Raw genomic sequence first — 141,779 nt, 5'->3', positions numbered from 1 at the left:
GAGTTCAAATAATTCAGAAGATCTCAAGACACTAATCGAGGAGATTAGATTGAGTGGGTCAAGGGATTTTACTGCATCCTCCTCATTGAGATTAAGTCAACCTTATTTATCCCACTTTTTATGGAGAGTGACGATTAGCCTGAAAGTATTAGTCTCACTGGCCAATAACCTTAAGAAGCTAGTTGTTAAGAGCTCTATGTTGGCATTCAGGGCCCAGGGTTCAAGTCCTAGCAATAACATCCCCCTCCCCCCAATTTGTAACTTACCGCAAAAAGCACAAAAGTCTCACTGAGAAAAAAAATGTAATGGCGAGCAGTCTCCAAGGGCTGAGGCCAATATGGAACTCTCTTTGTTCAATGATGTGGTAGGCAAGTGTATCTTGAGAAAATAGGGAGCCCAAACATGAGCTTAAAAGGACTTGAGAAAAAGGGGAAGGTGTTCAGGCTGCCTCACACCTTATAGGCTTATACCATGGGGAATATGAACCATAAGAGGGATTTCCTTCCTTGAAATAACTCCTTTTTCTCGAAAACGGTGAGAGGGATTTTTTATTTTGTGGAAGTAAGTTTAAGGGGGTGACTCATGATCTGCACAAGCATGCATTTTTGCAGATTGAGATAAGGTAAAGATTATTGCTAATGTATGTTTTGCCCTTTAAAATTGCAGAGGATGGAGGTGTTATATGGGAGTTTGACAAATAAGGTATGGTTTACAAGAGTTTCCCCATCATTCTCTTGCTGACACTGTTTCAATATAATAAATATATACATATACTGATAGCTAAATCCAATTAATGACAAAGAGAAGAGAAAATCTGGTTCTAGATTACACAATACTTTAACATACTTTAACATATCTCAACAGTAAACACTTTCTTGAGAGTCCGATACCTTTACAACTAATTGTTTTTTGTCTCAATCTGCAAATTAGTTCAGTGAACATGGAAGGTAAATCCAAATTTGTTAACCCTTCACTCACTATATAAACTTGAGTTTGCAGCCTTTTGCTTTCACATCAATTCAGTTTTCAAGTTGTTTAAGCAACAACATTGCCTCTTCAAGGCATAGGCATAGATTCTCTTTTTTTCTCCATTGGTGAACAATTTGAGCAAAGTAGTTTTTAAATTTTTTGTAGTTTATGTAATTAAGTTGGTCTTGTTTTACATTGGGTTTTTGCTCTTGTAATTAAGAGTTAATAAAGTTATTTTACCTTCGACACGGTTAACTTTATCGTCAAAATTAGATGGAGAAACCAATATTTTTAAATAAAAAAAGTATAGGAGCTCAATGTCACATGTCGTGAAATGGGGGTGCATTGTAAGATGTTGGCGGTCACAGCTTGCTCGGGAGAAAGTGAAAGGCAGGCATTTCTGGCAGCTGGTGTTGATGCGTTCATTGAGAAACCTTTGGATCCTAAGCATCTGGTTCCCATCCTGAGGGAACTCGATGGACAGTGAGTGAAGACCCATTTTGGGACACAAAATTGAGGACTTTCCTGTTGTAGTTGTTGTTGGCTTCCAGCTTTGATGTTTCTTTCTCTTTGTTTGTTATTAGCTCTGAACAATAATGATGTTTTTTAATAGGCTTTAGGTTGTTTGTCGAGTCTGGTCCTTTGGTAATGTACTGGTAATGCCATGAATAAGATTGCACTCTTTTATTAAAGTCTTCCATTTTACCCCAAATATATCTTCATTTACCCTATGTTTATGTTTACTTCTATATATATACATAACTGCAAATAAATCTTTATTCAACTTAGATTTTTTTTTTTTTTATGTTTTAAGCATGAAATGCCATCAAATGAAAGGCCAAGCATCGAATTTCCTTTACTAGTTTATTCAATCCGATAAAAATTGTTAATGATTTTCAAAAGAATTTTCAAAAGATATTCTTAAATATAAAAGTGAGAAAAAAAGATTTTCTTCTCTTTTTTGGTATGAGATATTTCAATATCTTATAATCACATTGTTATTCCTGTTAGGACCCTCCGAGCAATCATAGCTTAGGCAACTCCTCACAATGACCCTTCTCAACTGACTACTTGCCTAAGAGATGAGCCCACTCATTAATTAATTGTATTATAGAATTAGGTTGAACTATCTAAGATGCAGCGGGATCAAAAATCATCATAGCACCAACCTACCACGCTTGGAAGTATTTGGTTACTGATTTTTTACTTTTGACTTACTAATATCAAATTGCCACATGGCACCTCAAAACAAATGATGCTTTATATATAAGGTTAGTTATTCGAGAAGTGGGGATATAACATTCTTCTCTCATCAAACTCAGATTCTCCCCTCTCTCTCTCTATATATATATCTCCAATCACCATACACACGACTTTATCCTAAATAGGGTGAGTTTACCATCTTAACCACTTTCTCATTTTTATGTCAACACAAATTAAATTTTGATGTTAAATGGAAGCCAACACTATCCCCAACAAGTATACTACAAGTAATAACACAATATAATTTTTAAATTTTTATAGCTCTGTGTTGGCATTCAGGTCCAGGGTTCAAGTCCTAGCAATAACATCCCCCTCCCCCCAATTTGTAACTTACCGAAAAAAACAGAAGTCTCACTGAGAGAAAAAAAATGTGATGGCAAGCAGTCTCCAAGGGCTGAGGCTAATATGGAACTCTCTTTGTTCAATGATATGGTAGGCAAGTGGATCTTGAGAAAATAGGGAGCCCAAACATGAGCTTGAAAGGCCTTGAGAAAAAGGGGAAGGCGTTCAGGCTGCCTCACACCTTATAGACTTATATACCATAGGGAATATGAACCATAGAGAGGGATTCATGATCTGCACAAGCATGCATTTTTGCAGATTGAGGCAAGGTAAAGATTATTGCTAATGTATGTTTTGCCCTTTAAAATTGCAGAGGATGGAGGTGTTATATGGGAGAGTTTGACAAATAAGGTATGGTTTACAAGAGTTCCCCCATCATTCTCTTGCTGACACTGTTTCAACATTTTATATGTGTCTGGTAATTTTGGTAGTGTCCTATGTCTGAAACACAATGCTCTTCTTATTTTGCTCTGGGTTTTAATAGTTTCTTGTGTCATCTAAGCTGTAATTACTTGATTTGCATATGGAAAATTCATTATCAACTCCCCGTATTGTGTTCTTATATTTTATCATGCCATAATTCGTTAACAAATCATACTATATGGATTTGAAACATTAGTATATTCATGTCATATCGTGTTTTATTTACTTTATTCTTTTGTCTAATATGGTTATGTCTTTGATATTTGACATACAGTCCATCTACAGCTTGGCACTGTATCCATTATATGACAAACAAATAGCGCCAAGATTGCCCATGTAACAAATTGCATGGTTGCCCATGCTAATAGCTCCAATTATTTGATGGTTAATGCATGATTTTTTTTTAATTAAAAACCTTATAAATTAAGGGTGGGTATGGATGGGTGGTGTGTTTGTTTGCGGTTAGTCTAAAAACAGCGGTGACACTGAGATTAGATATTGTAACAATACTGCAACGTGAGACAAAAAGTAAGTTAAACGCACCGCACCGCACTCTACCGTCTATCCAAACCCACCCAATCTCTTCTTTCTCATTAAAAAAATCACAAAATTAAACGAAAAAGAGAATAAATGTTTTACATAATTAAATTCAAAAAAATACTATATATATATTTAATATATGCTAGACTTGATGATATACACGATTAAATGAAGTTTCTTACAGAATTAGTATTACAAGTCAATTGAACACTAACCTAATTAAAAAAATACTAAAATATCATTTTTTAATATATATAGTAAATATTAATGTAGGTGTTTTTTTCATGTTTTTAAATAAAATCATATTATAATAAGGTTTTTTTTTCCCGAAAGGTTAAGATAAAGTTTAAACTTGGAACACATGCATAACAAACTTTTTAACTTTCCATTACACCAAAGCATCATTTAATTTTGGTTAAAATACATAATAGGTCCTTATATTTTTTACAAATTTAAAATCTAGTCCTTATACTTTTATTTTTAGGAGTTTAATCTATTTACTTTTTTAGATTTTAAAATTCAAGTTTAATGGTTAATTCTATTTTTTTAAATTTATTGGTGTAACATTTTGGAATTTTTAAAAATATTCATCTAATAGCAATGTAACTAAAAAATGACGTTCTTATTAACTTAGATTATAAATTTTAAAATGTAGAATGATTAAATTTATAAAAATAAAAAAAAAATCATAATTTTTTTTCAAGTACCATAAGTTTAATAAATATAAAAAAATTACCAAATTTAATCAACACACAAGTGGAGACAGTTAAATGCACCAATCATTGTTGTTGATGCACATAGGCATTTATAGTTAACAGATCCTATTGTCTTTGATACATTCCTTTTTTTTTCTTAATGTTTTGTAAATTTGATACATCCTAATGAAGAATCTAGACTGTGTTCTGATCAAGTGTATTCAACGTCTCTTGGCACATGATTGGCATTGGCGATTTCGATATGCCCTTAAAGAGGTCAACAAAACACTTAATTGTATGATTAAACTGAACATGGAAAGACAAAACAACTTGTAGGTGTTCGATCAGCTAAAATAAATGGGGTTTTTACTGAGTCTATTATAATGTTTTCTTCTTCTTCTTCTTTTCACCAAAAAAATGGTAATTTTCATCAATGGTTTTATATGTTAAGATATCGATTATGTATCTTTTCCCATATCGATTGAATTGAATTTATTTGAAATTTTATATGATTAAAATAATGAAATACGATTTGGTACACTATCAGTAAAATTTTTAAATTCTATAAATAATATTAAGAGCCGACAAGTATCTTATAAGGCATAAAACTGTTTGTAGAATAAAAAGAGCACACTACTAATGTATCAAATACTAACCCTAAAATAATATATATAAAGACCAAATTTAAAAAAAAAACATAGTTACATAAAAATTCGTGAAGTGTAGTTTTACTAAGTGAGTCCTTCAATTAAAAAATATATATTTATAAAAGAATACATTTTTAATTATTTTATTTAAATATTTTATATACAAATATGAATATAATGATATTTATTTATTGTTGAAGAAATGGAATATTATAATATAAATATTTAAAGAAGGAAATGAGAAAATAAATCTAAAAATAATAAATAAATGAAGGTCATATGATGTGCCTGAAAGTGAAGGGACAGTGCATATGAGGAAGATATCTTTATCTATTCATTCACTAATCCATCCCAACTGCCCTCATTTTCAACCACTCTCATCCATTCATTCAGACCCATTGGACTCTTTTATATATATATATCAAAAAAAAAAAACAAGTGAAAATATCTGCCCTACAAACTAAATACACATACATCATCATAATTCATATTGTTATGATTTTTTATGTATTTTATACAATTTTACAAATTTTTAATTATTTTATGATTCTTATATTTTTTTTATTTTTTAGTAAATTTTAAATATTTTATATTTTTATTAAAATTTAATATTTTTATTATTTTTTATTATTTATAATTTTTTTGTCACATGTGATGCAATGGTTGTAACACGGGATAGGTTTAACTAGAAAAAATTAGGGACAGTTAACTTTAATGATCAACTGTTAAATGGTTTTTTTAATTCATTTTAGCAATTGAGTACTAAAAAAATTGTAGGGGCTTAATTGCTTTTTTTGAAATTTTTTGAGGGTCTTTTTTTTTATACACTTTGACAATTCAAGTATCCAATTGGGTGGAAAAAAAATGCAGGGACTTTTTTTTTTTGAAAAAGTTTGAGAGTGTTTTTTTTATACATTTTGAAAGTTCAAGTACCCAATTATGTGTAAAGAAAAAAGCAAGAGCTTAATTTTTTTTTTTAATTGAGGGTTTTTTAGCCTACTTAAATCTACTCCTTTTTGTTTGATGTACAACAATTGTTTTTCTTTTTTCATATATATGAATGAGCTTTTGACAAGGATATTATTTTTCTTTATTTCTTAATATATTGTTTTTATATATATTATTATACACAAATATAATATTATTGATCTCATAATTTTATATATATTTATTATGCACAAATATGATGTGAGTGAAAAAATATATAATATTTATATGATTAAACCCTGATTGAATTTATGTTACGAGTTAACTAGGCACCAATTTAATTAGAAAATTATTAAAATGCTTTTTTATATTTAAAATAGATTATATTATTCGAATGTACTTTAGTCTTTTTAATTTATAAAAATAATATATATATCTGACTATGGTGGGATTTGATTTACAACCAAAGCTTTATTCTAAATTTTTTATATTTTAAATTTATTACTAATTAGTTTCAAACATATATTAAAAGTTTATATAAAAACTAAATGAAACTTCAGTTGAAATGATAATATTGAAAGATAAAAATGTTGTAATGACTTAAGTTCAAGTATTATTACTAGTGAATTTTTATTGATTTTATATAAAAATATAAAAAAAAATTTAAAAACGCCGAGATAGTAATATAATTTTCTTTGTAAAAATAATATTTTTTAATAATTTTCAAATTGAGGTGGCGTTTAAAACACTTAATAATAATACAAGTTTCTTTGTAAAAATAATAGTTTTCTTAAATAATTTTCCATTTCAATTGGCGCTCGATTGACTCGTGAAGCCTATTTAATGAAAGAACTAATATATAGTATATATGAATTCGACTTTTAAATTTTAGTTTATTTTGATAAATTTTAAATTATTTTTGTTAACAAACAAAAACTTCTAAAAGTGATGACTTATTAAACAACATAAAGCAAACCAAAAAAAACATATAAAAAAGTTAAAGACAATATGGGTCCAAACCGACTCATAAAATCATTTATTATTCTAAATACTCTCATAACAGGAACAGATTAAAAAGCCGACGAAGAGGCACCCATTTTTCAAAAAAAATTTTGGTAGTTGGTGGAGTTTCAACGATGATAGACACTATCATCTATTCATCATAACTTGTGAAGACAACAAATATATCCATAAAATAAATCTGTAAACTGAAAAGAGAGAAGACACGTAGAGTAAATGAGGAGAGAAAAAAGAGAGAGAAGGTTGCAGAGAGGGAGAAAAAGGCTGGTGGTAGTCAGCTCGGAGGTTAGCACCACCGTTGAATAAAACAAAATAGAAAAAGCAAACGACTTAGAGAAAAAAAAATATTTTTGAGACGTATAACTCTTAAAAGTTTGTAAAGTCTAAAATTTTCACTATAATGCATCAAATAATTATCTCAATTTAAAATATTTTGTAAAGTTAATTGATATAATATTTATTAATAACAATATCTATAATCTATACAACTATATACAAAAAATGACTAGTGTTCTTTTTTACATTATCAACATAATGAATAAATTTTAACATTGGTCCTTTATTTTTTAGATTGTATAAAAATAGTTAAATTTTAATTTCAATCCCTACACTATACTCAAATTTGAGATTTAATATTTATACTTCAAATTTTTTTACATAACTTGGTTCCTCAACATTTATAATGCCATTAATTAGTTTAAATATTTTATTCTACTTAAAATGCTAACACGAATTTTAAAAATTGTTAACTCTATAATTTAGCCCAAAAATAATTAACCCAATGCGAAGCATACATCGAAAACCAACCTAGTATATTCTACCAAAACAAACAAACAAACTAGTATAGAGTTTAAAAAAACTTTTAAACTGACCTATATATATATATATCCTTTATTGTTTAATAATTAATATATTATTGATTTCATAATTTTAAATATATTTTTTTATTTATAAAGATTTATCACATTTATACATAATAATTTTAATCATATTAAAATAGTTGATTAATTAAACTCGGTTTGATGAAATATTGAAAAAAAATTCAATCAATTAAAAATTAATATTTTTAGCAACTTTTTTTTTAAATACGTTTGATAAGACATATGATTAGTCCTTGGATACGACAACTTTGGAAGGGACAACTATGAACCCTAAACATGAATATAAAATAGGCATGAAAAATATTAAAAAAATCATCTCCATAAATAAATTTTTGTAATAGAATATGAATAAGAATTCTAATTAATTTAAAAGTCATTTATTTCCTTTTTAAGTTTTAAAGGACCTTTATTAAATATTTTATATAATAATGTGTAAAAAGATTAAATTTTATATTAAAAGTAAAACATAGTATTATTGGGTTTAAAAATATATATTTATATAACTTAATATAGTATGGGTTAGGATTTAGTGTACTGACAATAAATATATTTTAATTTTATAAGCAGAGTTAAAAAAATTGTCATATGTCTAGACTTGATTATAGGTTAGGTTGGGCCGGTGCAAAAAAATTTAAGTTTGTTTTTTAGGCTTGGGCTCTACTGAGTCTATCATCACCCATGTAAATAGTGTAAGTCTTTTTGTTAGATTGACAATATGATAAGACTTGACACCATTTCAAGGCCGGTGACTCCTTGACGAAGTGTGGAGAAGCCTCCTTATTAGGGTGTTGACTCAAATTATTATTTAATAATTAATACATATTATTTATTTAAATCTATATCTATAAAATAAAAAATGAGTTTGATTTTTTAAAATTGATAAAAATATTTTTTATTATTTAATATATTATTAAATTGAGATTAGAATAATAATATATTTTTATTATTACAAATTGAATGTTTAAAAAAATGAAATTGTAATTTACATACATATTAAATTACACATTGACTATGATTTAAACTACTTAAATTTTAAATATAGTATTTGATGAATTAAAAAATACACATAAAAATTACATAAAACACATGTGATATTAATAATTAATTTGATTATAAACATAAAAATAAATATTAATAACTTTATTCAAATCTAATTGTTCTATTTTCCTTCTCATATGTCAATAAAAATAATATATTCAAATTGTTAAATATAATTAAAATATATTAACTCTTTTTGCTATTAAAATACTACATCAATAATTTTTTTTATAACTAATTAAACATAATTAAAAATTCATCTTAATTTTCCTTTTATAATTTTCTTTTATTTTCCCTTTCAATGTATTGACACAAAATTAATTAACTTTTACCATTACCTTTTTATCCCTTATATTATTTTAGATAATTATGGATTTTACCTTTTATCTTTTAATACTGAAGTATTTAAGATTATGGGGGAATAGGGTTGTTTGGGATTGAACTCAGGCTCTCATACCTACAACACAATACTCTTATCATCAGGCTAAGAGTTTATTGGCATCTGACTATTTATTTTGCTTATTAATAAAGTGATAATATGTAAGGGTAAACTATCAAAATAGTTATTTTTGTTTCCCTCGTATTACATTTTAGTAATTTATATTTGAAATGTTATGTTTTAGTCACTTACGTTAATGTGTAGTAACATTTTAGTTATTGAGTTGTTAATCATCATTAACGGTGTAAGTGTAAATTGACGTGGCATGTTAAATCATTATTTCAAACAAAAATTTTAGGTTAAATTATACAATTGGTCTCTATATTTTTTCATTTAGAGCAATTTAATTTTTTCTTTTATGTTCTTTTAGCTTTCTTTTTTTTTTCTTTATTTTTCATTCTCTTCTACTTCTCCTCTTGTTTTCCTCCATTCTTCATCTCTTTTAACGTAGTTTTTCTATGTTTTCCATTTATTAAAAATTAGTCCCTATACTTTTATTTTTTTGAACAATTTATTTTTTCTTTTTATTACTTTATTTTTCTTTTCTTCTTCCCTTCTAGTTTTAACAAATGGAAAACATGAAAAAAAAACTATATTAAAAGAGATGGATAAGGGAGGAAACCAAAAGAAGAAGCAAAAGAGAATGAAAAAAAAGAAAAAAAAAAGTTAAAACAACATAAAAGAAAAAAAATTAAATTGCTCAAAACGAAAAAAAAATAGAGGGACCAATTGTATAATTTATTCTAAAATTTTTGTTTGAAATGATGATTTAACGTGCCACGTTAGCTTACCATTACACTGTTAACGGTAATTAATGGCTCAATGACTGAAATGTTACATCATGATAACGTAAGTGACTAAAACATAACATTTCAGATATAAGTAACTAAAATATAATCTGAGATAAACAAAAATAACTATTTTACTAATTTACCTTAATATGTAATTAATTTATGGTGCATATAACTTAAATACGGTCAACATCTATTCCTTTAATGGGCTTACAGAATGTAAAAGATTAGTTACTGGGTCGGTAAATATTTTGAATTATAATGAATGTTGGTATAATTTCTGCTTTAATAAAATTTTCAGTATTAAAATTTAATAAATAAATAAGATATTATTATAATATCAAATTTGCAATATAATAAATATATAATAATTATAAACTATAATTTAGAATGTAAAAAAAAAAATCCATTGTCTTTTGCTTCATATTATTCGGAGAGAGAAAGCCTTATCTTTGAGTGGCTGCAAAAGACATTTAACCCAAAAGGAGAACAAGTACAAATTCTTCCCGAAAAGAAAAAAAAGGGAAGAAATTTTTTTTCTGCTTTCTTAACGCTGAGAAGAGAGGTAGTAGTAGAAAAGAGCTTTTGTTCCTTCACATGGATTTTGATTTTCAATTATATTCTCCTTTGTCGTTAGGGGTTTATGGTAGTCAATTTCATCATCTGCAGCAAAGACAGGTCCCGCTCAAACATCAACAAAAATAACACTCCTTTTATGTATTTCTTTTGGATTTTTCAAAGAAGAAGAAGAAACAGTTCCTTGATCTTAACAGCTTGAATCATTCAATTAGGCGATGTGTGTGTGTGTGTGTGTTTTTTTTCCTTTCTTCTTTTTTGCACTTACCCTAGAAAATTTTTTGTTTCTCTTTGCTCTAATCTGATTGTGTTAATTGATTTTGTTTTATGTTAAGAAAGATAGTAGAGGATGAATCACTGCGTTCCCGATTTCGAAATGGAAGACGATTATTCAATCCCTTCATCTTCTATATTAAATCGCGCTAGAAAACCTTCCATGTAAGCTGCTGCTTGCTCTTCTTCTTTTTTCTTTTTCTTTTTTTTTTCTAATTCTTAGATTGAAAATGTGTTTTGATTTGAACTGATGAAATAGGCCAGAGGATGGAATCATGGAGCTGTTGTGGCAAAATGGTCAAGTTGTTATGCAGAGTCAAAACCAAAGATCTTTCAAGAAACCATCGCCGTTCAAATACCTCGACGCCGGCCAATCAGCTCTCAGAGAGATCCGATCATCATCTCACCATCAGCAGCAGCAACAACAACAGCAACAGCAACAGCAACAGCAATCCGTTACCGATCATCTGTTCATGCAAGAAGATGAAATGGCTTCGTGGCTTCACAATCCTCTCAGCGACGCCAACTTCGACCACGATTTCTGTGCTGATCTCCTTTATCCTTCCTCCTCCACTGCTGTTGCTCCTTGCGCTACCTGCACTGCCACAACTTCCGCTCCTCCTCCGCCTCCACTCGGAAGAGTTCCTCAAGTTTCGGTTTCGGCTATGGTGCCTGCTTCTAGGCCCCCGATACCGCCGGCGAGGAGGAATGAGTTGGAGTCTACTAGGATCCAGAACTTCGGTAGCTTGTCCAAGCATAAAACGGCAGCGAGGGAGGAGCAACCTGGACCGTCGAATTCAAAGAGTGTAGCGAGGGAAGTGACGGTCGTTGATTCCAGCGATACTCCGGCGGCTGCTCCCGAATCGGGAGCCTCTCAAGCCATTCCGTGCAACACCGAGGCAGCATCTGGCGAGTACAACAACGATGCCTGCGCCAACATGAGCTTTGCCGCAGTTGCCTACACGCAATCAGCTGGTGTCAGCGTGGGTGCCAGCAAAGACAATATAGCCACGTGCGAAGCCACGGTTACATCATCACCTGGCGGCTCCAGTGCCAGTGCCAGTGCCAGCGCCGAACCGACGGCTCAAAAAACGGGCCCAGCTGAGGACCGGAAGCGTAAAGGAAGAGAACCGGACGACGCCGAGTGTCACAGCGAGGTTAGTTCATTGGAATTAATTTTTTTTCTCTCTGGGTCTCGACTAACGTGCGCCGGGGCGGGGTTGACATCGTTTAACGTGAGCACCCCTTTGGCACCTGGGCGTATAATTTCGGGATTGTACACGTGTCAGAAACATCAAGTTAAAAGATGCCACGTGTTTGACATAATTGGGGAAGTTGACACTTGACACGAATTTTATTATTGGAGGAGGGAGGAGGGAGGAGGGAGGAGTTCAGCAGTGTCAAGTGGGAGGGAATTTTCTTTTAGATTTTTCTTTTTTTGAATTTTTTCGTAAGTGGGTAACATTGAATTTGAAATTGATGTGAATTGAAAATTTAGCCGCATGTTTTTATTTATTTAAACTTTTAAATTACATATATACTACAACTTTAGTATCATTATAAATATTTTTTTGTGTTTGTATTATGTTCCATGTTCGGGTTTGTAATTGTCCTCTCGATAATGTCTTCTATAGAATTCGAACTCATTTCTTTCCTCGAGAGTGTATTGTATTGGTATATAATTATAAATACTAATCCCAAATGAGGAGGGATACACTTACATTTTATATTTGAAGTAAATTAAAATTTTCTAACGTTTTATGTAAAAGAAATTTAACTGATCAATAAATATTAATATATATAATATTTTAGATCAATATAATAGAGATATCAAGTCAGTTCAAAATTGTATATACATGACAGATAATTATATTGATAAAATCAACTATTGAATCGTTAAAATATTAATCTGAAGAATGTGTGATAGGCTTGAACACTTGTTTTCTTGTTAGTGGTTTAGCCGGTTTTTATTTAATTTTTTTGGGGTTCTCTAAGATTAAACTTGGGATAGATGTCAATTTTTTTTTTCACTTGGTTCGGTTGATTCCTTTAAAAAAAAAAGAAATTGAAAGATTTTTTCTATTTTTTGAATTTTTAGATATAAAAGAATGGTGGGTGGAATATAGAATAGGAAATTTTTTGGATGTAAGGCGTTTATTACGGGACTGGTTTCCTCGTCCTCATCACACCCCAGTTGCTGTCGGTTAGCTTTTAAATAATCTTTGTTTTGGATTTGTTTTTTAATTTTCTTAAAACATTCTCCACTGTTTAGCAGTTCTCGTTGAGCTTAATGTTGGCTTCTCTAATTTCTTACGTTGAGTGCATGGGAATTCTGAAAAACATAACCAGCCTTTTTGCAATCCTAGGTACTAGGATGTATAAAACATTATTTAAGGAATAATCCGGTTAATCAGTGACTACAAGCACATGTTAGAAATTATTTAATATTTTTTGCTAGCAAAGTGTCATAACAGTATTATTCAATTATTATTTTATGAACTTGTTTGTCTTTAATGTATTACTTTTATTGAATTGGACAGAAAAAGGAGGAAAATTCATTATCATGTGTTTCTTTACTTGAAGAATCATATTGGTGTTTTCCTTTCATTGTATCAGTTAATATTTCCCTTGAAGAAATTTGCTAAAGATCAATGCTCTAAGATTTTCAAGAACTTATAAGGATAGTCAAGTTCAGAAGTTTTAGTCCCTTGTTGTAAACATGTGAGGGTGTTTAAACCCAAAAACTCCTTTTAGAAAATAGACAGTACTCCATGTTGAGATTTAGGATGGTACCATATGTTTTAATGTGTTAAAAATGGAAAATCAATGACTTCATTCATCCCTTTTCTTTATGTTAAAATTTATCATAATCCTCACTGGTAATTTAATTGTTGCCAAAGGATGCTGAGTTCGAATCCCCTGAAACAAAGAAACAATCTCGTGGATCCTCATCTACGAAAAGGTCCCGTGCTGCAGAGGTTCATAACCTCTCGGAGAGGGTCAGTATTTAATTGGTATTATAGTACATGGTCTTCTGCTTCTATATAATTGCATCCTTTTAGATGCCTGATATCTCATCCATGTGCAGAGACGCAGAGATAGGATAAATGAAAAGATGAGGGCTTTGCAAGAACTTATTCCTCGTTGCAACAAGGTTTGTCATGTGTATGGTTTTATTGAGGATATTTCCCCCAATTTGGATATTTTTCTCTCTATGATTATTAACAATTTTCATTCATATTTTTGAGTCTCAGTCAGACAAAGCTTCAATGTTGGATGAAGCAATCGAGTACCTAAAGTCACTTCAGTTACAGGTTCAGGTATGTCTTTGCTTATGGTTAATGAGAGATGTATGAGATTATGTAATAGCACTGAGCCCTTAATCAACAATCTTTTACCCACCTTATTATGAAAGTTTGTGTAGCTGTTAAGCACAGGGACTTTTGCCATTTTAGTGAAAAAAAGATAATAAGATTTCACGAAACACCGCCAAGGTCAAGAGGCAAGACCTCTATTTTGGGACATTGTTTTTAGTCACTAGATGTATATGAGTAGATAAATTTTGAATTTTCAAGCTTTTTGTGTTCTTTCTTTTCCTTATAATCTAACACTAAGAAATGTAGTTGGGGTTGTTCTAAAAAAGAAAGTGCTTTTGCATTATTTATTGACAGTTTTAGATTTTAATGTTCTGCAGATGATGTCCATGGGTTGTGGCATGCTCCCAATGATGTTTCCTCAGCATTACATGCCAACAATGGGGATGGGAATTGGGATGGGCATGGTCATGGATATGGGATTAAGTCGGCCAATGATGCCATTTCACAATGTTATGGCTGGATCAGGTTTACCAACACCAGCTGCTTCAGCTCATTTGGATCCAAGGTTTCCCGTGCCAGCATTTCATATGTCACCACAAGTTCCAGTTCCTGATCCATCAAGAATCCAACCGAACAATCAGTCAGATGCTATGTTGAACCCACTTGGCATGCAAAACCCAAACCAGCCACGGATCCCAAGTTTTGCTGATCCTTATCAGCAGTATATGGGTCTTCACCAGATGCAATTACACCCTCCACAGGTAATGTCTTATCATGTCAAACCTTTTGTATTTTTGCTTATAATAAAATGCATGATAACTTCATTTTTGAAAATTTTGAAAAATACCCATATTCACAGCTTTTCTGAACTATTTCTGGCCTTGAGTTTATTCACTCTTGACAATATATTGAAAGAAGGTTGGCTTAGAAACTTACAAATCTAATTTCTAACTTTATCATGTTTATTTTCCTCAATAAAATTTTCCTCGGACACTTTTCTAACACCAACTCAATCACATTTTGGCATACAATTTATTCAGGAAAATAAAGTATTGATTATCAATTTCACCTTTTATAGTGTCAAGCAACGGCCCAGCCGAGTTCCAGTAAACCAAGTACCAGTAAGGGAGTTGAGAATCTTGAAAATCACCCATCAGGTTGGTCCACTATTTTCCAGTTTCACATTATAGCATGGGAAATTAGAAGAAAAATACATGCCATGACCATCTCTAATAATTTCCTATGATTAGAATCTTGCATGGCATTTACAGACTTTTAAGCATTTGGCATGAAAAGAACCTTTGCTTAACCAACATTCTCTGCTTTCACATTGAATAACATGGTTTTTTCCAATTATATGGAACTTCACTTGTACATTGCAATCAAGTTTAAAATGATTATCCATGCTAGTACAACGAGGAACGAGACATATTTATTAGCACTTGATTAAAAATTGTTACTTTACTGTCTGCTCGTGGATGATTTCTGATTTAACTTCTTTGGGTAATATCATGAAGGTGATATGGCACGATAGCACTAAAATATTGGCTGGCTATCCGAGTTCTGGATGAGTGTTGCTCGTGTATTCCTTTTAATCTACAACACACAACATTAAAGATCTGTGCATTGCAGGTTGACAATTCAAGCGAGGATCATTCCCGAAAGGTTCTTACTTAAACCTTTCTACAGTTTTGTAGTGTAAGAGAACATCCTCTCTCAAGAGAAACTTCTTTTTTCCATTTCAACTAGCTAATTTCTTATAACATGTAACACATCTAACATGTGATTATTGCGCCATCATAAAAATAGTTCAATACGTTCGAGTTTCACTCTCTTTTGCCATTGTGTCCCCCTCCATTATACATATATACTGCAGTTTGTTTTTTTATTTGTTTGGAATCTGAAAGAGGCATTTAGGCTTTACTTGGTTAGTGAAATGATAAAAAATAACAGAAAAATATATATTTTTTCTTTCTAGTAAAAATGAAAGTTTGAAGAATGTATAGTTTATTTTTATGTATTATGATGTAAAATGATCATCTTTCTTATTTTTTTTAAACATTTCATTTCCTACTAAGAATATTATATTTTCATTCTTTTTTTTTTTCTCTTTTCGTCCTTTTACTTTTTCAATAAACCAAGCATATCTTTAGAGAATAGAGTAGGGGCCAAAAGTAGCCATCTTAAGCTGGGTGTGGAGGCTGTTGGAGGGATGATATTTGCTTTTACAACCCCACCTCCACCCCCTTTCTCCCAGTCCTAATCTATTAAGAGTGGTAAACCCAATTTGAAGAATTGAGAAAAATGGTATCCAGATCAGGTCAAAAAAAGGTAAAAAGAAAGTTTGTCTTCATCCATGAGCTTATTCCTGGAATTGTGGTCCAGGAAGTATATAGCTTTGAGTTTCTGAGCACTACTAAGGAATAGGATGCAAAGTTTTCAAAAAAAGAATATTTATATTTATATTTTATATTTATATTTATCGATGTAAAATATCACATAAATCAGGTATTGTTCTTTTTAGACGGATGCCACTAAAGAGCGTCGCGCGACCCATTGCTATGTAGAAAGCAAAAGGGCATCTCTTGGTTACACCAGATTTATGTTATGTTTAGGTTTGCAACATCAGGGTTGTCATGGTCTGAAAAACCTTATAAAGGTGCAACGAAAGAAAGAAAGGAAGAGTCATTGTTCCTTTTGCATTGCCCCAATTCAGAGAACCTTGGAAAGGTGTGGTTAGATATGATGAGGAATGGTCTCTTTTCAATCTTTTAAACTGCACATGTTATTGAGCGCTTTGCAGCAGTGTTATCCAATTAAAAATAAAGGTAAACTTTAAATTATTAGTATATATTTTGGCCAATTAAAAATAAAGGTTACAAAATGATTTATTGAACTATTTAAAAGTTTTAATTTAAGTTACTGATTGCACCGTTTGCATTAATTGAAAACTTTTCTTTCCATTCTCTTCTACAATTTAAAATTTTTTTTATGAAATAATTTTGAATGTTACATATATGTCAACAAAAATCTAAGCAATGATTATCAAATTGACTTGGATCTAAGATATATTTCTCTATTTGTTGATGGGTACAAATCTGCCATGATTATTGTTTGAAACTTGCTAGTCAGATTTTTAAAGGATAACACTTAGCGGTTTAATAATTTAAATAAAATTTTTGAAAATAGTTTATTGACCTGAATAAATTTTTTTGAATAAATCAATTATCAATTTATAATTTTTTAAAATTAAATAATTAAAATATAAATTTACTAATAATTTAATAACCTTGAATGCAATTTACCCAAAAAAAAAAGCAGAGCGTGCATTTTGCCCACTAACCAACCTAAGGGAATGGGACATGATTTAATAGGGGTATATGGGGAGGCGACCATATATGCTGAAAATAATGTAAGAAGATTAGGTGGTGTGTCCCCCCCTCATTATTATTCCCCAACACCATTGTCAACATTAAGAAAAGAATAGTGTTTTGACAGTGATTGAAACTCAAAATGGCCTGGCTTATAGGTGCAACATGTTAGTCAGATACAGCAAATGTTGAGGTACGAAGGGGATTAGGATTCGGCACTTTGACCAACGTTTTACTTAAGATATGATGCGAGAGAATGACTTCTTACTGCTCAAACCTATAAAAACTAAAAAATAGAAAATAAAATGAAAGCAAAATGTTTACATTCACCTCATTCTAATACATGAACAAATAGGATAGTAAATGACCAAAAATTCAAAAAAAAAAAAGAGAAAATAATTTGTGATTATCTTCTGCTTCTACTCATTTCATGTCTGGATTTTAAATAAAAAATGGTAGTTGAATTGGTGGCAATAATTATACATTGTTAAAACTGTTTTGAATGGGTAAAAATATGATTATTTTTTTTAATTTTTAACAAAGATTTTTGAATTCCTTCGTTATGTTTTGGTTCATTTTTATATTTGATTTTTTTTAAACTATGATTTTTCTTAAATTTTAAAAAATATTTTTTGGATTTCTTTTACCACTTTTCTAATTATTGTTGATTTATTATTTTTAATTTTAAAGAGGTTGAATGAAAAATAGGCGGTCTAATTTGTTTAACCTTTTATCTAGTTTTTATAAGATTATACTAAACTAAACAAATAATTCTAAGAGGAACTTTAAGATTGATTAATTAAAAGATTAATAAAATATATTTGTCAAATCTCTTTTAACAAATGGCATCTTATACTTGAGACTTCTTGTGAGGAACCTAATCAATAATGCTTGATAAGTGGCCCTACTTATTAATTGCTATATTAGACCGTAACCAACATGTTCCATTTGAAATGACATTGGGGCACACCATAACGCTACTCTACCTAAGCTTGTAGAGTTAAAGACTACTTATCTCTAACCTGTTAATACCGCCTAGGAGAGAGGAAAAGACCATTACCTTCTTTTGAAATGAGGTCAGTATTAAGTCCTACATTGATACCAATACCAAGAGTAACAAAAATATTAAAATTGTGATTAATAATTATTAATAATTGATAAAATAGAACTTTTTTATTCCACAATTTATCAAGGTAAAGAAAAGGAGACCCTTTTGATTGGATGAGACATCCTAACTTTGGCTCTTCCCAGAATTTGTGCTCATGCAAGGACAAACCATGGATCATAACAATACAATTTCTTTTAAATTTTAATGGAAATAGGAACATTAATAAAAACAAGTAGAAACGGCCTTAAGTGCCACATATTTAATTTTTGTGGATGATAAATAAATGTTTGAGACGGAAATTTCTTTTCGCAATAGCAAATTGGGCAAAGTTTAGCATTGGAAGACCTTCAAAATAGGCAAGAAATCACGTGAATGGCTTCGTAAATCATAATGATGCAGAAGAAATAGGGGGCCAAAAAATTAAAAATCTTTGTGTACAACAATTGAAACCCAGAATTAAGGAATAACATGGATCTCTTGAAATTCTACTACATATAAAGTCCTTCTGGGACGCCTTCTTTCTTTTTGAACATCACCTTTTCCTTGGCCTTCTTAAAGTCCGCATGCGTCACCTGTAATGCAACTCGATATATAGTAAAATTTCTATGAATAATTTGAATCATCGGCTACATGCTATTTATGCCACACATTAACACATAATATCACTAACAAGTACAAATGACTACAGAAAACAATGAGGTATAACAGATTCTCCTCTAACACCATCAACACACTAACACAGACAAAAATCAGCTGTAGTAGGCATCATATTGGCCCAAAATATGTAGGTTATCAAGGAAGATACCCTACAATTGAAGAAAATGAAGCATTCTACTAGTAGAAAGAACAAAATTTTCAATACTGTATCTTAAGGTTTCTTTTTGTCTTGCAGAAGAACAAATTTTGACACAAGTTTTCAGTTTATTCATTTAAACTGTTGTTTAATTCTAAATAAAGGGCAACAAGCATCTACTTCTTAGGAATAGATGGTGAGAATACACCGCTAATAGATCCTTTTCTCACTAACAACGAGAAATTAGCCACCTTACATTAAATTAAAAGCAAAAGGAGATTTGCATTCACGTATTTACGGGTATTTGCAAAACATTGCCAATTCTAATTGCTAATAGTCTGCTTGGAAACTTAGAATTATAATACCTATAGACCCACAACATAATCTAATGCAATAAAACTTGTATATATTTATGTAAAGCTATCAATTGGTTTTGATTCTACTACCTATGGGTCCAGGATGAAATCTTGTAGAATCGAAATTATATGTTACAAAATATAACTACATATATTATACGAGAAGAGAAGCATGAACTTTCTTTATTAGAAATTTATGAGTCTCACCTTCATGCGCCTCTCCCTTAAAGCAAGCAAGCCAGCCTCAGTACATATTGCCTTTATATCAGCTCCGGAGAACTCATCTTTTGTCATAACAAATTCTTCCAAGTTCACATCATCAGCCAAAGTCATCCTTGATGTATGTATCTGCGGTCCAAACATTTGAAAAGTGGGTTAGTACAATGAAGCAAGCTTTAAAGACCCAAACTTTTTATAAGAAAACGAGGAGAGAAACATATCTGAAATAGTGTTTCAATACATCATGAGACAATCACATACCTGGAAAATGCGCCTTCTTGTTTTGATGTCAGGTAGGGGAAATTCAATTTTCCTATCAATTCGACCAGGGCGAAGCAAAGCTGGATCAAGACTTTCAATCCTATTTGTTGCAAGAATTACTTTGACATCTCCTCTTGAATCGAAGCCGTCTAACTGGTTCAGTAACTCCAACATGGTCCTCTGAATTTCACGTTCACCACCAGAATGGGCATCGTACCTGTACAGGTATTGATGAGAAATATTTAAAATATAATGAATTCAAGGTATAACTGTTTCACTAACTTACCTCTTAGTACCAACTGCATCAATTTCATCAATGAAGACAATTGAAGGGGAAAGATCATCAGCAACTCTGAAGAGTTCCCTAACTAATTTGGGGCCATCTCCCAAGTACTTCTGAATTAATTCACTTCCGACAACACGCAAGAAGGTTGCAGATGTAGAATTAGCCACTGCCTGAAAGAATATAAATGACATAACAAGCTTAGCTATATTTTGTATAGCAGAAACAACCAGAACAGCCATGTGATACTAGTGTAAACAGGGAACCATAACCAAGACAAATAATATTAACAATTGCATATTATAAGCAAAATCACATATTTCATCCACGCTATCCCTCTACTCCAATTTTGGAAGTTTATCATGCTTGCACCTTGCACTGATGTCCAGACATGACATGATTTGTCTTCCAATCAAACAATTTGAAGCAAAGGGGTCGGAAAGGACAGTTATCAAATTCAAAAGCATTAATTATCATAGTCATGCGCATAGAAAGAAAAATGCCTTGGTGCAGATATAGGAATACACACCTTTGCAAGCAAAGTCTTGCCTGTCCCAGGCTCTCCATACAAGATAACTCCTTTTGGAGGTTTGATACCAATGTCCTCATATAATTCAGGGTGAGTCAGAGGAAGCTCAACTGCCTCTTTAATCTCCTGTATCTGAGAATCCAAACCTCCTATATCAGCATAGGATTCCAATGGAGCCTTTTCAACCTTCATCACTGATACCATGGGATCAACTTCATCTTGCAGAAGTCCAACAACAGAAAGAACCTAGGAATATACAATAAGCAAGCATAAATTTCTTTCAAAGAACAAAAGAATGAGATGGAACATAATGAAGATGCACACAATCCAAAGAAAGAATAGATGCAGAACCTTTAAATGGAAGAAGTTTCCTATTTGCCCTTTCAAGATTTATACTAGCATTTTGGATTAGCAAAAGTGTGATACGAGTAGAAATATTCCCAAAGACTTGAAGATGTCAACTTTAATAGCAAACTTGATAAGCAAATACCCCATCTAGGGCTTGCTTATTCAAATCTCGTACCACACCTCACTCGCATGTATTTGAGATAACCTCTGGCTTGAGACCTAAAGAATGGCTCGAACTTGTTTATGAGTTTAGCTTTGATTAAAAGTTCATATTTCAAAGTTCATCAATCTAAGCTAAAGTAAGAAATCATGGTCAAAACACAATTATTTATTCAAATTTCACAAGAATTCTCTCACGTATGATAATTTAGCAACCACTAGTTTGAAATAACATCAGTTCTATCAGATGACACAGCTGCATTCCCTTAATCTCATAATTTTTCTAGCACCAATTCTAAATGCGAATCCAAAAATTCATCGCTCTTTAAGTTCTTATATCATTTCATTTCAAGAATCTAAAAAACAAACCCTAAAACTAAAGCAAAACCCATAAAGCTTAAGAGTTCAATTACCTTATTGTGCATCAAAATAGCACATCCAGGCTCCAACTGATCCTTATCAACGAAAGATAAAATCCCCACATAATACTCAGGCCCAACCGACGATGAAACAATCGCATGGTTCTCATCGATTAGCTCCTCCAAGTTACCCACACTCATCGGCGACCCTCTCAAATCATCGACTTTAGATCGATCCTCCTCGGCTTTCTCTTCCTGAGGCTTGAGCCTTTCCTGGTTAGCCACAAACTCTTCTTCCATCAGTAAATAATCCTTGACCCGCTCCAGCTTTAGCAACCGCAGTTTACACTTCGTCAGCGGCGTTACAGTCGGAAGCCGAGCCGCGGCCTCAGGTCCTTTCTGTTTTCGTTGCTTGCGCCCCACCCTGGCTGGGGGCGCCGCTGGCTCAAATTTCTTATCCTTCTTATCAGAGCCATCGGGTTTCCGGTCCCCTGGGAAACCTTGCCTATTCATACCGCCCGGTGTTCCCTGACCCATCGTTTAGGGTTCGTTTTCAGGCCTCCGACACTCGGCTCAGATTATGAGATGGCTGTGGGATCTTTTGAAAAAAATAGTGCTATGGATTTGGGATCAAGCAACCTTCTAATTTTTTTCCCTTTATTGTATTGAAAAATGGAAAATGGGCTTTGAATTTGGATCTATAGGATTAATTCAACTCTTTTGGGCCTTCTTTTGATTGAAAGCCCCAAATTTGGTTGTAATTGGGCTTTTTAGTTCTCATCTTTTAATAAAGTTATTATAAAGAATAGATGGTATGAAATTGTGATTTCATGTCATCCTTATTTCATTTCAATAAGTAAATGACAAATCAAATTTGATTTGTCATTATCTCATTGGAAAGGAATAGGGATGATGTGAAATTACTGTTTAATACAATTTTTTCTCATTTATTATATTGTATGGAGAAAAAATCTACTACTTTTTTTGGGGTTTAATAGAGGTATAAGTTAATAGAGCTTGTCGCTACACAACACAAACTCAATGTCTGAGGCATTGGAGATATGAATATGGAATATTTTGCCACAGATGTCTCTGCCCTTCCCAATCAACCTTATGACTGCAACAATACTTAGCTACTACACTTTGTTGAGCAAAGTAATATCACAATGAGCATTCTCTAAAACTTACGGATGGTTGTCCATATTCTTTAATTACCTTTCAAAGGGATTTAACACTATATTGAAGCAGCAGTATATATCATACAGTTTGAGTGAATTTTCAACTATATTGAGAAAAAAAGAGTACTAACAAGTCAAAATCTTAATGTTGTATAAAGTGACAAATATGATCGGAAGCTAGAGCTTTACGAGTGCGAAGCACAGCAGGGAATTTAGCCGGAAAGACCAGAGCTGCACCATCTCGCCTTTTTTGAGTTGGTTGTTCTTCACAACAGGGTTCCACGTGTTAGTGAGGACATAGAGCGAACTTGACCCCATAACCCACTTGTTAAAGGTAATGTTTGTTCCCTTCATGGATGGGTCTAACAACCACACCTGCATGGGGTTTTTGTCATCTAACTCTTTAGCCTCTGCCTCGTTGAGAAAGTCATGAGTTTTGACTTGCGAGAAGGGTATGGAGAAACGACTGGCAGTAGGGTTTATGTCGGAGAAAAAGATGGTCTTTTGTATGACCAGAACCAAACCCCTACTACCCATCTCTTCAACTATAAGTTGTCTGAATTTGGGAGGCAAGTTTGTTGGTGGGATTGGGCAAACGGATTCTCTTGCTTCCTTCTTCTCTTCGGCTTCAGTTTTGGTGCTACCCAATCGTCTTCCTCTTCTACTGCTTTGAGATTACGTTTCCTTTTCAGTCCAACGCTGTTGTTGAACTTGAACCTCAGCTTGAAACCCGTATGGTCTTGTTTGCAAAGGGTTTGAGGTGGTGGGGGTGCAGTGTGGCTTTTCTGCAATTTCAGTTGGTCAACATGGAGTACGTGCAGCAAGTAGTCAAAAGGACCCCAATTGGGATCAATCTTTGTATCCTTAAAATCATCACGACTGAGAAGCTCCATCATCTTATCGTTTTCACTGAAACAAATTATTTTCTGTATTTGCTTGAAACTGGGAATGCTGCTTTCTTGAGATAAATGTAATGTCTATCTATCTATCTATCTATCTAGTGTATTTAGGAAAAGGGTGCTTGAGATGAAAGTAATAGTTCTTGAAATATGACCGTTAAACTATAGTTTCCCGGCGGGGCATTTGAATGGAGTTGTTGTTTACTGGCAGAAAGGCGGCAAATAATGGGCAAAGGTGTAAAAAACCCAATCCCCCACATTTGTGCTTGCAACTTTTCTGTTCTGTTTCTTCATATCCATAAACAATATCAACGTTAAAGTGGTGGTCAAAGGGGCTTCTCCGGTGGGCTGCTTTTTTTTTTTTAAGTCTTTGAATTTCTTCCCCCTAAAATGGCTAAATTAAAAAAAATGAAAGTGGGATCATTTATTTAATTTATTTAATTACATGTGATATCACATGTCATAAAACAATAGTTAAAAATTTATGAGTTTGGTTTGATTTATTTGAATTTAGGGTTTTAGGGTTTATTATTTGTAATGATCCAAAATTCACAAGCACCGAAAAAGTACATTATCGGGCCTCCGTCTTAGTAAATTGAGTTCGAAAATAATTATTAGAAATAATTATTAGACTAGTTGTGTGTTTACTTAGGTATTAATTGGGTGAATTTAGTTTAATTAAAATAAATTAAAAAAAAAAGGACTAAATTGATCTAGGGGTAAAAGTTGAATTATAGATTTTTATGTTTTATATATTATATTATATTATATTGTATTATATTATATAAGAAAAAAAAAGATGACAAATGTATGGTAAATATTGAAGACATGTGTAATAGTAATAATTACAGGGGTACACTTTTAATAAAAATAAATATGTGCTTAATTAATAAGTAAAAGATTTTTTTTTAATATGTTATTAGTTAAAATAAAAGATATAAAGTAAAAGAAAGAAAGAAACAGAATAGCTAGAAAATAAGCAGGGAAAGAGACGAAAACAGGGGAAGAAAACGGGAAAGAAAAATAAAAGGGAAAACTAAGGATTTAAAGCTTCAAGTTAATTGGTAAGCTAAATTTAGCCCTTTCCTCTTCATTTTGATATTTTAAAAGCTTTAAAACAAAATTTTGTTGAAGTTAAGTGGAGGTTATGGAAGTTCATAGGTTTTTGAACATGATTCATTTTGAACAAGTTGTTAAATTAGGGGTTTAGTTGATAGAATTTTTAGTTAGAATAGATAAAAAGAATGATTTGTGAACTAAGTTGTAAGTTTTACATAATTGGGGTTAAGTTATAAAAAGCCTTAAATTAGGGTTTATGTTGAATAAATGATGGAATTGAGGGTTATTTGATAGAGTTTCTAGTTAGAGTTGATAAAAGGATTAAATTGTGAACTAAGCTATAAGTTTTGAATTTTAGGGATTAAATTGAGGAAAATTCAAAATTAGTGAAAAATGCTGAAAATTAGTAGATAAATTTGGATTTAGAAGGAATTTGAATAGAAATAGAGTGTGAATTAAGTTAGAAAAATAAGTAAGCTTAGTTAGAATTAAATTGGGAATAAGTAGGAATTGAATAAAAATTTTATTATTATTATTATTGTTAATATAATTATTATTATTATTTTTAATGATTATAATTAATAGTGAAAATAATTATTATTTTCGTAGCTAACAAGGAAAACGAGGCATCGGCATCTAAAGGTAAGTATTAACATTTGAAATTAAGTAAGAATATGTGTATATTGAATTGTATGTGAATTGAAATAATAGATGTTTTGTATTGATTGAATATTTGAAATTGTTGTGGAAATGAATTCGAAATAGGAAAAGTAAAATAATACCCTATTAACTTATCAGACTAGATTGGATACAAATGGCATGCCATAGGATTTGTGATGTGATGAGGAGATTTGTAGTTCGGCCGAGAAGATGACTATGTTATTAAATGCTTCGGTTTATCCGAAGAGGCATTAAATGCCTTATTGGTGTGTTTGGGAGGTTATGATATACTGGTGTGTTATGGAGGATTTAAATTATTCCGGGTGTGTTTAGGTTGGATATTTTGGTGTGTTTGGGTGGAATCCGCGTATCTGTCCGAGTCCGAGCCTTGTTAATAGGGTAAATAATTGAAATGGAAATTTGAAAATGAGATTAGTTGATTTGACACTATTGAAAAATATGAGAAAGAATGTATGATATAAATTATGAATTGATTTAGTATGTAAATATTTAAATATATAAATTTAAGATTTATGGAATGATATATGAATATTTATATTTAGTTTAAAGTGATTTTTTTAAAGACTATGGTCAATATTTGAAATTTTATTATTATTAAATAGTTTAATTTATAGTAATACCACTGAGTATAAAATACTCAGCGTACGGTTGTTTCCGTGCGCAGGTTGAAAAGGGGTTAGAGTCTCGGTTCAGCATCTAGGACAATCCCGACTCCGACATAAAGATTTTGGTGATGTTTTCTTCCTTTAAGAGAAAGTGGCATGTACATAGGATTTATAATAGTTATTTTGACATGTTATATAGTTTTGTTGTAAAGTAAGATATTATGTGTTTTGATGATTATATTAGAAAAATGGTTTAAGTTTTTTTTAGCATTGGTATCAAGTTGAAATGGCTTAGTTAGTTTTATGTGTTAATTAGAAATGATAATAGGATTTTATTTACTTAAGTTGTTATGTCTATATGTCAAGTAGGATTAAGTATATAAATGCCTTGGTTGAAATACTGAAATTGGGTTGGTTATGTTTGAAATTTTGCAGGGGGTTTAATGTAAAAATAAGTCGAAATGCTGCCGAAATTTTTATAAAAAAAAATGAATGAAATCAATTAGTACAAATTTATAACAATTTATGAATTATTTTAATATTTGGTTATTTATTTAGAATTATTTGTAAATTGTTTGATATGTTCGGTAATGCCTCGTAACCCTGTTTCGGCGACGGTTTGGGGTTAGGGGGTGTTACATTATTAGTGACAAAGCTCAGGAAGAATTTGGGTTAAGTGTTTATCCTTAATACATTTTTGAAATTAATGGTGAAAATATAAGTTTTTAACAGAATGTGATCATGTAAATAGCTGAAACATGCCCATCTTTGATTTGTACTAGATGTTTTTCAAATTATTATATATATCCATGAAATTTGTGTAACCTTTGTGATTGGAAAGAGCAAAATTTTCAAAACAAAAATTAAATTCAACAGAATTTTGTAATTCAATCCATGATCGAGTCTAGGCATAACAAAAGTATCAAAGATTAATTCGTGATCATAGTAAAAATTAAGTTTGTAAGAGGCACCAGGTTGTCCAAAATATCCCACAATGCAATGAAACTATGTATTGTCACATTATAGATTTTACCATTATCAACGTCACAAAATCCCTTGAACAGAATGCGAGACAAATCTAGAAATGTTCAAAAACTGAATAGGGTCCAAACCTCAATATAAATTATCGATTTTTTATTCAATTAATTTATTTGGTTCGATTGAATAGATTATTAAAAATCATAATTTTTTAAAAGAATATATATTAAAAATAGATAAAATTGATTCAACCAACCTTTATTCTAGACCAATTCTTAGTCTTATTGGTTGGATCGACCAATTTGGTTCGGTTCTAAAAATATTGCTTTAAGGATTCAATTTGTTGTGGCTAAGACTTAGAAAAAAAATAAAGGTTAACTTTTATTATTAGTCTTTATATTTTAATTTGGTCATTTTTAGTCTTTGTACATTTTAAATTTTAAAATTCCAATATTTATGAAATGAAAATTGTTAAATTTATTAAGTTTTGTGATTCCCATAATATCATATTAGCATATTAATCACTAAAAATTTAAATAATCATTCATCATTTGCGTCAAGATTGAAATTTTAAAAATTGAAAAATATAAGAAATTAAAGTGATACAATTGAAGAACATGGACTAAATCTACACTTGTATGCATAGTACAAGACTGGTAATTGAATTTAATTAAATGGGTTCAACTGCCACCATTTGGGTCATGACTAAAATTTCAAAATTTGAAAAGTACAATACTAAAATTACCAATTCGAAAAGTATAGGAACTAAATTTATAAGTTTTGTAAAGTACAGGGACTAATATCAGAATTTAGCCAAAAATTAATAATAAAAAAAACCGATAACTTCAATCCGGCTTTTCCAAAGCTTGACCAATCTGGGTTGGGCCCTATTCCCCATCCTCTGTGAGGTGGAGATGAAGTGTCAGGATTCTGGACGACATAGATTTTCAACTTCTCACAGTTTTGAGTATTGACATTCAAATTACAACAGGGAAATTACAGAATTCTTGATCTTTTTCAGAAAGATAAATATCTTGCTAAACATAATTTAGTATGGCTTCCTCACCTATGGTTCATTACATGTCTTCTGTATCACCACACTCTCCAAAATGTTACCACAATAACCAAACCCTAGCTCTCCCTCACTCTAATTTCTTGTCTCCCACATCCTTTTTAAGGTTAAAGAGGAAAACCCTTTTCTCAAATATTCAATTTAACAGGCCCTTAGCACCAAGACCCTTGGTATATGCACTTCAGTCCAACTTCTTCAAAGGTTTGCTTTTTTGCTCTCTCTTCCTTTTTAATTCTTCGGAATAAGCATTGCCATGTTGATGGATGTTCAAAAATGATATTTCTGAGAATTGGGTTTGTGATTTATGTTTGTTTATCTCTAATCCTATTGAGCTAATGAAATAAATGAAAATGTTAGTAACATAAATTGAAACTGTGATGTAATGTAGGTCTTGTGGTTAGTATGGTCTTTGCAGATAATCATGTGATAAGCTGTAGGGTTCATGTTGATTCAAGCATACAAGGTTCATTTTCTTGTTTTCATTTTGTACTAACAACCATTTTGAACTTTATTATTAGTTATTCAGACTGTATGGAAGGTTGGGAAGGATGGAGTTGAAGCTGGAACCAATTTAGTGCCGGTAAAAGTTCAATCTTTTTGCTTCTGTGATTCTAGTGTCCGGATAAAAGACATTCTTGAATATACTTGTCCCTATGTTTTTGAGTTCAGGACTCTGTCCCGAGACCAATCGCAAGGATCTCTGTTTCAGTTGTCGTTCTGTTTGTGACACTTTTTGTACTCAAGTCATTCCTGTCAACAGCTTTCTTCGCGCTGGTATGTTTTATTTCTTACTTTCTTTCCATCTAGAGGAATATACGATTGATGATTTTGTATTGCTTTTCCTCAGTATGTTCTTTATATGCCTTTTTTCTATGAATGATTTACCGGTGCCAGTTTTAGTGTAGTCGCTTTGGTAATCATCATGAAATGCTGCGTGTTTCTTCCAATTATGAATTACGTATATGTTGAGAGTGTAAAACTGTTGTACCAGCATTTGTATAGTTAGTTAGAAATTAAGTAACAGTATGTAATTAGTTATAGTGTTAGTTACATTTTCTGTATATATTTACTGCATTTTTACTCAAAGGAATTAACAGTTATTCATTCAACTCTTTAAGCTTCTTTTCTTAACAGTATATATTCAGGAAAGGCTTAGGTAGCAGCATAAATTCAGTTCTAGAAGCTAAACGCATCAGTAGGAACTGCAAGCTATGGCTTGTGGAATTGCAAAATACTTATATTTTGCTTCAGTGGCACAAAGTGGGCCTATTTTTTCTTAAAATTTAGAAGTGAGGAGAGAGAACAAGCCCTTGGGGACAGCAGAAGTTTGCTACATACAACTACAAGCAAATATATGGTGTGCGTCTCATCTTTTGCACTTACATGGTTAGAGCGTCTTTATAATTAGAATTAACACGCAACCTATGTTGCTCAGACTCTTCATTTTTCTTGAGGTACTCATGTCAAAGAGATATCAAGACATGGGTGCAAAGGTACAGCCCTCATTTGAAAAATTGAGCATATCCGTGTAGGACACATAACTAACTGTTCCTGGCACTCACTCCTGCTCCCGCAATCAAATAACATAGTCTATAATCTATAAGAATGTTATCTACATGTTAATCTGAGTGTGATACATAAAGAAACCTTACTGCCTTGAAGCCTTAGTTGTTTGGTTACATATTCAGGTCTCCCTTTTGAATACCTTTATTTACTTAAATCTGAATCTAATAATAGAACCACATCATCTCTGTGCTGATAGGCCAATAAAACTTGAACCAACTTTTACTTGGTGAAATGCAAAATATAAAATTTTATTTGGCAGCTTTAGACAGTTGTATTCGGCTTGCTACTGTCAGACAATGGCTGATTGCCAGTGACTGTTAAAAACCTGGAAAACATCCTTATGAATCACAAGAAGAAACATGGGTAACATAAATCAGAACCTTCACTTGTTGGTTTTCTTGGATACCTGCAAGTGATGAAAGTCACCTAATTTTAATTCTAAGAGTAAAAAATTCAATGTCTATGCTTGAATCAGGTACCAAGTAGAATTTGCATTTGTGAACATCAGATAACTTAAAGAGCCACTGGCTTAGTTGTTAATGATTTGAAAAGCTATTGCATATCTAATTTGACTGTTCGTTTATTTTTCCTCGAGGAATATGGGAAGCAGTTATCCTTTTTGCTCATCTGCTAGAAGATTTTAACTGCATGCCTATGTATCTACGTTATATTTCGTTTTTCCTCGTCTTTTCAGTTGTTAAAATTGCGGGTCCATCACTAAAAATAAGAGTATTTTTATTTCTAGATTATTTATCTGAACTTTAAGGTTAAGAATTGTATGTCCATTATGTTTAAAATGAACACTGGTTGGTCATCTGCAAGAAGGTCCCCTATTCACCTCCCCTCCCAGTTGCCAGGATGGTGGCAGCCTCTATAGGCAGAGCCCCATTTTATCGTAATCACTAACAGTGATGAATAATAACGTGTTCTTCTGGATGAACAGGCCACAATGGGACTTGTGTATTTCGTATTTATTGCCTTGAACAAAGATCAAGGACCAAGAGGAGGCAGTGGCAGTGAATCCATGGAGGACCCTGTGGAAGAAGCAAGAAAAATAATGGAAAAGTACAAATGACAAATGACAAATGCAAGATCATGATAATGGTCTATCATCCAAATTTTGTGTTACACTCTTATATAATTTGTAGGCATGCACTGTAAATTAAGAAGAAACATCTTGTGTGGAATATCTATAATCCATAATCTACAACTAAATATTAAAAAAAAGATAAAGTACTGTAGAAGTTAGGCTTTTGAATGCTGACACGTTAGCAGTTGGTTTATTTTCTTCATTTGGATGAATGAGAAAGTAGGGGAGAAAAAATGCCGAATTACCCCAGTCCCTGTACTTTTTAAACTTCTGGATTAAGTCCCTCTACTCGCTTTTAATTTTAGGAATTCCATCCACTGAAAATTAAAGTTAAATTAATATAATTATTACTTTATGTCTATAAATTTGAATATGGGTTATCAATTAAAATTTATTTTTTAAATATTTCTATTGTATGTTTGCATTATATTCAAATTCAGTCCATTCAAGAAAATGTTTATTTTAGGTTTTTACTTTAAATAATTTATTTAAAATGATTGACCCAAATTTGATTCACACATCAATTTAATATATAGTTAATCTTAAATGATTATTAAGTAAATTTAATCTTCATAATTGAAAAATCATAATATATTAATAATATTATTACCATCAAAAGATTAGTAGATGATTGCTTTATATAATAAATAATTAAATTTTAAGGAAAAATAATTAATTACATAAATTAATAATTTTTTTAGTTTGAAATTAATTATTATTTATTTAAATAAATTATTAAAAAATATTAATCCACCTGCGTTAACTGGGGAACTAATGCCAGCATATATAATATACACACTTTGTCTCTTCACACAATTTCATCAGCTTGGTTCTATTCGATCGAAACTTGTCCTCTTGCGTCGAACAAGTTTGGTTTTTAAGGTAAAAAAGTAGGGGCATTAGGTTTAAAAGTGCAATAGCAAACCCTCCTCCTTAACCATCAGCTCAAAGGCCTTGTTGATCTCAGATAAGGGGACCCCATGAGTTATAAATTTATCCATCCACCTTCTGCATGAAAACCCATAAATTATTTACAGTAAATGGTTTGTCTATATCAGAAGCAAAGCTTGAAATTAGCTTGTAAATGCTGAGAGGATGTGTTAATGGTTATGTACCTTGTTCATTTGATACATGATCATGAACATTGCTCCCTTGATGGGCACTTCATCAAGAGCAACTACACTCCACCCCTGCAGAATCTTTAAAATTATCCAAGGACAAATATGGTACATGGTTTAATTAGTAAAACTTAAAAGAGTCTGTTCATTTTGATATCCACACTAAACAGGAAAAGCTAGAGGGACTAAAGGCATCAACATATGCTTTAGCTAAGTAGATTCAAGCTTCAGACAGATGAACTCATTACTACTAGAAAAACATAAATGAAGCCCTTTTCAGCATACAGGGCAATAGCCATTTCAGGGATCCATTTCCATTGATTTATGATCATGAAAATTCATATTAGCCTTTTCTAATAAAGAAAGCTTTAGTTTCAAAGGAAATGAAATTAGTGTACCTTTACAGGGAATAACATGGCCCGCAGTACTCGATACGTTAGACCAAGCAGCCTTGTTTGTGTTGTAAGAAAATGAGGAGATTTGTAAGAGAACCGATCACTTTCTCGAACAGTGTTGAAGCTTTCAGCATGTGATTCATATGTTTATACTTTTACGTAAGTACAGTCACAAACACATCTATCACCATGAAAACCCTACAGTTGTTTTTTACCCTATTTATAAAAAAAAACGTAAGCTCTCCAGTTCTTATAGTAATGGTTTTGTGTTCAGGAACAAGCCAATGCGCATATTTTAATAAAAACTGTGTTGTGAGATGTTAATAGCAGTAAAGCATTTTATCAGATCATCAATGTCAGCTAAACAAAAAAAGGCTGCTTTTTTTTTTCTTTGTGAAAAATGCCACCCAAGTGAACCAAACCAAGCTCCTTTCAACATTGGGTTTCTTTTATAAATATCTACACTATAATAGTAAAGATCTGACCCAAGAAAAAGAATGGCCTGAGAAGGGGCCTTATTGCTCCTCTGCTAGACCTATCCAACTCCATTTCCATTATTGTTTTTATTCATCAACTTCATCATATCATTTGCAAAACAAAGAATGAAGTCATCAGATCATTTTTATTGTAAAAGCATGTGATAGAAGAATAAAAGCAAAACAATAGTAAACTCCTCTAACCAAAAAAAGGGCTCATCATCATTCTCTCTTAATTCATAAATGAAGAGATAAGTCTAGCTTTTGATCTCTATCCGTCTGATCAGCACTCCCAATGCCTTGATTATTATCTTCCACCATTGTTAGCTGTTGAGTGAAGTCTCCACTGCACCTTATGCTTCTTTTCCAATTGAAGTTATAACTTTGCTGGTCTTTTTGGTCAATTTGATGGTGGTGGTGGTGGTGATAAACATTGTTACCCTCACCATAAAACACTGCATTGTTATCAAATCTGGCTGCACCATTCGACCCGAACCTGTGGTGAGGATTTGGGAGATAATGGAAGTTGGCAGCATGCGCTGTTATGTACATCGGAGAGTGTAAAAAGCTTAAATGGTGGTGACTTGCTGCAGCTGGTGCATAAACAATTGGTAATGTCGGAGAAGATGAAAAGTTGGTGGTTGGTCCATAATCTGATGACCTTTTAGCCTTCCTTGCAGCAGTTCTTTCTCTCTTGTGGGCATTTTGATGACCTCCCAAAGCTTGAGAACTGTAAAACTTTCTTGAACAGAATAAACAAGGGAAAACCCTTATTGTCCCATCGTCTACATTGGGTTGATGAGACACTTTCTCTCCATGATCATCTTCCATACCTGTGGATCAATACAATGGTCATCAGTTTTCATGCAAATATATATATAAAATAAGACAAAGAAATGGTAGGAATCTATTGAAAAAAGTAAAAACCTTTGAAAAAGAGAACAAGAAATGGCAGGTGTTTTGAACAAGTACTATAATAGAAGAACTTAGCATTTGGTGGGTTATGATCAGATAGGAAAAGAAAGGGGAAAAAAAAGAGAGTTCGGATTCAGAAGCTAAGTTCTGAAGAATTGGAAAACGTGAAGAGTGAGAACATAAATAATTAATAAATGGAGAGTTGTATGTATGGGCAATGGAACAGAGAGATAAAGAGATAAGTGGGGAAGTATTCTCCAATAGGGTTGTGGAAGCTGAACATGAAAGGGAGTCATTGGTGAGAAATGTTAAATATTAATGGGGTTGGAAAATGGGAAATGACTTGAATGGAAGTCAGAGTATCAGAGAGGTGAGCTTGGAAGATGAGGATGGTGATATTCAATGGCCAATATGGAAGGATTGGGATTGGGTGCCTTAATTAAAAAGCTATAAAGTCAGTCATGCACAGTCCCCACTTGATCTGAAAACTGAGTGGTGGTTGGCTGCTGCTACCCTTTTCTCCTCTTTCTATGTGCTCTGCATGCAAATTGGCTCTATTGTGCTGCTGCTGCTGCATTCAGCATTGATCTCGCAGCTTCTTCTTCTTTTTTTTGACTTTAAAAAAAAATGGTCATGGGGCTGACAGCAACAGCCACTAGTGCTGCGTTTTCCACCGCCAATCCCATGCAATTTGGCTTTTTTGGGTCCATGCCTTGTTGCATCTTCATGTGGAGATTGGAGAACCCAATGCTCTTCTTCAACTCGTCTTGGTCATTGTGTTTGCCCACACACCGCATTCCTCATCTGTGTTTTCTTTTTTGGCAATATTTGAACTCAACCATGAAAATATTTAGATATGCATGGAATTAGGGGGCAAAATCAAAGAATTATGTAACTTGGGGAAAGAGAAAGCTTAAGGTATATACAAGTGAAACTGAATATTTTATAAGTTGAATTGTTTACAAGTTAGGTGGTTCATTTAGTGTGTTACCTCTAATTTTGATCGGATTTACTAAGATAAATTTTTTATTTTTCGAATTAATTTAACTCGACCCAAATTTAATTTAAATAATATAAATATAAAATATCTTTAATGATGAATATACTTATTTAGAGTTAGTAAAATTCAATTCGATTTGAAAAAATTAAAAAAAAAGTCGAATTTCGAGTTAATCGAATTAAATTATTCGAGTTATTCGAGTCAGAAATTTGAGTTTCGAGTTCGAGTCGGGTTGAACTTTACAATTCGAATAACTCGAATAATTTGAATAACATATTGGTGTAAATACCCTTTTGGTCCCTATCAATTTTGAAAATGAATAAATTGGTCTCTCTCATAAAAAATTACAAAATAAATTCAAAATAAATTTCAAAAAATTTAAATAATTTTTAAAATTTTCAAAATTTATATTTTAAAAAAATTATAAATTTTTTAAAAAAATTGTAAAGAATATATAAAGAAAGTTTAAAATTTAAAAATTTTCTAAAATAATAATTTTGGGACCTGAATAAGTTAATTAATGATTTAAGTGTATCAAACTAAAGTATCTTTTCCTTTTTTTCTTTTGAAAAAGTTTTTAAATATATATGGCTTCAAATTTATGTACTCGAACATGTAATTAGTTATACTGTAACAAGATTTTAATTTGACATGTTTAATTTTTTAATTTAACTCAAACAATTTCACTCGATTTGAGTCGACTCGAATTTCATTTCACTTGACTTAATTCGAAAAATTTTTAAATTAAATTAGCATGATAAAATAAGACTCGTCAACTCAAAATTTTTTCACTCGATTCAATCAAACGCTCACCCCTAAATCTACTCATGACCGGGTCACCCATCCAGGCCTAAAGGCCTGTCTAAAAAATGGGAGGGTTTGGACATAATACGAGGCCTAAAAATGGATTTAGATAAAATTTAAGGCCCATTTTCTATATGGGCCAAGCCTTGGACAAGTTTTTTGGCCCAAGCCCGCCCGCCCTGCCCAAAATATATTATGTTATAAAAATATTATATTAATTATATATGTTAAATAATAATTATTTATATTTCTATTTCTATAAATCACTAACCCAATAACAATTACACCCATTACGCAAAACCTAAAAACAAATACCAACTAAATAACCCAATTCAAAATATAAAATTTAAATTTTTTTAATAAAATAAAATATTTATTATATTTATTTGTGTTTTTTAATATAATAAATCATTTATTATATTTATGGTAGTGTTTTTTTAATATAAATAATTTTAATGTGTTAGAAAACTTTTATTTTAGTGCATTTAGTGTATTATATTTTTTTTAAAAATATTTTTAAATAAAAACTAATTTAAAAAATTAAATATGGGCAAGCCGAGTTGAGCTCAGGTTTACCTTTCTTAAATTGAGTCAGGCTTTGGCAAAAAAAACAGGCACACTTTCGAGTTAGGCCAGGCCCGAACTTGAAAAATCGATCTAGATATCTTGTATGGACCCGACCCGACCCATTAATACCTCTAATGATGAACATAGAATACATTTATTACAATATGATATTAATAATTAAAATAAAAAGGTATCACACTAATTAAATCTAAAACATAAAATAATTATAAATTTATGATTGGAATTATTACCTTTTATTGGAATTTTTTCCAATAATAACTATAACGATGCAATTTTAATGAGTGTCATAAAATAATTATAAATTTATGATGGAATAAAAGTTGTGGTATCAATTTTTTTAATAATATTAATAAAGCATATAGTAAAATCTCGATAAATGAATATTCGATAAATTAATAATTTCAGTTAAATAATAATTTTTTCGGTCCTAACTTGGGCCAAGGGGATAAAATAATAATCTCGCTAAATACATAAGATAATAATTTTTAGAAAAATCCTTAAGGGCCAAATAAAAATATAAAATAATAATTCATTTAATATACTGAAAATTTTATATACAATACAAAAAACTAAAGTGCTTTCTAGGCAACTCTTATTTTTTTTCAATTTTATTCTTTGCTAAAATATGCATTTATAATTAACTGCTTCTTTGCATGTGAATCAAATACAATTTCATTTTTAACTTTTGGAAGGGTATAAACCAAATCTGATATATTCTTCTCATGTTATATTAAATAATTCTTCAAGGTATCCACATTCCACAGCTAGAAAAGCCTCTTTTGGAGAAACATATGGTAAAACATTATTGTCATCTGGATATTGCTCGTCATCAGTTGGCACATCCATTACTTCTTGAATAATTTCTTCATCCGTAAGTGACTCCTTCAAAGGTTCATTTTCACTTGGATAATTCAAAATCTGCTCAACATCCATGACATTTCTATAGTGTAAATCAGAAATTACTTCTTTTAATTTATGAATGCCTTCAACATCACCAATTTTTTGTTGGAGAAGCATATCCTTCTCAAATCGAATTTTGTAACGCCAGAAACAGTTTGCAATGGTTGTAGGCTTCACATCAATATTCCAAGAAGCACATCAATATTCCAAGCAATATTAATAAAATGGGTTGCATCCAATACATTAATCTTTTCAGGATTTATTTCTCATTTCTCGTAACCTTCCAATATGCTAGAATAAAAGTGGCGCCGATAATAAATCTTAACTGCTCTTATAATTCCAGCATCACATGGTTGAATTTTTTATGTTGAATTTAGAGGTAAAAAGAATAATTCAACGTTTCTCAAGCCTTCAATAACCTTGGGATGGGCTGGGCAATTGTCTACTATAAGCAACACATTTCTACCTGTCATTTTAGCATCAAACCAGCGAATAAAATCTTGAAAAGGTAATCCAGTCATCCATGATTTTTTGTTGGCTTGATATTACTGTTAAGATTGTCAATATTCACATGTTTAAAGCATTTAGGATTAACAAACTTACCAATAACCCAAAGAGGCACTTTATCTGAACCATCCCCATTGCAACAAATAGTAAGTCTTTCCTTGTCATTTTTTCGTCCTTCTAATTGCTTTGTAGCCAGTGAATGATCTGCTTGCAAACGATAAAATAAACCGGTTATAGGTATCCTTCCAATCAAAATTTTCCAATTTAGCTCTTATTTGAGGTAAAACATCTTCAATATTCTCCATAACAATTGAACCACTTTCACCAAATCTTCCATAAGACTTAATCTCATGTCTTGCCTTGAACCGTTCTAGCCAACCAATTGAGAAGTTAAATTCGAAATTTGCATCACCATACATTTTCTGTAGAAACTCTTTTGCTTTAGTTTGAATCATTTCTCCAATCATGTTTACTTTCTCTTGATATTGGAGAAATCACTCATACAATATCTTCTCTAGCTCAGGAAATTTGGCTGATTTGTGCCTTTTAGCATTGTTATTCTTTATCTCTTTTGACAAATATTCAGATGACCTTTTAAGAGTATTTGATATTGTTGATTGGCTAACAGAGATATCAAATGTTTGTTGAACCCACTGTTGCAAATCTTTTTGACTTGAAGAAGGATGCTCATTTTTGTACTCACATGATGTTTTTCTCATCTCATTTGTCAATCACTACAGCAAAACAAGTTTTTAGCAGCGTTTTTTTAGCCCTATAGCGGCACTTTGATAAGCACCACAAAAATCGCCGCTTTAGATTGCGCCGCTAAAGTTTGCGGCGTTTATGTGAAAAAACGCCTCTAAAGAACATTATCTTTAAATATCAAATTCTATTTTCAACTCTACCAAATTAGTAATAAAAAGAAGCGATTTTCGATAATTCCAATTACAAATTAAATATCATAAATTTGGTAAGCAGTTCATGAAGATGCAGAGGCATCATGATGTCAATAATTCCAATTGAGACAACGTAACAAGTTATGTACATATGTGTTACAGGGAAAGCACAATACCAAATTATTTGCGTTATATATAATCTCAAGTTAGTAAGGTAATGAAAATAACAATAAAGTACATTTATGTCTTCAAACTGATCTTTAAGTCACAACTTCAATTAAAAAAAACATTTCACTAGGTATCCTATCAATGTGAGGATATCATAATGTCCATCTAACAGTTCCATAAGCTCCAACCCAGAACTGAAAAATATCTGTAATGCAGAATAGGATATACCAGAATGCTAGTGAATTGATAAGATCAGGGCACAGCTTAGACATGGATTGCTGAATGCGAAAAAGAAGTCCGATTTTAGAATTTGAGTACCATCACTTAGAAACCTTCAAAGCCGGTTCGTACAAGAGACAAATCATATTCCAAGTAGTTCAGATTGCAGGAAAATATGGCAAACTTGCAGGAGAAGAACAATTGACACACCTGAAAACCAACTGGAGGACTGGGACCTTCACCAACTTTAATATCCTTGTACTGCAAGCCGGATTCCGTAGTTACCATAGGTACCTTCATCGAACACAAAGTACAAAATCATTAGCTACAAATCATCAGCTACGGAAATTAATCATTTGTTCACCGGTTAAATTACCCACTTATCATCATCACCAGTTTTTGTTCACTGTCTATTGATCTCTTTGTTACTAGGACTCTTTTATTTTCCCTAAATTACCATCTCCCACACTTGTCCAACACATTCAAACATAAGGCAAAACTTTAGAACCAAGTATATGTACATGCTGAACACATACTGGTATTCAAAACTCACATCAAAGCAGGGTAACATAGTGTTATACTTTAATGTATAAGATGATCAAGCATGCCAACAAGAAGTTTCAAAGCATCAACTGCAATGCCTAGATAAGGTCAACTTCATTGGATATTAAGCAAAGGTTAGGTTTCTTGATTAGTACATTACTAATGTCTTACAGATGCAATGCCTACTTGACATATTACACAACAAGAATACATGAGTGTCTCAAATTTTATATAAAATAACTTGAACATGATATGATATGGTAAAGAACCCAAACACGATAGGATACACGAAATGCTGTTAAATAAGTAAACGAGCAGCCTATGGATAGAGGAAAAATCACAGATAAGGGGGCTATGCAATCTCACCATACATTTTCAAGCTCCTTTTCACAGGCATCATCGCATAGTTTCAGCTTTTCTTCGGGTGGCAAGCCGGCACCATCGGCATTTGGCGAGTTCAACGAGATAATCAGAACTCCGAAAAGCAACCCCATCACATCCCTTCATGTAACTAAATTCGGTCCATTGCTGTATCTCATTGTCTTACAACTTGAAGCCTAACGATTATAGCTTGAGCCCTGATATTTGAGAAGGCCATATGATTGGCATACAGTTTCTTCTCAGATGCAGAACCTAACGCAGTTGCATCAAGTTCAAAATTCAAACAGTTGAACCACCCAAAAAATCTTTAAAAAATTATGTACGTATTCCAGCATATTATATATAAGTATACACCGACACAAACGTGCAGGATATACAACCCTCCAAAAAAATATATGAAAGAAAAATCCTTTTAAAAAACAAATGAGTATATTGTATCAAACATAGACTCGTATCCGACTGGAAGACATGTAAAGTTGCAATTTGGGTTTTATATAATGAATTGATGTTAGACTGAAATATATTTTGAAAGAAGGATCAAATGAGAAGGGAGAAAAAGGGGACAAATAAACACAAAAGGGAACAAACCAATTAACAAGCTCTACATTAGCAGAATAAATAATCAATTAATCATTTGCATTAAAAGCTGAAAAACAATGGAGTTAAGGGAGCACCTCTCTTTTATCATATTCAAGATAATTGTACCAACACCTACACGGTGTGTTGCATTTTCAAGGATAGTGCCAGGGGTCTTAGGAATCCAGAACACGAGCATGAGGTAACTTGGCTCAGCATGGTGGTATCTGAACCCCTCCTATAATCAATTTAATGTGTTTCAAAACAACTTGACTGTCAAAACACTATAATTATCAACAAGAAGATATACAAAGGGTTACATAATATTGTCAACAATATCAAACTTCACTATCAAAGTGAAGATAAAACATATATTCAAAGTTTTGCTCTACAATTTAGGACTAGGCAATGGAATATTATTAGCATAGACTACCTTCACTGTAGTTTCAACTAGACGTATGAGTCCAATAGGCAATTTAATCCAAACTCCCTTTTTACCCTGCACAGTAAACTCCAAATGTAATGGATATAAACCAAAATGGTAAAACATGAAAGTTATAGCCCTTAAATCAATTTTCAAGAAGATGATGAATAACTTGATTATGCAACTAAGAATCCTAACAATTAAAGGAAAGACTTGGTCATTTTATTCACATCACAATCACCAGAAAACACCAATTGATCACTTAGATAACTAATTTAGCATAAATCAAATTTCCTCCTTGTTATTTCACAAAGATCCCCCCACATACAGAATAAGACTTTGGCACTGGATGAACACTCATCATTAGAAGTCATCATACTCATCTTTGCCAATAACATAGACGCTGACATCTCCAAGCACCGTGTAAACAATGTAAACAGACCTGATAAAAGAACATTTTTCTTCATTTATTTAAATTGATATCTCAGGATGGCTTTAATTAAGGTTTAGGAAACAGATCCATCCACAATCAACAAAGGCAGGAAACCTGTGGCCCTGATGAATTAACTCATGGAATTAACTTAATTTCAGGGTAGAAAAAAATAAAACATGACAGAAGCAAAAAGGTTATGCTACTGCTGTATTTTGAATTAGAAGAACCAACTGCCCAGTTTAAAACGTATCCATAAGTACAGGCTATGTTTCTTTTTACTCTCAAAATGGCTTTTCTACTTATGAAAGTTACCGGGCCACGCGAACAAAGATATTCATACTTGTGAGAAGCAACAAGCAGCTCTTCATTTTTAACACCTTTAAGATTATCTGCTCCCAGTTTAACTAGGAAAGATCTCCAATGCAGCCGTTCCTCAGCTGGAACTCCATTAAAGCTGCAATAAAACATAATCCCTGAGGTAATTTTTCTTACATCTCCCCCTCTCGGAGCCCAAGTATTGTATACGCCCCCAAAATAAAGAGGCTTGAATACAAGAAGAAAAGCACCTATACCTAGTAAAATTAAGTGAATACCTAAATTTGTGGTCATTTTATTTCTACCTTTTCATACATAACCGAAAAAAGGAAAAGATTTTCAAGAGTTTTAGGTCCCAAAAGTACATGATAAATACCACCAAAGTCCAATACAGCAGAGGAAATTAAGTGAAGTACTCCATATACAAAGTATGGAAAGGTGTCTATAACTTCTCCGCTACGACCTAACCCCCAGCCTAGAGTAGCTAGGTGGGGAAGAAAAATTAATCCTTGTTTGTACATGGGTTTTTCTAGGACAAAATGAGCCATTTCAAATAGGTTCATTGCTCCGGCCCAGAATACGATTAATCTAGCATGGGCTATATGAGCCCCCAATAGTTTACCGGATAAATTGATAAGTCGAACATTCTCGACCCACCAAACGAAACCGGCGGTTTCTTGGTCACGACCGACTAAAGCTAAAGTTCCATTAAAGAGCGTTTCCACGAGGTAGAACCTCCTTAAGGAATATAAAGTTTTCATGAGGTTGATCTTGAGCCGCCATCCAAGCACGAATACATTCGTTTAAAAGAATATTTTTGGTATAGAAAGTCTCAAATTCAGAATCTTCTGCTTCACGAATTTCCTGGGAAACGAAGTCATAGGCACGTACATAGGTTCAGAGCCAAACCGACTACTCCAAGATCACTCATCCATAAACCGGTTACTGATACAAATAACATAAAGAAATGTAACCAACATTTATTGGAAAAAGCAACCCCAAAGATTTGGGACCAAAAGTGGTTAGCGGTGACCATTGAATAAGTTTCTTCGGCTTGAGTTGGGTTAAAAGCACGGAATGTATTTGCACCATCACCATCTTCAAATAAAGTATTCTCTACGGTAGCCCCATGAATAGCGCATAGTAGAGCCGCGCCTAATACACCGGCAATTCCCATCATATGAAATGGGTTCAATATCCAATTATGAAATCCTTGGAAAAAGAGGATGAATCAAAATATAGCTGCTACACCAAAACTAGGCGCAAAGCACCAACCAGACTGACCTAGTGGATAAATCAGGAATATAGAAACAACAGCAACAATTGGACCAGAAAATGCGATTGCGTTATAAGGTCGCAATTGAATAGATAGCGCAAGTTCAAATTGACGTAACATAAAACCTATTAGTCCGAAAGCGCCGTGGAGAGTAACAAATGTCCACAGACCACCTAATTGACACCAACGAGTAAAATCTCCTTGTGCTTCAGGACCCCATAATAACAACACAAAATGTGCTAAACTATTAGCAGGGGTAGAAACTGCGGCGGTTAAGAAATTGCAGCCTTCCAAATAGGAGTTGGCCAATCCATTAGTATACCACGAAGTTACAAAGGTTGTACCTATAAACCACCCCCTTAGCGAAATAGGCACAAGGAAAGAGCAATAGGCCGGACCAACCTACAAAAACGAAACGGTCCCTACGTAACTAGTCATCCATAATATCAAATAAATCATTTTCATCTTTGGTAAACTTACCAAGAGCTATAGTCATAGCAATCCTCCTATTCAACTACTTCAACCATTTCCGAGCACCTTATGTTATGGGGGTGCTGGGGGATTCGATTTTTTATATATGATTTGATTTCTCGTGCACTACCCCATTATAATTAATTGGTTTTGAATATAAAAAAATATTTTCTTGTATTGGTCCATAACCTGACTTAGGTAAATCCATGAACCCAATTCGTTTATTCTTCTCTATTTTTACTGGTCGTCTAAACCATGAATTGTCTTATGACTCATCAATTAGATAGATAAATTTTTTGAACGAACTCTTCAATTCAAGGAAGAAGCAATCCCTTCTCTCTCTACTGGTTGATCCCCAGATCTACCCTTCCCCCTCCATCAACTAATCTTATTCTTGGATCTTGTTCGTGAAATTGATAAAAATCAATATTTGTATGTATTTTTATAATTTGTATCTGTATTAAATTACTATAGTCTGATATTATATATTTCCTTCATTTTATTTCTTTTATTTATTGTTTTCTTTCTCATATTTCCTTCAGATGAATATAAAACAAAAAAACTTCAGAGGCTTTTTTCATTTCACGGGTCGAGAAATGTACTTTGAATCTTTTTTTGATATACATAAAGTAAATAGAAAAATATTCGAAGTTCCTATTTTTCAATCTAAGGCTTCTTAGGATTTCTATATGCTATTCTCATCTATCTATTTTATTTTATTTGTGTTTCGCTTAAAATATTAAGTCAAATCCGCGATTTAGACAAACTTACGATCATATTCTGCGCACGTTCTTATAAGAACAACTGCAATAAACATTTATGAGTAATTGACTGTTACATAGGGATATATTATTTCGTGAAGAAATGACATAATAAAGTCCACATTTTGCAATATTGTTGCTATTTTCCATCTGAGCTTGCATATTGATAATTCATTAAACATGACATCTACTTAATAGATGTACACAGGAAGAGGTGTTGGAAGGGGCCAAAAGAGCCAAAGAGAAAGCAGCACGCGACGCAATGGAGGCGCGAGAAAATACTAGTTGGGGTGAGAGAGGCTCGAACTCTCGACCTCAGGATAACTCAAGGAAAGCTATGAGACCTACGCGCTAGCCAACTGCGCCACCACCCCTTGTACGCTTATTGAAGTATTAATTTTTGAGATAAGCAGGAAGCTCAGGAGATAAACGGAAGCAATCCCAAAGAAAGAAGCATTTATTATTTTATTATTAAAATTATATCCTCGTTTTGCAATCGAAAATTAAATTATATTAATTTATAGTAGGGTTTAAGTAAATAAATATAAAAAAACATCTAAAATAACTAAAACACGTGAACATAAAAAAAAAGTCGATTGAGGCTTCACTCGATTGACATCGGTATTATTGTCAGTGCATGAAGATATGGCTTCGAGTGTGCTGAAGTACATTATCCTTCTATTTAAAGGTTGGGAGAGAGACTATGGATAGTTCTACGTATTGAATAAAAAATAACATATATGATAAGAACCTATAATGAAATTAATGTTTATAAAATAAATTATTATTGTGTAAAAGTTTATATAAATTTATGAATATGATTTTAATATGCAAAATATTTGTATCAATATAAAAAAAAACTAGGTAAAATACATCATAATATAAAAATAAAAATAATATGAATATGTCAGCATTTATATAAAATAAATTATTAACCTATGAAAAATTATATATAAATTTACATTACACTAAACACACAAAGTAACATAAACACAAACATTTGAGCAATATGATGCAACAATTTTGAAAATAAAAGAGTGAATAGAGATAATATTATATAATTATCATTTTTTCTCCATTTCTTCCTATTATAATTATCTCTTCAATTACACTTAATTTAATATACATGTGGGAGAAATTCACTTGCACCGGTGTAAAACTTAAGTGGTTTTATATTTTTTTAAGTAATTTTTTACATAAAACGAATAGTTTGAATTTTTTAAATTTATTTCAGACTTGATATGCATGACCTACACGAATGGAACATGAAATATGACTGTTGGATTGTTAAAATATTAATCGTATAAAAAGTTATGGAAGATAATAAAATCACTTAAGTTTTACACTAGTATAAGTGGATCCCTCCCCTACTTATAATATTATATGGTTTCTCAATTACTAGAAGTCCCTACATCATATTAAAAATTTTATATTAATCGTTTTACTATTAAAATGAATATTTTAATCCCTGTAGGTTTGAAAAGTTGATATCTTAATCTTTACACCTTATTTTTATTGTTAATGGAATGACGTGATTTAACCATGATTGACGTGACATTAAAATGTTTTTTTTTCTAAACAAAAGCTCGAAAGGATAAAACACCAATTAACAAACAATGGTTTCATTCAACACTCGATAAATGACTTTTAAATAGTTGAATTAACATGAAATATCCTCATTAAGAGACCAATACGCAGAGTCTATGAACTATTCCATTGGCTAACCTACGAACATTACTAATTGAACTTGTAGTAAGTTTTAACTTTATTTCAAATACACCCTTAACAAATGGCGGCGCGAGGGCTTGTTCCGAACTCAACCGCAGTAAGCACAACATCAATCACCAATGGTGCTGAGTTTGAAGGTTCAGCCCCAACTACCGATGTGCTGCAAACTCATCTTCCTATAGTCCGGCCAACCGTGAAGCTGATACAGATCCCAAGCCTGCTAAACGATAATGAATTCATTTAATACCTAGTAAATGTAAAGGCTAATCTTCAAACTATGGACATTTTTATTCAACAAAAATTGTTAAAGATCACAGGGCGTATATGAATCATAATGAGGCCATCTAATGCTAGTTCACATCAAGTACTCATCATATTCTCAACAATATGTACTCTCAGCAATGAAAATGGTTGGGCGTTCATTATTTAAAAATTAAAAAAATTGGTTGGGGTGAGAGAGGCTCGAACTCTCGACCTCAGGATAACTCAAGGAAGCTATGAGACCTACGCGCTAGCCAACTGCGCCACCACCCCTTGTTGTATCTTCCTTGCATATTAAAAATATTAATTATTAGTGACAATCCCAAAGAAAGAAGCATTTTGTATAAATTATTATTATTAAAATTCTATCCTCGTTTTGCAATCGAAAATTAAATTAAATATTATAATTATATTAATTCATAGTAGGGTTTAAGTAAATAAATATGAAAAAAAATTTAAAATAACTAAAACACATGAACTAATAGAAAAACCTTTATAAAATAAATTATTATCGTGTAAAAGTTTATATCAATTTATGAATATGATATTAAAATGCAAAATATTTGTATCATTATAAAAAGAACTAGTAAATTACATCATAATATAAAAATAAAAATAATATGAATATGTCAGCATTTATATAAAATAAATTATTAACCTATGAAAATTTATATATTTTTACATTACTCTAAACACACAAAGTAACATAAAAACAAACATTTCAACGATATGATGCAACAATTTTGAAAGTAGAATAGTGAATAAAGATAATATTATATAATTATCAATTTTTTTTCCATTTCTTCCTATTATAATTACCTCTTGAATAATAATTTTTGAACCCTACAAAATAATTGTAAAAAAAAACTAAATTATTGGTGGTAATTATACTGCTTTATAATTCTACAAATGTGTTTGTCTTTTAGAATAGTGTAATTGCATCTGATATATATATAAATGAAAGTCATCTCAATTGGGTGGACAAAATTTGATTCGACTCGAAAAAATTGGAAAAGAGTTCGAATTTTGAATTATTCGAATTTCAAGTTCAAATCGAATTGAATTTTTGAATTCGAATAATTCGAATAAACCAAATAATAAACCCTTTTACTTCCTTTCTCCTCAAACCCTCGAAACCTTTTTCCTTTTACTTCCTCAAACTCCACAAAAATCTTCCTTTTGCTTTCCCCCGAAATATTTACTTCCTCCCAAAAAACCCCAAAAATTTTCTTTTTTTGAGTTTATGTCTACTATTTATATTATTGAATTAAATTTCACATTTGGTGCTGTTTATATTATTGAATTGTTTAATCATGTTAAATCTTTATCATTTTTTGTTAAAATAGATTTACTGATGACTCCATAAAATATTCGTGTTAAAATTTTCTATTGGTATCAGTTTCACATTTATCTTTAAAATAACTTTCATTAAAAAATCTCTTTTTTTTAAAAAAAAAATTAATATATTTTTTTAATTTCAAAATACATGGTGAAAAGAATCAGAAGATAATTGAAGCAAGCAAAAAAACTAACCCGTATATAAAAGATTAATAAATAAATTATGAGGGGATGAAAGTTAATAACAAATTTAATTACGGTGGGTGGCCGCGGCTACAAGAACCCAAAGCCATTTTTTTTAATTTAACTCGAACAAATATGTTTGATTCAATTTGAATTCCATCTCATTTGACTCGATTCGAGAAAATTTCTAATCGAGTTAGGATTATAAAATAGGATTCGTGAACTTGATTAACTCGAAAATTTTCATTCGATTCGATTCGATTCAATTGAACACTCACCACAAATCTTAATTAATTATCTACATAAATTTTCCAATTCCCAACTCCCTACTACAACAAGACATGACTGCTTCAATTACACTTAATTTAATGTATTTGTAAGAGAGATCCACTTACATCGCCTTTTCATAATTTTTTTATATGATTGATATTTTAACATTCTAACTGTTGAATTTATGAATATATTTATACTTGTCATGTATGTAAAATTTTGTATCGATCTGATATCTCTATCATATCGACCTAAAATATTGTATATATTAATATATTTAATGGTTGAAAGCTTTTTTTTTACACAAAACGAATAGTTTGAAAATTTTAATTTATGTCAAATTGATATGCATAATCTACATGAATGAAATATGACAATTGGATTGTTAAATAATTAATCGTATAAAAAGTTACGGTTTATACTGGTGTAAGTGGATCTCTCCCCTACTTGTAATATTATATGGTTTCTCAAACAGTTAACGTTTACTATAAGTCCCTATATTATATTATAAACTTCATTTCAATCATTCTACTGTTAAAATGAATATTTTAATCCTGTAGGTTTGAAAAGTAACATTTTAATCTTAACAAGAAATATCCTCATTAAGAGACCAACAGGCAAGTCTATGAACTACTCCATTGGCTAACTACGAACATTACTAAAAGAACCAGATCAAAATAAGAGCAAAGTTCATAGACCTTCTCAATAATTTACCGTTTAATTTAATCATTAGAGCATAACAATCGCTCTCAATGATTATGATCTCTCAAAAAGGAGAGTCAATGATAGCAAAAGCCTCAGCGGAGTAATAATAGAGGGATTAAAATATATGATATGGAAGGTTGAAAACTCAAAAACAACTTGATTGACAAGAGATGAAGAAGAGTTTTTAAACATTATTTAATACATTTTGAGAGTGCTACATATCTACGATCTTGTACTGTAGTAGTTTTCCTGTTTTGATTCAAGCTTGTTGCTGTTCAGGAAAGTATCAGGAAAGTAATTGAAAGCAAAGAAAGGCATGAGTTCTCTCTCTGAAAATTCTGACTTTGAGAAATCTATTTCTGAGGAGTTGATCCCTAAGAAAGTTCGTTTCAGAGGCGAAGATGTTGATGCAAACAATATTATGTTGATCGACTCGCCCCCGGAAAAACCCACCTCGTGGAAGGACATGCTTGTAGGCCAATCGTCAAAGGAGACTCTCAAAGTTTTGGAAGGAAAAGATGATCTAGATATTCTGGAAGGAGATATTCAAAAATCCTTTGTGAATGGCATCCCCTCTATTTCCTTCTCGGATCGGATCCACAAAATCCTTATTCAAGGTATGGATAACACAGTGGTTTTAAAGCTGCTTGGTCGTAATATTGGTTTTTCGGTTTTGCAGAATAAACTGTATAATCTGTGGAAACCTTCAGCGGAGATTCATATGATGGACATAGAAAATGGATATTTCTTGGTTAAATTTCAGAACAAGTTGGACTGTGAAAAGGCGCTTTCTGAAGGACCTTGGATCATCTTTGGACAATACTTAACAGTCCAACCTTGGTCCTTAGCCTTTGATCCCACACAAGCTTACCCTAATGTTGTGATGGCATGGATCAGATTCCCTGGGTTACCTGGGTATTTATACAATCACAAGATCATCACTGTGATAGGGGAAATGGTTGGAAAAGTGGTTAAATTGGATATGAACACGGATAATAGGACTAGGGGACGTTTTGCTAAATTGGCTGTTTATATCAACCTGGAGAAGCCATTGGTATCCCATATTCTGATCAACGGCCGAAAGCAGAATGTTGAATACGAATCCTTACCTACAATTTGTTTTCGCTGTGGGAGATTTGGGCATGTGGAGAATTCTTGCCCTTTTAAAATTTCTGAAAGTCTTAGTGAAAAGGAGATTGCCCCACCGGAATTATCATCGGAGCTTCAGAACACAAACAAGGTTGATGTGGAGAAGGAAAACGGAAATTTTGGTCCTTGGATGATCGTTGAAAAAAAATCAAGGCGTAAAATTAGGGAAAAGGTGAATAATTACTCACAAAGTGGAAAAGAAGGATCTCGTTTTAGAGTCCTTAATGATGAAGATTCAGTCAAAAAAGATGATGAAGGTTTTATGATGGATTCCAGGCATGATAAAGGTAAAGAAATTTTACATGATATTTCTATGGGTAAAGTTCCAAATGCTTTCTCCAACGGCAAACTTGAGTGGAGAAAAAGCAATAATAATAAGTCAAAAGAGGTGGGCTTGAAGGATAGTGGTGGCCCCACCTCTAAAGTTAATGGTAGGCCAATTTTGGAGGCCAATAATTCCCTTTCTATTCTGAAGGATAATTCTCCTATTATAGTTAAGGCTTTTAGCAGATTGGGCTATGGAGACTTAACTGCGGGTCAGGCCCGAGGAGTTTTGGGCTCACCTGCTCCGGAACTGGTAGACCAACATCTCTTTACTGATGATGGAAGTAGCAGTCGGTCTTTTACTGTAGCTGAAACGCAAAAAATCCCAGGCGACAGTGTGGGTTTCAGGCCTGAAGGAGAAAGTTCTGGAAACCGGACAGTTTTGAAGGACTCAAGTCGTGATAGTATAGCTGTTCCTCAAGATGTTGGGAATCTAGATTCTAATCGACACTCGGCGGTGGTTTTTCATGACAGCTCTCAAAGCAAGGAAAACAACATTATCCATCCCCCAAAAAATTTTGATTCTTCTCTGGTGCTATCCTCCGGTTCGAGTAAAGTTATTAAGAACAGAGGAAGAAGTCAAGCTAAGAAACAGGCTAAGATCCTTCTTGGCAGCAATACTAGATTCAAAATTTCAGGATCCCAGCGAACATCTTTGAAGGAATCGATGGAACACCTCGCCGAGAGCATCTCGTCCTTTGCATCTCCTAATCTTGGGGTTGTAAATAAAGGGGGTTCTGTTGTGCAAATAGAGGGAGTTAATGCTCCTGAACAGTAAGGATATTCTTTTAGTCCTTATAGGTTCTGCTTGTTCTGATAAGTTGATATTGGGATTTTGGCTCATTTTACTTTTTCATTTATCAATATATTTTATTATGTCTTTAAATTTAAAAATTTTTACATGGAATTGTCAAGGGTGTGCTAGTAGGAAGTTTTTACGAGTCTTTCAGGAATACAATGCAGAGTACAGGCCTGATATTGTTTGTTTGGTGGAACCAAGAGTGAGTGGTTTTAAGGCTAATCTTATTATTGAAAAATTGGGGTTTAACTTTTCACATCGGGTTGAAGCTATTGGGTTTTATCCAGATTCATATTATTCGAAATCACCCGCAATTTATTTTCTTACATGTCAATAATAGTAGTCCTAATAATTCTTTTTTTATTTCCTTTGTTTATGGCAGTCCGGATAGGTCTAAAAGAAAGCTTCTTTGGGATGACTTAAAATCTACAAATTCTAATCTTTCTTCTCCTTGGCTTATTATGGGAGATTTCAATGCTATCTTATCTTCTTCTGATAAAAAGAGTCCTGTCTCTATTGGTAAGCGCTGTGATTTATTTGGTAATTTTGTTGAATCTTGTGAGTTGCAGGATTTAGGGTTTAACGGACCTGCATTCACTTGGCAAAGAGGTGGTACCTTTGTTAGACTTGATCGGGCCTTAGCCAACGATGCTTGGGTGTCTGCTTTTCCTCATTACTCTGTCCATCATCTTACTCGTATCAAGTCAGACCATAGGCCCCTCTTGTTATCTACTGCATCCGACCTTATCATTTCTCAAAGCAGACCGTTTAGATTCTTAGCGGGATGGACGAAACATAGTGATTTCTCCAACTTTGTTAAAGAAAAGTGGAATTTCGCAGGTAATATGTTTGAATCTTTGAATAATTTCACTTTTTTTGCTAAAAATTGGAACAGGAATATTTATGGTTTTTTGGGTACTCGTAAGAGAAATCTTATGAGATCTCTTAATAATATCCAAAAAACCATGGAGCATTCTTCCTCTACATATTTAGCTGGAAAAGAATTGGAAATTCGGGAGGAGCTGGAAAATGTGCTTGATCATGAAGATCTACTTTGGAGACAAAAGGCTCGCTGTGATTGGCTTCATTTGGGGGACCGAAATACAAAGTTTTTTCATAGTCGCACGATGAGGAGAAGGAAATTCAATCGTATCATAACCTTACGTGTTAATGGGGATTGGTGTACTGATCAAGATTTCCTGCAGGCTAAGGCGGTGGAATTCTTTGAAGGTCTCTTTGGAGAGGAATCTCCTACGTTGGGGGATACTCCAAAGGTTGGTTTTCCTCGCTTTAACGCTTCTGAGATTAATTTTCTAGAGGCTCCTATTTCTAATGAGGAGATTAAAAGGGCTTTGTTTGACATGGCTCCTTTGAAAGCTCCTGGAAGTGATGGTTTCCATGCTCACTTTTTCCAAAGCCAATGGGATATTCTTGGGAATGATGTCTGTCAGTGGGTCAAAGATATTTTTGATGGACGTCCGATTGAAGCTGAATTGAACAATACACTAATCGTTTTAATTCCCAAAAAAGATAACCCTGAGGACTTTAGCCACTTTAGGCCTATTAGCCTTTGTTCTGTTCTCTACAAGTTGGTAATGAAAATCATTGCGAATCGGTTTAAAGTTATACTTCCTAAGCTTATATCCCAAGAACAAGCTGGATTCATAGCTGGGCGTAACATTTCTGATAATATTATTTTAGCTCAAGAGATCATTCACTCTATGCGCTGTAATAGGAAAGGAAGGAAGTGGATGGCTATTAAATTAGATTTGGAGAAAGCTTACGATAGAGTTAGTTGGGACTTTATAAGAGCTTCTTTGGTGGATGCTGGAATTCCTGTCTTCTTAAGGAAAGTAATCATGTCTGCTATTTCTTCCTCTTCCATGCAAATTCTATGGAACGGTACACCTACTCAAAAGTTCAAACCTAAGAGAGGTATTCGCCAGGGTTGTCCTTTATCACCTTATCTCTTTGTGCTATGCATGGAATGGTTAGGACATTTTATTCGGACTGAAATTGACTCTGGAAAATGGGATCCAATTCATCTTTCTCGAACAGGTCCTTCAGTTTCTCATTTGTTCTTTGCGGATGACTTAGTTATCTTTTGTAAAGCTCAGCTCGACCAAGCTAGTCTCCTGGATAATATTCTAACTCGATTTTGTGTGATCTCTGGACACAAAATAAGTGTTAGGAAAAGTAGCATTTTCTATTCTAAAGACACTGAAGAGAATGTTCGTAATCAAATTAACCAACTTTTTGGATTTCATGAAGTCCGAAACCTTGGCATTTATTTAGGTGTTCCTCTCTTACATCAAAGGATTTCCAAAAGTACCTTGAGCTTTATTGTGGATAAAGTGAGGAAGAAATTACAGAGTTGGGACGCTAGGAATCTATCTATTGCTGGTAGAATCACGTTGGCCCAATCTGTTCTTCTGTCTATTCCTAATTATTTTATGCAGTCCTTGATGATCCCGAAAGGTGTTTGTGCAGACATTGAAAGAGTGGTCAGGCAGTTTATTTGGGGTAGTACTGATGGCCATCCGAAAATGTCTTTGGTGGGTTGGAATTCTATTTGCCAACCAAGGTCTCGAGGAGGTCTTGGTTTCAGACATTTGGAAGATCAAAATTCAGCCTTTCTTATGAAGATTGGTTTTAATCTTGTTTCTAAAAGTAACGCACTTTGGGTTCGTGTTCTTCGTGCCAAATATGGTTGGAAAGACCAGATCCCGGATTCTATTAAAAGAAACCAATGCTCTCTATTATGGAGGGCACTTTCTAAGATATGGCCACTCCTTAGAGATAATATTGCCTGGTCTATAGGAGACGGTGCTACTGCTCGATGTTGGAAAGATCCTTGGATTCCAGGTATGGGCCCTTTAATTTCAAAAATTCACCATCCTGCTAACCTTGATTTGGATTGTTGTGTTAGGGAGATGGTCAACCCAGATGGTAGCTGGAATTTGGATTTATTTCGTGCCAGGGTGCCTGAAATTATAATAAATAGAATTGTCAGCATTCTTCCTCCTCACCCTCACTCTGGTTCGGATAGGATTATTTGGACTCAGTCCACGTCTGGTGTCTTCTCAGTTCGTAGTGCTTATTGGCGTTTGAAAGAGAATTCTTGGAATCCTCAGGAGGATCACTGGAAGATTGTTTGGAAATATCGAGGTCCTCAGAGAGTACGAGTCTTCCTTTGGCTTGCTTTCAATCAAAAACTTCTTACAAATTCGGAACGAGCTAGAAGGGGAATATATCATTGTAGCTCTTGTTCTATATGCGGACATGATATTGAAGATTTGATCCATGTTCTTAGAGATTGTCCTTCCGCGCAAGAAGTGTGGCGGCTTGTGATTCCTGATCAGTTAAAACAAAGGTTTTTTTCCGTTTCCTTTCAGGATTGGCTTTTCCTTAACCTTTGTTTTAATGAAAGATTGCAGGTTTATGGTCTCACGTGGTCTTGCCTCTTTGGATTACTCGTTTGGCGTATATGGAAGAATAGAAATCTATACATTTTCCAGCACATATCTTGGACAGCAGCGGAAGTGATAAAAGTCTCTTGTTGTTGGGGCCGTCACTACACCTTCTATACTGAAGATCAATCTAAGAGCAAGCCGGGCTATTCCTTGATAAACAATTCAGCTGACAATTGGGTGTTTTTATTCACTGATGGAGCTGTAGCAAGAGATTCTGGCCATGCTGCATCAGGAGGAGTGGCTCAGGACCATGATGGAAATTGGATAGTGGGTTTTAACCGTTTCCTTGGCATGTGCTCCCCTTTCGAAGCTGAAGTTTGGGCTATTCTTGACGGGATCCTCATTCTTCTTAATAAGGGCTATAAACGTTTCATTATTATGACAGATAATCTGGAAGTTGCTGAGATCTTGTCTAATATGGAATTGGAAGACTCAGGGATTACTGTGCTCCGGAGAACTCTTCGTATTTTGCATTCAGCAGGGGAGTGGAGGATAAAGCACATTCCAAGAATTCAAAATTTGGTAGCAGATCGTCTCGCTAAACTCGGTTTAAGTTGGAAATCAAGCTTACAAATTATGGATGAGGCTCCCAAGGATTTTTTAGATTCAATTCAAGCAGATAAAACGAATGGTTGCTTTATGTAACTGATGTTTTTTTTCACCAAAAAAAAATATGATATATATAAGAACTTATAGTAAGTTTTAACTTTATATCAAATACACCCTTGACAATTTGAGGTGGCTCCCCTGTGTGGGGATATATAGATGGTTATAGATGAATAGATTTTTAATTTCATTATATATTATCATGTGAATTTTTAGTTCGATAAATTAGTTTTAGTCTAAATTATTCTAATCCTTATCTAGAAAGTTCATATTCTTCAGTCATTGATAAACAATTTTTTGGACAATGCTCAACGCAGTTACCACAAAATATACAGATTCCTAGATCAATAATGTAATTAAGCAATCGTTTTTTTCGAATATCCGTTTTAAATTTCCAACCAACAACGGGTAGGCATACACGAACACATACTTTACAAGCAATGTATTTATCAAATTCAAAATAGATTTGTCCACAGAAAGCCTATTCACAGATAAACGATTTGCGTGGGATAAGGTAATCATGAAACCTTAACCAATGTATGTTGCTGCTCGAACTGTTTGGTGGCCATAATTCATGAACCCAATTACTTTAGGGACTTTTTTTATTTTATATTAATTAAATTCTATTTTATAATTGATTGATTACACTAAAAAAACTCAAAGAATTGTTTCTATCAATATTATTTTCATCTATTACGAGCAAAAATCGCAATTTGACAAAAATTAAACATATAGAAGATAGAAAAATAAAATCAGAATAGTAACTTGAAAAAATGCATCAAGGCATCTTATTTATCACCGAAACTACCTAGATAAGGTTACTTTGGATGGGCGGTGTGACGCATCCGACACCTTCTAAAGCAAAAAAAAAAAAAACTAAAAAGATTTAATTATTTCTAGAAAGAAAAAAAGGAAAGAACATCATTTGGCTTCTTTGATGAGATTTTCAGCTTGAGCCTTGTCAGGAAGGGATGGGATGGCTCCTTTTTGAGTTGTAGAAATTGCTCCACATGCATTTGCAAACACCAGTGCCTCCTTCAGCTTATTTTCATCCTGTTTTCATAAATTAGGTTATATTCAGAAAAGAAACCCTAAATCTTGAAATAGAAAAATATTGGGATTATAAGATCTATTTATACGTTGAAGAGATTTGGATCTTTGGCTACAGCTTGTAGAAATGCACCGACAAAAGCGTCGCCGGCTCCGGTGGTGTCGACGGTTTTCACTTTGTAGCCGTTCACCTTTCCTTTGAATTTCTGCATTCATTTTCCACAAACATTCATAAATTGCATTTTGAAGGTTTCAAATTTGTTACCAGGCCCTGTAATTTTGGAAAAAGTTTGAACTTAGTCCTTGTACTTAAAATATTATACATTACTGAAGTATCTGCAACCTTCTGGTCCATCAGTGACAATAAGCAACTTGAAGTTGTCATTCCATAAAGACATAACAACATCATCCTTTTTAGGGTCTCCTTTGGTCAGAAATTCCACCTCATCATCACTAACCTGAAATCAAACGATACCATGGCAAAAATGCATAGAATACCATGTACTAGAAAGTTGCTATCACATTGGAGGTTGGAATTTTAACGATAGAAATGAATAGATTTTAACACAAGAATAAGTTTTCGAGTCTTACCATCCCCATACGAAACTAATATATATAATAAAAAGAAAACAATATTACCTTGACAAAATCAGCTTGATCCCATATGCTCTTAATCCCATCCCTAGCAGCCTCAGGGGAAGGCCACAAAGGCAAGCGAACATTAGGGTCATAAGAAAGCAAAACCCCAGCCTGTTTAGCCGCTTTCATGGCGGCCATGTGAGCTGATTTGCAGGGTTCCGATATCAAACTTATGGATCCATAATGGAATATCTTGGCTTGCTTAATGAGATCCAATTTCAACTCCGATTCTTTCAACAACATATCCGCACTAGGGGATCGATAAAACATGAATTCCCTTTGCCCATCCGCCTTCAGCGTAACGAATGCCAACGCAGTCCTCGCATCTTTGTCAAAGCAGATCCCGTCGCTGTTCACTCCGCTCTTATTCAACAGATTCGCCAACATGTGACCGAACTCATCGTCTCCTACTTTGCCAATGAAGGCAGCGTTGCCTCCGAGCTTAGCGATGGCACATGCAACGTTAGCAGGTGCGCCGCCGGGAGCTTTGATGAAAGCGTAGGATTCAGCCAAGGAAACGCCGGCAACATCAGGAACGAAGTCTATTAGCATCTCGCCGAACGAGACGATCATAGGGCTCTTTGCTGAATTGTTGTTCATTGTTCTTAACTCTCACTTTCACTCTAATTTCTAAATTTTCAAGCTTAAGTTGGACATCTTAAATAAAGAAAAGAGTATAGCTATTCTGTTTTTCTATGATTCTTTCTACCTATTTTTAGGGGAGAATCAAATCTTTTTTATTTAACCCCTTCAACAAACTAAACTTATCTGCTTTATCTACAGTATTTTGATCATTATTTTTTAAAATATTTTTTATATAAACACTATTCATTTTTTAAAAATATCTATTATTCAATTTTGAGTAAATATCTATTTAACTATAAATAGCCTAAATTGATTTAAACAAGTGAAAAGGGAAATTTTATTTTTAAAATTTTGAGTTATATTTTTGTTATTTTTATCTTATTTTTCTGGTATATATATATTTTTAATTTTAATATATAATTACTATATGTTAAAAATTAAAATGATTATTCAACAGGTTGAAACTACAATAATTTTGGGTGAGTTTTTTTTACTGGAAAATTTTAAAATTGTATATCAAAATAAATTTATTTAATGGTTTAAATAAGGAAAATTAGGAAAATAAGTAATTTTTTTATTTCTCCCTTTCACTCTGATTCCTAAATTTTAAAGTTTGAGTTTAAACTTGAGGTGAAATCTTTAATAAACAAAATATGTTTTTTTTATGATTATTCCACGTAGAATCAAATCTTTTTTCGTTTAATTCCTCTACCAAACTAATGTTATTTACTTTATTTACAGCATTGTGGTAATTATTTCTTTTAATATTTTTTATATAAATATTATTTATTTTTAAAAAATCTATTATTAAATTTTGAGTAAATATTTCTTTTACCATATGAAAATTTCTACAAATTTAGGTAAGTCAATTGAACAGATAAAGATAAAGTTAAGAATTAAGGTCTAACTGGTTACAATATGTAACTCAAAATAGCCTAAATTGGTTTGAACCGGTAAAAAGAGAAATTGAAAAAAAAAAATCAGTTAAAAATTAGGTATTTTATTTTCTTTTTCTTTTTGATTTTTTTAAATTTGAGTTATATTTTGGTTCATTTTTATCTTATTTTTAGAATATATATTTTTCTAATTTTTTATATTTAATTTATATGAATTGCAAAGAATGAATTATTAGACCAAAAGAATAAGATATTGAATTGCAAAGAATTTATATGAATAATAAACAAACAATTGGAGTGAGCCTTTATAAAGATATAATAGTTGTGATTTACACTCAACAAATTAACAAGCAAGATAGTGGGACTATAACATGAAGAGTGATCTCATAATTGAACAAGATAGTTCAAAGTTTTTCTATGTTTTTTTAAAAACAAATTCAACAATATGAATGATCGAATATGGTTAGGCAACTTACCAAAACCTAATCTCATCTAAAGAAAGGAAAGAAAAGGGCAATTCAAAGATTAATAAGGTTTTAAGGGTTAAAATAAGTGGGTAATAAATGAACAAAAATGGATTAGGCTTAAAGGGGTTTACTAGTGGGTAATAAAGTGGGTAGACAATTTAAAGGCTAAATGGCTTAAATTCTAAGTGTCTCTATCATCTCAACATATCAAATCATTAATGTGGTCTTGACATGTATAGCAAAAGGAAGTTCTAGAACAACAAACCTAGTTGACACACTCAAAATCAAAAATAACTTGAAAAACAGGGTTGGCAGTTAATTAATTATCCAAACTCTTAACTAGCTCATACGCTAAAAGTTAAATACTACCATGATACTGGTTTTTTAAAAGCGTGATTAGGACATATACCTTCCTATGCCCGGAAAAGTGTGTGAGCTGCCAAGGGTCTTTTACAAGTTGAATTGTGCTGGTGGGTTAGGATAGGGACGCAAATCCCAGTGATGAAGGCTGCATGGGTGCCGGGAGTGTTAGACTACAAGATACAAAATGGTATTGGTAATTTAGGCATTAGGGTGGTGGCAAATTTGATTGATTCTAATACCAAAAAAATGGAGAGCAAAAATAGTGAATAATACCTTCAGTGAAAACGATACTAACAGAATTGTGTGTATTATATTAGTAAGGTTTCCGTACAATGATTATATGGTATGGCAAGGAGAGGCACAGGGATAATATTTTGTGAGGAGTGGGTACAAGCTCCTCTTACAAGGTATTATGGTCCTTATTACTAATTACCACTAGAATCTATATATGGTTTTTACTGGAAATTGTAGGGCCTAAATTTGCCCCCTAAACTAAAGATTAGAATCTAGAGAATTTTCATGAATTACCTACCTACCCTAAGCAATCTACATTACAAGAGATTAGCTAGAATAACAATATGCCCTAGTTGTGCTGAGGAATCAAAGACCAGAGAACATGTATTTCACGATTGCCCTGCAACAAAGGAGATATGGCAAAAGTTAAAAATTGCTTGGCCACAATTGGCGATAGACTCGGAGTGTATGGAATGGCTTGCCTAGGTTTTCGAACAAAACTCTACCAATCAATACTGATTTTTTGTTGTTGTGTGTTATGGGCAATATAGACAAAAAGGAATAAGTTGGTGCATGAGGGACTGTAACCTCCTCAACTTGGTCGAGACGTTAAACCCGAATTCGGGAGATTACATTGACCACCAAAATGGCCTAGCAAAATTATTGGAGTTTTAAAAACTATTAATTAAAAACAATTGTTTATTTTAGAAGGAAGTTTAGACTCCTTTCAGAAAAACTCAGGAGTTAAAAAAACAATGCTTAATATCTTCTTTATAACGGTGTTTACTATTGAAGACTTAGTTGAAAGTTTGAATTACTTTCTTAATAGAACACATATACAATTTAGCAGCGGAAAAGTGATATTAACGTAATTTTAATGAAAACTATGTTTCATGCATAATTAAATGATACGAGCCAAGGAGGTGACACTCAAAGGGTTGTCTTTCCTAGTGGTCCAATCACTCGAAGCAAGGCACGACAATTAAAATCAAAGATGAATGCTTTTGTCCAAGACTTTGTTGCGACAAATTTAATTCATCATGTTCGTGACATTGATAAATACAGGAATGCAATTCACTGGACCAATCTTGGAATAGTAAAAGCCCATAAATTGGTGGATTAATTTTTTATGTATCTTATTATTATTATTATTTACTTAATTCTCATTGGTTGGGACACATCATTTATGAGTTAAGTAATTTTATTGGTTAGGTTATTATTTATTTATTTTCTTAGATAATTTTAAAGAGTTTTATTAGGATTCAATTACTTTTTAAAGAGTTTTTATTAGGATTCAATTACTCTTGAAAGAGTTTTATTAGGATTCAATTACTCTTGTAATTTGCCTATAAATAGGCTTGTTTTCTACACATTGAAAGGGGGGAATAAAAAATAAGAGTATTTGTTTTTCTTCAAATTTGTGTGAGGCAAAATTTTTTTAGAGTAGAGTGATTCTTCTCTTGCTATTTAGTTTGGAGTTTGTTACTTTTCGAGGGTATTTCGGAGTTGCAAATATTCAAATTTCTTTCCCGTTCAACGGTGTTTCTAGAGGTTCTTCTTCTAGGGGTTTCGTAGGGAGCCACTCAATCATTGGCGTTTTTGGTTACAAGTTAACCAAGGGTTCCATAGGGCAAATCTATCCTTTTTTATTTATTTATTTATTTATTATTTAACTAATTTTATTTATTCTCATTTTATTTCTAATTTGTGTTTCTCTTGTGTCTAGATCCGGGATTCCGCATCAGTTGGTATCAGTTTCAGGCCATTCGGTGTTATTTCCGAAGCTAAAATCAAATCCGAAACGAGTCAAAATACCAAAAACACTTTTCATCGGTTTCGTCGATTTTTTTTTAAAAAAAGTTTGTGTTTATTCTCCTCTTATTCTTTAAATAAAAGCAAAAAAAAGAGCAAAAAAGCGTTAAAAAAAGAGAGTAAAAAGCACAAAAAAAACGCAAAAAAAGAGTACAAAGCACAAAAAAAAAACAAAAAGCAAAAAAGCGCAAAAAAAAAGTTGCCTACCTTTCATACGTAGGTTTCTTCTTTTCCTATTGTTGTTATTATTTTATTTTTTCCCAAAATTGAATTTTTTTTCCCCTTCTTTTCTTGACTCAAGTATAATTAAAGCTTTAATTTTTGAAAATCTTAAGACACCAAACGTTTCCGATTTTTGTTTTCCTTTAAATTGGGTAAAGTTTTCTTAAGTTTTCTTCTTATTAAAGCTTTTCTTTGACTCTAGAGTTAGGGATCGTTGCAGGTCTACGTTTTTTTTTTGTTTCTCTTACGTTTTCTAACACTTTGTTTCTTCTTGTGTTAGCAGATATTAAAGGCACGCACAATTCCTTCATCCGTGTAGCCTCCACTACAAATTGCTTCGTCAAGTTTATTGGCCTCTTAAAGCAATTAGGATCTTCATTGTTTCTTTGAAGTTTGCACCTCCATTATTTGATCTTGATTAGTAACCCTCTCCAAACATATTTACAAGTTTTGAATCATTCAGAGAGTTATTCTTTTGAGAGCTAACGAGTGAGATTATTATTATTTTTTCTTGTTCCTGTTTGTGTGATTTTTTTCACAGATACCATGCCGATCACTAGATCCCAAACTAGTAAAAATGAAGAGGATGAGCAAAAAAGAGATAACGATCCTTTGCTCGAGTTGTTACAAAAAGAGATGAAAAAGTTGCAAACTCAAGTCGAACATCGCATGACCCAGATGATACAAGAGCAAATGGAGTATCTTGATACAAAACTTACAACTCAAGAGAGATACATTGCCGATAATTACAAGAAGTTGAACGAAGCATTTATAAGCCGATCAAATTCGCGCGATCGAACTTTTAAACGAAGGGAGGACCATGTTTTTGATGATGACTTTGAGTCCGAGTATGTACCTAGAGAAAGGGTGGAACGAAACAATGACACCCCCAAACCAAAATTTCCTTCTTTCTCAGGGAAGAATGATCCTGATGCTTACCTTGATTGGGAGGAAAAGATGGAAGCAATCTTTGCTTGTTACAATTACTCTGATGAGAAAAAGGTAACATACGCTGTCGCTGAGTTCATTAATTATGCACTAACATGGTGGAATCAATTATGTAAAAGCAGGATTCTTTATAGAGAACAACCTGTTACTACTTGGGTTGAAATGAAGCGCATCTTACGAAAACGGTTTGTTCCACCATACTATTATCGAGAACTCCATCAAAGACTCCAACATCTTGTTCAAGGAGATAGATCTGTAGATGATTACTACAAAGAGATGGAGACTATTCAGATTAGAGCCAATCTTGTTGAAGAGGCTGAGGTAACTATGGCTAGATTCCTTGCCTGCCTAAAGCCTGAGATTGCAAATCGAGTTGAGTTACAACACTACATGGATTTTGAAGAGATGCTTCAAATCGCACTCACCATTGAAAAGCAATTACGAAAGAAAGGGACACCAAGAGGTGCTAGTTCAGTTTCCAATCCTGCTTGGAGAGAAAATTGGCAAAAACAAGATGATAGATTGTGGAATGGGAGAGATGCACGGTTCAAGCCAAATGAGCCTAGAACTTTCTCCAAAGATAGAGGTATGCCTAGTTCATTTAAAGGTTCTACTTTTACTAATCAAGCTCCATCTTCTTCTTCTACTTCTCCTAGTGCCATTAAGCAGCCAAAAGATATTACCTGCTTCAAATGCCAAGGAAGGGGTCACTATGCTCGAGAATGCCCTAATAAAGTCATTGGTGATTCGAGAAGATGGCGAGGTTGATTTTGAGTCTGATAACGAAGATGAGATGCCTCCTTTGGAAGATGCTGATGATGTGCATGCTCATGATGAGTATGAAGAATACTTGGAGTATGGTGAGAAAGCACTTGTTGCTCGAAGGGCTTTAAATGTCCAGTTTAAAGAGGAAGGGCGTGAACAAAGAGATAACATTTTCCACACGAGATGTTTGATTGGTGGAAAACCTAGTTCATTGATCATCGATAGTGGAAGTTGCACCAATGTGGTGAGTTCTTCGCTTATTGAGAAACTTGGCCTACCTTGTGTGAAGCATCCAAGGCCATACCGCTTGCAATGGCTGAATGATAGTGGGGAGGTAAAAGTATCTAAACAATGCTTAGTTTCATTTTCCATTGGTAGATACTCTGATAAAGTTTTGTGTGATGTTGTTCCAATGCAAGCTGGGCACATATTACTTGGACGGCCATGGCAGTTTGATCGACGAGTAAATCATGATGGTTTCCTTAACCAATATACTTTTGTATTCCTTGGAAAGAAGTTTACTTTGGCTCCACTTCCTCCTCAAGAAGTCTACAATGATCAACTCAAACTTGCTAGTGAGATGGGTAAGGGAAGTGAGGTAAAATCATTGAAAAAGGCTAAGAGTAAAGAGGCCCTTAGTGTTAAAAGCCAACTTAAAGGCCCAACATTGGTGAGTGATTGCACACACAAGTCACGAGATGAGAAAGTGAGTTTATTCGCTAGGTTTCGAGATATCAAATTTGCTCCTTGTACAAAACAAACATTTGTAATTATTAGGTTTAGGGAAAACTTCGTTTTGACTAACCCTAATACACATTTGCCTAGTTGTTTTGTTAATTTTTTGCAGGATTTTGAGGATGTATTTCCTTCTAAGAGAAAGAATAAACTTGAAGCACGAGGAGATGGACCATTCCAAGTTCAGATTCGAGGATGAATCTTCTTGAAGAGGGGGAGAATGATACGAGCCAAGGAGGTGACACTCAAAGGGTTGTCTTTCCTAGTGGTCCAATCACTCGAAGCAAGGCACGACAATTAAAATCAAAGATGAATGCTTTTGTCCAAGACTTTGTTGCGACAAATTTAATTCATCATGTTCGTGACATTGATAAATACGGGAATGCAATTCACTGGACCAATCTTGGAATAGTAAAAGCCCATAAATTGGTGGATTAATTTTTTATGTATCTTATTATTATTATTTACTTAATTCTCATTGGTTGGGACACATCATTTATGAGTTAAGTAATTTTATTGGTTAGGTTATTATTTATTTATTTTCTTAGATAATTTTAAAGAGTTTTATTAGGATTCAATTACTCTTTAAAGAGTTTTTATTAGGATTCAATTACTCTTGAAAGAGTTTTATTAGGATTCAATTACTCTTGTAATTTGCCTATAAATAGGCTTGTTTTCTACACATTGAAAGGGGGGAATAAAAAAGAAGAGTATTTGTTTTTCTTCAAATTTGTGTGAGGCAAATTTTTTTTAGAGTAGAGTGATTCTTCTCTTGCTATTTAGTTTGGAGTTTGTTACTTTTCGAGGGTATTTCGGAGTTGCAAATATTAAAATTTCTTTCCCGTTCAACGGTGTTTCTAGATGTTCTTCTTCTAGGGGTTTCGTAGGGAGCCGCTCAATCATTGGCGTTTTTGGTTACAAGTTAACCAAGGGTTCCATAGGGCAAATCTATCCTTTTTTATTTATTTATTTATTTATTTATTTATTATTTAACTAATTTTATTTATTCTCGTTTTATTTCTAATTTGTGTTTCTCTTGTGTCTAGATCCGGGATTCCGCATCATTAAATAAAAAAATGCATATTCTAATAGCTTAAATAATTTAAATGTCATGCGTACATAACTAATAACAATAAGCTAAGTCCCATGCCACAATATTAATAATATAGTTTCAAACAACTAGAATTATAAAATAATCAGTTTAAAATACTTTTATATAGAAATCAATATTCTGAGCTGAGCCCTACAAATGCCGAGTCCACGTCCTAACCTTGTGAGTTATCTAAAAAGAAAGAAAATAAGGGCGGTAAGCTATGAAAGCTCAGTGTGAGTTCCATCACAAGAAAGTCGAAACAAAACAGTAGGCAAAGCACTTTAACAATTCCAATAATAAACACAATCACAAAGCACATCAAATTAACGATTTTTCACGTAAAATACTTCACTATAAATTTTTCAAAATTCAGAATAATCATAATTGAATAATAATTCAGAATATCGTTACTTCAGATTAACTCAGCACAAGAATAATCAATATAATGATTAATCATACGAAAATACTATTCATCAAACAGTTCTCCATAGTAGTTTCACACATATCAATATTTTAGATCACACAAGAATGAACATATGTATATATATGTATCATATCAGAAATCACAGTTTTGTATGCACATGTTTTTATGAATGCCATACAATTTCAGTTTATCAAAAAATCCTACCCCACTGCTACACACTACATTAGGAGTTTCTCATAACTCCATCCACCAACACACCGACTTTGTGGTTAAACCATTACTGGTTCGCATATGACAACTACCATAAGTTGCGATCAACATAGTAATATTGCGGATGAAAGCCGTCACAAAACTGTGAATACACAACAAAATCTTGCAGATGGAATTTGCTTTTGGCTATGGATACACAGCAAGTATCGTCGCAGATAGGATCTGCTATGGCTGTGGGTACACAATGTTTTGCAGATAAAAACTATTGCATGGCTTGTGACTTGTACAACCATCTTTATTTTGTAGATAAACTGCTAGATACTTCCTCCACTCATAACGTCCCACCCCATGCAATGCATTATGGTATGCTTATAACAATTTCAAATGGTAGCAATTAATATGCATGTAACAGATCAATACAGTAGCATTTAATATGTCTTTAACAAAACAATACAGTGGTAAACAATATGCTCTTATCAGTTCGATTCAATAGCAATTAATATGCTTGTGATGAATTAATCTTAGTAACTGAAGTCATGTTTTTTATGATTGGTTTAACAATATGAGGCATTTTATATGTTCAATCACAAATACCGATGCAAAAGGCATAATTATTGCTCACAAATCCTGTAAATACATATAAATATTATCTGGTATTAGTCAATCTAATAATGAATTCTAGCATAATTCATACTATCAGAGACTTAATTGCATAAAGTATTACACTAAAAATAGTTTGGGAACCATTCAGGGACTAATCTGCACAAAACATAAAATTCTATGCAAAACTATAAAATTTAATAAATAGGGGCACATGATTGTGTGGGATGACTCAAGTCATATGGTCCAAACGGGTAGCCTACATGCCCGTCTAGTCTGGGCTAGTTCAGTTTTGCTTCGATTTTCTCATAGAAGAACACACACCTAACTTTCAAGGTCTCATATGACAATCCTCATGTCCAAAATTGATCCGAGATACCTACAACGAGTTTTTTGATCTACAAATACGCAAGGATTAATATCAACTTTCAAGATTTACCGGAATCATCAAGATATTTAGGAAAACTCGTAAAAGATTCAAAATTGATTTGAAAGATTGTCAAGAACGATGTTATTCCAAGATTCTATAAAATTAAAAATAAGAATTCTTACCGATCCATTAAAAACAAATTTTGATAGTGTTACACTAAAACAATATGAAGAATGGATTAAACGGGGTGGAAATTGGGTTTGGGATTTCAACAATAAATTTCAAGCAAAAGAATATGAAATTTTATGAAAAGGAAAAAGTGGCAAAATAAAAGATAAAAAGTCGTATATAAAGAAGAGAGAAAAGAAATTCTAGATAGAGTTGAAAAAATAATCAAAATCCAATTATGATTAGAATAGGGACCAAATGGCAAGGTAAGTAAATTTTTAAAGGGTTGATTTGGTAAGTTACTCAATCTACCAAAACTTAATAAAAGAGGAAGGGAATTAGGATGATTTGAACCTTGGTGCAAAGGGAAATATGTTGAAGCCTTACCATTAAACAAACATGTTCATTATTGGTCATTTTCTACCACATTTATTACTTATACTAGTTTGGTTTTCATCCATAGTTGCTGAAAAATAAAAGAGGAAAAATACAAATAGTGGGATTTGAACCTTAGTTCTCTATACAATTGCCTAAGCTCTCTACCACCTAAACTAAGGCTTCTTCTTTGTTTTATTAATTCTAACCCCATGATGTTTGAGATGTTATAGTGACAACGAAAAATGGGGTAAGTAATAGCAAACTTCATTATGAGTTACATGCGAGAACTGTACAAACTAGGGAAGAATATACTTGTTAGGACATTGAAGGATGCGATGTGGAGGCTGCCAAAGTGGTCGAACCTCAAAATTAACTTTGACTCTGCGTTCAAAAAACAAGAAAGTAGATCTTGCTCAGGGATTGTGATAAGAGATTCGAATGGAGGGGTTCTAAGGTCTAAAACAGTGATGAATAACAACATACCTTTGACTTTTGCAATGAAAGTTCTTGCATGCATTCAGGCGGCTCAAATGGGTCTGGGTATGGGTTTACCGGTGGTGGAGGTAGAATGTGTCACATCCCAAAAATTGGGTTAGTAGAAATTGGGTTAGTGAACCAAGAGTGGTCACGTCCTCTTTTTGAATAAATATGGTAGGAATCATGTATAGTAAATTGATCTGGTTTAGTGGTTAAGTGTTTTGGATTGTGTGCCTAAAGTCCTATGTTCAAACCCCTTTCCTTAAATTTTTGTTATTTTATCCTAACCCTTAAATTAGAACATCTGACTTATCTTTTAATTTTGAGTGTCTATTAACAAGAATGAGTCTACTAGTTCAGTAGTAAGGCCTCATCTTACTTAGAGGTCTCGTGTTCGAATCTTGTGTATGCAAAGTGAAAATATTTTGATTCCCATAAACTATGTTACACTGTGCAAAATGTTTTTGAATAAAAGTAAAGTTGAGCAATTTCATAAAATTAAGTTGAAATGGTGTCAATTAAATCAAACATTTTCAAATATGTTTTGACTATTTTCAAACTAGTTAGAATTGCTCTAGGACAAAAAGTATTGATATTTTACAAGATATTGATATTCTTGCTTCAACAGTTACTGAAATCAGCATTAATTACAAAAAATACCGATACACTTTTAGTAGTTATCGATACTTGTTGCTGCAAATGAAGTTAATGACATGGTATTTTATCCCCAATGGCTACATACACTTCTACAACAACCACAATGGTTGGAAATCAATTAAAGGGTATAAATATCATCTTCTAAAGGTTTAACAATAACAAGAGTAAAGTGAAAAGCTTGAAGATCAATCAAAATAACCTAGAGCTTAATTTTTTCATATCGTTTCTTGTAAACACTTATGAGCTTTCATTGTATTCATTTAGCTCAAGTGTTCTTCTTTGTATTTGTGCTTCATTGGAAAACATCCTAATATTGTAAGGATTATTTCTTTGCTTGCTTGCTTGCTTGTTTCTCTTTGAGAGAAGGTTAATCCTTAAGGTTTGGGTAAAAACCTTAAGGGATTTATATCTTAAGATTTGGGGGCATAAATCTTAAGAGAGATTGTAAGGTTAAACATTGTCCTCAAAGGTTACCAAATTAGTGAATTTGGAGAAATCCTTAGTTGTGGTAAGCTAAGGTAGTGGAGTAGGCAATTAGGGTCGAACCACTATAAATCATTGTGTTCTTTGTTGCATATTTTTCATTTCTTCCACCACAATTTCTCAGTGGCCAATTCAACCTCCCTATCAATGATCTCAAGTTGATCCTTCCGATCTAACACACTATGCTGCCCATAATAGAGGAATTTGGGTGAGAAGTAAACTCTTAGCAGCCTAATAAGATAGTAACAAATCAAATATAATAAAATCTGACTTGGATATTATTTTATTTAGTTTTGAAAAAAAAGGAGAATATTCCTAAAATCTCTACACTTTCTACCACCCTTCTTTGTCCACTTCTCCATCTCCTGTTTGCTTTTTTTGGTTATAGTAAGTTTCTGTCACCTTTTCCTCTTTTGGTTTTTTTTCTTTTTTTTTGTTCTATTCCACGTCTTTTCCATAACCAATCCCTATTCATTCTTTTTTAAGATGCCCTTTTGCCATTGTGCTACTGTCGTTTATTGTTCTGTTATCTTATTGTTTCTTTACTTTTCGCCTCTTTTTTTGTTGAGTTATTTTGTGCCAACATCCTTTTCAATCTTAATTGTTGGCTGTGTGTGGTAAGGGTGTTGGTTTAAGATTCGTATTTTATAAAGGATTTATTTTTGTATTCTTATTTTTGGTAATAATAGTTTTAATGGTTGGAAATCTATGATTTAGGTGAAGAATTGGAAGCTACTGATCTTCTAAAAAATGAAAGCATTAGGAACTTCTTCCGTTGAGGTAAGTGTTCGGTACTTTGTTAAAGCTGAATATTGGTGTTAAAAAAAACAATCCAAATGTTTAACATTATGGCTAATTTAGTGGTTGGAATTAGTGTGACATTTGCTAAATAGTTCATTCTGAATGTTGTTTTAGGTGCTGGAATTACAACTATTGTGTTGACATCAAAAAACGACCAGGTGTATACCTTTTGTCCCAAAAAATAGCAAACGATGCGAAGCCGAAAACCTCACTGTCGACGCCACATGATCATGTGATAGACCGTGTGAGCCACACGGCCATGTAACAAATCGTGTAAGCCACATGGTCGTGTGAACCACATGACCGTATGCCAGATCGTATTGGCCACATGAGCGTGTGAGCCCATTTTTTATAAAATTTAGTTAATGCCATATTTTGAAATGCGTTTTGAGGTTAGCAAATATTATAGAGTTTGTTAAGTGATATTCATATTTTTGGTATATGAATTTGTGGGTTTTTATTTGTACGAGTAATTTCTAAAAGCATGTTAATTGTAGTAATTTTGTATCTGATATGAAAATTTTAAGTATATCATTAGCATGTTTCCGATATGTAAGCATGTCTGATCTGTGTACATCTGGATATTTGGTTATGCTATCATTGCATGTGAATTGGAATGAGATAATTATGTGACAGAGGAAGTGTTGACTGTTTAATGATTTGCCTTATCTGGTGGTTTAACTATATATCTGTTCTGACAGCTTGACTGCAACCCTATTGACTTAACCACACTTATCTGATTCTGGCGGATAACTGCATTATTTCTGGCAACTTGACTGCACCATTCTAAAAAGTGACATACGCTTACCTATAGGTGTGTGAGGTTAGATGAGTATTTGTTACCCTATTTAGTGTGTAGGGATGGACAAAGTTGTGTAGCGAATGAGGTAGGATTTGTATCTATTTTGTAATAGTGTTGCATCACGCGATATGACATGTCATCTGTATCTGATCTAATTATTATGTTGCATCGTATAGTATGCCACGTTGTGTATTATGTTTGATTTCTAATCTTTATATGAATTTGCTATATGTTCTGTTTGTATAGGCTAAGTTACACACTGAACTTGTAAGCTCACCCAACTTTTCTAACTTCTTAGGTAATCAGCAAACTTAAAACTAGACGACGTGTAGGAGCTCATATTAGTTTCTCAATTGATTAAATATGATGGTGCACGTTTTTAAACTATTCTGGACTTTTTTGGACTTTTTGAACTGTAAATCTGTTTTTAGATTTTGCTTTATGGTTTTTGTTCATTTTGCTGGATTTTAGTATTTTTAACGTAAAACTGCAAAATCGTATGAATTATCAAATTAGAAGTTAGTTTTTAAAACTAAAACTCTGGAAATTTCCACTGCTATACTAAGTAAGTGATTAAGTAAATTTACTGTAAAATAAGTGTTTTCAAATATAAGATTTTCTAAAAACGCGTAAGAGATTAGCTAAAATTAATCTTTTTCAGATCACACGATTTCCAAAATTAGATTTTGGTTTGGGTTTTCAAATGTGAAGCATAATACCTCATGATCTGGTCATAACGTCTAGGCCGGGTGTGGGGTGTTACAAAAGGTGACGGACTATCAGTAATTAAGAATATTCAAAGTACTGAGGTGGATTGATCAGAAATCAGTGCCTACATCAAGGATGCCTAACAATTGAGAAAGGGTTTTCAAATTTGTTGGTTTAAACATACTCCAAGAATGGCGAATGGGAAAGCCCGTTCTTTAGCGACAGAAGGGTTAAAGAAAGGAGAACAATTTTACCTACAAAATAAAGTGCCTGAATATGTTGTGTTGGTGTTGGACAATGATTGAAGGTGGGTGAGAACATCGAACTAAGTTGTTTTTAGTGGAAAGGTTGGAGGTGGAAGGAGGCATCGGAGAAGGCAATGAAATCGAAAAAGGAAGAAAATTCAAGAGTTTTTCAAGAACTATAGTCAGTTGAGGTCTGGTTGGATACCTTAAATGCTTCTAGAGCATGACAATTCATTTTGGCTAGATAATTATTTCATATCTGTAACTGTTGTATTGCCTAATGAATTGGCCTTAGGCTTTGTTTTATTTATTAATAAATTGCAGCCTATATTTTTCAAAAAATAAATAAATTTACCCACCGATCAATACACTATATAAAAAAAACCCCAAACGTTTTGTGTGTTGACGACGAGAATATTCATCATCTTGGAAACTACAATGGGTTTGGGTGGGTTGTTTTTACTAAAAAAATTAAATATATATATCAAAATAAGTTTATCTAATGGTTTATATGGGGAAAATTAGGGATATATGTCCAATTTAAAACAAATTAGGGATTTAGACTATTTTTGTCGAAAATTCACTGCATCCTCGCGTACTACGTTCACATACATCGCGTGAATACATTTAACTGATCTACAATTCAAATGTCTAAAGTTTAGCTTAGGTTATCTTTAAACCCTAAGTCCACAGTTTAGCAAACATACTTAAAGTAGAGATGTCTTATTTTAAAGACTCTAAATCCAAAAGTTTTATTGAAGTACTAAAATAGAAGTAACTGAAGTAAAGAGCTTAAGTACACATACTTACTTGGATCAGCGTCGAAGGCTCGGATTCACATTTCCAGAATTAGCCACATAAGTGTTCCAAAAATATTCTTAAAAGTAAGAAGTTTCAAAACACATTATGCATAAAATTTTAAACCCAAAAACCACAGCCCCAGTTTTGCAATCTGACTTTGATACCACTAAATGTAACACTCCAAACTCGGTCTAGACGTTATGGTTGAGTCTGGAGAGATTACATCAGCTCGTTAAAGGACTTTTGATTAAATCAAACTTAGTGTGCGTTTCAAAAGCACAAAATTTGGTAAAACTCTCACATACATTTAGGAAAACTTTAGTCCGAAAACACCTATTTCAAGCCTAGAATTTGAATTCAAAATCGTGTATTTTGAAAGTATTAATTTTAGCAAATCCATTCCAGCCAAACATCTGTTAAAAACTATTTATTTATAGGAAAACACTTAAGAGATTACTTAATTTGCAGTGAAAATTTTTTAGAGTTTTAGTTTTAAAAATCGGAATCCAATTTGTTATCTTGTGTGATTTTACAGTTTTAAGTTTGAAAATACCAAATACCGGTGAACAAATCAAAAACTAAAACAAAGCCCAAAAACATATTACAGTTCCAAAAGTCCAAAAATATTACTAATGTAAATCACCATATTTAAGTAACAGAGAAAAACAATCTGAGCTCTCGCACGCCGTCCAATCCTAAACTCAAAGATTACTTGAAAAATCAAAGATAAAACAAAGGGGTGAGCTATAAAGCTTAGTGTGTAACAAACTCAAATTGAGAACATAAATAACACAACAATCAAATCACAAAATCTCAGAGAATCTCATATAGATCAATTGAGCAAAACTAAGAATGCATGCTTATGCCAATGCAGTACTTTTCAGAAAACATAACGTAAGTTTTTCAGAAAACATCCTACCCAGCTCCGTTACACACCAAATAGAGTTCCCCAGAACTCGTCCATCCAATCACACCAACAGAATAATTGTGGTCAATGTCACCAAAGATTACAATTAAAACTACCAGATCAGATATATATGGACAAGCCACTATATTACAGCCAAGCTGCCAAAACAAACATATGTGACCGAGCCACCATAATTACAGACAAGCTGCCAAACAGAAATGTGGATAAACCATCAGATAGTGTAGATAATTAAATTTCCAGAACTTCTTCATTTCCATATTATTCGAAACCCCATGCAATGTGACATGGTATGCGTATACTGAATCAAAATGGAAAGCATGTAAAACATGCAGTCAGGTGGCCCACACGACTTCACACACGCCCGTATGACCCACACAACCTTACACACGCCCATATGACCCACACAACACAATTAACCCAGACTGTGTGACACACACAGTCTGGAACACAGTTATGTGACGTCGATAATGGGTTTTTCGTATCGCGTCGTTTATTGTTTTTCAAGTTTTCTGTTGCACACCTGATCATTTATGAAATATGACATTACGACACACTTCCAGACCCTAAAATAGAAATTAAATCTAGTTAATTAGCAACGTTATACGAAAAATCCAACACAATATCTGCCACACACACATACTAAACATTCGACATTAGTCCCTAAAATCAGCCCCTTACAAATGTCTAATCACTTACCCCCAGTTAAAGCAGCAATTCCTAAGGCTCCTTAATCACCGAAGAAATGTTAGTCGCACAAACTTCACCTAACATAAACGCTAGGACCATTAAAATCGACACCAACAAACAACTCAATAGAAAACTTATCCTCCATGAAAAGAAAAATAACACCAATAGAAAACTAACAAACTTACCATAGACCATCTCATTGACCCCAAAATTCCTATCATAACAACTAACAAAGTAAAATGAGGGTAAAACAAAGATACGTAAACAAAGGTTTCAACAACAGAAAGAGCAAGGATTACAATATCCAAAAATTATAAAAAAAATTCTTAAAATATATATTAAAAAGTTAAAACTTTAAAAGTTTTCTAAAATAATATTTTGGGACCTAATTAATAATTCAAATTTATCATACTCAAAGTATCTTTTTTATTATTTTGCTTTGAAAAGAATTTCAAATATATATGATTTCAAATTTATGTGCTGTAACATGAAATTAGTTATATTGTAACAATATTTTTATTTAACATGTTTAATTTTTTAAATTTAACTTCAACAATTTTACTTGATTCGGCTCAACTCAAATTTCATTTTACTTGACTTGATTCAAAAAAATTTCAAATTGAGTTTGGATGATAAAATAAGACTCATGAATTTAATTAACTCAAAATTTTTTCACTCGGTTCGTCTCAATTAGATCAAACGCTCACCCTTAGTAGTAAGAGATTTAAAGGTTGGGTTACTAAACTGAAAACACTCCAAAATTTGGGTCACCCAACTGGATAGTTTACCTATAAAAATTTTAAAATTTTCAAAGTTTGGTGACTCACTGTGGAGTTTAACCAAAGAAAATAATGAAAGAAAACATGAACTGTGTTGGTCGAGCAACTAACAACACCGACAAAGCGACAACACTTCTTTAGTCAGCATTAAGGGTGAGTTTGGATGGGCGGTGCGTTTACCTGCGGTTAGTGTAAATACAGCGGTGGCGGTGAGATTAGATACTGTAGAGATACTGTAGCATGAGACAAAAAGTAAGCTAAACGCACCGCACCGCACCCAATCGCTCATCCAAACCCACCCTAAGTGACTTTCACTCTTATGACAGAAATACCCTACAAACCATCCAAAATTTACATCCTCAATGCCACTCTTTAAACATCCAACACCTTTCCCCCGTACTCAAGCCCACATCGTTCCCCTACGAGCGTGTACCATAAACCCCCTATTCTCACCACCGAACTTGCTCGATAAATAACACACGCATCAACCCCACCGGGACCGCCTCGGCCCACACGAACCAACTAAAGTTCGGTTACTTTCCATTCCGAACCAAACTCCAAAGCAAAAACTCTATATAAAAATGAAACAGAATCTAAATACGAACCGCAGCCTTGGTTTCTTCAGAATAAGCCTTTTTTTTTTTCCTTTTTTTCAACTAAATATCTTTATGTTTCCTGATTCTGCAAAAACAAATTCTCTACTGTTAAAGTTCGAGCTGTTCTACTTCAGTTACACTCAAAAGAATCATTCACAGTTTTCTTAAGAAATAATTTTTTTTCTTTAGCTGAAATACTTCAGAGAATTATAAATTCTCCATAATTGTATATGTATCTGTGGTTACAGTTTCTGATTGCTTTAAGCTCCGCAAATTCAGTCAGTGTTAGAAGAGAAAGATCTTAACTATTTTTGCTGAATTTGAGTTTTCTTCTTTAAATTGTTTAGATTGAATTAGAGTTTGTGAAGTGGAGATCTTGTTGAAAGGTTGTTTGAGCATTGATCCAGTTCACCGGTAATTATTTCTTGGATTAATTATGAATTACATTGTTGAATTTCGAGTGTTGATTTGTTTGGTAGCTGAGAAATCTGAGAAAAAAAAATTAAAAACAAGTTTTGAGGTTTTTTGGTCGTTACTGAGGGGAGAATGTAATACTCGGTCTTAGTGAACTCACGCTGAAAGAAGTTGAATTCTCTTCTATTTTTAAATTCTTTTTTTAATATTTACTTGCTTTTTCTAATAGAAGATGTGTTTTAAGTAAAGATCTAAAGTCCTGGAGTGGAGTTTATTTTTTTCTCCTTTTTACAGGAAAAGAAAATGGCGCAGAGTAATTGGGAAGCTGACAAGATGTAAGAGTGATTGCTAAGTTTGTTGTTGCAGCTGTTGTTGATTATTAGCTTGTTTGATTTTGAACTTGTTTACTGTCTTTCAGTAGCTTCAAGTATCTTTCTTTTTTTATGCTACAGGCTTGATGTTTATATTCATGATTATTTGTTGAAAAGGAAGTTGCATGCTTCTGCAAAAGCTTTTATGACTGAAGGAAAGGTTGCCACAGATCCAGTAGGTAATATTTGCAAGCAAATTCAGTTATTATAATATAGCAAATTAGCAAGCTCTAAGCCAAATTGCCTGAATTGTTTGGTGGTTCTGATTCTTTGACATACTTCGATGAGTGTACCTTATCGAGCCATTTTGACTATGGTAGTTGTCTCAGTATTTTTGGTGCTACTTTACCTTGTTGAATTGTCTAAATCAATTTTCCTTTTATCTTGTCTGTTAATTGTTTCTGCAGCAATCGATGCTCCTGGAGGGTTTCTGTTTGAGTGGTGGTCTGTCTTCTGGGACATATTTATTGCTAGGACAAATGAGAAACATTCTGAGGCTGCTGCAGCTTATATAGAGGTGCCTCTGTTTTGTTATATAAAATATTCTGCTCATTAACTTGCTGCTCGATTTCTTTTAGACATAATGTCATGTGTCTGTGATTTGGAAAACAGTCTCAGCAACTTAAAGCAAGGGAACAACAGCAATTACAAATGCAGCAGTTGCAACTAATGCAGCACCGAAATGCGCAGTTGCAACGAAGGGATCCCAGTCATCCTGCTCTTGGTGGTTCTGTAAATACGATTAACTCTGAAGGAATGATTGGACAGCCATCAGCTAGTGTGTTGGCCATGAAAATGTATGAAGAACGTGTGAAACACCCTCATTCTGCGGATTCAGAGACATCATCAGCACTGATTGATGCCAATCGAATGGCTCTTCTGAAAACACAGACCAATAATCAAGTGTATGATCAATTAATCCTTATGTGCACTTTGTTTCCTAGTTTTCTTAATGCTCTAAAGGACTGAGTCTCTCATTCTTTTTCTTCCTTATTTTGTTTACTCAGCCAGCTTTTGCAAGGTAGTCCTGGAAATATGTCAGCTGCTTTGCAACAAATCCAGTTACGAACGCCATTGACAACTGTATTGCCCAAATAATCTCTGCTTTGCAATTTAATGTTATCTGTCTTATCTTTTACTTCCCTTGCTTCTTTTTTTCTGATTTCTTCCTCTATATTGAATTGCACAATTTATGTATTTCTACTTCTAGGATATCAAAACTGAAGTTAGTTTGGGTGGAAACCCGAAAAGTTTACCTATGGATCCCTCATCCATCTATGGTCAGGCAATTTTACAGCCTAAATCAGGACTAGGTGGTGCTGGTAATTATGCGTAACTTTCCCACTGAAACAATTTTGGCAATATATTACATCTACATTAATCACATGTATTCTGAGAGTACGTTTTACTAATGTTCATTGCATGGTACATATCAGTTAGATGTTAATTTTTTTTACAAGCAGCAAATTTGGGTAAAGTTTTATTCTCTGGAAATTTATTAAGTATTACCTTAATGATTTAATCTGGAAAAGGACAGTAATTGCAATCACAAATGTTAGACCAATAATGCTGGCATTGAGTGTTGGGAAGCTAGATATCTATATAATATGAAGGCTAGTATAGCTCAGCCTGTGATGAAGATTCTACAATCGATATCGGGTATTCAAGAAACTTTAGTTAATAAGATTAAGATAACAGTGAAAATTGCTGCAAATTTGACACAGAATATGTGCCCAGTAGTTATATATAGCTGAGATACTCTGCATGGACATTGAAGCAATACCTTTTTAGTAGTACTTTAAGTTTTGATTTTCTTGAGCGTTTTATACCACTTTTTCCTTATTTTGACCTATTTATCTCAAATTTGTGCCCTCAGTATTAAATCAGGGTGTACCTGGTCTTCCATTAAGGGGTTGGCCTCTGACTGTAAGTTTCACACTTTCACTCACCTTTTCCTGTCCCTGTTTTTTTTTTTTTTGGGGGGGTGTTTAAATGCGAATCAAGATGTTGGATTTTTCCGCACAGGGCATAGATCAGTTACGACCAAGTTTAGGCGTACAGATGCAAAAACCCAATCTGCAGACTCAAAATCAATTCGTTTTGACGTCACAACAACAGCACGTTTTGGCACAAGCTCAGTTACAAGGCAACCTTGGAAACTCAACAACCTTCGTGAATGCAAAAGTTGGTCAGTCTGTTAGAAACAACGGATCCATATGCTCCCCGGTGCCATCAAGTTCTCCAAAGGTTAGATCTTTTATATTTCTATCACTTTACATTTTCTTTCTTATTTGTATTCACAAAAATATAACTACTAAATAGAATATAATTTCTAGAAATAGCGAAGCTATCTCATATGATTTGAAGGATTTCTTTTTTTAATTAAGGCATAATGGCTTTTTTGGCTCTCCAATTTTGCAAAAAAATCATTTTAGCCCTCCATCTAATTTTTTGCCCGCCTTTGAACTTACATTTGTTGTCAAATCGCCCAAAATAGAGGAAAAAGTTAATATTTATTAACTTTACTGATATGACATACATATAGAATGTCGTGTAGATGACACAACATCATTTAATTAATTTTTTAAAATTTAAAAATATTTTTATATTTTTATACTTTTATACTTTTTTAATAAATTTAATGATTTTAATTTTTAAAAATATTTTTTATTCTTAAAATTTTTAAAAATCAATTAAATGCTGGTGTGTCATCCATGAGTATGCCACATCAACTAAGTTAAAAAATGTTAACTTTTCCATCCACTTTGGGGGTGATTTGACAAAAACACAAGTTTAAAGGCCAAAAAAGATGAAAAGTTAAATGGAGGGCTAAAATGATTTTTTTGTAAAATTGAAAGGCCAAATAAGTCATTATGCCTTTAATTAATAAAGATGTAATAAGGACCACATGCATGTTCCATACCTTTAAGTTCTTTGCAAGGGCAGTAGCTGTAACTTGGGATACAATGATGTGCTTTTAGTAGATGCTGCTCTTATCGGGTTACATTGACTTTTATAACCTTCTTTGCTGGCTTTGCTTTTTATTTGATGTTCAGTGGTCTTCCATATCTGTTAATATGTAGTATTTGCAAATGCTTTGTGTCTAATTAGTCGTTCGGGTGCTTAACAGATGAAGATGGGTCAAATGTCACATTCTTCGTCACAACAACAGGACCAATTGCAACAGCAGCAGCAGCAGCAGCAGCCATCGCAGCAACTGCAACAGGTTGTACTTCAATGAGAATTAATTGAAGGATCTCATTCATGAGCTGAACTGTGAGCTACTTTACAAGAAAAATATTCTTGTACCAACTACATTATTACTCCAAATTAAAATATGATTTTATAAATGGAATTTTCTTAGAAATTTCCACTTCTGGTTGAACTAATTCACATTCTGTGACTGTTCATTACATTGCAGAATAACAGAAAAAGGAAACAACACTCTGCTTCTGGAGCAGCTAACAGTACTGGCACAGGAAACACTGGCCCTTCACCAAGTTCACCACCGTCAACTCACACACCTGGTGATGCAATAACTTCTGCAACCAGTTTGCAGCATGTTAATAGTGTTTCTAAAAGCATGATGTATGGTGCAGATGCAACTGCGGGTCTTACATCATCTTCCAATCTGTTGGTAGGCCATTTTCAGACTTCAAAATAGCTTTCAAACTCAAGCATGCTACAAACCCACTCTAGTTTCATTACACACAAAAGCATAAGCATGCTTCACCTAGGATATTATTTGTATTTATTCTAGCCATATATGATATATCATTTAACCTAACTCCGAGTGATTATTTTATCTTTCAGCTCAGACATCAGAATCTTGTTGGCTAGTGAAAGGATACAAGTGATAGACTTGTTTGTTAGGTTGAGCTAATAGTTGTGTCAATATGTATTTTTTAAATCTCTCCTTTAGCGTGCAAGTTAAAAAATGCTGAAACTACTTCTAAATTCTAATAGCATCATTACGTTGTGCAGGAAGACATGGATAGGTTTGATCCTCTGGATGAAAATATGGAGTCACTACTTTCACATGAAAGTGACTCAAGGGACATTTATGGTACCATTAAACAATATCCTCCTGAGCACCCAAAGGAGTCTGCTAAAGGTAACCGTAATATATCTTTTACCTTTACCTTTTGATTTCTGAAAAAAACATGCTGACTTCAATTTGTCTATTCCAGGCTTCACTTTTGCTGAGGTTGGTTGTATACAGACCAGAAATAGCGAAGTTACTTGCTGTCATTTTTCTTCTGATGGGAAGGTGCTGGCTAGTGCTGGGCATGACAAGAAGGTATATTTGTTTACATCGTTCCATCTTTCCAATTCCTTCCCCATGGCATTAAATTTTATAAATTTAACTTCCTTCAAGTGAAAATCGAATCAGAATTACACCTTTCTCCTCTATATATTGTTTGGCAATTCAGTCAGTGCGAAAACAATGGAAACAGATTTGATCATGTTCAGGCAGGTTTAAATTGAAACAAATTTAAGGTTACTAGGGAAAGAGATTGAAAATACATGATTAGCCGTTGTGACAAAAAAAATTCATAAACAGAATGTTACTTGAAAGTAGAGTTGAGTGATAGAACCTTTATTGTTCTTGTAGAGTCCTTTTAAGCTGGCCTGGCAACGACTTCTATCTGGTTAATTATTTTACTATGTATAGGAAACCAAGGTTGACGGCATAATTTCTTTTCAGAAAGATGTCATAGTGACTTGCATTTCTTTCATTAGGTGGTTCTTTGGAATATGGATACCCTGAAAACAGAGAGTACTCCAGAAGAACACAAATTGGTTATTACAGAAGTTCGTTTTAGACCAAATTCATCTCAGTTGGCAACAGCTTCTTTTGATAAATCTGTGCGGTTATGGGATGCAGCCAATGTAATCATCTTCTTCTTACAACTTGGATCTTTGTAAAAGTTTTGCGGATATCTCCGGTTACGACTTTAGCTATTCTATACTCTTTTTGCTGACAGTTTTCTGGCATTGTAGACATTTAGGAAGCATGCATGATAAATCTTTCTATGCTACTGTGGTTAACAAGCTAAGTTCATTGTTACAGCCAGGCTATTGCGTGAAAGCATACAATAGCCATCCTTCACCTGTGATGTCCCTTGATTTCCACCCCAAAAAGACGGACTTGTTTTGCTTTTGTGATAATGACAATGAAATTCGCTATTTTAATCTTAATACATTCTCATGCACCCGGATATCCAAGGTTGGCGACTCTTCTTTTCCTGTCTAACCTCTTCAAGATTTCTGACAGTTATGGTGCATTACATTTATAGATTTAGTTTGTTTTTTTTCCGGCATTTATCGTTAATTCCTGATGCAGGGAGGTATGGCCCAAGTAAGGTTCCAACCAAGAATTGGACATTTTCTGGCAGCAGCATCAGATAAAGTAGTGTCCATCTTTGATGTAGAAACTGATAGACAAACATTAACATTTAAGGTATGGCTTGTGTATTATTGTCACCAGATCTTCCATTCTTGAAATATGTGTCATATTGAAGACTAAAGCAAAGGTTTCATCGTAATTAATAGTAACTAATGCATGTCTTTTTTCCTCTTTCCCTTTTCTAACAGGGGCATTCAGAAATTGTGAACTATATATGCTGGGATGCAAACGGAGAGTATTTAGCATCTGTCAGTCACAACTTGGTAAAAATATGGTCATTGGTGACAGGGGAGTGCATTCAAGAACTCGGTTCTGGTGGGAACCAGTTCCACTCGTGTGTCTTTCATCCAAATTATTCCACTCTTTTGGTGATTGGAGGAATTTCAGTAAGTCTTTGTTCTCTATTTATGGTTTATTTTTCCATTTACAGAGTTTTATTTACGAGATGCCTTGGTTCAAATCAAACATTACCTCCATATATTTTAGGATGAAAAACTAGTGTTTATTTTTTATAATTCAAATCAACATAGCTACATCTAGATATTTTTGGATGTAAAATTAGTATTTATTGTATTTATATGGTCCAACACATTTGGCCATGCATAGGTATTGGGTATGATCCTCCAAATATATAAAAAGTACTTAAAGAAAATCTGATCATATATACCGTATATAGATATCCAATATTTATCCCAAGGCAACCGCACCTCTTAGTGGCGTGGGCAAAAACACGATGTTGCTTTCATGTGCATAGAGAAATTCTTGCAACATTTGTAGCTAATAAATGTAATTGTGTTTGTTTTTACGATGGGGGTGCTGGTGCATGCAGTCATTGGAGCTGTGGAACATGGCTGAGAATAAAAGCATGACAATTTCAGCTCACGAGAATATAATTTCAGCATTGGCGCAGTCGCCTGTCACAGGAATGGTTGCTTCGGCAAGTCATGATAGCTCTGTAAAGCTATGGAAATAATTAAATCAATCATACAAATATATATATATATCTGTGTGTGTGATAAAAATCCAAATACGTGTGAATTGGGTTGTGGAGCAAAAGCATATTTTGCTTCCAGTTCTCTAAGTGTGAATTTTATTTTCTTTCTTGGATATCTGAATATGAAATGGGTGTATTTATTTTGCATTCTCTTCATAATTTTGCTATGTGAGAATGAGTAGCTTGTTTGCCTTTGGGTGAGAACAGTTTTGCAGTTAGCTTGTTTGCTTCGCGTGAATGATTCGTTACTTTGGTAAATAGCCCAAATTTTCGTAATTATAAGAATTAATTATATTTCTTTCAAAAAAGAAAATAATTAACGAGATTAAAAATGAAAGATTTGTTTATATTTGTTTTATCCTCTCTTTTTTCTATCTTTTTTTTTCCCTTTTTTGTGACAAAAAAAAAGATACAAGTAGTTAAGTTATATTAAAGGGATTATTTGTAAACACATGTAACCCTCTTTCCTATTAAAGGCTATTTTTAGCGTTTTCTTCTCTAGGGATCTATTCAAGTTCCCAGAGATGGTAAATGTGACTGACTATTGTTGACCTTGAGGGAATTGATTTCGGAAGTTGGATTGCTTCAATAGCCTCCAAGCTATTAGTTTGTATCAACACTTCAATTCCTTGTTTTTCTTGCATAAGTGATAAGTCATACAAGATACCCCATAATTCAACATCAAGTATTGAACATTTTCCTAGCTGTCGATATAACTCGATGATCCATTCTCCGTGGTTGTCTCTCAAAATCCCTCCTGCAGCATCATAGCCTGAATTTGTTTTGACAGAACCATCAGTTCTTAGTTTCATCCAATTGTCTGTCGAGATAATCTCTGATCTCATCTTTTGTTTTACATTAGAATTTCCTCTGGGCATGGAAGCATACTATTTTGTCCAATTGTACGAAACTTTGATGATCTCTTCAATGTTCCATGGCACTCCCTGAAAAATATTATTATTATTATTTCAAATGCGCCGCATGACAAGTCCGAACAAAGTTAACCAAACTACCTCATCGGAGGCGAATTTTTGGTTATTTTGCAAATTAGACATAAGTCACTCCTGTAGAGTCCCAGAAAAAAATCGGGCATGCTTCTCTGTTGGAACAATAAGCGACCAGACCTCTTTTGCTGCCCTACAATCTCAGATGGCATGGATGGTATCCTCCGAAACTGCTCCACAGATCATGCAATGATCATCGTTTGTTAAACTGCGCTAGACCTGGCCCGGCCCGAAAAAATTTTTTGGCCCGCCTCCTAGGCTCGAGCCCGGCCCGACCCAAAATATGGGCCTAAAATTTTACCCAGGCCCGGCCCGAGAAAAATATCATAAGCCCGAGCCCGGCCCGGCCCATTTTTAAAATAAACATTAAAAATTATTTTAAAAATAAAAAATAAAAAAAATTATTTTAAAAGTATTTTAAAATTAAAAAATAAAAATAAAAAATATATATTTATTATATTCGGGGTAGGCCAGGCAGGGCCCGGGCCAAAAAAGTGGTGCCCGAGGCCCGGCCCTTTTTTTAAACGGGCCTTATTTTTTTGCTCAAGCCCATATTTCGGGCCTATATTTTTACTCGAACCCTCCCATATTTCGAGTGGGCCGTCAGGCCGGGCCGTCAGGCCGGGCCGGGCCGCCCAGCCCATGGACAGGTCTAAACCGCGCTTAAGCCTCTCCATTTGCGTGAGTAAACGTTGCTTAAGAACTAACCAAATAAACATTCAAACCTTTTGGAGCCTTTGATACTTCCACATTATATTCCAAATTTCATCTCTCAAATTCCACAAGTTTCTTTTAATCTGCTTATAAGCGCTCTTGATAGTGAAAGTCCTGTTGAAGTTTCCATCCAAGTGACTTTATCCAACCCAATGCAAGGGTGTGGGGGAAGAATGCTAATAATACAGCTTATAATCTCATTCGGCAGCCAAGCCCTGAATAAATCTAAGTTTCACAAGCTTTCCTCAGTTACCATATCCTGGAGGAGACAATCTTTATCGAGGTTATTTCATTACATAATAAGATTTATCAAAGTTCCAACTTCAAGGATCCAATTATCCTTCCAACACCTTATGGTATTACCATTTCCTACTGACTAGATAATGTTCTAAAAAAGAATTAGTTATTAAATTAGTTTCCTTTTTCTTTTTTATTATTTTATATATTTTATGAGGTGAGTGATTACATTAGTTTTGAATTGCTATGTGGAGTCATTACATTTTTTTTTTGTTTAATTGAATGATTTTTTGTTTTGTTTTGTTCTTGTTTTTATCTGTGTTAGTTCTTGTTTTGTTTTGGTCAATTGAATAATGTTTTGTTCATGTTTTGTTTGATGTCAGATAAACACATTGGTTTATTAGATAAGCAAAATCAAACTTTTAACCAAATTTATTATTTCCCACCAAAAAAAGGTATCAAAGTTCTTGCCAAATATATAAAGATTAGTGGAAGAAAAAAATTAGATATCATTTTTGGCTTTTGGGTAATTTGCTTTCCATTAAATTTGAAGTAGAATATTAACTAGAATGAGTGAATATATGCTCTATTTAGTGACCTTGAACTTGAGAATGCAACACTCATGCTAGAATGAATACTAAGTCTTTTGCTGCTAGCACTCTAGTTTAGTTGACAATATACTATTATGGCTTTGCAAATGTTTCAGGGAAATGGCCGATACAGATGCTAATGCTCTCACCCCCTCAAAACCATCGACTTCGGCGAGTTGTACTCTGATTTCATTGGATGATGACGAAAGCCCAGTAGATAGTGGTTCAAAGGATCCTTCTATTCTACATTTAACTAGTAGACATACATCATCAGTTTGGACTGATTTCACAAGAAAGTGAGTTGGTGATGCCATAAAAGCCGAGTGCAACTACTGTTCCAAGCTTTTTGCCAGTGGAAGAAGAGCTGGAACAACCCACTTGAAAGATCATCTAAAAAATTGTCTAAAAAGAATATGTCAAGATATATGACAAACTAAATTGTTTGGTGTAAAGGCTAATCCTACTGACAAAAGTGACACGTTGACCTTGGCACCATATGAGTTCCACCAAGAGGATGGGATAAAATAGACTTTACAGAAATGATTATTTTGCATGAGTACCTCACTAGCATGGTTGAGCACTATGGTTCTAGAAAGTATTCTAAGACACTTCAATTGTGGTTCAAAGTACTGAGTCGAAATACAACTAAGAAAGACGTCATGCAAAGATATGTTTCTGAAAAGGAGAATACTAGTATATTGTTGAGAAAAGCAAAGAGTTGGATTGCCTTAACTACTAACATATGGAGCGCAAATAACCAAAGAAAAGGTTATATGGCTGTCACTGCACATTTGATTATAATGCTTGGAGACTACAAAATCGAATCATAAGGTATTACATTCTTTTTAAATCCTTTAGGGATGGATCTTTTTTAGCTGGTTTAGTAACCTTTTATTTTTTGCATAAGGTAGGTTTTGTTATGTCTCAACCCCTCACACCACTGAGGCACTTGCTGACACTATGAAAGAATGCATTCAATCTTGGAATATCGATCTTAGATTGTCTGCTATCGCTGTGGACAATTGTATGACTAATGATGCAATGATGGATATTTTGCATGAAGAGTTTCCTTATGGTTCCCTTCTTTTGCACAGTCAATTTTTTCATATGCGCTGTTGTGCTTATATATTAAATCTAATTGTTCAAGATGGGTTAAGTGTTGTTGTAGCTGATGGTGTCCAAAGAATTAGGGATAGTGTTATGTTTTTTATTTCTTCTGATAAAAGGATCCAAAAGTTTGAACAAGTAACTAGGCAATTAGTTCCTAAATACCAAAAACAAAAACAAAAAATCGGCACTTGATTGCAAGACTCGGTGAAATTCTACTTTTGAAATGCTTATAGTTGCTATGAAGTATAGGGAAGTGTTTGTTGTTTTGAGTGGCTGAGATAATCTTTATAAGAATTCACCAAACAGTGAATATTGGGAAAATGTGAGAAAATATGTGAAAATTTGGAAGTGTTTAGTACTACTACCCTTTATTTCTCTACTTCAAGATTTCCTACTGCTAATATTTATTTTCCCAAATTTGTACTCTTAGACTTGCTATATCTAATTGGCTTTCGTCTCCTTATGATTATATAAGGAAAATGGCACAAGTAATGCTAGAAAAATACAACAAGTACTGAATTGGTGTTAATGGTCTAATGGGTGTGGCGACAATACTTGATCCAAATGCAAAATGGCCCTTACCCACTTTTTTTTTTTAAATATTTGATCATGATGAAGCTGAGAGGAAGGTTAGTAGAATTAGTATTTTTCTTCGCCAGTTGATGAATATGGGTTTAAGAATAGTAGGGTTCAAGCTACTAGTTCTCGAGCACCTAGTGATACTGGTAACATTGGAGGAGATGCGTATATGCAAGAATTCCCACAATTTATGGAGCAAGATAAGAGTCAAAGTTATGAAAAATCAGAATTAGAAAAATACTTGGAAGCTTCTAATTTACCACTTTGTGATGATTTTGATATCCTCAACTAGTGGAAGACAAATGGAAGCACATATCTCATTCTTCAACAAATAGCTAGGAATGTTTTAAGCATTTCTATTTCTACAATCCCTTTGGAGTCTGCTTTTAACACTAGTGGTTAAGTACTTGATCCTTATAGTAGTCGACTTCTACCAGAAACTGTTGAAGCTTTTATTTGTGCTCAAAATTGGATTGAGTTGATTTTAAAGGTAGTTTATGGTTTTTATTTTATTTTAAATTTACTTATAAAATAGTAACATATCATTTTTCTTACATTGAATTTATTTTTCAAATAGAAGTGCAAGTTACTTATAAAGAAGCTTACATATGCAGGTTCAAATGAAGTTAAAGAGATACAATACTCACAATCGATAGAAGAATTAGAAAATGAATGTGATACAGAAGCAACGGGAGTGATATACATTGATTGATTTTTGGAACTTTTGCACTTGTGTTACATTTAAAGACATCTATGATGTATTTGAGACATTGTTTGTATTTGGATATTATGTAAGGACTTATATTTTCTGAATTTTTTAAACTCGTGTTGAAGTTATATTTTATTTACCAACTAAAGGGTCGCGACGACTTATTTTTTTAAAATGGTGATAGTTGAAATAATGTCAGATATGTGGTGGGAGTCCGGAGGACAAGTATTCCATACTTTTTTCATAAAAAATTGGTTTATATTTATTTAATTGATACTTATAAATATATTATATAAAGTGGGTCAAGGAGCGGGTATAGCGGGGATTAGGTGGGTCTGAGGACCCACGTAGATGGTTGGGCGGGGATGGTTTTGGGTTTTGTACCCGCAATGAGTTGCAAGGTGCCCCGCACTCGTCCCACCCAATTGATATCCCTACATATAGGATTAAGATCAATCTTGAGAAGCTCCCGTAATAAGATTGGGGCTTCCTCAAATACATGCATCTCATCATAGTTATTGTTTCCCAATTTAGTTGTCCAATCAGCTACTCTGTTATGTTTTCTAGGGATGTGCTAGAGACGAACCTTCCAATTTCGGCATAAAAGTTGACTAATCAAACGCAACTCTAATAACAGACTAATACCTGCACCACTAGCTAAGATAGCTTCCACAACTAAAGCATTATCACACTTCAACTCCAATTACCTAAAACCAAACGCCCATGCTAAATTGAGGCTTTCTAATATAGCTCTTACCTCAGTTTTGAAAATTGAACCTTTCCCAATCCGCATAGTAAATTCGCACGTCCAATTGGCATCATGATCTCTAAACACTCCTCCAATCGCAGCAATATTATTGCTTCCCAACAATGCACCGTTTGTATTCAACTTAACCCACCCTTTCTTTGGCGGCCTCCAATGATCACCCGACACCTTCTAAATGCGATGTAGCTCACATGATTTTGAGTTTACAAAGCTCGTAATCCAAGCTAAACCTGCACCTACAACAACATCAACATTATTATGGCTATTATAGAAAATAAAATTATTTCAGCATTTCCATAACAGCCAACACAATATTGCAAACAAAGTCGGTCAATTTTCCTCCTTTTCTGTCAACTCCTCTTGAGATAACAAGTTCTTAGTTAACCATATATTCAGATTCATTGAAAAAAAACATATTTTTTTGACTAAATTAGGAATCACCACCTTCCAAGCATATTTATTGTTTATTTGTTATTTATGAACATTATTTGAACATATTCAATTATATATTCATATACATATTCACAAAACATATTCATTTAACTTAAACAAACGAATATAAATATTTATAATTTTAAATAAACGAATACGAATATGAATACAAATTTAAAATTTTTAATAAACACAAACAAACGTGAATTCAGGTAATTACTTAAATCATAAAAAGAAGTTATTAAATTCGTATGGTCACTGTCTAATATAATAAAAATATCAAAAGCAACAATCATGGAATTAGCTTTTTGATTGATACATTTTTGGATGAAAAGTCACATCAATTTGTGTGTTTTCTTATAAGGTGAGAATTGGTCCCCAAAAGTCAATTATTTATCTCTTTCTATACATTTAATTTATACATCTAAACATCCACTTTTGAATAAAGATTTTAAGAAGTGAAGCTTTTCTTGTCCTCTTCCAAAATTTTTAATTTTAATTATTACTATATAAAATAAAAATATTTTTAAAAATAGATTGGGTAAGAAATTAACATAAAAAAATCGAGTTTTTTAATTTAGTCTTAATTCTATAAATTTTTTAAAATATATATTTTAAATGGGTGTTTGGTAAATAGAGTTTTGAATTTTTTTAGTTAATTTGGGCATAAAATGAAGAATTAAGTAGTCAAACTCAGCCATTATAATGTTCGGTGAATGGAGGTTTACAATTAAGCTAAAACCTTCAAAACAAAAAATATTGGGATGGACAACTTTTTTCAACAACTCATTGGAAATAAAATATGTGAAATAACATATCTGACCATGTTTGCTCAAAAATTACTTCTTTTGTCAGATGCTTTCAAACCTAATAGACTATTATCTCATTTTCACTTTCATCTCTAAAGTCCAAAGTAAATCTCAAAAAAAAATCCACCATGAATTTACAAAAAAAATCCAACGTAAATCTACAAAAATCAACATTGCCGCGAGAAATTTTCAATCGAGCCCATTCATCTTTGAATATTTATGTACTCTTAATTTATTTTCAATTTACTTGGGTAAAATGATTTATTATGTAATTTTATATTAATTTAAATATGTTACTTGACAAATTTATTTAGAATGTGACATAATTATCACTAATTTACATACTAAGAACATGATATAATTATCACTAAAAATATAGTTTACAATTATATTGATACATTATTAATATTTAGCAAGGTTAATATTTGCAAATAAGAAACTTAAGAAATTTATTTATTTAATTTTTTTAAAATATTTAGTAATTAATTTCCATAATGGATGTTTTAATTCTTTGATAATAATGTTTTATTTCAATAATTTCAATACTAAAATATTATAAACAAATAAATATTTATTAATAAAATATGTCATACCCTTATTTCTTATTTTACACGTATTAGTTATTAATTAAGTTTTAACAAACACTTTTAAATAAACCGTTAATAAAATTAGTTGATCAAACTAACAGACTATAATCAACAATTAACTATCAACTATCAATCAAGAGATAGTACAGTAATAAAAAGCTAAATTAATGATTGGTTGGACATTTCCAAATTGCTCTTTACTACTGCAAATCTAATCCCTGTCCTAAATACATAAGTTCAAACCTCACTTTCCTGAAAAAAAAATCTACTCTTTTAATCCATTCCTTTTCATGCCAATCTCCAAACCCATTGTTAAGACTGAAATTTACTTACTAGATGGCAAAGTTCATATTCAAAAACATAAATTATAACTAAAATAGAAGATGGGCAATTGGCAAAGGCAAGAAAGAAAAAGAAAAAAAGGGGAGGGAGGTATTTAGCTGTTTTTGATGCTTTTGATGAGAAACAGGAAAGTAAAGCAAAGATCAAAAGCATGTAAGAAATGTCCAAAGGTTACAGCTCCTTTTGTTCCCTCTTTTTTTCTCCTCTTTGTTCCTATTTTCCAGTGAGAGACATTGACTTTTCAAGCCCAAATAAGACATAATGTGTGTTAATAGGAAAACCTTTATATATGTCTGCATCAGTTTTACATAATTAAACCAAAACCATAAAAAAAGAACAAGGAAAAAACATCAAGAGAAGGGTAATAATACTAATACTAGTGGATTTAAACAGTCCAAAAATGTTAAAATCATAGGAAGAAAGGAACAGGGAGGTGTTGAAGGTTGACCCACCAAAGAAGGGCCAGTGATTTGGACAATAGCAAATCCATGGTTTGAACTTTTGAAGATCAGCAGTTTGACAAAAATGGGCAAAGAAGTTAAGCAACCAAATACATCTTCAACCAGGACTTTGTCTTTGTCTCTCTCACTTAAACCCCACACTTTTCTCTTCTCTTCCCTTTTGTTCTTTTTTTTTCTCCTGAGTTTACTGGCTCTCTCTGTCAATGGACAAGGACAAGCACCAGCAACAGCTGTCTTTGGCAAAGAGTTCCAGGCAAAGTTGCAATGAATGGTAGGAGAGTTGTATTCTAGCATTGTATACCAGGCATAGTTTCTTTAATGTGTTCCTACAGCTTTGCCAATGTTATTCTTGCTTAGTGATGCAAAGAAAAAAAATTTCTGCATATGCTATAAGTTATCATTTGCTTCAAGTTTCAGTTTTGTTGCTATTTTATGAACATCGTTTTTCTCTTTTAATTGTTTTCTGATTGATGCATTGAGTTATTGAGTTTGGAGCTTCTGTCCATTGTTGTTCTGCATTTAGAAGTGTGATATTTACTCAAAAATTGTATCCCAATTCCCATATCACACCTTTTGGTTGAAGTTTTATGCTCAGCAACTCAAAATCTTGCTTTGCTCCTTTTTATGTCGAGAATTACTATGTTCTTTTATCTTCTAGCTATGTTTGTTCATTCTTTTCTTTAAGGTATCTCAGAGTCTCTTTTCTTTTTTTTTCTTTTTTTTTTTTTTTTGGGGGGGGGGTCTTTTAATCTTTTCACTTGAATATTCAAAGTGATCCTTCTGTTATTGTAGGATTTTTAGGGATGTTCCAAGTGATATCACAATAGAAGTAAATGGAGGGACAATTGCTCTACACAAGGTAATTTGGTTCTTCTGAATTTTTTTCATATAATTTTGGTTCAGTTTAATTGATTTTATAATCGGCTAAGCACTTTAATTGTTCCCATAATTGTAACTAAAGCATTAGGAACAATATAAATGTCTTCAAATGTACTTAGCCTTCTTTTGATCTTTAATCCTTTTCTTGGTTGTTTAATGAGAGTATTTATGCAAATAGCTGAAAAAGGACTTGCTTGGTAAGCATTTCATGGCTTAGTTGTAAATATTTGTGAAACCAATATAAGAATGAAAGCAATAGTTGTAAATAAGATGTTTATCCCTTTGCCTGATATGTCCTTCTATATGATAACCTTAGATTATAGTTGTCATTAAAGTAAAATAGCTTGTTTTTTTTCCATGTGCAGATTAATATTAGGATGTTCTAATGCTGATAATCATAATTGTTATATGCAGTTTCCTCTTGTCTCTCGAAGTGGGCGAATCCGGAAGCTAGTTGAGGAACATAGGGACTCAGATATCTCAAGGGTGGAGCTTATGAATCTACCTGGTGGTGCCGAGTCATTTGAGTTGGCAGCAAAATTCTGTTATGGCATTAACTTTGAGATTACACCCTTAAATGTGGCTCAGCTCTGTTGTGTTTCGGATTACCTCGAAATGACAGAAGAATTTTCAAAGGATAATCTTCACTTACATGCTGAACAATATCTTGAAAGCATTGTTTATAAGAACCTGGAGATGTGTGTTGAAGTTTTACAACAATGTGAAAATCTACTTCCTCATGCAAATGAGTTGAATATAGTTAGCCGTTGCATAGATGCAGTAGCCTCAAAGGCTTGTGCCGAGCAAATTGCGTTGAGCTTCTCCCGGTTAGAGTACAGCAGTTCAGGTAGACTTCATACAATCAGGCAAGCCAAATGCGAAGGGGATTGGTGGATAGAAGATCTTTCAGTTATTCGGATCGATTTGTATCAAAGGGTCATCACCGCCATGAAATGTCGCGGTGTTCGTCCTGAGAGTATCGGAGCATCCCTTGTGAATTATGCACAAAAGGTGCTGACAAAGAAAGTTGATTTGGTATCAACTGGACACCAAAAACTGGTGGTTGAGACAATCATTAGCCTTTTACCTGTTGAGAGACTTGCTGTTCCTATAAGTTTCCTTTTTGAACTTCTTAGAAATGCAGTGATGCTTGATTGCACTATTGCTTGTAGGCTTGATCTAGAGCGTAGGATTGGATCCCAGTTAGATATTGCAACTCTTGATGACCTTTTGATCCCATCTTTTCGACAGGGATGTGAGACCTTATTCGATGTGGATACGGTTTATAGAATCTTGGTAAATTTTTCTCAGCAAGATGATGGTGAATATGATATGGATGATGTATCCATTTTTGAATCTGATAGTCCTCATTCACCATCCCAAAGTGCACTACTCAAAGTTTCGAAATTAGTGGATGACTATCTTGCAGAAATTGCTCTTGATGTAAACCTCAAGCTTTCAAAGTTTATTGCAATTGCAGAGGCTTTACCTGCACATGCTCGTACCATCCATGATGGCTTATATCGAGCCATAGATATATACCTGAAAGTATGTATGCTGATATTTTTTATTCATTATCCATGCATCTATAACTCTCTAACTTTGTAATGAATGCATGTTCAGACTCATAAGGGTATACAGGAAGCAGACAAGAAGAGACTATGCAAATTGATTGATTTCCAAAAGGTCTCACAAGAGGCTGGTGCACATGCTGCACTAAATGAACGGCTCCCCCTCCAATCGGTAGTCCAAGTCCTTTATTTCGAGCAGTTAAGGCTACGAAATGCTTTATGTTGTTCTCACACCGATGGCAACCACAAGCAGGTGCACCACCAATCATGGCAGATCAGCAGTGGTGCACTCAGTGCTGCAATGTCTCCTAGAGACAACTATGCGTTTTTGAGACGAGAAAACCGAGAGCTAAAACTTGAGCTCACTCGTCTTCAGATGAGACTAAATGATCTAGAGAAAGAACATGTTTGTATGAAGAGAGATATGGCAAAGTCTCATTCTCATAAATTTATGAGTTCCTTCTCGAAGAAAATTGCTAAACTACGCTTCTTCAGACATAGTTCTTCGAGAGGATCAAGTTCTCCCTCGAGGCAATCCTACAGAGCAGATTCAAAGGCGATTGAGAGAACATGTGCAAGCATTGAGTAGGTAACTAAAATTGCATTCATCCATTCATTGACATCATTAATCAGGATTCGAATCTTCTGTCACCCTCTTCACTCCATATATGTAATGGTTAAAAAGAAGAAAAAGATTGCCAATACTTTTATTGGTTATATTTCCAAAGTCATTGTCAATGCTAGTAGTTTTCAGCAACTTCGTTGTTTTTTTCTACAATGAGCCCTTAAGGTCCTTTCTGCATTCTAAAGCTCATATCAATGGCAGAAATTATAGTTTTGTAATACATGGTGGATCTAGCAGATTTTAAAAGCCAAGGTTCCTAAGCTTTTAAGGAAGAAATCATAACAAGAACATCCATAGAAGAACCACATGCATGAGTAAATGAACAAGTTTTTTTATCAAAGAAAGGGAGCATTGAACAAACACATGGTGAAAACTGGGAAAGACAATTATCAAATTATCACAATCGGAGGCGAATCTGAGTTTGTTCAACTGCATTGGAGCAAATGTTTGAATAAAAATATCCAACCATTTACCACCCTGCAGTATGTGAAAATTCCAAACAAATTTAAACTAGCATAATCTTATTGTGAAGATTGTTCAAATTATCTCTTGGGGAGTCTCAATGCTTAAGATGAAGCTGGTGTTTTGGTATAGGAGCGGACACCGAAGGCCAATCCCAAGATTAGCAGGGGAACAAGGAATTGGAGAAGCTTTATGACAAATTCTGAGGTCTTGTCTTGTTCGTAGTGAGGCTGCTTTGGAGGAGTGTACTTCCTCTTAGAGGGGATGGTCGATGTATCGATGTCACCCACATAAAACTCATCCATCATTGCTCGAGCACTGCTACTATGACCAACATCTTCAAAATCATCAGTTGCATCCTTCCCTGCCAACCATATACATCAACCCAAGGTCATCTCCAAACAGCATCGGGTTATACAAAATATTAGTAGAATATTTGTCAATATTTATCATACCTGTGGAAGACAGCAAGACATCATCACCACCAGGGTGGTCCTCCAAGAATTTAGTCACATCAAATACCTGCTTGAAATTTTTAGGAAATCAAAATGCAACGTAAAGCAAGATGCTCAAAGCAAATAAACGTCAAAAGTTAGCTCTAGCATAGAATTTAGCAATGAAACTAACAGTGAGATTGATATCTGATGCTGAACCATGCTTCATGTTACCACATGTTCAAACAGACTTCACGTTCAACCCCGTAAAATTTTGTTGCTAACAGCCCCTTGAAATCGAAGAAAAGAAATCCTAACCACATTTTCATGACCTTTCTAGTTACGTTTATTAGATTTAGGAGGGTTATATAGGTAATGTTAGTACTAAATGGAGAGACATACATACAAATACTCGAGTCATTCTCACCCAAAACACATCTACTAATGCCGTGAATATGTTATTTCCCCAATTTAATCATCAATGAAAAGAAGCCAGCAAAATATATCTCAGTAGCCATTTATAACTCCCAAAAGAACTGGTATAAGAAGTAAATCAACAATGAAACACTCTTGCGTGCCAATGATGAACAAGTACTCTGCACATTGCCGGATTATACGCAAAAGCCGATACCTCTTAATGAAAGTTATTACCATCCACCACGAGAAATACATCATCCAAGGACCGTCATAAAGATTTCATTAAAAGTATTGCATTTAAGGGCAAAACTAAATCTAATGGCTGCGATGCAGCATATTAATGACCAAAACCACCATTCTAGACTAAGTTAATAACTAAGCAAACCGAAAGGACCAGCAAGCACTCTGTAAATTGGGGGAAATACACACAATGGCCGATCTCTCTCAATGAAAACTATTACCAACTACCAATAGACTCCATTTTGCAAAGTCCATCGTGCAGAATTCATCAAAAAGAAAAATAGTGCAATTCAGAGTAAAATTAAATGATTAAAAGTGAAAATTAAGCAATTTCAGGTTTAAGCTAATAATTAACCAAGGACTTGAATAGCAGAGGACCTATTATACTGAAGATGATAGTTCTGAATCTGACTAATAATCCACCAATATGCAGTTTCCTATATATAGGGAAGAACAAAGATGGAGTCTCAAGTGTTATAAGCTTCTAGAGATCCATCAACTAGGATTCAGAATATTCTTATAATCAGAATCAAATAAAATTTCAAACGAACAACAAAATCACCTATTCAAAAAATAACCCCACCCTTAGCCAGATCCAATAACTCTAAAAAAAACAAAATACAAACAAAAGAAACCATTTTTAAGCAACCCCAAAGAAGAAGAAAAAAAACACAATCCAAGATTGGGGTTATACTTATCCATGATATTTCTACAAAATAGAAGAAATTGTACCTTGCCCTCAATGACAAGCCAACAGTCTTTAGCATGGTTGTGTTGAGAAACCTCAGCCAAAGTGTAGACCTTTCTTTCTCCACCCATTTTTTTCCTCTTGTTTTTTTGCTTGTTTGAAGAAGAAGAAGAAGAAGAAGGGCAGCACAGAATAGCTGATCAAACTGAACCCAAAATTTAATATTGTTGTCTTGTGGTTGCCACTAACCAACCACAAACTCTGTGTGCTGGGGTTGAACCTAAAAAACCAAACAAATAAAAATAAAGGGAAACCAAAGAAGAGTAGGTTTGGTTGGTAGGGTCAAATGTGAGCCATCAATGGAAAGAAATTTTGATGGGGTCTGTGGGGGTTGGTGGAGTGATGGTGAGATGGTTGTATCACTCACCAACCACACTTTCAACAATTTTAGTATTTTACAAGTTTTTTGCTTGGACTTTTGTTTGGAACACTATGCTATTTTATTTTCAATTCCTTTGTTTATATTATATGTTACATCAATATTTTAGGTGGCCTTGTTCCTTTCTTTGGTTAATTTTTTATTAAATTTTAATCAATTTTAAATTTTAAAAATATATTAGTTTATGGTTATGACAATTTGAGGTTCAATTTTTATAATAAAGTTAAATTTTATTTTTTATTTAAAATTTCTAATTTCTAATTTTTAATCAATGAAGTTGGTGATGTTTTTGTCGATAAACTATTAAAATAGTCACTTTTATTTCTCTCAGGTTATATTTTAGTTACTTATGTTTGAAATGTTATGTTTTAGTCACTTACGTTAACGTGTTGTAACATTTTAGTCACTGAATCGTTAATTGCCATTAACCGCGTAACAATAAGCTGGCGTAGCACGTTAAATCATCATTTGAAATAAAAAATTTAGATTAAATTATACAATTGGTCCCCATTTTTTTGTTTTAAGTAATTTAATTTTTTTTTGTTCTTTTAACTTTCTTTTTTTTCTTCTATTCTCTTATGCTTTTCCCTCTATTTTTCTCTCTTCTCCATCTCTTTTAATGTAAAAGAAACAAAAATAAATTGCTCAAAACAAAAAAAACAACAGGGACCAATTGTATAATTTAACCTAAAATTTTCATTTGAAATGATGATTTAATGTGCCACGTCAGCTTACCATTACACTATTAATGACAATTAATGCTTAGTGACTAAAATGTTACAAAACGATAACGTAAGTGACTAAAACATAACATTTCAAACATAAGTAACTAAAATGTAACCTGAGACAAACAAATGTGACTATTTTGATAGTTTATCCAAAATTATTAATTGTTTATTTAAAAGGAAATTAAATAGCTTTTATTTTCTTTATTCCATTTTATAAAATTATGAGGTGAATATATAAAAGCATAAATATAGACAAAATTCAAGGTGAGAAATGATTAGAAGTTGGGCCATCCAATACAACAACCTCACTCAATGAAAGTCCCCATTTCCATCTTTTTAATCTATTGATATCACTTGACCATGTTGAATGGTAATTGTGTTGGGTGGCATATATATACACATATACATAAATGTATATGTGCATATATAAACTTCTACTTTGCTCTTCTAGTGGAATCTCTATTAAAGAACGGTATTGCTAATGGTAGTCTGATTGAATTATGATTAATCAGTAGTTTGTTCAAATAAATTTGAAATATTAGAATTCACCATGTACTGAGAACTCATAATGCTGATTGAATAGTCAAGTGCATGAATAGAGATCATCGATTTTGATATTGTTTGAGGAACCCCTGTCTCTAGTACAAGAGGCTTTGCTTTCTAATAATGATACATTTACACAAGTTTGATTCATTTTTAATGTAATCGCTTAATATTGTTTTTTTCTACCAAAAAATATTTTACTTTATTAAACAAATGGTTCAATTTCAACTATGAAATTGTTTTTATATATTCTTTATATGTGTTTTTAATTTTTATCTTTAAATTTATAATATAAATAAGTAAGAATTTGAAAAAAAAATCAACGGATCAATATAATTTTTATTGTTTATTATATTATTAGATTTTTCATTTTTAAACATTTTTTAAATATATCTTATTTATAAATAATTTTTTTATTCTAATAGAATAATTAATTAAAAATTATTGGACAAGTACTTATAAATACAAATTCAAATTACTTTTATTAAATGAATTTATATAATAATAATAAAATAAATAAATTTTATTTTGAATTACTTTCTATTTAAATTATTATGTTTTACAAAAATTTTATTACTTTCTTTTTTATGAATCACAATAATATGACAAAGCCCAAACAACCAACTCAGCTAGCACACTTTGAATCCAAACCACACCTGAGGCAGTGAACATTCTTGACTATCAGGCTATCACATAGGGTTCATAAAAATTATATTACTTTAGTTTTAGATAACCATTTTTTAGTTATTTACATAATTAGTAACTTTATATTTTATATGTATAATTTTATAAATAATATGTTTTTTATAATCTAATCTAATATATTATATTTATATATTATCTAAAAACTATCATGGTCAAATTATTTGCTATTAAAAAAATAAAATTTGAATTGCAAGGAGTTTACAATATATTAAACTAATTTCATATATCATACGATGAATGAGTTTGATTGTACGTATTAATTAAAATATGTTATTATTTATTTTAGTATAATTTTTTTTTTAAAAGTTGCATCATAAATTTGAAAATTTTAAAAACAAACTAATAAATATTTAGAAAAATCAATTAACATATAAATATAATTCAAAAAACTTATACTAATAAGAAAGGTATAAAACAATGTTAATTTATGTTATATTAATAAAAATTATTTTTTAATAAGGTTTACTTAAAGTCATTTAATATATAATATATAATATATTTAATGTAAGTAATATTTAAAATAAACAATATTTTATAAATAAAAGAAGATGAAAATAATATAAAAATTTAGGACTATATTAGACAGTAAATATAATATTAAAATAAAATAAAAAAGGTAAAATAACATGAATCAGTTATAATAATGATTTATGATAAGTACGAAAGATATTTATATTAAATTGTTTAAATAGGAAAGATATTTACATTAAATTAATAAATTCATTTAATAATGATGATTAAAAAAAAATTATTGACTAGTGACAAAAGTATTATATTGTAGGCATAAGAGCTTAGGTTCGATTCCAAGCAACCTCATTCCCCACCTTCATTATAAAAAAAAAAGTCTAAAAAAAAAACAAACTAACATGATACTATATTGTGTCTTACATATCTCTTCACTAACAAATTTCATTCTTTTTACCGATGATTTTTTAGATGCTATTAACGGGTGTTATTTATAGATCTAAACTTGAATTTTAATTATTATATAACTCTAACATAAACTAAGTGATAAATAAATCTTTTTGAGATACAAGGGCGAATCTAGGGGGGCTGGCAGGGGCCTCGGCTCCCCGAAACCCTTTAAAATTTTAAATTAATAAAGGTAAAATTACACTTTGGCCTCCCTAAAATGATAAAATAAAAAATTTTATCATTAAAATTTATATTTTTACTATTGTAAAAATTATAATTTAATTCCGACCCCCTAAAAAAATTTCTGGCTCTGCCCCTGTTGACGTACTTTTAACTTATTAATGCTTACAAAATAAACAACTTAAAAAAAAAAACCCATAATATTATATTATGTCTTATATCTCTCTAGTGCCATTGTTGTTAGAATATTTATTTTTGAGATGCTTTTAACTTCTTAATGTTAACAAATTCCATTCTTTTTATCTATTATTTTTTAGATGCTACAATGGATGTTATAGATCTAAACTTAAATTTTAATTGTTATATAACTCTAACACTAACTAAGTGATAAATAAAACATAAAATCAATCGATATTTATATACTTAGACTTCTATTCAAGTTATAATTTTATTTTTTTACATTAAAAAATATAAAAATAAAAAAATTACTTATAAAATAAAAAATTCAGAATTTTTAAATATCGATTTAATAATATGATAGCAAATAAAGGGTATTCTCGTCGGTTCAAAAATATTTTCAAACGCATACTTATATATATAGAGATATATAGATTATAGATGAAGTATTTAAACAGAGTAATTTCATAGTAGTTAAATTATTTTTAAATGAACACCATGTGATGGCTTGACCGTTAATGATGTTCATCGCTCTAAGTATGACCTGGGTTTAAGTCGCGTTATTCGTGTTTGTTGTTTGAGCTTTGCCCTGTTATTATAATTCACTAAAAAAATTTATTTTTAAATATTAATATGTTTTAACATTATAATAAATTATATTTGAAAACAATTTTTAAAACTCCTATTAAAAATGAATTTAATATTATATTTGAATTTCTAATGAATTGATGAGAATTTAAAAATGAGGACTAATTAGATAATTAAAAAAAGGGAGCACCATATATGAAATGTTAGAAACATAGAGGGGTTTATTTTGCAATTTTCCCTTCCATCCATCCTTTCAATACAATATTTATTTTTATTCTTTCATTTTTTTCCATTTGGCTTAAAAAAAAAACCTTTAAACCTTTTTTCCTTTTCTTCATGTTCTTTATATTCTTACCCCCTGTTCTCTTCATTTGGTCAAACATTGGTTCTAGAAAGATTCTATTTTCTTTTATACGGCATTGGAATCTGAAAATAGATTCCAATACCGTATAAACACGTCCACTTGAAAAATAAAATAGTTTGGACAAAAATAAGAGGACCAAAAAATGAATTTGAAAGTAAAATTGAAGATCTATTTTTTATATGGGCCGGGTTCTGGAAATTTTTTTTTGACTCGAGTCCAGTCTCACTCAACCCAAATACTGTGTTATAAAAAAAATATTTATATTAGATCACTTATTCAATTACAATTAAACTCATTATCAAAACTTAAAAAACAAAAAACTTACTTACCTAAATAATTCAACCAAAATATAAAATTTAAAAATTATATTTAAGACAATAAAATATTTATTATATTTATTTGTATTTTTTAACATAATAAAATATTTATTACATTTATGGTAGTGTTTTTTAATAAAAATACTTTTTAATATATTTTTAATGTGTTAGAATACTTTTATTTTAGCATTTTTTTAGTATATTTAGTGTATTATATTTTTTTAAAATTTTTATTTTAAAATCAAAATCAATCTAAAATAAATAAATATAGGTGGACTAGGTCAATCTCAAGTTTATCTTTCTTAAATTGGGCCAGGTTTGAATAAAAAGTAAGCTCATTTTCTTGTCAAACTGAACCCAAACTTAAAATATTGATCTAGATATTTTGCATGGACTCAATTCGGCCTATGAGTACCTCTCCGTGTAACTAAAAAGTATAAGGATGAATCTTTTTAAAAAAATTGGTTTAACAAAACTTTTGGGCTTTTCTAAAGATTCTATTTTTCTTTTATCATTTTCATTTATTTTAATCTTATTCTGTTTTATTATGTTTTCTTCTAAGCTTTTATTCATTTTTTTAATCCGATCAAACCCTAGCGCCGGAAAAAATGTAGTATTTCGGGAAGGGCTCTTTTATAAAAATAACCTAAATTATTTTAGTAATTATAAAAATATTTATTTTTTTATTATGTACGTAAATGACCTGAAATGAATAGTAGAAGTGAGTGGAGTTAAAGAGATTAATGCTACCCACTTATCACGTCAATCGATCATTAACTACTAGAATTAAAAAATTAATTTTTTGGACGGAACCAATCTATTTGGCGTGACCAATGGTAGAATAGTGGTAGAGCCAAATAGATTAACGTCACCACTTTTATTTTGTCAGACCCTTTTTAAAGTGATTTTTATTTTTTTAAGACTCAAATTATTATTTTTTATTTGGTGGTACCATAGAGAATAATGTGATCACCATGCTGCCAACTTTTTTTTAGTGTTTTCAATAGAAAATTTATTTTTTTATAACTTATAATATCATATTAAAAGTTGCATATGTGTTTATGAATATTTAAAAATATAAGTTAATTTTAAATAAAAACTTAACACTAAAGACTTAAAGCTAAAATTAAACACTAATAGTTTCAAATTAAACTTAAAGAAAATAATTTATTTTTCAAAGATTGAAGTATGATTATAATTTTCATTTTCATAAGATCATAAAAGAATTATTTTTTATTAATTTAAAAAAAAACTCAAAAAAATAAAAAAAATTACTGGCAATATGGTAGTCACGCTATTCTCTATGACACCATCAAGTAAAAAAATAATGAGTTAAAAGAAAAAGTCTGACACAATAAAAGTGGTGACACCGATCTATTTGGCTCCACCACTATTATACCATTGGTCATGCCAAATAGATTGGCTCCTCCACAAAATTTATTTTATGCCCCATGAAATACATGAAAATATTAGTATTGGAGGTGATATTTATACAGGTGACGTCAAATAGATTGGCTTTATCAAAAAAATTATTATTTTTAATTCTAGCAGCCAATGATTAGTTGACGTGACAAGTGGGTCATGCCAATCTCTTTGATTTCACCCACATTCGCTATTAGTTTCAGGTCATTTACGTATATAATAAAAAAATTAGATTATTTTGTAATTAATAAAAATTTTGGGTTATTTTTATAAAAAAAGCCAACAGAAAACTGAAAAGTCACGAGGGAAATTTTCTTAAGAAAATTTATAGGAAAAGTTAAATTAAATTAAATAATAAAAATAATTTAATATGGATTTATAACAAATAATAGTAATAATCCCTTTATAAGCATTTTGAATATTGTTAATTCTAGAATAGATACGACATTGGAATAAGAACTAAGAAGAAAAATTGCACATAACTTGAATTACATGTTGAAAGTGAAAGAGCTAAATTGAAAATCAACAGTAAATTATTGTGCTTTTCCACCAGTCTCCCCTTTTTTTGATGTCTGGAAATATATTACTGAGTTTAAAACAATATAGGATATTACTAGAATTATTTTTAGGTTAGGTCATCGGTATAAGTCCGAAAATTTGTCCAAAAAATAAAAGGGTTTGAATAAAATATGAAATCTTAAAAGTAAATTTTTTTGTAAAATTTAGGAACTATTTTCTATATGAGTCAAGCATTGGGTAAGATTTTTTTGGCTCAAACCTAACCCGAATATATTTTGTTATAAAAAAATATTATACTAATTATATATGTTAAATAATAATTATATATATTAAATCATTGATCCAATAACAATTAAATCGATTATCCAGAATCTATAAAAAATGTACCCAATTAAATAACTCAACTCAAAGTATAAAATTTTAAAAATTATGGTTAATACGATAAAAATATTTATTACATTTATTTGTGGTTTTTAATGTAATAATTTTTATTGTGTCATAAAACTTTTATTTTAGCATTTTTTTAGTTCATTTAGGATATTATATTTTTTAAAATTAATCTAATAAAATCAAATATGAGTAGGCCGGGTTAGATCTACATTTACCTTTCTTAAATTAGGTTGGACTTTGGCAAAAAAAAAAACTCATTTTCTAAGTCAGGTCAAATCCAAATTTAAAAAATTGATCTAAATACTTTGCATGTCCTGACCGACCCGTAAACACCTCTAAATATTATAATTACTAACATGTTATTTTCTAATTGAGAGGAAACTCTCTTATCTTCAAAAATAATAAATTAATTTTTGTTTTCTAAAGTCAAACTCATTAGGATTTATCTTTTATTATATCTATTTATTTTTTACACGATGTCTAGAATAATCTGTAATCCCTCCTTAACCTATAAATATTAGTGTAATACGCTTTAGCGCACTCAAATTAATGTTCTATTTCATTAGAAATAATATCAATACCAATTGAGTTAATACGGTAAATATGTCGAATACTTAATTCTTAAATAATGTTAACTTAATTTTTTTTATTTTTTTATTTTTTATTTTATAATATTTCAAATCTATTTATCTTAAACAGTATCTTAAATCTGTTTTTAAATTTCTTTTACCTTTTTAAAATTGTTTTAAAAAAGTAAAAATTATTTTTTGATATCTACTCCGCAAATTAACAGACTCCCGAGAGCAGTGGAAATGGTGGTAGATGATGAGTGTATGAGGATTTCATCCACAACGGACAGATGAAGATAATGCTGCAATGAAACAGGAGGAGGGGAACAAACTCAAAACAGATCTGGTCGTTTATGGCTCCAAGACGATGGTAATGGAAAGGAATGTTGTGCGATGGAGAGAAACCAGAGGCCCCCTGTTGATTTAAACAAATGGGTAGGGAAACAGAGGTACCTTGAATCTGGGTTTGATATGGGTAAAATCCTGTTCGGAGGAGACAGTGGGAAGAAATGGAAGTATCTCCGGCGGTCTGAATCTCATAGATGGGGACTATGGGCAGTCATGCAAGGGATTGGAATGGTGGAAGCTGTTTCGTTTAGAGACATGATTGTCAAAAAAGTGTTGCTTCACATTATAAAAATTATTTTTACATAATAAACTAATTCTAAAACAGTATATAAAGATTAATTTTGTTTTAAAAAGTAAAAATTGTTTAATTGTTATCTTCAGCTGTTTTATTTTACTAAATAAAATAATTTCATTAAAAATAAAAGTCAATCTACATATAAATTGTTTCAAACAATATATTCCCAAAAGGTTTCGTAAATTCAGTAAATAGCATACATTTAAAAGGATTTATTTAAATTTTGACATGAATTTTTTTAATATTTTTTTAATGTACATGTGTTAAACAATAAAGCATGCCACTTGTCACTGTTTAAATTCATCATGAACTTGAAATTTTTAAAAATATTTAAGAATCTTGCTATAATATATGTACGGGTTTAATATGTGTATAAAATTATTTGAAATATAATATATTTATAATATTTTAAAAATATATTATATGTATAAAAGTTGTAGAAGATTAATATTAATATTAGAGATAAATTTATGAATATAAAATTAAATTATAAACATATGATTAATTTCTTATTTATTTAAGTAATTCGTATTATGCAAATTTTAACTTCATGTATATGTAGTAATTTTATTTATTTTACTGATAAATATCTATATAGGTAAAAGAATTAAAAATTTGTTTAAAATTTTGGGCGATATGGACGGCTAGAAATATCTATTTGCATGAGGGAAAACAACGTAGAGGTGAAGAAACAATTCGATTTATCTTGGAGTACTGCGACGATTAATTGATTCGTGGGAAAAGAGTATGCCACTGGTTCTTTTGAACCTTTGAAAAATGCTTAGAGGCATTTCAACACTGCAAGCCTATGGTCCAAATTGATGACACCTGGCTGTACGGAAGGTATCAATAGTGTCTGTTGCTTGGCGTTGCTTAGGACGGTAATCAGAAGATTCTGCCTATAATGTTCGCAACAACTCTCGGAGAAACGACAAATAAACGAGATTTCTTCCTGAGCCGATTGCACCGCTATGTTTGACCGTAGCTTGACATATATGTCATATCAGACAAGGGACCCAAAATACTCTCGGGGATTGATTGTCACGAATCCCTCTAGGATCGTACTCATCATCGATATTGCATACGATATGTGGGATCCAACTACCATAAAAAAAATCCATTAGCAACTGAGTAAGATCTAGTCATCGACATGAGTTTATAGTTCGAACTATGTATTCACTATACATTGAATATTCATACTGGGTTATTTTATTGCACTAATCGGTAGTTATTTCTTGATAGGTTATGAGCTCGTCCAACATTGATTCAATCAAATGTTGAACAACTTGAGAGCTATTAATACCTACGGTGTGGCGTATGTATCGAATATATCGTTCGAATAGTGGACGCAGTTGTACGACATGGGTCTACGATACAGGCACATGACGTTAAACTTGGTCAAGTTCATCAATTCAATACTAAAGGAGACATGTCATTTGTCAATAACATCGGTTGTCAAAGAGGCATACTTTTGACTGACCATCTTATTTTAGGAGGTAGTCAGCGTATGCTAGAGAGATAGCGGACGGTGGTACATTCTGTAATGACGTGATGAAAAAGATTTGACGAAATACAGCGAGAGCGAACACCATGTATGTAGTGTGCCACACGCATCGGAACCTTGATTTTTGAGTCACGGAGCGTGCTAGGTCCGACTAGGAAATGTCAAGTGCATCATATCGTGTGAACCTAATGGAAGGGACCTGCGATTATGGGAAATTCCAAGCACTTCGGTTTTCATGCGCACATACAATTGTTGCATGTGGGAACATACAGATTGAGTACGAGCCTTTGGTCAACGACATCTACTGACTACAACGCATTCACAGTATGTGGAGTCCTAAATTCGTATATGTCCCAGATGAGAATACGTGGCCACTTGTGTCAAGCACACCGTTCGAGTTGGTACCAAACAAGGACTTGCGTCGCATCCCGATAGGTGGCCCGAATTCCAACCGGATAAGGAACAATATGGATATTCGGGAGAGAGACTGTTAACAAAAATTATGCGGGTATTGTAGAAACCCAAGGCATATGAAGCCAACATGTTATTTGTACAGGGGTACGTTGGGGCCTCAGCGTCGATAACATTACTTTCTACCAAATTTCATATTCATTAACATGTTTCGCATATTTTCATTGGTTCAATTTGTTATTTATTGTTAACTTACGCATAACTCATGATAGATAGCAATAATGACAAATGTATTGTTTGAATGAATAACCTCGATTTTTTTATTAATGACATCTATATTTACATCATAATATTTATAAGAAAAAATACATTCAATCGTGTCGTCGAGGAGAATGTGTGCCGCAAGGCGGTGGACGGTCGCATGGAGGATTTCTACATACAACCAGTCGTACAACCGTAGGTGCAAGCCTATAGAGCTCCTCATCTAGGGGTGAGCATTTGATCGAATCGAATCGAAAATTTTCGAGCTAATCGAGTTTTCGAATCTCATTTTATCATCCTAACTTTATTTGAAGTATTCTCGAATCAAGTCGAGTGAGATGAAATTCGAATCGAATCGAATCGAATATATTTGTTCGAGTTAAATTTTAAAAAATAATTTTGGATCCTTGTAACCATTGTCACCCATCGTAATAAAATTTGTCCACCTTAATCAAATTTTTTATTAACTTTCATCACTTTATAATTTATTTATTATTATTTTATATATTGGTTAGCTTCTTTGCTTGCTTAGTTGTTTCAATTATCTTCAGATTCTTGTCACTATGTATTTTAGAATTAAAAAATATATTAAATGTAAAAATATGATTTTTTAATAAAATTTATTTTAAAAATAAAATGTGAAATTGATAACAATATAAAATTTTAACACAAATATTTTATGGCATAATTAATAATTCAATTTTAATATAAATATTCAATATGACTAAACAATTCAATAATAAAAATAATCTAAAATGTGAAATTTAATTTAATAATATAAATAGTAGATATAAATAAAATTATTACTATTTATGTTTAGTGATTTTTTTGGATAATTTTGATTTTTTATTTGAGAGTAAAGGGTGAGAAGTAAAAGTTTAGGGGAAAAATAAAAAGTTTTGGGGAATAAAAGTTTAAGGGAAAGTAAATAGGGGGAGTAAAATTTTGGATGGAAAATATTAAAAAAAAAATTGGAGGGGGAGGGTTTGGGATAGATGGGAGGTGGGATGGGAAGGGAATAAAAGTTTTAGATGAAAAGTGGGAGGGAGTAAAAATTTTGGGGAAAAATAAAAGGTTTTGAGGGTTTTTGGGAGTAAAATTTTGAGAAAAAATAAATGGGAGAGTAAAATTTTGGTGGGAAATGGATTTTGGGTAGATTGGGGGGTTGGGAGGGGAGTAAAAGTTTTGGGGGGAAAGTGGGAAGGAGTAAAAGTTTTAAGGGAAAAGTAAAAAGGTTTGGGAGTTTGGGGTAAAAATGTAAAATATTATAGTTTGATATTCGAATTATTCGAATTATTCGAGTTATTCGAATTCGAAAACTCAACTCGATTCGAACTCGAAATTCGAAAAAAAATTCGAGTTGATTCGAATAACTCGAATAACTCGATTCGTTTAACTCGAAATTCGAATTTTTTTTCAATTTTTTTGAGTTGAATCGAGTTTTGCTCACCCCTATCCTCATCATCATCATTATCGCCTGAATATGTATCTAGCACGGCCCGTTGGACAATCGTTTCTTCGAGATTTGCAGCATCATCATTTTTCTCAGTGGTCGATTGTTGCATCATCCTCACCTGCCATCGTGTATTTGTCACTCCCACATTTGGTGGTTGCATCGATGAGTCACCCCTGTAAAATAGTGATGCGCGCGGTGTTTGAGTCACTATAAGCGTATAACCATAAGGTGCCCTAAATCTCAGGCACGTCAGAAAGGTACCAGGTATCGACATCGTCATTGATTGTTGCATGGGCATCTACATTAGTATCCTCATCGGTAATGGTTCATACGTCGACGTCTATCCCGATATGGAGTTTAGCATCGACATTTGCATGAGGGTGTAGTATGCAGAGGATGTCGGTGCCACGAAATATGTACTCGCGGGAAAAGAAGAACCAACAACGTGCGATAGTGGTCGTAGTGCAGTGGTTCTTGTGAAAAAAAACATAAGGTTACTTAATTAAATGGGAATAAGTAGAGCAAACTGACCTGGATATTGCATAGCCATAGGCAGTGCACCTTCTATCGAAGTAGATGATGAACCCGTCTCATACGATCACATCCTCTCCTATACGACTATGGGGGTCGACGTTGTCTCTTCATCCGAATTTACTGACTCCTCACCTTCGGTGGTAGCAAATACGACTTACCGATGAATCTGAACTATACCAAGTAATCATCAGCTACCACCAATGAGAAAAATGGTTCGCGAACAAATAAGGATTGCATCCTACAATCCTACGCACCAATGTGTTCCTCTTGCCACACCGCCCAGTCGTTGTTATCCTTCCCCTGCATGTTTACCTAGTGCAGCTCATTCAGGTCTTATGGTAGTGGTGAAATTTATTGCTTCCACCTGAACTGCCATAATACCTGGTCCGATTCGTGTATTTCCACCATCGCGTACACTACCAACGACACATTGGTGTCCCACATCTGCTGATTGTCTAACACTTTCGGCGGGATGTAATATATGAAATCATTGTCGGTCTACAACATCCAAATAAAACTAAAAAAAATTGTAAATATCGTTATGTATGAATTTTTTTACGAATCATTACGTAATTAATATAGGTTCGAAAGAATAAGTAACTAACCTTGGTTTCTGAGCGTTGATCTAATAATAGTCTAATATATTCTAGCTCCTCGAACGGTCCCACATAGCTCGGTTCATGGTTCCACCTATACAAGCGATATGTTAGTTAAAACTATAATAAAAGAATTTATTGTACATACTACATAATTGTTAATAAATAATGTTTTCCTCGTCACCAATGGGAACATATATGGATCGATCACCTTAAGACGTAGAAACAATAGTTGCCACCGGGCCCACGACTGCAATAGGAGTAGGCAACCACCGATTGACGCCACACTCAATACCGTGGCCTGACACATCTTCCAGTATAATGTAGACAATACGAAATATTTCCAACTTAGTTTTCCGCAGTTATTAAAATCCATTAGATGCAGTAGCCACCTTATGTGCACCAAAATTGGAGATTTGTCAGGCATTAAAATTCCCCCGATTAACCTCATGATGTATGCTCGAACATATTATTCTATGACCTCCTCCGTTCAGTCTTTAGGGAGCTCGTTGAAATTATCCTTCAACTAGTTTATCGATATTTGACCACCTTCGAACTTGTCTGGGACCTTCCCCAACAGTGTTGTGCAAAGGTCCATTTTACCTGGAACGATCGCTGATACCATGATGACTAGTCCATCCACTGGTAGACTGAGTTGTAGTACTACATCCTCGAGTGTGATTGTACACTCGTTACATGGAAGGTGGAAAGTGTGTTTCGGGCCTCCATCTTTTCACCAATGCATTGATTAGTGCTAAATCGAGTTTGTAACCCCCGGACATACGAGGCACATGTAAGAATCTAGTCGCTTGCAAGTGGCCACGAATTTCAGGGATAGCAGGCTTTCCCATATTATGACTGAACCCTCCAGAACACGATCATTTGCCTATTTACACAATAAAAATTAATTTAAATTAAAAAAATAAATTTAACATTATTAAAATTAACAAAATTTAAATTTCTGTCTTACCATTACTACTTGGGTGGCGGAAATATGCTGGTTGTCGAAGTGGATTAGAGAGGTGGACATTCATGGAAAATCAATTTTGAACAAATACAATATGAGATAATTAATAAAAACATTATTTTAAAATGAAAATATCGAGCACAATCAAAATGAAAGAGTTGAAAGATGGATGTGAATGAAAAAAAAATGAAATTTGGGGGGTATTTATAAGGTAAAAAAACTAGTATTTATAAGGTAAAAAAAACTTACCGTTGGAATTTAAAATTTTTTTTAACCATTGGTGCGACCATTGCTTTTTGAATGTTGAGGGAAAGCGCATCCAGCTAGGTGCTCTTTCCTAACACTTGTGCAGAAAACTCACCCAGCTAGACTCACTTTCCATTACTCTCTCTTGAAATCGGTCTATTTCCCTAATTAAATTTAAAAATGGCCTAAAGGCCTAATTAATTAAGAAAACGACCTATTGGCCTTATTTAGCCTATATATTACAATTACAACATGGTTTTAAGATTCATTCAAAATTTCATGTTTCTCAATTGAAGAAGCATGTTATCAAGCTGAACTGCTAGTGCTAGGATTTGATGGAACCATGTCAAAGAACATCTTATTATTTTGGGGAAGGATGATTAAGCGGAGAAATAAAGTAATCATTAAGGTGTTGATCTAGTGGCACGGGCTGCACAAAAAAACTCGCGAGCAAAGCACACTCTGATGTTTCCTATTGTTTATTGGGGGTCATTCAACCTAACAGGACTAACCCATTGCTTGAAAGATATTCAAGACCCATCTACTTGGATTTTGGCTAAAATTGTAAACATTATACTAGGGTAATTATTGTAAAATCTTAAATGATGAACATGTATAGAATTGGAATCCCTTAGGAATCTCTTTTTTTATAGGAACTATTCTCAGCCATTAATGTAATTTGATCTGTACCGTTGGTTTTGGGGGAGCTCAACTATAATAGAGGTCTTCCCCTCATTTATATTCATTCTATTCTTGAGTTATACGGAGAGTATTTACTCAAACACTTGGTGTGCAACAATTCTCTTTAGCTTTTCTATTTGTTCCTTACTCTTTCGCTTTCGTTTTGAATTTGCTTTTTTTTTTTGCTTCGATACCTTAGAGAATTTTTGCTATAATTCTCACTTTTCAAGAGTAAGTTGATTTAGGTAGGATTTAAACCCAAAAAATTGCCTAAGGCCGCGTGTTTGCCAGACTAAAGATCTAGCCTCGTAACAGTGTATTCTTTAAAGACGCTATAGATGAAGAATTTTTCAAATAAATTATAAAGCATCATGTGCTAAGTTAAAATTACCAAAGGTTAAGTTGAGATTACTGTGGATTAAACTGGTAATATCATATATTGTGTCATGATTATTTTCTGTTATGAATTTAAATTAACTAAGAGATAAATAAAAAATATATTATCATTAACTAAAAAAATTAAGTGATAATATTAAATGACTATTTTATCTTTAATTAATTAAATTAATAAAAGATAAATACTAAATAAAAAGTGTAGAAAATTCAAATGAAGAAGTAATTTTTTTTATTTAAGTAATTTACACTATAAAAGGGACCACCTTCAAGTTAATCTATACATTCATAAGTTTATAAGTCCAAAAAGTTCTTTGAAAAAGTCTATGAAGAAACCAAAAAATTTGAAAAAATTCTAACAAACGGAATATTCGTTCTGAAGAAAAATCGTCTTTCCATCCAATTCAACTGAAAAAATAAGATCCAAATTCGTTTCAAGAGCAAGTCAACACAACACCTGAAACAACCTGCATACTTCCAAGATTAAGTCTAGATGAACCCTGGAGCGAAGTCAAACCAGAGAGAAGAATCAAAAGAGCTTTCTTTGCAATAAAGAAATCCAAATATTGTAACTCTTTTCAAAGTTGATAAATAAAATTTGATTCTAAAATTTTTAAGTTAATTTATGATGGTTATCGAATCCACCAAAAATAAATTCTACGTAGAGTTAATCCCAAACAAATGAACATTAAATCTATGTATAAGTAAATAATAAAAATAAAATCAAAACTAATTATGAATAAACCAACAAAATGAAAAGTCTAGCCCTAGGCACGATATTGACTCCATCCTCGAACTGATCCCAAACAATAGATTTTCTCCTTTAATTAATAAGTCTATTATAGTGATCTTCAAACCATTAGCCCTTCCGTATGAAAGTTAATTGCAGGAACAACCTGACAGCTAATCCTTACTAAGCAAACAATCTTGAAATTAACTTCAACTTCCATGACATAATTTCTCGACATCCTTACGAACTACAAGGACTTAACTTAAATTAACAGTCTCAACTATGTAAATCTACTTAAAAAAAACTTAAAGGATGGAGGAGTTAGACACCTCCCTCCTTTTTAGTAAAAATAAAATCCTAAAAATAAATCTAATCCCAATTCATCTTTTAAATATATATCTTTCCAAATGAAAATAATAAAAATAATTATTAAAATAAAATAATCTTGAATTCTAAAAGTTTCAGTACATCAACTCGAGCTCCCGTGCCTAGTCTTTCATACGACTTACGATTTAACTTGTTTTCCAAATCTTTGGACAATTATTATACCTACATTTAAATATCAAAATTAATAGAACTCATATATAAATTTATTTAAAATAATTAATAAAAATATATTAATTAAATATAATTTATGACTCGAAATTTGTGTGAACGAATTCTATTTGGAAAGTCTTCACAATATTAAAAGGCTTTTTGGGTTTCATCCTTAGAAATAATTGAATTTGTTAAAAGAAGAGAGAAATAGAAATGTAATAATATCGAAGCCCTTCGCAACAATTTTCTAGTTCTTCTCTTTTATTCTTCTATTTCTCCTCGTTATTGAGGGAGCTATAGATAAATTATAAATTATTGTGAAATTAAAGTACAATTTTATTATAATTAATATGTAATTTTATAAAAATTTAAAATAACAAAATGATAAATCTGCTATTTTAGGGTGCCGAGGCCGCTAGTTTCCTCTTCTTGTGTAACAACACAAATAATATAAATACGCAAATTAGAATCTAAAATAAATAATTATAACACAATATTAATAATATGAAACATAATAACTCAAAATTGAAAAAAAAATACATAATTAAAATATGATAGGATTGTAATCTCAAAATAATGTGATATATATAAAAAAAACCTGTAAGATTTAAAATGACTTAACCACAAAATTACATGAAAAGAATGTCCAAAATAATCATATTTCTTTATTTACTCCTTTCATTGAGTGCAGCATGATGATTCCTAATTTATATTTTATGATACAATGCCTAGAATTATCTATAGTCCCTCCTTAATCTTTAAATAAGAGGATAATGCGCTCAGTACACTTGAACCTACATCCTTCTATAATGGTAACAATATTAATACTAACTGAGCTAAAACTCAATTGACCAGATAATCATATTTTTTAAGTGGATAACATACTTACCCAAACCATCATTAAATTTAGTGGCATGTATCATGTGACAATTTAGGTGTATAGCAATATATCCATGCTTTTGGTTGGAGAGGTAGGTATTGATAGAATATCCAATAATGGGTTGGTATTGTCAAGCTTCAAAAAAATAAAAAATAAAAAATCCCATTTTCATGATAGTTTGACTTATTATATTATAGTACATTAATGTAGATCAATACAAGAAATGAAATATAATATTCTTAGCAACTTCAAAATATTCATATAGTTTATATTTAAAAGATTTAATTTTCCATTATTAGTTTGAAAATTAAGAGTTTAACAATTTAAATGCACGAAATTATAAAAAAAATATCCAACAATTTATATACAACAAATTAACAAAAATTAATAGTTTAAGTTTATGATTTTATTAATATATGTCTGTTTTACAGTTCAAATTTGGGGTTTATAACTGTCCCTCCTAACAATGTCATCGTTCAACAATTTATATACAACAAATTAACAAAAATTAATAGTTCAAGTTTATGTGTTTACTAATACATCTTTAATTTATAGTTCATATTTGGGGTTCATAATTACCTATTTTTACAATGTCATTTTTAAGGCTTGAACTTTTTAGGGGTTCATAACTATTCCTCCTAACAATATCATCGTTCAACAATTTATATACAACAAATTAACAAAAAATAATAGTTCAAGTTTATGTGTTTTCTTAATACATATCTAATTTATGGTTCATATTTAGGATTTATGACTACCTATTTTTACAATATTATTTTGAAGATTCTTCAAAATGTAACGTGACTTGTCATTATATCCAATTACTAGATACTGGATCGGATATGCATATCAATCAAAATTACTAAAAATCTCAAATGGACCAGAAAAATAAAAAGAAGGCCTTTTATCATCGTCGTCTTCCTAATGTAAAAGACAAGCCCATTGATCACTGAGAGAAGAGTCGCACAGTAATTCTCAAAGCAGCCAGGCCGAACAAAACTTAAAAAAATAATTAAAAAATCGTCGCCATTTTTTTTTCTTAAGAGCGAAATGCATAAATTTACACGAAGGACTTGTTAGAGAGAGACTCGACAACGTGCTCATGGCTGGCATTTGCAGGGAGGTGTTGTATTTTAGGGTTAGTTCATGTCGTTTTGATTGAGGGCAACGACGTTGAAGGAGGGTCCGAAGCTTCAAAACCCTAGAAGGGAGATAAAGAGGTAACGAGAGTGCTAAAAAAGAGCGGGAACGTTTCAGGTGTTCCCCGGTGCTTTGCCCTAGCTGCCAATTGTTCGACTCGGTATCCAAATTCAGGTTATTTTTGCGCTAAATTTTTGTTTTCTAAACCCTAGAATTTTAGTAATGTTTCAAATTAGGGCAGTGTCCGTAATTTAATACGTTTAGGGTTTCCGTTTGTTTCCTTTTTGGTATTCTATACGCATTTCGATTGGATGCTAGTGAATTTACGCGGTAAGTGGTCTTCTCATGTGCATATATATACACTAATTCTAAGTTAAAATGCCCGGGAAGCTCATCAGGCTCTACATTGTGTTGTTCAGTTTCTAATTTTCAACCTATAGTGGCTATTTTCCTGGAATTTGAAGAGAACTCTTGTGCTAAGCTCTTTACATGCAATCATTTGCTTCTATGTATAATTGTGTACGTATATGCTTATTGTGCGTCTGTGATAGAATCATTACTATAATTCAGCTTTGATTTTGGTGTTCTAGTTAGTAGCAGGTATATATTCCTTTTTTGAGCTTTTTAACTGCCCAAAACTTAGTGGCAACTCTCTCCCCAAGCAAGTTAATTTTTTTGTCAAATTTTCATGTATGTAAGGTGTTGAGTGAACTTTAATTGATTTTGAGAGAAATTGGTTATATTCAGTTGCTGTGAAACTATGTACAGGAGTGGGAAATTAATGAAGAGCAATATGCAATCAATGTGTTATATATTTTGTTACACCTTTTTCCCCTTCTGCAGAAAAAGAAAGAATAAAAAGGTTGTAAGCATCTTAGGGTGCATTTGTTTCGCTGAAAATAGCTTCTGGAAAATGGTCTCTAGAAAATGACTTGATTTTCTGAAAAAGCTAATATTTTCTGGTGTTTGGATGATTCTGGGTAAAATATTTTACATGTTTGGCAAATTTCCTGAAAACATTTTGTAGAAGTTGTTTTCAGTGAAACAAACACACATTAGAGATTTGTTCTTGACTTTTTATCTTTTGTTTTCTTTATTGAGTTTATTTTAGTGCTAAAAAATTACATTTTGTAATGTTTTTGTGTATATATATTACAATTTTTTTTTTTTATAAATGTTATGGCTGTGTGTCCAATTCCAATTTCTATTTCTTTTATCCAAGTTTGAAATGTGAAGAATGACAGGTTCACCTACATCTAAAGAAGCTCTATTTGATGCTTTAACCAAATACACAACGTTTGGATCTTTGAATTTAGCAATAACTGCTTCAATTGCACACAGGAAAATACTCTCCACATCAGAGGGCTTGTTTACAAGACAACAATTCTATTGCAATTGAAAACTATACTCTGTCTAGGATAGAGCAAAATGTATGCTTCTGGAGAAAGCATTTCTTCAACACTATTAACCTACAAAAGATAGAACATGACAATTAGGTCCAAGAAGATATGTTTTATTGTCTTTATAAGGCTAAAAAACATGCCAATATATTATATATAAGGCTCAAAATATTTTGATGAACCAACCTAGAAATAGAAATTGCACAACCATAACATTTGACTAAAAGACAATCTAGCCTTTAGTGGAATTTTAGGGGCAGCAGGTTGCTTGTGTGTCTTACATATTACATATAGCAGCATTAAAGTTTTCTTTACTCTACCTCAACCACCACAAAATTCTTGTTAGTCCTACTTTTACTAGCCAAGAACTCTCCTTTATCCCATACAATTAGCACTCTTGCATGTTTCCTCTTATGATTGTTTCCCTACTTTTATGAGCACAAAAAAAGAAAAAAAAAAGAACAAATAATAAAGAACAAAAAACAAAGGGTAAATGGTAAATACATGCCTGAGCTAACAATACAACATAAGAGAAAAATCAATAATCATAGCTTAGCTTAAACTTCCCAACCCTTCAAGACATCCTTAAGTGACAAAATGGAACTCTAACCTAAATGAACACCTAAACCAGCAAAAACTTCAATGATATACTTCAATTTTGCAATCAAATACTATGTTAATATGATGCAACAATCAATCAGTAGGCCTCAACCATGCACCATGGAAAGACATATCTTCTTCCCCTTCCCTGTCCCCTTTACTTTTTCTCTAAACTCCAACTCAGATGTTGAAATTCAATCCTTTGATGAATAGATATACATATAGATTCATTACATTTTTACTAATGATTTGTCATTGTAGTGCTGCAGTTAAATTGATTAGAAAGTAATCCCAAGTTTTCATCTCAAGCATTTATATCCTTACAAAGCTGATAACTTCAAAATTTTAAATCCAAAATTAAATCAATTTAAAGCATATCCCTACTTTCCTATGTTATTAAGTAAATTATAAGGGTGTGTGAGAGTCAATTGTAAATGTATCAAAAAAGTAACTACAGAGAAAAAAGAAAAGAGGTACCTGTGTTTTCCAATTGGCTTCAGCATCCTTCTATTGCTGACTTAGAACTAAATTCTCTTGAAAAAAATACAAATGTGAAGCTGAAGCCCTAATATAATAACAAAATTGAAAGTGAATTTATTTATTTATTGTAAGAAATAGAAGAAGAAAGGGAACCTGATTGGTAGAAGGATGAGTGAAACCAAAAAGATTGGGGATGTCATGCAATGAAGGAGCAGTGGAATTATCAGAGAAATCAACGGCCCAAATTCGGCCTACCCCCATCACTCCTTTCGCCTCTCCATGGTTCTTTTGTTCCTATCTCTTCTTTTCTCTAATATATATGAAAGGAATTCATCGGTCCTGCATTTTGGTTAATTTCTCATCATTGTCGATTATTCTCTAAAAACCTCTAGAATTTTTGTTTCTCAAAGAGAGGACCGAAGAAGAAGAAAACGAGAAAGGGAGAGTCAAAGAGAGAAAGGAGATTGAGTTGCGTAAAATGTCTTCCGGATTTTAAAGTCGTAAGACATTTTATGGAAAAACGCTATCTTTTTTTTTAGTTGACTTGTAAAATGTTTTGCGTTGACCGAACTTAATTTCCTCAACCAAACGTTGGAAAATGATGAAAATATTTTCTGGAAAACAAATAAGTGAAACAATCGCACCCTAAGTTTGGCAGAAAGTCTCTCATTTGGAATAATATTAGTAGGTCTTAATCCAGTTCAAGTCTTTGTATCATGCATTTGGTTCGTTTCCAGGAAAAATCTTTCTACAGTGATCCTTTTTATGGTAAACAATGTATAGACTCATGTATAGTTCTTCTGTTTCATGTATTATCATCCATTTGTTCGGAGTTTCTACCTTGTTCTTTTGGCGTTGATTTTGCATATATTTGAGCTTCCAGAAAACTCCATATTTTTTGGATTATCTTGAGTGAGTTTGATGATATCTGTTAGTGATCAGCTTGCGTGATCCTGAACTGATACAAGCTCAAACCTTAATTGAATAATAAAATCATTTTTAATGTAGTTACAAAGGTTTTTGCATTGAAATGAAGGGGAGATAGTTATCGTAGTAGCTTGCTGCTTTTCGATTTTTTGTTTGTATTAGTTTCTATTTACTCTAGTAGTCTGGTTGATTCTGATACTTTTTCCAGATATCTATTGTAGGTGTTTACCAATACCTTCTTTTTTGCATCAATGGGAGGGGCCAGCCCGTAGATTTATAGGGAGGGATGCATGGATGCAGCTTGGGATCTGCATTGTTATTAAATGCTGAGGTTGATTCTATGGGAGGGGTTGTTGACAGTGGAGTTGACATTGGTGTCAAGACCTCCCTGCGTAGAGCAGCTATTGAGAAGGCTCAAGCAGAGCTTAGGTGATGCTTACATTCCATTTTTATTTACTATTTTATCATTCTAAAATTATGCACTTGGTTCACATCCCTAAGTACAAGCTACTTATTTTCTATCATCTTTTACATTTGTCTATATAACAGGCAGGAGTATGTTGTTCGTGAGGAAAGGAGAAGGGAACTAGAGTTTCTTGAGAAAGTATGCACTTTTATCTTCTCTTGTTATTCTAGTTTCTTATAGATTAATTTCACCATAAAACACGTTGCTGTCAGGGTGGCAATCCGTTGGATTTCAAATTTGGCAATGCAGCTTCAGTTAGTGTCCAGTCTACTTCTCTCACTAATCAGCAAGCAGAACATTTGGTTACCAGGTTTGTTCTTTTTACTGTTGTGTGTTACAATACTATGGTTCTGAATTGTATTGGAGCAACTAGCTGATGCTTCCCTGTCCGCTATTGTTGCAGTGATGCAAAAGGTAGTTTTGCACCCACTGCCTCACCTCATGGTGATTCCGTAGAGAGTAGTGGAAGACCAGGGATTCCTGCAGTTTGTGAACCCAGTAGTGCTGACAGTCTCTTACTATTTTCTGGTGAAAATGAGTTGCCTGAAGGTGAAAGGAAGTCTATGAATTCTCGTAAGTGGAATACTGTTTTTCCATCAGAGCAATCTTCTCGAATGGATGGAGCTCAAAATACCAAGGAATCAGAAGATTCTGCTATTTTTCGCCCATATGCTCGAAGGAACAGGTCCAAAATAAATCGAGATGGAGCACGATCTAGTCCAAAAGATATTGTTCAGGGTCGAGGTGGTCATGGCCCTTGTTTACCTGCTCATGTAGCATCGAAGGATGTGAAGGCTTTGACTTCTGAAACAAATAACCAAAAGGGAAAGAACATACATTGTGTCGATGCCACAAAATTGACAACTTCAGATGGTGATTTGGCTTCAAAGATGATAACTTCTGATAATCAGTTCAACATGGCGTTTGATGGTGGTCAGGCTACAGAAGAAACAACGGATCAATCAAAAGGTGATATATCCGAAAGCAAGGTTGATGTCACATTTTCTAAAAGCTTGATCGATGACCTGCATAAGGAAACTGCTCAAGTTGAGGCTGATAAATCTCCAGTTAACTTGGTTCCTGCAGAGTCTGATCTTGTTGCAGGGAAGGAGCAGGGAGTTTCAACTGGTCTTGAAGAATCACCTGCAACAGGTACAACAAAAGCTGAAAATGGAACTGGTTATAACCAGCAAAATGGGTTTGGTGATGCCAAAAGAGATGAGGAAAAACCAATTGAAGGGCAAAATAGCAGTGTGGCAATAGGGATGAAGGGATTAGATTCAGTGTCCTCTTGCACTCAAAACAGTTTAAGATTAGATGTAAATAATGATAAAGATGTATATATAAATCCAAAAAATGTTGATTCTAATGGAAAGCTCGTGGAGCAAACATCAGAAAAAGAGGAGTCACTAAACTTAGCTGTTGGTGAAATGGCAAGACAAAACAGTGAGATTAAGGCTGTTGATAATGTTGCTGTTGTTCTTGATACTTATAGATCTGTGATTCAAAATGACTCTCTGAATGATTCTACTGTCAAAGTGGTGGAAGAAACTAGATCTGAATTGCAAAATGAGGTGAGCTGTCTATCCAATGATGAGGCACAACGAAGTAGTCATGCTGTATCAGAAGCTGAAAGGGAAGTTAGTACTGTGCCAGGTGATAATTCTAACTCCTACAAGGAAAACTTTTCGTCTAGTTTGCCTCAAGGTAAAATGGACAACACTATTTGTGAGATTCCTGACACAACTTTGTTAGGAATAACCTCTATTGCTATTCCTGACACTCAAGCTAGTTTGGATAATCATGTGAAAGTGGTGGACAAGGCACATGAAGATTCCGTTATGGAAGAGGCAGGGATTATAGAGGTGGTGTATCTTTCCTTGGATATATGCATAGTTATTGCTGATTTCTTAACTGAGATGTATTTTATTTTGTATTTTAAAATCTTAAATGGTCTGGCATTATGGTAAACAGGCTAAGCGGAAAAGAATTGCAGAGTTATCTGTTGCTAGCTTATCTATGGAGAACTGCCAAAAATCTCACTGGGACTTTGTTCTTGAGGAAATGGCATGGTTGGCAAATGATTTTGCTCAGGTACTATTTATTATAGAATATAAAATAGATTTAGCTTATGGGTTCTTTTATTTTCCCTTTATTATCTAGAGTTTTTTTTATTGTTAGCTTTACTTGATTAGTGTGCTTCTATTTGAAGTTGACTAGATAACAAAATTGGCAAATTTTCTTGGAGTTTTTCTTATTTATTTATTAATTTTATGTGCTTATAGGAGCGTCTTTGGAAGATGACTGCTGCTGCTCAAATATGTAGACGTGTTACTTTTACTTTGCGATTGCAACTTGAAGAAAAGAATCAGTATTGGAAACTCAGAAAAGCAGCTTTAATCCTAGCTAATGCTGTCATGGACTTTTGGCATTCAGCACAGTTGCTTCTAAATAGTAGGGATCTTGGTCCAAAAAACTGTGGCTATGATCTAGTGGGATCACAGGCTGATGAAGTTCTTAAGAACAACAATGCAGAACTTGATATGGTACTGGTTATATTGATGGACTTCTATTGGTCTTTAAGGTTAATCATTTTATGCATGTCTTTCTATGTGATGACATTAATGATTATCATTTTTTATGTTTAATTTTCTTATTAAAGCTTGGTGGTAGTTTCTTTTAAATATTCAAATTCAGTTACTGTTTTTTATTTTTATTTTTTGCACATTGATTATCCACTAATATGTTCTGTTCTTTGGTACATGGTTTATCTTAGTTGCTATGTAGGAAACATGATCTGGGAGAACTGGCTTGCTTTAAAAATGTAGAGAAGAGGTTACTGAGAACTTTGGTATTTATATGGATTTTAGTCTTCTTCTTATTAAAACCTTTTTGGATTTTAATTTTAGTTTATATGAAATGTGGTCTCCGTGTTTTTCTTTTAGTGTGTTGGCTTTCTGGGGTTGGTTGGATGATTGAGTTCCTAGGGTCTGGATTATAAGTTAAAATTTAAATCTAAATGCATATGGTCTTTGGAATTCAGATCAAGAAAATCCAATTAAGTATTTGGAATTATTGATAGCTATAGAGCTGTTTGGGCTTGTTTTCCTCGTCTTCAGTAACTTTGTCTTGCAAAATTGCTGAATATTTTATATTCATGTTCTAGTTGTATCAGATCTTTGAAATACTCTACTTTATGTCTCATCTTTTTGTGCAACATGTTATGGAGAAGGATACAAATAAGGAGCAGCAGCAGCACCCTGGAAATGACAATGAACTTGCTATTCAGGCATATGCTCTTAGATTTTTAAAATATAGCAGTTCCTCTGTTCCATCACGTCAAGCTGATACAGCAGCAACTTCTGACAGGATATTTGACTCAAGCATTATGGACAGCTCTTGGGATGAACACCTAACTGAAGTACGACTTATTTTTTCTTAGCTTTTCAGTTTTATTAGCACATTATTGTTGGCTTTTGAAAATAGCTCTTTGATCCATTTGTTTTAACCAGTTGTATCTGTTAACATGCATGCTCATTCTGGACCCTGGAGTTCTTATCTTGTGGAAATTCTTTGTACATCCTATGCTCAACTTTTTATGTACTTTATTTCCAGGAAAGCCTCTTCTATGCAGTTCCTTCAGGTGCTATGGAAACCTACCGAAGATCTATTGAATTTTATTTGGTACAGACTGAGGTAAATGTAGGTTCTTTAATGAGTTTATACATTGTCTTTTTTCTTTTGTCCCCCCTATATTTTTACAGTAATCTGAAGAAAAATTGCTGGACTTGTATGATTCATCCGAAATCTTGCTTATTTTTTAATTTTCCCCCCAGAAAATTGAGAGTAACGTGCAAGAGGTGGTTGAAACATCTGCTTATGATGCTGGAGCCGGTAATCATTACACTTTTTTGTTTTGATTATCTTTGTTATTCAATAGTCATATGTTCCTTACAACTTCTTCAAATTCAGAGTTTCCATATGGCAACTTTGTGTATGATGAGGATGAAGGAGAAACAAGTATGTATTATTTGCCTGGAGCCTTTCAAGGTAGCAAATCGTCAAAACTAAACCAGAAGAAGCGGACAATGAAAATTATGAAATCATATCCTCCTGCAAGATCATATGAAATGGGTTCTGATTTGCCTTATGGAAACTGTGCTCAACAATCAACCTTAATGGGTAAAAGGCCTGCCAGTGGTCTAAATGTTGGTCCAATTCCAACGAAACGTGTTCGCACTGGTCCCAGGCAGAGGGTTTTAAGTCTTTTTAGCTGTGCAGCTGCTGCTGGGGGTTTACAAGCTCCAACAAAAACAGATGCTTCTAGTGGAGATAATAATTCTTTTCAGGATGATCAGAGTACTTTGAATGGAGGATTCCAGATTGAGAAAAGCACAGAGGTTGAATCAGTTGGGAACTTTGAAAGGCAGCTACAAAATGACCGTGCAGAACCACCAACAAAAGCTAAAAAGAAGAAAAAAACCAAGAATCTTGTACGTAGGGATTCTTCTGTTTTACTGACGCTGGGTTTTTTTATAATGGAATGGTATAGTTCCATTATTTTCCTTAGTTTCTAAGGTCATGAATCGTGTTTCTGGTAGGGTTCTGCATATGATGAGGGTTGGCAACTTGAATCTACTCATAATGAACTGGTAATTTGTCATCTTCAGCTCTGTTGCTTGATGTAAATGATCTTTTGCTTTATCGTTTTCTTCCTCTTTAATGGAATAGTACAGTCATTTTATCATTAAGAAACTTAATTTAATTTTTTCTTCTTGGATGTCTAATTACATTTTTGGTCCTTGTATATGTTAATTTAATTGTGCAACTTTACCTAGCTTGAGATTCATTTTCAAAGGTATTATAGGTTCTTAAGTTGATTTCTGAATATCCTCAGTCAGATTTGTCCAGTTTCTTGATGAAGGAAACTTTTAAAGCTTTGAGGTCATTTTAGTATTTTCAAAATTTTATGAGATCAAGTACTAGGTGGATCAAGTTGACTTCCTGCTCCCCATGATAGTTGTGATGAACTTTATTTTATGATGATTCCATTTATTTTGCAGGGGAATTATTCCAAAAAGAGACCTGAGAGTTCTCATTTTGATTCTAATGGAACCAGCGGTAAAGCTTTTTTTATCATATTTGATTTAATCACGGGTTACGTGGTTGGGTATATCTATTTTATGTCATGTTCTTCACCCCTCATCCTGTCAATTATCTTTTTATTAGGTTTATTTGGGCAACATAATGCCAAGAAGCTGAAGATAATGAAGCAACAGCTAGATAACACTTTTGACATCACTTCAAATGGATCAATCCCTTCACCAGTAGGGTCCCAGATGAGTAACATGTCCAACTCCAGCAAAATCATCAGATTAATGCATGGTTCTGACAAGAGTAGAAAAGCCAAAACACCCAAGGTATTTTTTCCTTTTACCTGTTTGTTGATTGTCTGCTTGATAATGTGCTTCAGAGTTCGTCTTAGCTCCAGTGTAATTGTTAAAACAATGTAAACTTCCTCCAGATGTCTGCTGCTCAGCCTGGTTCTAGTACTCCATGGTCATTACTTGAAGATCAGGTTAACTTTTGTTATCTTTTTTTGTGAAATTATCTTCAATTCCTGTTCGCATTTGAACATGTCCATGAGATGTTACTGTATTTATGCTCAGGCACTTGTTGTCCTTGTACATGACATGGGTCCAAATTGGGATCTCGTAAGTGATGCCATCAACAGTACCCTTCAACTTAAGGTTAGTGCATGAGTAAAGTGTCTATACAAACATATTAGGTCATGTATGGCTTCCTTTTAATATGTCTAGAATAACACTAAATTGTCACCAATGACGCGTCCATTGCTCTAAAACCGCTACTTGTTCTTATAAATGTCTATAATTTCTTTAACTTCTCGATGTGTCAAGTGCATATTTCTCAAGCCTAAAGAATGTAAGGAACGCTACAAGATTTTAATGGATAGGAGTGGAGATGGAGCTGACAGTGCTGATGATTTAATGTCTTCTCAGTCATATCCACCCACATTACCTGGCATTCCAAAGGTCCCTTCTCTTCTCAAAAGCTAGTAGATTCATATTTTTGTTAATATACTGAAAGTGGATATTTTCCATGAAGCTAATTTTGTCTTCTATGGTTGGCTTCTACTGCTGTATTTCATGCAGGGAAGTGCTAGACAGTTGTTTCAACGTCTGCAAGGGCCAGTAGAAGAGGAGACTCTTAAGTCTCATTTTGAAAAAATTATACTTGTTGGCAAGAAACAGCACTACCGGCGATGTCAGGTATAAGTGAAGTTTAGAGTGCATTTATTTTATCTCTAGAGGTCCTGGCATGTTTGTAGTTTTAAGAATAAGCCAGTAGTTTAACCTAGTTGAAGATAGTCCTTTTGGCATCTTCAATGCAATCAAGTTTTCAGTTTTTTATACGAGTTTGATGCAACATCTGACTATGGGCATTTAAAGAAGACTTTTATGCACTGTTAGTTCAATTTCTTAAGGTGCATGGGACTTGATTAAAATATGCTAGATATACCTTGTTAAACTTCTCTCGTTTTAGTTTATAAGTGAAGCATTTTCCCCTTGTAGTTTATTAGTTTTATTAGAGGATGGATTAGACTGAACACAATCAATTGAGTTTATTAAATGAACTATATCAATTAAAGTCTAGCTTATTACATTAATTCATAATTTTTTTTTTGATATACATGTTATTTCACGCATTAATTCATAAAATTTCTTTGATATATATATGCCTTTATTCCACTTAGGTAAGTGCTCTTTTTGCACCTTGCTCCTCGGACAATATAGGGGCCCTAGCATTTCAAGTTCACCTGTAGCCCTTTACAACTCTGGTTTTAGCATTCAGTGGTGTGGCAAAAATATGATGAAAACCTAGTCTTAATACTTGAAAGCATCCTAAATTCTCCTTCTTTTATTCACTTTGGTTCTTCCAGCCTTTTCTCAATTGTCCCTTCTGTCTTCTTGTGTATTGTAAAGCATGATAACCAGGATTTGAAGCAGATAGTGCCGGTCCACAATTCTCATGTTATGTCTCTTTCACAAGTCTGCCCAAATAACCTAAATGGAGGGGTTCTAACGTAAGCTTTGCTGCTTCCATTTTTGTTAAAGTTTTAACTTGTTAATTCATTCATGTTTTCTAGTTTTTCATTGTTCTTTGTATTATGTTTTATTTTGATTGTAATGGACTGTAATATCATTTTCTATCATTTGGATAAAGGCCTCTCGATTTTTGTGATGCCCCTGCATCAAGCAAAGATGTTCTTCCCCTAGGATATCAGGCTAGTAGTTTAGCAATATCGAATCAAGGAGCTGTGGGACCAAGGCTTCCTGCATCTGGAGCAAATTCGTCGCTGCAGGGATCTTCTAATGCGGTTCTTGGCAGTAATTTATCATCACCCTCTGCTACACTCGATGCTTCTGTGAGGTATTAAGCTAATTTGTAGCTTGCATTCTCTGTGTGCATAGTATCACATGCTATTATTAGTGTCTGTTGTAACATGCATTGCATGTGAATATCTGCTATTTTATTTATTTTTGAATAAGTTGAGCGTTCTACAAATAAATAAACAAAGTGTAAATTTGCCTTAGCATATATATGTTCCATGCGCAAATTATATTGATATTAATTAATATAAAGTCTTTTGTTTTAATGTTAATGTAAATTAAATTCTATGCAAATAAACAAAAATTAATGTGAACTTTAACCCTTTTATTTTAGAATCTTGAAGATAAAGCAATTCATTAATTTTTAATTTTTTAAATTTATTACTTAAGTAATTAAATTAAATTTCTTACTCATAATTTGGATAGATTTTATTAATAAGTCTATTTAACAAAAGTATTTTAATGAAAATCAAACTTCTTATAAATTAGATAATTTATTCATATAATACAGAAGTATTTACAATGATTTTTTAGAAATATATTAAACAACAAAGGCTACTTTTAGTTAGTTCAGAAGTTTCTCCTCATTCATGTTTTTTAATATATATTATATACCAATGGCACAAATTGTGGTCATATTTGCTCTCAGGGATGGTAGATTTGGTGTTCCAAGAACATCTTTGCCAGCTGATGAGCAGCATAGAGTGCAGCAACATAGTCCAGTCTTATCTGGCAGGAATGTCCAGCAGTCCAAATTGACTCTCCCTGGGGCTATTTCTGGGTCAGATCGTGGGGTTCTTATGCTGGCTGGTGGAAATGGTGTGGGCATGATGTGTGGAATAAATAGAAACATGCCAATGTCAAGGCCAGGCTTTCAAGGAATGGTATCATCAACAATGCTAAATTCTGGCAGCATGCTCTCCTCCAATTTGGTGGGAATGCCTAGCCCTGGAAATATGCACTCTGGACCAGGTTCTGGTCAAGGAAACTCTACATTGAGACCTCGGGATACCATTCACATGATGCAAGTAAGTTATTTACTTTTCAAGGAGCAGTATGATCAAGTCTGTTCTTCAACATGCTATTGCAGTTTGGGGTTCTTTTGTCCCATATTAACGATAATTGTTATATACCAAGAAATCATTTAATATTTCCCCCAGTGATTTGTATTCATTCAAATAAGTAGCAATCTACTACAAAGTGAACAATCTGGATATTGCAGTATTACAAATTTAAAACCAGCCAAAAAAGGAAAAAAAGAAGAGCAGTTAAGATAAGCATTTCACCAGCTAATCTGCAGTACGCCTTAATCCTTGAATCTTGTATCCAACAACCTTAATTCAATTAACAAGTGCTGTATTAGAATTAGCTTTGCTGCCATGAATTCTCCTATTCTCTCAATCCAAAGATAGGCACTCCATGCTAATCTTAGACTGACTGCAACCAACCCCTTCCCTTGAGCTCTTGCTGCACCCATCTAAATCTAGAATGGGGACTTCAGTTCTAGATATATATGGCTTTTCAGAGGATTGCTTGCTGCAAAAAATTCCATCAAAATTTTCCTTTACCTATGGTTCTGTGTAGCAAGCAGATCTGGATAATTCCTTTCTTTATGTGTAACGACTTCCAATTGAGGAATTTAATTTAGGCTTGATAATGGGGGTTTGTTGAACTCAATGCCTTAAAGCTGGTTGGTAAATCTCGCTTTGTTGTGTTTCTTTTGATGAGTATTCCTCTAGGAACTGAAATGCGTTTGATATAGCATTTTTATTTTTGTTTATTTAAAAATTACATTGAACTTCTGGATAATCAATGATATTGGTACTCTAATTTTTGCGTGTTGTGGTGATCTAGAACAGACTTTCAAACTAAGATGATTTTCCTTTTTGTTTGATAGCCTGGTCACAGTCCAGAGAACCAGAGGCAAATGGTGGTACCTGAGCTCCAACTGCACATTCAAGAGAACAGCCAGGGAATTGCTGCCTTCAATGGGTTGACTTCTGCTTACCCTAATCAATCAACCCCATCACCTGTTCAGTCATATCCAGGTCAACCCCAGAAGTCCCATGGGCTGAACAACTCTCTTCAGGGTTCTAATGGGTCACAGCAGCAAGCATATGCCATGCGCCTTGCTAAAGAAAGGCAAAGGCAGCAGCAGCAGCAGCAGCAGTCTCATATGCATCAGCAACATCAAAAGTTTGCTGTATCTAATGCTTTGAAGCCACATGTCCGACCTCAGACTCAACTTCCTGTATCTTCTCTTCAGAGTAGTTCCCAGATTCAATCTCCAGCTTCAACTCAGGCAGTATCGCTTTCCCCTCTAACACCATCTACGCCAATAACTCCTATGTCATTACATCAGCAACAAAAAAACCACTTGGTGCCTCGTGGGCTTGGTAGGAGTTCCCGACCTGGTGCTAGTGGGTTGAACAATCAGATAGGCCAGCAACAACAGCGGCAGCTTCAACAACAGCAGTTTCAACAATCTGGAAGGCACCACCCTCAGCAACGGCAACAAACACAATCTCAGCAGCAAGCTAAACTTTTGAAGGGAGCAGGGAGGGGGAACATGCAGGTGCATCAGAACCTTTCTGTTGATCCTTCTCCTCTGAATGGCCTTAGCATGGCCTCTAGCAACCAAGCTGCTGAGAAAGGAGAGCAGATGATGCACTTAATGCAAGGTCAGGGCCTGTATTCTGGGTCTGTTATGAGCCCTGTCCAACCATCTAAACCTCCAGTTTCTTCTCAGTCCATGAATCATTCCCAGCCACAGAAAAAGCTACTTTCTGGGGCAGTACCCCCTTCTACAAAGTATCTCCAGCAGATGGCTGCACATTCTGATAATAGTTCTCAAGTTCAGGTTTCCACAGCGCCTTCTGGTCATACACAATCAGATGTGCATCAGTCTGTCCTGCCAGCAGCTATGGGTCCAAACTGCCAGCACTTGCAGCTACAGTCACAATCACATAAAAAGCAAGTTAATCAAAGCCAGCCTACTGTTAAAAGGATGATTCAGCAGAATCAACAAGTGAATTCTGATCCTTCCAGCAAATCTCAAGCTGAGCCAGCCCAAGCTGACCAACAGCCCATGAGTAATGCTTCACTTATGGGTACAGCCACAACAATGGCAATGCCTCAAGCTGCCATTGATTCAGCTGACAATGTATCGGTTGTTTCTCCCTCTGTTGGCCCTCAGTGGAAACCATCAGAATCAGTGTGTGATCTGGGTTTGCCAAATGTGGCCACTCAAGTGGGATCCATGGGGAGCCCTCCTCATCCAAATTCTGCTCGTAGTGATTCGCTACCTTCTGTCAGCCAAGTGTTAGGGAAGAGACAATTATCAGGTAGTCTACCCTCTAATGGGAGTACTGATGGGGCACAGTGGCCACAACAGCCACAGATACAACAATCTTCCACATTGCCACCATCTCAACAACCTTACCAGCAGTTACAAAATCAGCATAGTTTGCTGCCACAACAGCAGCCATTGCAACAGCAGTCGCAACAGCAAACTCTGCATCTACAAACAGTACAGGGCAGCTTGTATTACAGGCCTTCTAATTCTAAGCTGGAATGAAGCAATTAGTGGTTGGAGCAGTTCCAACAGCAATGGGTCCTGCCATGATTGAGTTTGTTTGCCCAAGTAACAGCAGTGTACAGGTAATAACTTTTACGGATTTAGGCAGGTTTGATATGGTGTTATATGTTAGGTTGGCATACTAGGAAGCATTAGAACATTTAGAATTATTATCATGTTGTAATATTGGAATGAGATGAATTTTTTAACTCTAGCTGTCTGTGGGTGCTTATCCATGTATACTATTTGATTTGTATAAATTTGTTGTCTTTTTCTTTTCCTTTTTGTTTATTTCTTTGGTATTTAAATTTTATTAAACTTGAATAGAGGGTGGAGACTAATCAGTCTGTGGTTTTAACGCAGATGAAGCTGGTAATATCATATTGGCATTGCAATGTGGAAAGAGGTTGCTGCTATTTGCAGGTTAGAAATACACGGAAAGTATTGGACATTTTTTGGGGTTTCTACTTTTTGGTTTTTAGGGCATCATGTATATAACCACTTAGAGTATAGGGAAGTGGAGACAGATATAGTGGCATTTGTACATAGGTCACATCTCCCTTTTTCACGGTTTCTTTCTTTTTGGCCCAGTAGATCAGTGCATGTATTTATTACCCTTTGAGGTCTAGTGGGTATCTAGCAATCATTGTTATGGGCAAAAAGCCTTCGGGGAATTTTGTGAATATTAAGGTTTGTTGTGGTGTAGACACTGGTCACTGCTATTAGAACGACCAGCAGCCGTCACTGCTATAGCCATGGCCATTCCCACCCAAGCATTTATTTGTAATTTGTAAACAGTCATCAGATTCTCATAATAAAAAAATCCTTTAATTGGTGCATACCCTTTCCATTCCCTATTCCTTCTGGGTCTACCATAAGCCCTAGGGGTGTTCATTCGGTTAACCGACCCGAAATTACTATAACCGAATTAACCGACCTTCCAAAAATTTTAACCGTTAACCGAACCGATTTTTTTAAAAAAAAATTTAATCGAACCGAAATTTTTTCGGTTAATAAGGTCGGTTAACCGAATTAACCGAAAATTATGTATTTTTTATTTTTGGTTAAAAATTACCCGAATTACCCGAATTAACCGAATTAACTGAATTACCGAAAAATACCCGACTTTTTTTATTTTTTATTTTTAAAATTTAAAAAATTTATAAATTATTAAAGTAAATTGGGTTGTCTTTTAGTTTTAGTTTTATTGGATTGGGTAATTGGGTAAACTTTAGTTTTAGTTTTATTGGGTTGGGTAATTGAGTTTGGGTTGGGTTGGATAATTTTATTTATTAATTTTTTCGGTTAACCAAAAATTTTCGGTTAACCGACCGGTTTCGAACCGAATTAATCGTTAACCGAAAAATCATAAAAAAATTAACCGATCTCCGACCGAAAAATTCGTTAACCGACCGATTAACCGAATTCGGTCGGTTAACCGAATTTTTTTGGTTTTACCCGAATTATGCACACCCCTAATAAGCCCCTGTGTTTCTTGCTTATGAAACTTGAGAATTTAGTTCTGTTTGGTTAGTTCATTAGCATCTGCAATGAGTGTCTTTTCCCTTTTTTGACTGGAAAAAAAAACTATATCCAAAATTTTTAAGAGACCTGAAATGCAGTTCAGAAAGCTCTTTGCTTGGCCCTTTTGTAATTTTTATCTGATTTGAACTAAACTGCAATAAACAGTCAGATGCATAACTTTTTGAGTTATCAACTCTATTGTATTCCTTCCCTCATTTTTCCTACAATATTCTCCATACATTAGCCATCCAAGTGTTTGAAGTACACAAAGACCATACTTTTTATACATTTTCAGATTCCACCGATACTAAATTAACCAGTGCTTCAAATTAGCACCAAAGGATCAAACGTATACTGTAGCTTGTTAGAAACCTCCAAGCAGTAATATGTTTCAAAGAATTTCTGGGCATTATATAAATAGTGACCTTCAGGTTTCAAGTTAAAAGTGTAAATACACAGAAAAATTCCTAGTTCCTAGTAAGTTTAAGTATCTCGCGGAGTGAGATATTCGTATGAGAATATGATCATTCAAAGATTCTTGAAATATATATACATGCATTAAAAACTGAACTATGAGATATGATGTGATGATTGCTCACCCTCCTCCTTTTAAGGGCATTATATAAATAGTGACCTAGAGAAATTCCTAGTTCCTAGTAAGTTTAAGTATCTCACGGAGTGAGATGTTCGTATGAGAATATGATCATTCAAAGATTCTTGAAATATATATACATGCATTGAAAAACTGAACTATGAGATATGATGTGATGATTGTTCACCCTTATTAAAGATGAAAATGGGATTTCAATCCTTACCCGTCATTTAATAATGAAGTCAGGCGTTCAATCTCTACCATGAAAATAGAGAACATTTAATAGTTAATCGTTTACCTTTTTAGAAAGCATCCGCGATAAGAGAATCATTGGCAGTGGACACTCTGGTTTTGACAAAAAAAAAATACATTGAGAAACCTAGACATACTGTGGATGACCTTAAGCTCATCATTCATCAATGAAAGCCAAAGATAGAAGAAAACAACCCACTAGAACAATTGCTAGATAAAATCAGTTTCAAAGCTTAATCATGTGATCAGACTAGAAATACTGTTCAAAAGAGTTAGGCACCAGAGAGAGCAGAAATGCAAAATCTCAACAATTGCAGTTCAAAAATTATGTTCAGTTCCATCACTAATAAGTCTATACAACCTGAAGCTCCAATAGAAGAAAGTTTCTTGAAGAACCCAAATCTTGCTCCTCCTTCACTCCTTTGTTTTTGACCCCAAACTGGTTGATATGGCATCCACAATTTTCTTCTCTGAGTTCAATATCATCTCAATCCTTTTGTTTTCCATTTCCTTTCTCAACCTTTCAGTTTCATGCATTATCTCCATTTTTTTCCTCTCCATCCTCATAAACCTCTCTGCAAATCTCCTAATTTCCATTGCTAGTTCCACCCCTTTGTCTTCTTCCCCCTTTCCCGTTATTGCTGCATCACCATCCCCTTCCTCTTCTGTTCTAACCCTTTTCTTCATTAGCCCAGAAAACCGGTTCACAACACTCGGCCGCCGCAATATGTAATTGATGCTGCGGCTTTTGCTGAACCGGTTTCCTCCTTCATGTTCTTCGTCATCTTCTTCTTCTTCCTCGATTGGGTTGTTTTCGTCGTCGTTATGGTAGTAGTTCCCAGCTTCATGTCCGTTTGGAACAATGGAAGTCAATGGTCGAGCCGAGATAGGCAAAGGCCCTTGCTCCAGAGCTTCCATGGCGTCGTAGTAAGGCCAAGGGGAAGCAGAGCCGAGGTTTTGGCGTTCGGAGCGGTAGCGGCGGCGGAGTTTCTCCATCTTGTGACGGCACTGGAGGGCAGTTTTGGCGGCGGAATCATCGAAGAGGCCGCAGCGAGTGGCGACGGTTACGGCGACCTCCTCCCATTGGTTGGCTTTGAGTTGGCCGCGCTGGAGAGAGTACCATTTTTCTTGGTAGGCTTGGATTAGGTTGAGAGTCTCTGGGTGAGTCCAAGGAAGTGGTTGGGGTTTCTTAGCCGCCGGCGATGGATCATAAGACATAGTTTAGGCCTTGGGGGTTCAAAATTCAAAGAGGTCTTTTTGAATTGGGGGCCTTAAATTTTGATTATTAAGGTTTGGGGGGCGGCGCGAGGGAAGGATGACGGTGGTGGCTGGCGGTGGAGCTAGGTGGCTAATATGTTTTCCATTTTTTAAGTTTCCGTTTTAAAAATATTTTATGGACCCGAACCCGAAAATTTTGTTCTGGATCTGTACTTGAAATCAGGCCCAACCCTACTACTCAAATGGGTTCCCCGGACCCGGCTGTGACCCTTTATCCACTACGGAATTTTGAAATTTCATGTATTTCTATATTTTTTCGATTTTGAAATTACAATTTTGATCAAAATGTAGGTGTTGATTTCATTCGCTTAAATTCTATTAATTTCAATTTCCAATATATTCTTTTTGAAATATAAGAATAGGGTAAATCCCAAACAACAAACACGACTAGAGCGACTCGAATCCAGACCACACTTGAGATAGTTAACATCCTGATTATCAGGCCATCACATGGGGTTCTCAATTTTTAAGATTTAATCAATGTTAAATTTATTCAGTTTTGTTATCTCTAAAATTTTATACGACAAATATAATATCAAATGTATATTATCATATTAGTCTTTTTTATATATATATATATTACTCACAAAAAAGTCAATTAATGGATTTAATGATCATCTTTTATGTTAAGATTGGAATTTCAAATTTTAAAAAACTGTAGGAATTAAGGCTCTCTTTGGAAGGGTGGTATGATTAGTTTTAGTGAGATTAAAAGTAGTAGTGGCAGTTAAATTAGTTATTGTAGTGATGAGATTTAATATAATAGTTTTAGCTCAATTTGTATGGATATTGTTGTCAATACAAGAGAACGTGTATTTGAGTATGCTGAAGCACATTATCCTCCTATTTATGGGTTGGAGAGAGGCTATGGGTAGTTCTAAACATTTTGTAAAAATAAAAATAAAAGCAGATATGGTTAGTTTTTATAATCAAATTGTTTAAAAAAAATTATTAATGAGATATGTATTTAGATTCAAACGCATTTATAGCAATGAAGTAAGAATGAAAAATGACTATTAAGAATCGTAGATTGAAATTTATACTGAATACAAGTATTAAATTATGAAAATTACATCAAATTATAGTTTTATTAGATTAAATAATTGTACATAATGAAATATGCCAAACTATTAAGGATATTAATGAAAATTCAGTTTATACAATGAAAATTCAGATTTATTTGATATTATAAAATTAATAATTAATTAAAATTTATTAAAAATATATTTGTTTTAAATAATAATTTTATTAATGAAGAATATTTTTATTTTATATGTATATTTATTTGTAATGATTCGTATTAATTTTATAATAATATTATATAAAATATTTTTTATAGATTTATTTCATTTAATAATAATTTATAAGTTTTTTTTTTAACTATCTTTAATCTTTTTAAAACCATATTTGTGAAAGGAAAAGTAAAATAAAGGGTAAAATTGTGAAAGTCTGTTTCACTGGAATGCAAAGCTTCTCAGTAGAGCATAAAATTCTATTAAAAAAATAAACCAATGTGTTTTAAGCATACAATAGAATATGGATTAAATTAATAATTTTATGCATACTACAACACTAATAATAAAATGATTAAATTTTACTATTAGTTCCTATACTTTAAGAAAGTTACAGATTTAGTCCCTATACTTTAAATTGGTCATTTTTAGTCTTTGTATTTTTCAAATTTTAAAATTTCAATCCTCACCATGATAACTGCTAAATTCATTAAGTTCTACTATTTTCAAAATCTGATACAATAAATATGTTATCATATTTGCAATACTATGTTAACTTGTTATTTCCACATATTACTTACTAGAAATCTAGTTAATGGATTAACGACTGTCATGTGTATCTAGACTGAAATTTTAAAATCTGAAAAGGATAGAGACTTGGAAAGATCTAATTGGAAAATATTGGTTAAATCTAAAACTATACGCGCAGTATACGACTAGTAATTGATTTTAACTAAATAAATTTAACTGCTATTATTTAGGTTAAGACTAAAATTTCAAAATTTGAAAAGTATACGAATTAAAATTTACCAAATTAAAGTATAAGGACTAAATTCATAATTTTCGCAAAGTACAAAGACTAATAGCAAAATTTGGTCAAATGAGTTTAGTTGGGAATGAAACTTTGGATTTGTAAAGTGCAAGCATTGAAATTAACCAATTCAAGGATTAAAATTAATAAAATTAAATTATCAAAAAAAATTAATCAAATTAAAGTACAAAGATTTTAACAACCCGAAATTCAGTGGTGTTGCAAATTACGGTTTTGAGCCTTTATTTTTGTAAACCGAGCCCGTAAATATTAAATAGAAATATTTATGGAGTTAGTGTATAAATGATTTGAAATTCGATTAAGTAATTTAGCTAAAATTATGATTAATTAAGGTCTAGGGACTAAATTGTAAAATTTTAATCATTATAGATTTTTAATTAGAAAAGGCTTGAGGACTTAGATGAAAATTATCTAAAGAATTAAAATAATAAATAAATTAAATTAAAATATACGATAGTGAGAAAGAATTATGTTAATTAATTAAGGTTAAAATATGGTAATTTAGGTATAAATAATAAACATAATGGAAAGAAAGAGAAATGTTATCATCTTCATCTTTCACCCGTGAAAATCAAAGGAAAAAGAAAAGAAAAAAAAAGGAAGAAAGCTTGAAAACCCTTGGATATTCAACTATCAAATTCAACTAAAAACAACGTTGAACAACCAAGAGGGTAAGGAAAAGCAAAAGTTGATGACGAATGACGTGAGCTTTTGATTTGTATTTCTATTATTTGAGATCAATCTAATTATTACATATCCATGTTAAATTGTAAGATTTAGTAATGAGGTAAGTATATATTGGTTGTATGAATTAAATTGTGGTGATTTATTTGGTATATCAAGATAGAGGACTAAAGTGAATAAATTATAAAGTAACATGATTTAATTGATATGTGATAATTGGTATGAAATTGAGTTGAAAAATGTTATATGATGTGTTGAAATGGTGAATTGATGATGAATTGAGAATGATAGAATGTGAATCGAACTATGTGATGAAATTGGAAAATTAGTTAACCCTATTAACTGTTCGGGCAGAATTGGATATAATTGGCATGCTATAAGATTAGATTGGGAATGGGTTTATACTTCAGTTTAGTCGATAATGCACTTATGTGTACCAGTATATTTACTTCGATTTAACCGATGGTGCACTTATGTGTCAATATATTTGCTTCGGTTAATTCGATGATGCACTTATGTACCATTACATTTGCTTTGGTTCGTCAGATGATGCACCTTGTGTGCCAGTACAATTGCTTTGACTTGTCCGATGAAGCACTATGTGTACCAGTATATTTCCTTCGGTTTATCCGATGATGCACTGTGATGCTAGATGGGGATGTAGGTTGGTTAATCCATGTATCCGTCTTGATTCCGAGTCAGGTTAATAGAGTTATAAAATGTGAATAGATTAAATAACATATGAATGAGATTGATATCATGATTTGATGATTCAAACGTGAATTTCGATATATGAATATCAATAGCATATGAAAGATCATTCGAATCATTATACAAGCCTGGAGGGCCGAAATAGAATTTGATGAATCAATCAATTCGATTTGGAAATGATACATATATCTATTTTCATGCTCAAATATCTTAAATTGAATATGATATGCTCATTAGATTGGTTAATTGAATTATGTATGGTTTGATCATAAGATATAAATGGCATTGCATGTAATGGTTGATGTGTTGAATAAGAATTTTCATTAAAGGTATATGAAATAGTTGAAAATAGAATTTGAATTGGATGTATGCAATTTCTATAAGTTTATATTGCATTGACTTGAACTATGGAAATTATTATTGAGCATTATCGCTTAACATACTGTTTATTTTCCCGGGCACAAGTATAGGCACATCTCAAGGTTCCTAGAGGTGGTTCAAGCATCTAAGAGGAGATCCCCGACTCAGCAATGTTTACGTAGTTTCATTTTGTTAAATTTATAACATGTACTTAGGTTGAGTTGATTTTGACATAATAAGTATCGTGTTTATATTTGAAGCTTGAAATGGTAACATGAAAATGGCCAAATGATTGGTTTGCTGTGAATTTACCTTGGTGAATTGTATAAAAGGTTGTCATATTTGAGACTTAAATGTGAATATATATATATATATATATGCCAACTTGGTAAATAAATGGTGAATGGCATAAGTGCTTAAGTTAGGCATGTATTTTCAAGTAATGTCTACATATATATATAGTAAGATAGGTTGAAAATGTATGTTGGAAATAGCACCAATAGTTTTGATATTTGATATTTGATATTTGATATTGAGTATGTTTGAATTGTGTTAATTAGTTGAATAGGTATTAAATTGGACTTTGTTGTAAAACAGGGTCACACCATGACAAGACCAAGATGTTGCATCGCGATGAGGAATTCCTGAAATTTTAAAATCTTTACAATTTGGTCCTAATTCGACATTGAGTTAGCAATAGAGCTTAATGATAATATTGCTAAAATGATTGTATAATGGTATAAATTATTATATCGCTCGGAAATATTTAGACTTTAAAATGATTGTATATCGTATCATATTCATCTATTGCTCGAACTTAATTGTATAATGGTATAAATTAATTATATTTGATCATAGTTGCTTTGACAATGAATGTATCATCCTATAGCTGGGACCGGATGATCGAGTCAGATATACGGTGTTACAGATTGGATCTACAACTTGCTCATAATACATGAACTAGTAGCAAAATTTGACCATTTGTACTATGTTTATATATTGTTGTGTATTAGTATTTTTTGTCAAATACTTAAATATTATAGTTTGGCATGATTTAATTTCTCTACTTTATAATGTTTAAATTGATAACATTGTTAGCTACCTATTAAAGTGATGATGTGAATTTTTTTAAAATATTATTCACAATTAAGATAATATGAAAATCTAATAAGTAAGCTTAAAATTGTTAAATAAAAAGTTACATATCATCGCTTAACATTGAGTTAATTAGATACTGGCTCAACCAATAAACGATTTAATAATAACTCATTATTTTTAAAAATGACAAATATCACTATAAGGATATTTTTATTTTGGTTCAAATATGATACAAGTCTCTATACTCTTTGTGAATTTGAAATTTAATCCTTGTACTTTCTTTTCTAGGAATTCAGTCCCTCTACTTTTTAGATTTCTAAATTTAAGTCTAATTGTTACACTCTTAAAAACTATTTTGTTAAATTCAGATCCACTATAACATTATTTTTCTAGTTATAGGACTACTAAATGAGTATTTTTTTTATTTCAAAATACAACACTAACAAATTTAACGAATCAAATGTAAACACATTAACAATTAAACTTAAATATTTATGTATTTATGGACTTCACAGATATTTATCAACTTCTTATCTGAAAAAAAGGAAAACCTAAGAAACAGCCGATTCCATAGCTTATTCTGTACATTGCTTACGCACTATCTTCGATTCCATCCGATACGCTCCGGCAGCGTCTCCGGTTGGAGTTTACCTGAAAATGGAGGGATTATCGCTTTTGAAAGAAACATTAACGGACAAGAGATGTCGAGAACGGATACTTGACTGTAATCATCACAAAATTCATGGAAGGGAAAAAGGAAACATTAATGGAGGGGTTACCATTCCAACAGCTTTTAAATGGGAAAATCGGCCTTATCGTTATCCGAACGACACATGATTTAGACGACTTTCAAGCTATTTTGATGCATAGGATGTTAAATTACTTGCAAAAGAAGTTTCCTATGCTATGGATGATGACCCTAAAATGACACATCCAAAAAGCAGTACTGAAAGCTCTAAGGAATGGTGTATAGGCACCTTAACTGTTAACAAGTTCGGTGTGATTAACCGGCAATGAAGGGAGAAGTCTCTATATGGAATCATGAGTATCTTTTTTACTTCGACTCAAGAAAGCACCTTCGAAGATTGCTTACTAAGGAAGTAATAACACGCATACGGCAGTATTATGCAATTTATGGGGCACACTACGGGTTTGCTTCATGCGCACACTACGTAAACGCAGTGGACATTCACCTCATTCATCCTTTTAAGTACCCGAAAATTGACATTTGCAGAAAAATAACAGCATGAAGCTAGATAAACAAGCATGCAGGTTTATAAAAATAAAGGCAGAAAAATCAACTAGTGACACACCTTGAAAGGTGAAGGTAAAGGAGGTAAAGAAGTCTGCCGAACGGGCTCCTTTAGCTGCTGAAATTCTCGAAGTTGGTTCACCAGCTCCTCGATGAGTTTCAAATGGGTATCTATCCTTTTCCTCTGATCCGATGAGAAACTCAGCTTCACTTTTTCTCCTCGTACAATTTGCAGCCTTTCTCTGAGGCATTTGATTTCAGCACCAATCTCCAACATTTCAGTACCGACTGCAGAAAAACCCCTCCTCGAGTCATGTAGCAATGTTTTGTGATTTATAGCAGAACCAGATGGTAATTTACTTTCTTTTGTATTCTCCTCCTTCGGAATGTCTACTTTATCATCGACAACATGTATGTCATAAATAGCTGGTTCCATATCAACCGTGGGATCGTGCGGATTGCAATCTACTGCCTCGCAAAATTCTACATTTCTCTTGAGCTCTTCTCCAGTTAAATAAGTTCTCTCATCACCTTGGACTGTTTTGGTTGCTATTGCTTGGCCTGCTATGTCACCGTCATCCAGTCCTTCTGCTTTCCCGGTTAAATTAACGTCTGCAGTATGACTTCTTTCCCCAGCTAACAGAATCTCATTTTCCGAACCCCAACCAGGACCTCTCTCCACTTCCTTCTTTGTAGTCAATCCACCATTCCCTGCCTGTTTCACCATTAGCGGCTGATCTTCGTCTAGACCAAATGGAATTGAAGGCAGTTGTCCCCCTTTACTCGACATATAAGTAAAACCACATTCCTCCTGCTCGTCTCCTAGATTATTCATCTGCCTGTAAGCTTCGAGTTCTTTCTCCAAAAGGTGATTCTCCTTCTCCCTCCTAACCAGCATCTCTTTCAGAATGCTCATCTCTTCTTCGTCGTAAGCAAATTTCTCTTCAATCATCCTTTGATATTGCCTCGCTTCCATTTCTATAGCAGCCTTGTCCTCTTGTAGACGCAAAATCATCGCCATTGCTTCATCAGCAGCCGAAGCAGCAGCAGCCCTTTCTTTCTCCAACTCCAAGTAAATAGCAGCACGTTTAGCTTTCTCTTCTTCAAGCGCTCGTTCCAACATTCCAATCCGATTTGCTTCCTCTCCAACAAACCCTAGTTTTTTTATAAAAGTCAAACCTTTCTCCTCTCCACTGCTCAATTCAAAACCATGCCGGGTTGCCTCAACCATATCAGTGCCAGTTCGAGTATTTTTATCATCTAAAACAGCATGTTCATATAGGTCAATATACATGTAAATCATGAGACTTCCAAATTTGACATATATATCTACATACACATATAGAGTAAAAAGATTTCACAAAATATTACCGGGAAAACTATCTTCTATTTCACTAACTGGACCCAAATTATCCTTTATCTCACGTCTTGTTTCACAACCACTGATATAAGAAGAACATGAAACACCTGCAACAGCTGATGTTGGGAAATTACCAGACAATGATACAGCAGAAGATTTTCCATTACCGGAAGCAGCCCTTCTCCGGCGCCGAGTTCCGGATTTCGGCTTCTGGTTTATAGTTCTCTTTCCCTTAGCATCATATCCACTATCTTTATCCACTATAGTTTGCAATCTCAAACCTGAAAGTGAAGTAGAACATGCTTCACCTTCCAATTCAATGATCCCAATGCCAAATTTCCCATCAGTATTAATGGGTTTGGCATTGGAATCGTTGAATGAAACCGAGTTAAAAGGGAACCTATCCAAAGCCTGGTGTTGAACAGAGTAAATCATTGTTCTTGGCCATTGAATAAGCAGCTTATGCCAACAGAGGTTGGTATTTTGGTAACCAAAAAACCCAGAACAAGGACATGGCAGATGAATACCAAAAACATGAAAAAATTTCCAAGCAAAAAAACCCAAGCCTGATCCACATAAAAGGAAATAAGCTAGTGTAAGATCAAGAAAAGATCTTACAAGACCAATTAAGGTCCATGAAGGAATTGTACAAGAAACCATTACAATTTCAAAAGCTCAAACAACACCACCCTGAAAAAACAAAAAAAACAACCCACTATGAGAAATTAAATAACAAAATTCCTAAAAAACAAAAAACCAATAGAAAGTGAGAGAAAACCTGTGGTTTTACAGAAGCTTGGGTATTAAGCAAAGAAAAAGGAATCCCGAAGGTAATAAAGACATGAGAGATCAAAGGTGTGCTGGGGAAATTTCTAGGCGTAGGACAAGATTGAAAAGTATGAAAGAACTGTCGGTTTCCGAGGTTATGATAGTTACAGTGAACGACAACGTGAGTGACAAATGCTTTTATCGGAAAGTGGGAAATTCATCACCACCGTCTTTAAGTTCTGTTGGCGATCCTTTTTTGTTTGCTATCTCTGCAAGTCTGAACAAAGACTACCGCTGCTGCCAACATCAGCTTT

The 141,779-nt window shown here is 33.0% G+C and overlaps 13 protein-coding genes, 1 long non-coding RNA gene, 3 other non-coding genes and 2 pseudogenes across 51 annotated transcripts in view; 8 read left to right on the top strand and 11 right to left on the bottom strand.

The window, feature by feature from the left end:
- Positions 1 to 1,661, top strand: part of LOC107925954 (uncharacterized) — a 3,108-nt gene extending 1,447 nt beyond the window's left edge. Inside the window, exons 2-3 of one of the 4 annotated variants that reach the window (XM_016856721.2) lie at positions 667 to 702; positions 1,275 to 1,661. In XM_016856721.2, coding sequence (XP_016712210.1) covers positions 667 to 701 — 35 coding nt within the window. In that variant the 3' untranslated portion in view covers position 702; positions 1,275 to 1,661. Of the gene's footprint in view, positions 1 to 666; positions 703 to 1,242 lie in introns of all 4 variants that reach the window. The other 3 variants (XM_016856718.2, XM_041097915.1, XM_041097914.1) reach the window with 3 other exon arrangements.
- Positions 1,662 to 10,378: 8,717 nt separating this feature from the next.
- On the top strand, positions 10,379 to 15,970 carry LOC121219564 (transcription factor PIF1). 11 transcript variants are annotated; one of them, XM_041097909.1, is made up of 9 exons: positions 10,379 to 10,771; positions 10,891 to 10,989; positions 11,084 to 11,981; positions 13,725 to 13,823; positions 13,913 to 13,978; positions 14,079 to 14,144; positions 14,519 to 14,902; positions 15,220 to 15,298; positions 15,659 to 15,970. In XM_041097909.1, the coding sequence occupies exons 2-9, from the start codon at positions 10,901 to 10,903 to the stop codon at positions 15,673 to 15,675; spliced, it is 1,698 nt and encodes a 565-aa protein (XP_040953843.1). In that variant the 5' UTR covers positions 10,379 to 10,771; positions 10,891 to 10,900; the 3' UTR covers positions 15,676 to 15,970. The 11 variants fall into 11 exon arrangements, with proteins under 11 accessions (XP_040953843.1, XP_040953846.1, XP_040953838.1 ...); XM_041097912.1 differs by having other exon boundaries at positions 10,382 to 10,653; positions 15,774 to 15,970; XM_041097904.1 differs by having other exon boundaries at positions 10,382 to 10,653.
- A 2,949-nt stretch (positions 15,971 to 18,919) lies between these two features.
- Positions 18,920 to 22,601, bottom strand: LOC121219563 (26S proteasome regulatory subunit 4 homolog A). Its single transcript, XM_041097901.1, has 6 exons — positions 21,982 to 22,601; positions 21,062 to 21,307; positions 20,536 to 20,705; positions 20,250 to 20,466; positions 19,977 to 20,117; positions 18,920 to 19,192 (listed from the first exon to the last, which is right to left on the bottom strand). The coding sequence occupies exons 1-6, from the start codon at positions 22,462 to 22,464 to the stop codon at positions 19,109 to 19,111; spliced, it is 1,341 nt and encodes a 446-aa protein (XP_040953835.1). The 5' UTR covers positions 22,465 to 22,601; the 3' UTR covers positions 18,920 to 19,108.
- Positions 22,602 to 23,282: 681 nt separating this feature from the next.
- Positions 23,283 to 24,001, bottom strand: LOC107925764 (B3 domain-containing protein At3g25182). The gene is made up of 2 exons (XM_016856488.2): positions 23,703 to 24,001; positions 23,283 to 23,661 (listed from the first exon to the last, which is right to left on the bottom strand). The coding sequence occupies exons 1-2, from the start codon at positions 23,999 to 24,001 to the stop codon at positions 23,283 to 23,285; spliced, it is 678 nt and encodes a 225-aa protein (XP_016711977.2).
- Positions 24,002 to 24,973: 972 nt separating this feature from the next.
- Positions 24,974 to 26,825, top strand: LOC107963575 (uncharacterized). The gene is made up of 3 exons (XR_005916398.1): positions 24,974 to 25,068; positions 25,673 to 25,705; positions 26,409 to 26,825. It is a non-coding gene; the product is annotated as an uncharacterized lncRNA (long non-coding RNA).
- Positions 26,826 to 28,194: 1,369 nt separating this feature from the next.
- Positions 28,195 to 31,299, top strand: LOC107925719 (uncharacterized). 4 transcript variants are annotated; one of them, XM_016856440.2, is made up of 5 exons: positions 28,196 to 28,600; positions 28,788 to 28,832; positions 28,918 to 28,979; positions 29,069 to 29,173; positions 30,909 to 31,299. In XM_016856440.2, exons 1-5 carry the CDS (start codon positions 28,381 to 28,383, stop codon positions 31,038 to 31,040), a joined length of 564 nt encoding a protein of 187 aa, XP_016711929.1. In that variant the 5' UTR covers positions 28,196 to 28,380; the 3' UTR covers positions 31,041 to 31,299. The 4 variants fall into 4 exon arrangements, with proteins under 4 accessions (XP_016711930.1, XP_040953834.1, XP_016711929.1 ...); XM_041097899.1 differs by lacking the exon at positions 30,909 to 31,299 and adding an exon at positions 29,534 to 29,756; XM_016856441.2 differs by lacking the exon at positions 28,788 to 28,832 and having other exon boundaries at positions 28,195 to 28,600.
- Positions 31,300 to 31,814: 515 nt separating this feature from the next.
- Positions 31,815 to 34,632, bottom strand: LOC107925750 (uncharacterized). Its single transcript, XR_001692052.2, has 4 exons — positions 33,972 to 34,632; positions 32,572 to 33,877; positions 32,171 to 32,245; positions 31,815 to 32,063 (listed from the first exon to the last, which is right to left on the bottom strand). It is a non-coding gene; the product is annotated as an uncharacterized protein (transcript).
- A 2,885-nt stretch (positions 34,633 to 37,517) lies between these two features.
- LOC121219189 (CENP-B homolog protein 2-like) lies at positions 37,518 to 38,477 on the bottom strand (annotated as a pseudogene).
- Positions 38,478 to 38,803: 326 nt separating this feature from the next.
- LOC107925733 (photosystem II D2 protein-like) lies at positions 38,804 to 43,565 on the bottom strand (annotated as a pseudogene).
- Positions 43,566 to 44,507: 942 nt separating this feature from the next.
- TRNAM-CAU (transfer RNA methionine (anticodon CAU)) lies at positions 44,508 to 44,595 on the bottom strand. Its single transcript is given in 2 exon segments — positions 44,508 to 44,543; positions 44,558 to 44,595. It is a non-coding gene; the product is annotated as a tRNA-Met (tRNA).
- A 1,801-nt stretch (positions 44,596 to 46,396) lies between these two features.
- Positions 46,397 to 46,483, bottom strand: TRNAM-CAU (transfer RNA methionine (anticodon CAU)). Its single transcript is given in 2 exon segments — positions 46,397 to 46,432; positions 46,446 to 46,483. It is a non-coding gene; the product is annotated as a tRNA-Met (tRNA).
- Positions 46,484 to 48,924: 2,441 nt separating this feature from the next.
- On the top strand, positions 48,925 to 52,477 carry LOC121219562 (uncharacterized). Of its 2 annotated transcripts, XM_041097898.1 has the most exons (4): positions 49,135 to 49,323; positions 49,386 to 50,953; positions 51,548 to 52,252; positions 52,356 to 52,477. In XM_041097898.1, exons 1-3 carry the CDS (start codon positions 49,270 to 49,272, stop codon positions 51,552 to 51,554), a joined length of 1,629 nt encoding a protein of 542 aa, XP_040953832.1. In that variant the 5' UTR covers positions 49,135 to 49,269; the 3' UTR covers positions 51,555 to 52,252; positions 52,356 to 52,477. The 2 variants fall into 2 exon arrangements, with proteins under 2 accessions (XP_040953831.1, XP_040953832.1); XM_041097897.1 differs by having other exon boundaries at positions 48,925 to 50,953.
- A 3,345-nt stretch (positions 52,478 to 55,822) lies between these two features.
- On the bottom strand, positions 55,823 to 57,501 carry LOC121219561 (probable fructokinase-5). Of its 2 annotated transcripts, XM_041097895.1 has the most exons (4): positions 56,747 to 57,501; positions 56,431 to 56,565; positions 56,197 to 56,313; positions 55,823 to 56,110 (listed from the first exon to the last, which is right to left on the bottom strand). In XM_041097895.1, exons 1-4 carry the CDS (start codon positions 57,344 to 57,346, stop codon positions 55,979 to 55,981), a joined length of 984 nt encoding a protein of 327 aa, XP_040953829.1. In that variant the 5' UTR covers positions 57,347 to 57,501; the 3' UTR covers positions 55,823 to 55,978. The 2 variants fall into 2 exon arrangements, with proteins under 2 accessions (XP_040953829.1, XP_040953830.1); XM_041097896.1 differs by lacking the exon at positions 56,431 to 56,565 and having other exon boundaries at positions 56,747 to 57,388.
- A 17,490-nt stretch (positions 57,502 to 74,991) lies between these two features.
- On the top strand, positions 74,992 to 82,373 carry LOC107925919 (transcriptional corepressor LEUNIG_HOMOLOG). 5 transcript variants are annotated; one of them, XM_016856673.2, is made up of 18 exons: positions 74,992 to 75,394; positions 75,689 to 75,729; positions 75,847 to 75,944; positions 76,173 to 76,282; positions 76,378 to 76,670; positions 76,773 to 76,848; positions 76,976 to 77,087; positions 77,642 to 77,691; positions 77,827 to 78,012; positions 78,896 to 78,991; positions 79,187 to 79,402; positions 79,750 to 79,879; positions 79,956 to 80,065; positions 80,509 to 80,658; positions 80,840 to 80,995; positions 81,113 to 81,229; positions 81,364 to 81,561; positions 82,005 to 82,373. In XM_016856673.2, exons 2-18 carry the CDS (start codon positions 75,698 to 75,700, stop codon positions 82,146 to 82,148), a joined length of 2,274 nt encoding a protein of 757 aa, XP_016712162.2. In that variant the 5' UTR covers positions 74,992 to 75,394; positions 75,689 to 75,697; the 3' UTR covers positions 82,149 to 82,373. The 5 variants fall into 5 exon arrangements, with proteins under 5 accessions (XP_016712162.2, XP_016712161.2, XP_040953826.1 ...); XM_016856672.2 differs by having other exon boundaries at positions 77,791 to 78,012; XM_041097892.1 differs by having other exon boundaries at positions 77,770 to 78,012.
- Positions 82,374 to 90,381: 8,008 nt separating this feature from the next.
- Positions 90,382 to 94,090, top strand: LOC107925913 (BTB/POZ domain-containing protein At5g48800). 2 transcript variants are annotated; one of them, XM_041097890.1, is made up of 4 exons: positions 90,382 to 90,780; positions 91,302 to 91,368; positions 91,803 to 92,936; positions 93,012 to 94,090. In XM_041097890.1, exons 1-4 carry the CDS (start codon positions 90,713 to 90,715, stop codon positions 93,546 to 93,548), a joined length of 1,806 nt encoding a protein of 601 aa, XP_040953824.1. In that variant the 5' UTR covers positions 90,382 to 90,712; the 3' UTR covers positions 93,549 to 94,090. The 2 variants fall into 2 exon arrangements, with proteins under 2 accessions (XP_040953824.1, XP_040953823.1); XM_041097889.1 differs by having other exon boundaries at positions 90,771 to 91,194.
- LOC107925914 (cytochrome b5) lies at positions 93,896 to 96,322 on the bottom strand. Its single transcript, XM_016856669.2, has 3 exons — positions 95,870 to 96,322; positions 94,502 to 94,568; positions 93,896 to 94,410 (listed from the first exon to the last, which is right to left on the bottom strand). The coding sequence occupies exons 1-3, from the start codon at positions 95,954 to 95,956 to the stop codon at positions 94,151 to 94,153; spliced, it is 414 nt and encodes a 137-aa protein (XP_016712158.1). The 5' UTR covers positions 95,957 to 96,322; the 3' UTR covers positions 93,896 to 94,150.
- Positions 96,323 to 114,460: 18,138 nt separating this feature from the next.
- LOC107925862 (chromatin modification-related protein EAF1 B) lies at positions 114,461 to 130,361 on the top strand. 11 transcript variants are annotated; one of them, XM_041097888.1, is made up of 24 exons: positions 114,478 to 114,834; positions 118,289 to 118,496; positions 118,617 to 118,671; positions 118,746 to 118,843; positions 118,937 to 120,189; positions 120,289 to 120,398; positions 120,508 to 120,627; positions 120,819 to 121,079; positions 121,766 to 121,954; positions 122,149 to 122,229; positions 122,370 to 122,427; positions 122,506 to 123,026; positions 123,135 to 123,185; positions 123,597 to 123,654; positions 123,763 to 123,953; positions 124,058 to 124,111; positions 124,203 to 124,283; positions 124,452 to 124,586; positions 124,707 to 124,823; positions 125,538 to 125,638; positions 125,779 to 125,985; positions 126,595 to 126,973; positions 127,843 to 129,605; positions 129,886 to 130,361. In XM_041097888.1, exons 2-23 carry the CDS (start codon positions 118,354 to 118,356, stop codon positions 129,520 to 129,522), a joined length of 5,943 nt encoding a protein of 1,980 aa, XP_040953822.1. In that variant the 5' UTR covers positions 114,478 to 114,834; positions 118,289 to 118,353; the 3' UTR covers positions 129,523 to 129,605; positions 129,886 to 130,361. The 11 variants fall into 11 exon arrangements, with proteins under 11 accessions (XP_016712080.2, XP_040953813.1, XP_040953822.1 ...); XM_041097887.1 differs by having other exon boundaries at positions 118,276 to 118,496; XM_041097886.1 differs by having other exon boundaries at positions 118,276 to 118,496; positions 121,763 to 121,954; positions 122,149 to 122,235.
- A 1,740-nt stretch (positions 130,362 to 132,101) lies between these two features.
- LOC107925762 (uncharacterized) lies at positions 132,102 to 133,335 on the bottom strand. The gene has a single exon (XM_016856486.2). It carries the CDS (start codon positions 133,106 to 133,108, stop codon positions 132,305 to 132,307), a length of 804 nt encoding a protein of 267 aa, XP_016711975.2. The 5' UTR covers positions 133,109 to 133,335; the 3' UTR covers positions 132,102 to 132,304.
- A 5,148-nt stretch (positions 133,336 to 138,483) lies between these two features.
- On the bottom strand, positions 138,484 to 141,757 carry LOC107925878 (myosin-binding protein 2). 2 transcript variants are annotated; one of them, XM_041097877.1, is made up of 4 exons: positions 141,476 to 141,757; positions 140,832 to 141,387; positions 139,399 to 140,597; positions 138,484 to 138,736 (listed from the first exon to the last, which is right to left on the bottom strand). In XM_041097877.1, the coding sequence occupies exons 2-4, from the start codon at positions 141,355 to 141,357 to the stop codon at positions 138,677 to 138,679; spliced, it is 1,785 nt and encodes a 594-aa protein (XP_040953811.1). In that variant the 5' UTR covers positions 141,358 to 141,387; positions 141,476 to 141,757; the 3' UTR covers positions 138,484 to 138,676. The 2 variants fall into 2 exon arrangements, with proteins under 2 accessions (XP_040953811.1, XP_016712101.2); XM_016856612.2 differs by having other exon boundaries at positions 140,709 to 141,387; positions 141,476 to 141,756.
- Positions 141,758 to 141,779: the final 22 nt, after the last annotated feature.

The sequence above is a fragment of the Gossypium hirsutum genome, chromosome D07 (genome assembly GCF_007990345.1).
Source record: "Gossypium hirsutum isolate 1008001.06 chromosome D07, Gossypium_hirsutum_v2.1, whole genome shotgun sequence".
NCBI classification, from domain to species: Eukaryota; Viridiplantae; Streptophyta; class Magnoliopsida; order Malvales; family Malvaceae; genus Gossypium; species Gossypium hirsutum.
The sequence above is the reverse complement of the archived record's forward strand: the minus strand, read 5'-3'. Positions and strand labels throughout refer to the sequence as shown.

Coding starts and splice junctions, on each gene's coding strand:
- LOC121219564 (XM_041097909.1), top strand. CDS start 10,901: ATGAATCACTGCGTTCCCGATTTCGAAATGGAAGACGATTATTCAATC. Junction 11,982..13,724: donor ACGCCGAGTGTCACAGCGAG/GTTAGTTCATTG, acceptor TTGTTGCCAAAG/GATGCTGAGTTCGAATCCCC. Junction 13,979..14,078: donor TTATTCCTCGTTGCAACAAG/GTTTGTCATGTG, acceptor TTTGAGTCTCAG/TCAGACAAAGCTTCAATGTT.
- LOC121219563 (XM_041097901.1), bottom strand. CDS start 22,464: ATGGGTCAGGGAACACCGGGCGGTATGAATAGGCAAGGTTTCCCAGGG. Junction 20,467..20,535: donor GATGCAGTTGGTACTAAGAG/GTAAGTTAGTGA, acceptor ATACCTGTACAG/GTACGATGCCCATTCTGGTG. Junction 20,118..20,249: donor CAAGAAGGCGCATTTTCCAG/GTATGTGATTGT, acceptor TTTGGACCGCAG/ATACATACATCAAGGATGAC.
- LOC107925764 (XM_016856488.2), bottom strand. CDS start 24,001: ATGATGGAGCTTCTCAGTCGTGATGATTTTAAGGATACAAAGATTGAT. Junction 23,662..23,702: donor AGAAGGAAGCAAGAGAATCC/GTTTGCCCAATC, acceptor TCCCAAATTCAG/ACAACTTATAGTTGAAGAGA.
- LOC107925719 (XM_041097899.1), top strand. CDS start 28,381: ATGGCTTCCTCACCTATGGTTCATTACATGTCTTCTGTATCACCACAC. Junction 28,833..28,917: donor AGATAATCATGTGATAAGCT/GTAGGGTTCATG, acceptor CTTTATTATTAG/TTATTCAGACTGTATGGAAG. Junction 28,980..29,068: donor CTGGAACCAATTTAGTGCCG/GTAAAAGTTCAA, acceptor TTTTGAGTTCAG/GACTCTGTCCCGAGACCAAT.
- LOC121219562 (XM_041097897.1), top strand. CDS start 49,023: ATGAGTTCTCTCTCTGAAAATTCTGACTTTGAGAAATCTATTTCTGAG.
- LOC121219561 (XM_041097895.1), bottom strand. CDS start 57,346: ATGAACAACAATTCAGCAAAGAGCCCTATGATCGTCTCGTTCGGCGAG. Junction 56,566..56,746: donor ATCAAGCTGATTTTGTCAAG/GTAATATTGTTT, acceptor GTTTGATTTCAG/GTTAGTGATGATGAGGTGGA. Junction 56,314..56,430: donor GTTGCAGATACTTCAGTAAT/GTATAATATTTT, acceptor AAATGAATGCAG/AAATTCAAAGGAAAGGTGAA.
- LOC107925919 (XM_041097892.1), top strand. CDS start 75,698: ATGGCGCAGAGTAATTGGGAAGCTGACAAGAT. Junction 77,088..77,641: donor ATCAGGACTAGGTGGTGCTG/GTAATTATGCGT, acceptor TTGTGCCCTCAG/TATTAAATCAGGGTGTACCT. Junction 79,880..79,955: donor CCCAAAGGAGTCTGCTAAAG/GTAACCGTAATA, acceptor TGTCTATTCCAG/GCTTCACTTTTGCTGAGGTT.
- LOC107925913 (XM_041097889.1), top strand. CDS start 91,097: ATGCTCAGCAACTCAAAATCTTGCTTTGCTCCTTTTTATGTCGAGAAT. Junction 91,195..91,301: donor TGTTCATTCTTTTCTTTAAG/GTATCTCAGAGT, acceptor CTGTTATTGTAG/GATTTTTAGGGATGTTCCAA. Junction 91,369..91,802: donor GGACAATTGCTCTACACAAG/GTAATTTGGTTC, acceptor TGTTATATGCAG/TTTCCTCTTGTCTCTCGAAG.
- LOC107925914 (XM_016856669.2), bottom strand. CDS start 95,956: ATGGGTGGAGAAAGAAAGGTCTACACTTTGGCTGAGGTTTCTCAACAC. Junction 94,569..95,869: donor GGCTTGTCATTGAGGGCAAG/GTACAATTTCTT, acceptor AATTTCAAGCAG/GTATTTGATGTGACTAAATT. Junction 94,411..94,501: donor TGTCTTGCTGTCTTCCACAG/GTATGATAAATA, acceptor TATGGTTGGCAG/GGAAGGATGCAACTGATGAT.
- LOC107925862 (XM_041097879.1), top strand. CDS start 118,354: ATGCATGGATGCAGCTTGGGATCTGCATTGTTATTAAATGCTGAGGTT. Junction 123,954..124,057: donor GAAAAGCCAAAACACCCAAG/GTATTTTTTCCT, acceptor AACTTCCTCCAG/ATGTCTGCTGCTCAGCCTGG. Junction 124,587..124,706: donor CATTACCTGGCATTCCAAAG/GTCCCTTCTCTT, acceptor TATTTCATGCAG/GGAAGTGCTAGACAGTTGTT.
- LOC107925762 (XM_016856486.2), bottom strand. CDS start 133,108: ATGTCTTATGATCCATCGCCGGCGGCTAAGAAACCCCAACCACTTCCT.
- LOC107925878 (XM_016856612.2), bottom strand. CDS start 141,357: ATGGTTTCTTGTACAATTCCTTCATGGACCTTAATTGGTCTTGTAAGA. Junction 140,598..140,708: donor AATAGAAGATAGTTTTCCCG/GTAATATTTTGT, acceptor ATGCTGTTTTAG/ATGATAAAAATACTCGAACT. Junction 138,737..139,398: donor CTTTACCTTCACCTTTCAAG/GTGTGTCACTAG, acceptor CTCCATTTTCAG/GTAAACTCCAACCGGAGACG.